General features: G+C 36.4%; 5 protein-coding genes and 1 long non-coding RNA gene across 6 annotated transcripts; 4 read left to right on the top strand and 2 right to left on the bottom strand.

Moving 5' to 3' along the window:
• The first annotated feature begins 1,227 nt into the window (after window positions 1–1,227).
• Window positions 1,228–23,985, top strand: wipf1a (WAS/WASL interacting protein family, member 1a). Its single transcript, XM_056464847.1, has 8 exons — window positions 1,228–1,378; window positions 8,680–8,767; window positions 9,033–9,162; window positions 10,901–11,041; window positions 13,160–14,029; window positions 19,598–19,795; window positions 21,240–21,344; window positions 23,829–23,985. The coding sequence occupies exons 2-8, from the start codon at window positions 8,717–8,719 to the stop codon at window positions 23,873–23,875; spliced, it is 1,542 nt and encodes a 513-aa protein (XP_056320822.1). The 5' UTR covers window positions 1,228–1,378; window positions 8,680–8,716; the 3' UTR covers window positions 23,876–23,985.
• A 3,997-nt stretch (window positions 23,986–27,982) lies between these two features.
• On the top strand, window positions 27,983–70,050 carry gpr155a (G protein-coupled receptor 155a). Its single transcript, XM_056464670.1, has 16 exons — window positions 27,983–28,151; window positions 31,373–31,852; window positions 36,042–36,441; window positions 38,794–38,962; window positions 43,255–43,410; window positions 50,537–50,620; window positions 52,697–52,817; window positions 54,769–54,850; window positions 55,728–55,818; window positions 57,467–57,668; window positions 58,601–58,687; window positions 60,503–60,642; window positions 61,085–61,180; window positions 61,284–61,348; window positions 63,797–63,931; window positions 65,501–70,050. The coding sequence occupies exons 2-16, from the start codon at window positions 31,429–31,431 to the stop codon at window positions 65,691–65,693; spliced, it is 2,445 nt and encodes an 814-aa protein (XP_056320645.1). The 5' UTR covers window positions 27,983–28,151; window positions 31,373–31,428; the 3' UTR covers window positions 65,694–70,050.
• A 3,845-nt stretch (window positions 70,051–73,895) lies between these two features.
• On the bottom strand, window positions 73,896–83,417 carry scrn3 (secernin 3). The gene is made up of 8 exons (XM_056465565.1): window positions 83,258–83,417; window positions 82,792–82,952; window positions 81,121–81,302; window positions 79,594–79,793; window positions 77,949–78,161; window positions 77,531–77,693; window positions 76,274–76,454; window positions 73,896–74,406 (listed from the first exon to the last, which is right to left on the bottom strand). Exons 2-8 carry the CDS (start codon window positions 82,942–82,944, stop codon window positions 74,245–74,247), a joined length of 1,254 nt encoding a protein of 417 aa, XP_056321540.1. The 5' UTR covers window positions 82,945–82,952; window positions 83,258–83,417; the 3' UTR covers window positions 73,896–74,244.
• A 2,274-nt stretch (window positions 83,418–85,691) lies between these two features.
• Window positions 85,692–101,076, top strand: cir1 (corepressor interacting with RBPJ, CIR1). The gene is made up of 10 exons (XM_056465399.1): window positions 85,692–85,852; window positions 86,546–86,640; window positions 87,921–87,994; window positions 88,499–88,512; window positions 89,346–89,398; window positions 89,502–89,550; window positions 90,103–90,220; window positions 94,826–94,932; window positions 95,699–95,784; window positions 97,280–101,076. The coding sequence occupies exons 1-10, from the start codon at window positions 85,781–85,783 to the stop codon at window positions 97,704–97,706; spliced, it is 1,095 nt and encodes a 364-aa protein (XP_056321374.1). The 5' UTR covers window positions 85,692–85,780; the 3' UTR covers window positions 97,707–101,076.
• Window positions 101,077–103,812: 2,736 nt separating this feature from the next.
• Window positions 103,813–106,306, bottom strand: sp9 (sp9 transcription factor). The gene is made up of 2 exons (XM_056464712.1): window positions 106,202–106,306; window positions 103,813–105,672 (listed from the first exon to the last, which is right to left on the bottom strand). Exons 1-2 carry the CDS (start codon window positions 106,220–106,222, stop codon window positions 104,374–104,376), a joined length of 1,320 nt encoding a protein of 439 aa, XP_056320687.1. The 5' UTR covers window positions 106,223–106,306; the 3' UTR covers window positions 103,813–104,373.
• A 137-nt stretch (window positions 106,307–106,443) lies between these two features.
• LOC130234434 (uncharacterized) lies at window positions 106,444–120,584 on the top strand. The gene is made up of 3 exons (XR_008838312.1): window positions 106,444–106,606; window positions 106,970–107,040; window positions 120,342–120,584. It is a non-coding gene; the product is annotated as an uncharacterized LOC130234434 (long non-coding RNA).
• Window positions 120,585–144,179: the final 23,595 nt, after the last annotated feature.

Genomic DNA, 144,179 nt, shown 5'->3' on the forward strand with positions numbered 1-144,179 from the left:
TACTGTAGCATTTTTACAGTTTTTACCACTGAAATTACAAGTTTATAAGTTTTTACAGTGTATGATACAAAAAAATACTGTAAAAAAAACAGCAGCTGTGGTTTCCAGAAGAGTCCCATTAAAAAACAATAGAAACCTTAAAATAAATGTCAAGATTTGTGCTGCTTGTTTAAACTACTTAATTAAAATGACTAATTAAAATTAACTAATTAAAATGAGCTAACCCAACACCATTCTGGGTTATTTTTGGGAAACTTAATTGTTTTACATTAAAACTTAACGGATATGTGTTGGGACAACATGAATGAATTGTGTGGGGAACTTCTGGGTTTCGATATGAGCGAGTAGCATGTACTTCAAGATGGCTCCTTAAAAAAAAATCCATCCCACTTTATATTAAGTGTCCTTAACTACCATGTACTTGCATCAAAAAATAAATACAACGTACTTACTGTGCTCATAATGTGTTTGAGAACACTTGTGGTGCTCTTGAGTTGGGATAGGGGTAGGGTTATGGACAGGTTTGGTGCTATGGGTAGGTTTAAGCGTGGGTTAAGTTGTAAGGGATGGTCAACAGTGTATTTACAAATGTAATTACAGAATTTAATAAGAGATGTGATTACATACAGGTATTTAATCAACCATAAGTACATAGTAAATACATGTATTTACACAATAAGTACATTGTAAATTATTAATTTCTGTGTAAGTACAGGGTAGTTAAAGACACTTAATATGTCATAAGTGGGATCAAATAATCTAATATACCTTTGTCAGAACATCTTTTCAAATGAATGAACTGTGAGGAATCCTGCATTTTGACAGTAGTTACTCAAACACAGTTGTTTGTTGCTGCTTGTTCAAAGTACTATGTAAAATGAGCTGAAACAACACAATTATTGGGATTTCGTTGAGACAACTTAATTTTTTATGTTTAATCCACTTAAAAATGTTAATCATTTTGTGTGGGGACAACATGAATGAATTGTGTGGAACTTTGCATTTTTACCTTGATGAGTAGCAAATGATTCATCTGAATGTAGTCATATTAAATAATGCCACTTTAGTCTAAATCGGGGGCCAAATTTGCAGTAAATTGTTCAAACTGAAGGCCGACGTGAAGTGTCAGATCTATTTTCTTCAAATTAGTCACACAGTTCCTGTTTCTGTGTTCTGAGTTCATAAGTGGAGCTCATCTCTGTGTTTTTTCACAGACGCTGTGTGAGGAAATGCATGTGGTCACATTCGTTTGCATGCGTCCGCTCGTAGAGTTGCATGAGAAGTGTTGGCAGCAGCAGCAAGGCACTCTCTGATTGGTCTGCGGAGGAAAACGTTCACCCAAACTGCGGATCTGTGGAGTCCAGATGCTCGAGCTCAGGTGAGTGTGTGTCTAAAGGGCAGGAATGATGGAGTGAAGCTTCGAGGTTTGGATGAAGTTGCGCTGTAAAGAGCGACAGAGATGCTGTTTGTGTTTAAACTCAGCTGCACCACAGAGGAAACTCGGCAGAGGAAATGTAACTCGTTCTCTGGGGTTTCACACATGCTTCTGAACATCCACGATGGGTCAAATATGAATAAACCCAACCGTTGGGTTAAAAAGTGTCATTAGGATTAAATTGATTAAAGGTTGGAGGTTGACTTTATTTGACTCAGTGTTGGGTTAGAACAATTTTAGAGTGAGCTAATGCTGCATTTTCATACATAATGAGTAAAAATGCTCACTTTTCTAACCCATTTATGTGGATTGTAGATGTAATGTTAGTTAAAACTGCCCTTGGTAAAAATTATAAGTTATTTAAACTCAATTTTGGGTCAAATATGGAGTTAATGCTTCCGTATGGAGTTGGGTTTGTCCAATGTTTCATTTTCATGCATAATGACTTAAAACTGCCCTTGAAAAAATAATAGGTTGTTTTAACTCAATTTTGGGTCAAATAAACCCAACCTAATTGTTGTGTTTGTCTATATTTGACCCAATGTTGGGTTTAAACAGCCCAGCAGTTTTTAAAGTGAGTTAATGCTCAATTTTGGGTCCCATATAGACAAATTTAACCATTGGGTTAAAAAAGTGCCATTTAAATTGAACTGATTAAAAGTTTGGCTTTGTTCATGTTTGACACAAAGCTGGTATATAACAACCCAGCATTTTTAGAGTGAAATATAAATTTTTAGAGTTATTGCTGCATTTCCATACATAATGATAAAAGAATTGATAAAATAATAGGTTGTTGACTGAAAACTCAATTTTGGGTCAAATAAACTCAACCCAATGTTGGGTTTAAACAACCCAGCTTTTTTTAAGAGTGAGTTAATGTTGCATTTTTATGCATTTTTCAGAAATAGAAACAAAACAAACTGAATTTTCATGCAAATCATGTGTGTGGAAGATCTACAGTAATTTGTGTCACACTGTAATTGCACTTTAAAAATGATGGGTCAAATATAACCAACCATTGTTTAAAAATGTCATTTGAAATGAATTGATTTAAAGTTGTGTTTTTTTTTTATTTGGCCCAAAATTGGGTTACAACATCCGAGTGTATTTAGAGTTAATGTTGGGTTGTATCAACTCAATTTTGGATCACAAAAATGTTGGGTTCATCATATTTCATCCATATCATCATATTTGACCCATTGTTGAGTTTAAATAACCCAGATTTTTTGAAGCGTGAGCTAATGCTGCATCTTCATGTGTTTTTTCAGAAATAAAAACAAAACAAAATAGATTTTCTTATTTGCAAATCATGTGCGTGCTGTACAGTAATGTGTGACAACTGCACGTAAACAATATGATTGGTTGTTTCAACTCAATTTTGGGTCAAATTTGGACAAATTTGGCCCAAAGTTGGTTTGCAACAGTCCAGCGTATTTAGAGTTAATGCTGTGTTTCCATGCATAATGATAAAAATGCAGATTTTTCTACATATTTTATGTGCATTGTAGATTTAATGCTTGTTAAAACTGCCCAATGGAAAAATTATTAGTTGTTTCAACTCAATTTTGGGTCAAATATAGAGTTAATGCTGCATTTCCATGCAAAATAATATTTAAAAAACTGCCCTACAACGATAAGTTGTATCAACTCAATTTTGGATCACAAAATTGTTGGGTTGGTCAATATTTGACCTATTGTTGAGTTTAAACAACCCAGCTTTTTTGAAGAGTGAGCTAATGCTGCATCTTCATGTGTTTTTTAGAAATAAAAACAAAACAAAACAGAATTTTATTTGCAAATCATGTGTGTGTTGTACAGTAATGTGTGTCATAACGGCACCTAAACAATATGATTGGTTGTTTCAACTCAATTGGGTTGTCCATACATGGATTTGTCCATATTTGACCCATTGTTGGGTTTAAACAGCCCAGCATTTTTTGAAGTGAGTTCATGCTCAATTTTTTTTCACATATGGACAAATTATAAGTGTCGTTTAAATTGAATTGATTAAAAGTTTGGTTTTGGTCATGTTTGACACAAAGTTGGTTTATAACAACCCAGCATTTTAGAGTAAATATAAACTGAGTTAATGCTGCATTTCCATACATAATAAAAACACTATTGATAAAACGGTTGTTGACTCAATTTTGGATCAAATTAACCCAACCAAATTGTTGAGTTTGTCCATGTTTGACCCAATGTTGGCTTTAAACAGCCCAGCAATTTTAGAAGAGTGAGCTAATGCTGCATTTTCATTTTAGGTCACATATAGACAAACCCAACTATTGGGTTAAAAAGTGTCAATTAAATCGAACTGTTTAAAAGAATATGGACAAACCCAACCACTGGGTAAAAATGGTCATTTAAAAAAATGTAACCCAACTATTTTTTCAATTACATTCAAATTACACTTTTTAATGCAATGACTGGGTTTGCCCATATTCGACCCAACGTTAGGTTAAAACAACCCAGCATTTTTGTAAATGTATCGTTTTCACTACCTTTTGAAGGTTTTAGATGAGTACAGTTGATTGATGGGGATCACGAGGATCATATTTGGGAGTCTGTGGTATCACAAAATTAATTTACATTATTTAAATCATCTTAGAGATGTAATTCTCCAAGCTAAGTCACAAACATTGACATTTTCAAATTGACATCAAATTTGCATTTGTGTCAAAAATGCAAATCGATTATTTGACATCCACACACTGATGCCCTTTTGACCACCAAAATAACAACAGAAAAGGTATTATAATATGAGAAAAGTGTTATTTATCTGAAAGATTAAATTACTAATTTACTCTGGATTTTGAGTCCCTACAATGTGTGTAAACTAACACTGGCATTGAAAACATATCAAAAATTAATTACAGAACAGTCCTATACTGTATAGTCATTTTTTATGGTCTTTTTTTTTACATATACATCTAATTATGGTCTCTTTTACATATACATCTCTTTATGGTCTCCTTTAGATATACATAACTTTATGGTCTCCTTTATATACATATCTTTATGGTCTCCTTTAGATATACATAACTTTATGGTCTCCTTAACATATAAATCTCTTTATGGTCTCCTTTACATCTACATCTTTTTACGGCCTAATTTATATATATGATATTTTTTACATATACATCGTTTTATGGTCTCTTTTGCTTACATCTTTTTATGATCTATTTTACATTTACATCATTTTATGGTCTCTTTTGCTTACATCTTTTTATGATCTATTTTACATCTACATCGTTTTATGGTCTCTTTTGCTTACATCTTTTTATGATCTATTTTACATCTACATCATTTAATGGTCTCTTTTACACATCTTTTTATGATCTATTTTACATCTAAATCATTTTATGGTCTCTTTTACATACACATCTTTTTATGATCTATTTTACATCTACATCATTTTATGGTCTTTTTTACACATCTTTTTATGATCTATTTTACATATACATCATTTTATGGTCTCTTTTACTTACATCTTTTTATGATCTATTTTACATATACCACGTTTTATGGTCTCTTTTACACACATTTTATGATCTATTTTACATCTACATCATTTTATGGTCTCTTTTACACACATTTTATGATCTATTTTACATCTACATCATTTTATGGTCTTTTTTACACATCTTTTTATGATCTATTTTACATATACATCATTTTATGGTCTCTTTTACTTACATCTTTTTATGATCTATTTTACATATACCACGTTTTATGGTCTCTTTTACACACATTTTATGATCTATTTTACATCTACATCATTTTATGGTCTCTTTTACACATCTTTTTATGATCTATTTTACATCTACATCGTTTTATGGTCTCTTTTACATACACATCATTTTATGATCTATTTTACATCTACATCATTTTGTGGTCTCTTTTACACACATCTTTTTGTTATCTATTTTACATATACATCGTTTTATGGTTTCTTTTAGACACATCTTTTTATGATCTATTTTTTTACATCTAGTTCGTTTTATGGTCTCTTTTACATACACATCTTTTTATGATCTAGTTTACATATACATCGTTTTATAGTCTCTTTTAAACATCTTTTCATTATCTATTTGACATCTACATCGTTTTATGGTCCCTTTTACACACATCTTTTTATTATCTATTTTACATATACATCGTTTTATGGTCTCTTTTACACACATCTTTTTATGATCTATTTTACATCTACATCGTTTTATGGTCTCTTTTACACATCTTTTTATGATCTATTTTACATCTACATCGTTTTATGGTCTCTTTTACACATCTTTTTATTATCTATTTTACATATACATCGTTTTATGGTCTCTTTTACACATCTTTTTATGATCTATTTTACATCTACATCGTTTTATGGTCTCTTTAACACACATCTTTTCATTATCTATTTTACATATACCACGTTTTATGGTCCCTTTTACACATATATTTTTATGATCTATTTTACATCTACATCGTTTTATGGTCCCTTTTACACACATCTTTTTATGATCTATTTTACATCTACATCATTTTATGGTCTCTTTTACATACACATCTTTTTATGATCTATTTTACATCTACATTGTTTTATGGTCTCTTTTACATACAAATCTCAAATGATTGTCATTTCGCCTAAATGGACCAGTGAAATGGATCACCTCATCAATTTTTCTGACCAATCACAATGCTCTCTAGTATCTGACATGTCCCACCCCTTTCAGGATGCTTTTCATTAGCTTTTTATTTGATGCGGTTGAGCTCAACCACTCAAAAACAAAACACTATTGGCTGTTTTTTTTTAAGGGAAGGAGCTTTACTATGTCTCGCCTTCTGTTCATGATTCAGTTAAGATTGTCAAACATTAAATAAAAAAACTGCACATTTTAAAGCACTTCACGAGACCTTTAAAAATCCTGGTTGGTAAAGTGTTGTTAAAGAGGCTGGTTGTTAAAGCAGGTAGTGGTGGTTTTGGTTTGATGTGTGGTTCTTGTGTTGGTTTCAGTAGCCGTTCTGCTGTTATGAGGAAATGGGTGGATCAGTCTAAAGCTACCAGCAGCACTGCATGGTTTTTCATGATGCATGAAAACTGTCATGGTTTTACTGCCTAAAATACCCAGTGTAATTATTTATAATTATAATTTATTATCCATTTATTTCAAGTGTAATAGTTTTTCTCCTGTTTAGTTAGTAAGGAAGTTAGGGTATTTTTTTTATTTTATTTGATAGATTATGTAGTTTTTCCCCTTTCTATCAAGTAGACATCTTTGGGTTGTTTTGGATTGAACTCCATTCAATTTATCCAATTCAAGTTATTCAACTTGCATTTGGGGGTTTCCTCTTTGGATAATTTTCTTTAATTTAATATTTCACGAGTTCACACTTGCAATAGTTTCAGAATAAAGCGTATTTGGCGTGCTGTCCGGGGAGAGGGCTCTGAGGGAAGACACCCAAACTCGAGTTATTCCTCTTATCAGGAAACAGAGGAATTGGAATTCGAGCGAAGTATCTAGCCCGGCCCCAGAACGCTCCCCCCGGGATTGTAATGCTTAAGAGGTGAGGTGACGGGGTGGTGGAGGGATGCTAAAGTCGTTAGATGCTGCAGGTAAGACAGCATTGGTATATATAGGGGTTTGGTCAAGAACTGATTGGATAATAGAATAATTGTTAATGACGTATTTGATACTGAAACTTCTGCGCGTGCTCCTCTCGAAATTTGTTTATAAAACATCACTTTGAGGTTTCTCATAGGACAAACACACAGACTCTAATATTCTGTTGCATACCTGTGCTGCCCTAGACTGGATAAGGGAACGTAACGAATGTCTGCGTGAGATCAAAATTGTGTGGAAAAAAAGCCTGTGTGAAAATGAATGAATGACTGACATAATTTCTTCAATGTTAGATGTCCATTCGATGTCATTTTGACGTCAAGATTAGCATTTTTGACATGTTTTTTGATGTTGTTTTGACATACTGTAAATGTGCCTGCTGGAAAGCTACTAAACAATAAATTTGATTGATTTAGATGAAGCTTTTAGAAGAATAAAACTAATATTATAATATTATTTGTCATTATTTTGATTATCAAAAGAGCATCAATGAATGTGTGGATGTCAAATGGACGTCAAGGTTTTACGATTAGCATTTTTGACCCTTTTTAATGCCCTTTTTCTAGCTTTACAGTGATCTACAGTATAAAAACATAATACATAATTAGTATTTTATTATACAATTACATGATCATGTAAAAGGTCAACTAGTGGAATTCAAAAGCCACATTTGATTCAGTTATCAGTCATATTTTAGCATGTTTTAATACCACCACTCATGTAAAAACTACGAACATGATGGTTTTGTGGCACATTTTATTTTGTAGCTTCGTGAAAGACTTTTGATTGAAGAAGCCCACAAAGAGTCCCCACTTTATATTAGTTTCAGCTTGGCTAAAGAAGGCAGCCAAAAATCTTTTAATATAAAAAATGGATTGAATTTTCATTGAAATGAAATTTGTAGATATGAAGTTAAATGAAGTTCAAGTTTTAACTGTATCAACAAGCTCAGTTTTACTTTGGGGTAAAGTTGGTTTTATATACACACATTCAGATTTACTCCTTAATAATATAATTTCAGAAAAGTGTTATTTGCCAATCACGATGTCACGAGTCCCGGCAGGGTCAGTTGGCATTTCTGTGTGGAGTTTGCATGTTCTCCCTGTGTTGGCGTGGGCTTTCTCCGGGTGCTCCGGTTTCCCCCACAGTCCAAACACGTGTGCTAGCTATAGGAGAATTGGATGGACTAAATTGCCTGTAGAGTATGAGTGTGTGTGTGAGAATGTGAGAGTGTATGGGTGTTTCCCAGTACTGGGTTGCAGCTGGAAGGGCATCCGCTGTGTAAAACAAATGCTGGAATAGTTGCCGGTTCATTCCGCTGTGGCGACCCCTGATGAATAAAGGAAGTAAGCCAAAGGAAAATGAATTATTTCCCAATTCTAAATAGGGAAATCATATTAGCAGCCAATAACTGTCTTTTGAAGTTATATTCGCATGTGATTTCAGATCGAATATTCAAACTAGCGTGGTTAACAATATTAGGATCATAAAAGAACTGTTCAAAAATTGAACGAATGTGCGAATATAAAACTCCTTTACCTTAATCCGTTTGACCGTGTCAACATGTATTGAATTGAATCCATGTTGTTGTTCAGTAGTTGTTCCTAATACTGTATGTTTTTGTGCTCTCAGTCCTTCAGGCTAAAAGTGAAACGACAGAAAAGAGAACATGCCTGGACCTCCACCGCCTCCGCCTGGACCTCCTCCTACCTTTTCTCAGGTATCACATCTTGGTTCAGATAAAATAACGAAGTAAAAAGTTAATGAACATTTCCCAGTAGCCCTTGATTCACTTTTTGGACAAAGTTACTGTTGAAGATTTTGACACATCAAAAAAATGCACCTTTTTGGGCCACCATAGGAGGATTTGGGAAAAAATACACTTTTCAAGATTCACAGATGTTTACTTCTGATCTTAAATACGGGAAGTGCTACAATGACAAACTTATGATAACATGGAAGATATAATAATATGATTCCTCTAGGCGAACACAGAGAAGCCGAATCTGAGCAGAAATGAGCAGCAAGGGAGGAACGCTTTGCTTTCAGACATCAATAAAGGGGCTCGACTGAAGAAAACCGTCACCAATGACCGCAGCGGCCCAGTGCTAGACAGTGAGTTCTGAAAATACTACTATACACAATATACGTGCACTCTATATACACTCATACTACTGTGTACAATACACACATTACACAAAAGGTGCTTTTTAAAGGAACACTCCATTTTTAATTTAAAATAGACTCATTTTACAGCTCATCTAGAGTTAAACAGTGGATTTTTATAATTTTTTAATACATTCGGACAATCTCTGGGTCTGACAGGAGCACTTTTAGCTTAGCTTAGCATAAATCTTTGAATTGAATTAAAGCTATTAGCATCCTGCTCCAAAATAAAAATGTAGTTTTATTTAGACCAATTTTAAAGCTTGACTCTTTTGTAGTTACGTATGGTAATAATGTAACTTATCTGCATAATATTATTGCGGACATCCCAAGTTGGGAAGAGTCATTTCCGGGCAAACCAAGATGAATTGCGGGAGGTTGCGGGATATTGAGACTGAAGAGGGGGGGGTGTTGCGAGATGTATCTGAAGAACGGGGAGGGATGCGGTGGAGAGGGGTGCGCAAAATATTTGACGACCTGGCGGGAGACACGTCATTAGCTGGAGATTATCATTGGTTTGCGGGCATCCGGGAGTCTATGCATTCCCGGACGTTCCCGGAACTTCCGGGAGACTTGGGCCCAATCCCAATTCTAGTTTTGTACCCCTACCCCTTCTGCTTCCCCTTGGCCCTTAAAACCAAGTGTAAAGGGGAAGGGCTTTAAATTTTACCCCTAAGAATTGGGAAAGCACTACAGCACCTGCACACGTCATCATACGTCATCGCGATCTCTTGCTTCATATGAGATCAGATGATCACGACTGCTGTAGTTATTCCAGTTGCTTTATTTTTTGGTATTTATCTTCAGGAAATCACTGAGGGCATTCATTCATTCATTTTCTTTTTGGCTTAGTCCCTTTATTAATCCAGGGTCGCCACAGCGGAATGAACTGCCAACTTATCCAGCACATGTTTTACGCAGCGGATGCTCTTCCAGCCGCAACACTGAAGGCATATATTATGTTATCATAACAATATAATGTGGCACTGTGGTAACTGTACTGTGCATTTACACAGTGGCCATATTCGTCTATGTAAACACACAAAAATAACATTAACATTATAGCAGACACTGTAAACACTGTTGGGGGTTCAATAGTCCTGGGTTTGCATGCGCAACAAATGGGCGGGGCTTGAGTTCCATATCCACGTCACGCCGACATGGCTTAAGACTCGTTTCAGCGACGATTCATTCAAACCACTGTGAGTCGATTCTTTTATAGATGAATCAATAGTTTTAAACACGGTGCACTTTCAGATTTAAGCCTCAGCTGGATATTTCACTTCACTTAATGTTACACACTGCATGGAAGCTCATTTTCAAAAAACATAATAGGGGCTCTTTATCTCTAGACGACTAGTAAAATTTGTGTATTTCCAAAATAATTGGGATGTTCCTTTAAGACAATGGTCTCAAACTCAATTCCTGGAGCTCTGCATAGTTTAGCTTCAACCACCTCCAACTCACACATGCTTAATAGTCTTTAGTTGTCTTGAACATCTTGATTAGTTGGATCAGCTGTGTTTGATTAGGGTTGGAGCTGCGGCCCTCCGGGTATCGAGTTTGAGACCTATGCTTTAAGAGGAAAAAAGTTCTTTCGATTATTTGAATGAAATAAATACAATTGTACAGAACAAGGTGTTCTGGGGAACCAATCATATCCTATAAAATGTATTTATTTATACAGAGCCCAAAGGAGGTGGAGGAGGAGGAGGAGGAGGTGGAGGTGGAGGAGGAGGTTTTGGGGGCGGAGCGTCAGGTGGAATGGGCGGCCTGTTTCAAGGTGGAATGCCAAGACTGAAATCAGCAGGAAACAGAGATGGCAATGGTAATCACCATCCTAACATGTATGCTCATTCAATAATACAAACAAGCTGTAAATAAACGTCTGTGCTGAAATATAATTGGGTAAACTGGCAGTGAGCTGGTTATAGAGACCAAAACAAAGACAGACATTCAGACACGAGAAGACTCATTTTAAAGACCTATCACTCTGACTTATATGAAAACTACACTCTGTACTACACTGGGGTGTATTTCTAACTCGTAAAAGAGATTTCCCATTAGAGCACTCCAATGAAGTAAGCAAATTTCCAACTGAAGAAAGAGCAACACAGTTGGTTTTCACACGTCTCTTTCGAGATACTGTTCTGATGGTGTATTTGTGTATGTAGTGGTTTCCTGTCTCCAGAAGATGGACACAATCGATGTGTCACATATTTAGGGGACAAGCATGTTGAAAGGACAAGGACATGACTGTGGCTGCTCTAATATCATAGATCAAAGTGTTAAAAGTGCTAGCCCCCTTGGTTGCTACCTGCTTAGCACTTAGTGCGCTCACTGTGGGAGGAAAAACTCCCTGTAAAAGTCCCTTTCAGGGATAGTCTGTTCACTCTGTGGCCATATTTGCAATGCCCCCAGGGAGTTCGTTAAAGACTAAAATCTTATCTAAATAAATGGGGGTATCCTGAAATCTCAAACACTGTTCGCTAAACTCACGAAATCAGCAACAAGGGTAGGTGTAGGGGTAAGGGTCCGAAATGACCTGTCCCATGTTGTTGTTGTTGCTTAAGCATTGATTAAATTTTATGTTTACATTATTTCATTTTATGTTTAGTTAAATAAACATATTATTTCTAGTTTCAATAGTGAGCAAATGATGCTTTCAGAAACACTGGTAGAACATAGGCAAAACCTGTATCAAAGTGTGGAAACTGACACTTGAAGGACACGTTATGTGCTGTGAGGTGATGCATTATCATTTCTGCTGTCACAATCAAAGAACACAACAGTTGCCAAATGACAAGGTACAAACAAGAAAATCTGTGCAGAACCCTGCCAATTCCACCCATGCAGTCCAGCTGATATTTGAGTGATTTGGAGAAGGCAATGTTGACATGTTTACTTCTCTGAAATTCCCTGACCGAGGCACATCTTCTCAGGGATGCACTGGCCCACAGTGGGTCTGCACAAATATGTTTCCAGCAATGAACCTTCACATACACCATGCAAGATCAAGGAGGGCGAGGAACAGATCTTGCTTGTTGCACCTCACTGGGCCACCCAGACCTAATTTTCTGGTTTCTCACTCACCTCGCGACAGCCCCTCCCTGACATGTTCCTCTGAGGAAGGACCTCCTTTCTCAAAGATGGGGCACAATTTGGCACTTGCGTTCAGATCTACAGAAACTCCATGTGTTGTCCATAGATGGGACAGGGAGGACTTAAATGACCTACTGCCTGCAGTATTTGACACCACCACTTAGAATAGAGCCCCTTCTACAAGGTGTGCCTACGCCATGAAGTGGTATCTGGTCATTTACTGCTGCACTTCTTGCCGAGAAGACCCCCGAACTTGCATGATCAGTGTCATGCTGTCCTTTCAGAAGAAGTTTGAACAGAGGGTGTTACCCTCCACACTGAAAGTTTATGTCAGTTCCTGAGATGTGTCAGGAGGTTAAACTCCACCCCCTGGTAGAGCCTTTTGAACCACTTGATTGCATTTGAGCTCAAATTTTTGTCACTAAAGACAGCTCTCCTTGTTGAGTTGCCTTCATTCAAAACCTGAACACAGTTCTGCCATCATGCTTACCTCTTCCGGGATATCTAATCTTGCAGGTGCATCATATAACTCATAAGAATGGGAGTACCTGCACATGCAGATTATACTTGCCAATTTCATTGTAATTTCATTGGCCTTTTTTCATAGTCAGTGTGAATGGTCATCTAACTGGATCCCCATCTATTGGTTATGAAATAATATCTCTGTTCCCTCCTTCAGGGAACTTAGACATTTTCTATTTATGATTGAATTTTTATTATTTATGTACAGTAATAATAATACTAATCAACTTTAAAATTCAATCCTATTACATTTTCCATAATGCTGTAATTAATTGTGTTTCTTTATAGTTTTGTGCTCTTAATTTTTGTTTCATGAAAACAGTAAGAGCACCAATGCCCCCATCAGGCGGAAGATTTCCAGCACCCAGCAGCCCAGCCGGAAGATTCCCAGCTCCCAGCAGCCCTGCAGGAAGCAGACCACCAGTCCCTGGTCCAGGACGTCCTTCTCCTGGGAGAGCCGGACCACCACCCATCCCATCGTCATCACGTTCACCCCAGCACAGCTCTCCTGGAGGACCACCACCTATTCCTGGAGGACGGCCACAGGGTTCCTCTCCAGGTCCACCACCCCCAAACTCATCAGGCAGACGAACAAGCTTTCCTCAACCTCCAAGGGAGTCTCAGTCCTCCTTTCCTCCACCTCCAAGAGAGTCCTCCTTCCCTCCACCCCCAAGAGAATCCTCCTTCCCTCCTCCCCCAAGAGAGTCCTCCTTCCCTCCTCCTCCTAGAGAGTCCTCCTTTCCTCCTCCCCCAAGAGAGTCACATTCCTCCTTCCCTCCTCCTCCAAGAGAGTCCCAGTCCTCTTTCCCACCACCCCCAATCCCTGCAAGTGGCCGGCCTCCATTACCCTCAATCCCCGGCAGGCCTCAAGCAGATGACTTCCCTCCACCTCCACCACCTGCTGGAGGAAGAAGAGAGTCATTCTGTAGAGATGGACCTCTACCACCACCTCCACCATCAACTGAATGCAAACCAATGGGTTCTCAGAGGCCTATGGGAAATGCACCTCCATCACTGCCTCCAGGGAGAGGGGGAGCACCACCCATCCCACCATCATCACGGGATGAGCCCAGCACTAGAGGAGCTTCACGAAACAGCCTTCCTCCTCCACCACCACCAGGACGCACTAGTCCTCTACCACCACCACCATCCAATGAGAGACCACCTCCATCAGGAAAATCTGCACGCTCAGGTGCGCATTTATAATTCATTTCTAGTGTCATGATATTACAGGATTGATTCAACCAAAAAGCAATTATATCATTAATTATCTTCATGTTGTACCCGAGGCTTTCATTCATATTTGGAACACAAATTAAGACATTTTAGTCCAGAAAAGGAACCAAAACATTGTCAAAACGTTCCATGTGACTTCAATTGTTCCTTTGTAATCATACGAAGCTCCAAGAGCACCTAAAAACCTGTAAAAACAACTTTGCTCGCCAATGTTTTCTCTTTAGCTGTGTAAGGTCCCAAGCGCATTTACCATGGTTGAACCATTGAAGTTGCATCGATTGTTTTGACAGAGTTTTTGGTTCTTTTTCTGGACTTCTCAACTTATGACTCCTGCTGTCTACGGAGGAATTAATTTGGAGCTCTCAAATTTCATCTAAAATATCTTAATTCTTGTTCTGAAGATAAATAAAGGTCTGAAGGAATTGAAATAAAATGAGGGCAAGTAGTTACAGAATTTTCATTTTTGGGTGATTAAATCCTTTAAGTTGTAATATCTCGTCAACCAAAGTAATGATGGTGGCCAATGTCATGCCAGAAGAGTCTTTGCATAAGCAGCAAAACAATATTAGAATAAATTTATTTGTATGTTTTACCACTTTAAATTTTTGACTCCAAATATGAGTACATTTCCAGACGGATCCAGACGTGAGTAAAAGCAAAGCAACAACACAGTTGGGTTTCATCGCCACTACTTGTTTTGCTTTGTCTTGGTGTGTCCTGGCCTTTAGATGTACACCCTTGAACTGAATACAATATTATCTCAAGAGGTCATGACCATTAAAATACATACTGCTGACTACTTCTATATAATAATTTTGGTTTAGTTACGATTCATAGATTTCAGTTAAGGCACCCTATGTAGGTTATTTGTACAATGCTTTGTTGTCCTAGATAGAAAAAAATACATAACTATTGGACTAATGCTGGCTCCAAATGAACTTTGTTCCATCACTAACCTGATGCACAGAATGTGGTAACAAAGAGGCAACAAAACTCTATTAACAAAACTGCTATTCTCGCAGCAAGAAGGTCACTGGTTCGAGTCCCAGCTGGGTCAGTTGGCATTTCTGTGTGGAGTTTGCATGTTCGCATGCATTTCCTTCAGGTGTTTTGGTTTACCCCACAGCCCAAACACATGGACTATAGGTGAACTAAATTGGTCATAGCGTATGTGTGTGAATGAGTGTGTATGGATGTTTCCCAGTACTGGGTTGCTGCCGGAAGGGCATCTGTGTAAAACATATGCTGGATAAGTTGTGTGATGAATAAAGGGACTAAGCCGAAGGAAAATGAATGAACGAATGAGGACCATGTTTTAAATTTACCTTTGACTGTCTTGTCATGTTAGATAGTTTCTTAAGTAAACTTAAGCACACTCTTTAAGGTATATTTCTGGGAGCAAGGCGAGAAATGTTAGACCTTTTGTTAAGTCGTACCTTTAGCGTCTTTGTAGCCTACTAAGAGACAACGTTATCTGGAAATGCAGCCCTAGCAAAATCAAATGGATTGAAGTTCTTTGAGAAAGTTATCTGATGTCTGTTCTTGTGGGAACTCAAATGTTTATTTCAGAAAATCCATTTCATCCATTTTTGATACAATCTCACAAGGTCAATTTTATTTCTACAGCTATTTTTGGTCACTCTTAACAATAAGGTTTCATTAGTTAATGCTAGTTAACATATTTACTAACATGAACTGATAATAAAGGGAATCACAGTGGCGCAGTGGGTAGCACAATCACCTCACAGCAAGAAGGTCGCTGGTTTGAGCCTTGGCTGGGTCAATTGGCATTTCTGTGTGGAGTTTGCATGTTCTCCCCGTGTTCTTGTGGGTTTCCAAAGTCCAAAACATGTGCTATCGGTGAACTGGGTAGGCTAAATTCACCTGAATGAGTGTGCATGGATGTTTCCCACTGATGGGTTGCGGCTGAAAGGCCATCCCGCTGCGTTCATTCCACTGTGGCAACCCCTGGTTATTAAAGAGACTAAGCTGAAATAAAAATGGATGAAATGAACTATTGTAGTACTTACTCCCAAGACTGCTTATATCGAAGTTGATATTTAGCCGCACCAAGTTAATGTTTCGTAACATCAAATATTTACGAGGTGGGTCGTTAGCCCAACACTCAACCCCTAACCTGGAGGACCAGGACATGCCCACATAAACTACGGACAATTTGTCTTTCTCAATTCACCCATAGTACATGTCTTTGGACTGTGGGGGGAAACCCACGTGATCACGGTGAGAACATGCAAACTCCACACAGAAATGCCATCTTGCTGTGAGGCAACAGCGCTACCAACTGTGCCACCACAATACTACTACAGTATTTATTAATCATAGTTTAGCTATTACTAATGCATTATTAATATGTAAATTCCTGTTTGTTAGCATTAGCTAATGCACCATGTGTTAATAAGAACTAACACGGAATAACTGTATTTTCATTAACTGACGTTAAGTAACATGACTAATAAAAGTATTGTTTATTGTTTTACTTCATTAATTAGCATTAATACAATCTTATTGTACAGTGTTACCCATTTTTCACTTTACAGTGCTTTACAGAAAATCATGATGTGAAAGCAGTGTTGTCAACCTAGCGACTTTGCTGCTAGATTTAGTGACTTTTCAGATCCCTTTACCGATTTCAAAATAGTACCTAGCAACAAATCTAAAGACTTGTGGACCAAATACATTAGTTCCTTTTGTTTTGAAGTTAAGCAATTTAAAGTGACCAGTTATTCCGTGTTTGTGCTTATTCACAATCAAAACAAGCTTTAGTTACATACCATTTTATTAACTTTTGTACGTACCATTTTATTGACAAATTAACTTGTCTGATTTAATTTATAATGTCTGAGAGATTATTTACTAGTCCACCTACACTACACTGTATCTACACTATTTTACTGTATTTAAATGATAAACTTAAATATATCTCAAACACACGATACAAAATATACAAACATATGCAAATAGGATGTCAGTAACATGCAAATTTATGCTTAAGGTCATACAGTGGCACAGACATACCATTCCATTGAAAATGGTTGGTAACACTGTGTGAAAGTACAGCAGTAAATCTATTTTTAAAGTTCCTCTGAAACATTTTTTTGAAAGGTTTAACATCTACAGGACGTTCTCAAAAGGATATCCACAAAAATGGCCAAAAACACTGTGTTACGTATGCCACCCTGCTGAAAAAATCCAGCTTAAACCAGCTTAGGCTGGTTGGCTGGTTTTAGCTGGTTGACAAGCCTGGTTTTAGAGGGGTTTTGGCCATCTCCAGGCTGGTTTCCAGATATTTCCAGCCTGGTCTTAGGCTGGAAAATGACCAGCTAAATCCAGCTAAAACCAGCTTGACCAGCCTGGTTTAAGCTGTACATAGCTGGTTTTGGCTGGGCTCCCAGCCTGTCTAGGCTGGTCAAGCTGGTTTTAGCTGGTCCTTTTCCAGCCTGACCAGCTAAGACCAGGCTGGAAATGGCTGGAAACCAGCCTGAACATGGCCAAAACCCCTCTAAAACCAGGCTGGTCGACCAGCTAAAACCAGACAACCAGCCTAGGCTGGTTTAAGTTGTTTTTTTCTGTAGGGCAGGTCAGTATTGGGAGCTGTCTCCTTGTTAGTAAGCACAACCTGCAGTAGGGAAGTGATGTGCCATCTACAGTATGTTTAATTTGCTGTGTGTGTTAGATGCATCTCCGCTGATGGTTGTAATGTGAAGTAAATCTATACTTTGCTGATTAAGTGTTTAGAAACACTTAAGCAACAACAATACTGCATCAAGGCGATTTAACGAAAACGAAAACTAAAATTGTCGTTAACTGAAATAATTTGTAAATGTATTTCATACATAATCTTACTGTATGCCTTTTAGGTGTAAATCTATTTACTTCGCGCTGCAGGTGTTTGACCAGTACATTACCTCAGAGACTGTAGTCCTGCTGCCATTGGCCAGATTCTCCTCAAGTCAGTCCTCTCTATGGCCCGCGACAAAAACGAGTGGACGTGACAGCATTACAGGGATTTAAAACTATTACTTTAACACATTTGTGCCCAATAATGGGTTTTATTTCTGTATCGCGATCGCAAACGAATCTTTTGAATTGGATCTTCTAAATGAACCGGTTGAACTAGTTAGCCAAAACGAACTGAATCATTTTAAACGATTCGCGTCCCCAGTAAGCACTTATACACAAACTACTTACTTTTTAACAAATCTAATACTCCCTCTGACTCGAAATAATCAAATAAATACTCTTATTCAGTTATTATAACAGTAATGTTACACTGAGATCAAATTTGACAAGCTGTGAATCGATAATACTGCGCATGCGTGATTCAGTAAACCAAACACAAACAGTACATGACAGCCTGCTGTGCCTGTGACTGAGCTAAACTTGAACAACTGCACCGCGGGTAAACCGAGGGCTTAAATCAGAGGATCTGGTGAAAAAACGTAAGTTTATTTCATAACAGAAAAAATAATGGAAGTTAAATAAGTGAATCATGCTTCAGTTGGGTTGCAAAACTTTACTGTTAGACATTTTTCAGATCATGGCGATGTTTTAGCAAAATTACTATTGCTGACTTCATAATTTTGGTATGTTCAGTCCAAACATCTGCGTTAAATATCTGAACTTCCCATCACTACTGTGTATCTAATCTCAGAAGCAGCCTGCACACATATTGTACTTAAGGCTTCTATCTTGTGGGATGTTGTATTGGAATTTGAGGATGGGTATGGTATTGGTAGATGATGATGTTCATGTATACAATAATTATTCAACTGATTTTGAATCTTGCACCTAACAAATATCCTTATTTAGAAAAAAAAAACAACTAAAACTAATACTGAAACTAATAAAGACTAAACTAAAACTAAATTATGTCAAAATATACTAATAAAAACTAGTAAATCTGCCTCTAAAAACTAATTAAAACTAACTGAATTTGAAAGCAAAAAGTCAAAACGAAATAGAAACTAAAACTAATAAAAAATCCAAAACTATTATAACCTTGTACCACATATCAATTAATCAACTTTATAAAGCACTTTATAAAACACCCAAAGTGAACTAAAGGGCTGTACAGATTACCAACTCAAACAGAACATAAAGTAATTTTTAAATACTTAGAAAATCATAAAACAAACCAATAAAACAAACTTGTGCTCCGCCATTGATGTGTACGTTTATTTGGGTTTGCCTTTAAACCACACTCCCTTAAACACGTACTATGCATGCATCGTTTTCAAAGACTGTCATTTTATGGTGTTTCACTTTGAAACATGTTATAAAATGTTTGCATTTCAGTCACCAAAACATTGTTGCTGTTTAAACGAACATAAATGGATCACTGATTTGTTTCACCTCATACTTCAGTTTCTTGTCAAATCTTCTGACCAATCAAAGGCCCTCTATTGTCTGACACTCCCTGCCCCCTTCTTCTCATTAGCTTTTCATTTGATGCATTGGAGCTCAAAGCACTTTTTTAAGTTGGGTGATTGTTATTTTGCTCCAGGTTCTCTTCCTCCTCCTCCACCTGCAGGAGGAAACAGAGGTGGAGCGCCTCCTCCTGTTCCTCCTCCTAATCGTCCTGGTGGATCCGGCAGACCCTCTTTAGCCCCAGACCCTCCAGCACCCAGAGTGCCCAGCTTCCCTCCTGCACCACAATCTGATTCCATCAACGGCTACCAGTGTCCTCCACCGCCAGCCTCAGGTATGACCCGATTCACCCCAAATTGAAACCTTTCTGGTCCTCTTAGCCCCAATCCCCTACACTTACCCTTGAAACAGAGTAACCCCTACACCCACCCTGGAAACAAAGTAACCCCTACCCCTACCCCTACCCTTGAAACAGAGTAATGCCTACCCCTACATCTACTCTTGAAACAGAGTAACCCCTACCCCTACACCTACTCTTGAAATAGAGTAACCCCTACCCTACATCTACTCATGAAATAGAGTAACCCCTACCCTACACCTACTCTTGAAATAGAGTAACCCCTACCCCTACACCTTCCCTTGAAACAGAGTAACCGCTACACCTACTTTTGAAACAAAGTAATTCTTACCCCTACCCTTGAAACAGAGTAACCCCTACACCTACTCGTGAAATAGAGTAACCCCTACCCCTACACCTACCCTTGAAACAGAGTAACCCCTACACCTACCCTTGGAACAGAGGTACCCCTACACCTACCCTTGAAACAGAGTAACCCCTACACCATACTCTTGAAACAGAGTAACCCCTACCCCTGCCCTTGAAATAGAGTAACCCCTACCCCTACACCATACCCTTGAAACAGAGTAACCCCTACACCATACCCTTGAAACAGAGTAACCACTACCCCTACACCTACCCTTGAATCAGAGTAACCTCTACACCTACCCTTGAAACAGAGTAATCCCTACCCCTACACCATACTCTTGAAACAGAGTAACCCCTACCCCTACACCTACCCTTGAAACAGAGTAACCCCTAACCCTACACCCACCCTTGAACAGGTGAGGGTGATTAAGTGGGTAGCACGATCGCCTCACAGCAAGAAGTTTACTGGTTCAAGTCCTGGCTGGGTCAGTTCGCATTTCTGTGTGGAGTTTGCATGTTGGCATGGGTTTCCTCCGGGTGTTCTGGTTTCCCCCACACTCCAAACACATGCGCCACACGTGAATTGAATAAGCTACATTGGCCGTAGTGTATGTGTGTGAATGAGTGTATTTGAATGTTTCCCAGTACTGGGTTGCAGCTGGAAGGGCATCTGCTGCCTAAAACAAATGCTGGATAAGTTGGCGGTTTATTCCGCTGTGGTGACCCTTGAGGAATGAAGGGACTAAGCCGAAGGAGAATTAATAAATGATTTAATGAATGGATTGTAAAACACACACACACACACACACACACACCCAGTGGAAATCAATCAAGTGGGAACCAAAACTGTTGGGTTAACAATCGTTTTCAAAATATCTTTTATATTCAGACAAAGAAAGTCATTCAGGTCATTCTATTGTCAATTTGGGGGAACTTTTGCAGCATTTCATTGATTTCCGTAGACAGTAATCTGAATATTCACTTGAAATTGAATCAAATAGAAAGTGTGCAATGGAAAAACTGAGTGCTAATATAGTTGTTATTGACTGATGTGTTGTATTTCTTCCATCAGATGAGTGGGGGATGAGGTTTTCTTTCCACTCTCTGTCTGAATTACCTCCACCAGAGCCATACATCTCCTTCTCCAAGTCTTACCCGAGCAAATCTGGAGGCAAAGGTTTGCATTTACTGTGTTTACTACAGAATAAATGTTCATTTAAAGCTGTCTGTTGTTATGAATCTCGTATTTTAGTCCGTTTACTGCTTTTACAGTGGATATGCACAACTCAGCATGCTGTAAACAGCAGTGTTTCCCAAACCTGTTCCATAAGGCACACCAACAGTACATATTTTGGCTGTCTCCCTTATCTGACCTATTAACTTCAGGTTTTAGAGTCTCTTCTAATGTTCTAATGAGTTGATTCAGGTGTGTTTGATAAGGGAGAGGTTAAAAAATGTGTACTGTTGGTGTGCCTTCAGGAACAGGGTTGGGAAACACTGGCATGATTTATTGTAGGGCTGCGCAATATATAAATTGAGCATCGATATCACATTGTGTGCATCCGCAATAGTTCACTGGCGTCGAGCAGAAGAGTGTGCAAAATCACTCCTTGAAGGTTAGATGGCGCTACACAACTTTAAGCTTCTGACACCCGCTTGTAACACATTAGAAGAAGACAGAAAGTTAACGCACTTGTTGTTAAAGTTACTGGCGACTCCAACAAGCATGTATGGTTCAAGTAGCAGCTCCAGCTCTAGCGATGAAGAAATGATTATTGATCACCAGTGCAGTAAGCAGCTCCGCGTTTATATCGCCTCTGGGCATTTTCTTCAATGTGCGCTCGCATTGACAGTTTTGCGCTTGAGCGCCCCCAAGTGCTGTTTACTGTAACTTCAGCAGCTCCAGGCATGTGAACAAAAATGCCAATCTGATTGGTGGAGAAGTTTTCAACGTGGAGCGTCAAAACAAAAAAACGAGCATGAGGCGTTTCTTTAACAATGATGCTTTACGCCTGGAGTTTTGTGCGTTGGTGTGCACGATCACATTGCCACCCTTTATTTAGTCACAAGGCGTTAACCGTTGATGGAAAATGCGAGCTAAAGTGTCCCGATGGGAACAGGCCTTAAAGTAATGACTTTCTAAAAAGAGCTATTTACTGTAAGCATGTGGTAAAAATTGTATTTATATCGCAAAATATATCGCAGGGAAAAAAATATCGCAATGTCAAAATTTTCCAAAATTGTGCAGCCCTAATTTATTGTTTTAATGTCAAAATTATCTATTTGTAGGCACTGTAAATAAAAGACTGCATTTTGGTCACGGATGCCCACTTTAAGTGTCTTCATGACTAAATAAATAATATACGCTCTTTTCCAACATGGAAAGCTGCTAAAATATACAATAAAACTGGCATTGGGTGAGTTTAAATAAAGACCGTAACACGTAACACACATTTTAAAAGCAGAATATCTGACTTCAGCATTGTTTTTTAGATAAACAAGAATGTTTCTGAAAATCTGCAAACATATTATGGTATTTTCATGCTTAAGAAGAGTCAAAAACTAACATATAGTAGAGCTGCACGAATCTGGCTAAAATAGGAATCGCGATTTTTTTTCCCGATTCTATAGATGTACAGTAAAGGATAATATGAGTAGGCTGTTGTTATTATTATTAATTCTCAAACATATGGTAAAGCAACAATAATATTACGCCTATGTGGTCTACTGTTGATTAAAATGCTAAATTTTGAATAGTAGACTTTAAACTTGTCCTGGTCATTATTGCACAGTTACACTTTGTGTTCGCTATGAAAGAAAAGCATATTAAATGTCGTAATCATTACTCTAAAATGCCATATGATTATTTAAATGATGTGCTCGCTTTCGGTTTCACTTTCACTGATAAGTGCTGTTCATACTTCCCGCGCGGCTCCCAAACGATCACTCTGTGCCACAAACCGAATGTTATTTACAACTCTTTTGGCTGTTATTTACAGCCTATGCAAGTTCTGTTTAGTAAAGTAGACTTCATTAACAGGCGCGCGCCCGCCCTCTCTGTGGTAACAGCTCACGGTCAGCAGCTGACATCACGTGTGATTTCACGGCCGCCGATTCATCATTACATGAAGACAGAAATGACATTTTTGGGTGAATAATACCTTATAAATACAGTATGTGATGCTTTTAACAACATTTGGAGGTGTCCACGTTGCTGAGCAATGCATGTAAAACAACGCAAAGACTTGTGCGGCCGCCTTTTCTTTTCTCCTGACCTTGAAAATATGATTGGCAGAATCGTAGAAATGCTGGATTACGATCGTCTAGGGCAGGCATGGGCAAACTCGATCCTCGAGGGCCGGTGTCCCTGCAGATTTTTGCTCCAACACTAATCAAACACACCTGAACACCCTAATTAGTGTCTTCAAGATCACTAGAAAGCTACAAGCAGGTGTGTTTGATTAGGGTTGGTGCAAAACTATGCAGGGACACCGGCCCTCCAGGATCGAGTTTGCCCATCCCTGGTCTAGGGGGTCGAATTGAAATCGCGACCTTTTTTCGATTAATCATGCAGCTCTAACATATAGTAACTTTAAATTGGTTCAACGTGTAAAAATGTAAGTGAGTAACATATTTTTTACTGTGTGCTTTCTTTTTTCAGGAATAAAAGATAGAGGAGCGCCACCTTTGCCCCCAATTCCCAGATGAAATGGCTTGATTTAACTGCTGAATAATGTTTGAGTTATGTCCATTGTTTTTTCATGCATTTTGAGTATACCAGTTTAAAAAAAACATCATTAAAGTGCATTCTGTCATCAACTGAGAGAAAGTTTGTTTAATTTGAAGTGTCCAATGTTGCAATTTTAAAGTTATTCAGTTTAAAAGCCTCCACTAGGATAAACATAAAAAATTGTGAGGCCATTGTGATCATTGTCTTTGTAGTTTATGCCGTTGTTTTGCCGCAACATCACAGAAATAAACAACTCAGGCTCATTCTGATAACGTACCCCTATATACATATTACATACGCACACACACACACACATATATATATATATATATATATATATTATTATTTTTTTTTTTATTTATATACATTTTGTATATATAAATATATATATATATATTTTTATATATATATATATATATATATATATATATATATATATATATATATATATATATATATATATATATATATATATATATATATATATATATATATATATATATAAACGAATCCACCAGAGACTGCTGTGTACGCTTTTTGAGATCTCAAATTTCGTGTAGTTACTACACGGGGTTAATATATAAATGTGAAAGTTGCAAAGTATTAAATGTACAAAATGTTCAAATAATGCTCTCCAAAAACTTTACTTTGAAGTTTTACATGGGATACTAAAATACTGAGTTAACCCAATGTTAACCCAATTAACCCAACGTTAATAAGTGTCATTCAAATTTAATTGAAAAATCGAATACAGCATTGAGTTTGTCCATATTTGAGCCAACATTTAGTTAAAACAACCCAGCATTATTTTTAGTTTCAAATAAACCACAAAAAAATATGACACTTACCTTTTACCAAGGCCTACTAATTATAAAAAGACAAACGTGATTCCTGATGAAAGCCAAAAGGTCATAAATGTGTTTCCTGAGTTATACAAGGCCTTATATTATAACATTTTCTATTTTATTTTAACATTAAGCTATTTTGACTGTCTTACAGGGGAATGTCTGAAGAACAATGTTAAAACTACACTGTGAATTTATCTTGTTTACCTTAAAACTGCATAAACATCCAAAAAACAAAACACCAAAATGACTATATACATTATATAAGTATACTATAAATTATATAAGTATTTAAAATAGCATAAGATACATAACTTCAACATTATTTAGACTTAAATAAGTTTACACTTTATTTCAAGGTTACAGTGTAAGTATTCTACTGATAAATATTGATTATTGACATGTACTATAGGCTCTATATGGTTATGGTTTTAATTAGTTTAATTAGTACAGTAAATGCATGTAACATATGTAAGATTACGCCTTATAATAAAGCAACGCAGGCTCATGTTGGTTACGTACCCCTATATACATTTCTGGAAAGCACCAAATACGTCCCAGGAGCTACGTTTTTTTTTTGTTGCTGTTTTTGTTTTCGTGAATCCACCAGAGGCCGCTGTGTACGCTTTTTCAGATCTCAAATTTCTCTTACGAGTGCCATTCACGCCTGCTGTTCTCGCGTAAATTCACCAGAGGCTGCTGTCGACTGACTGACTGATTGACCAATCGACTGACCCACCGTCCTCCTTCCCTAAATCCAGCCGACAGTGTTTTCGAAAGCAATCCAGAAAAGGAAATGTTCTCACGGCCGACTGAGTTTTACCACATTTTCAGATTTTACCACATTCTCACCCTGTTATTTACTTGTTTATTTAATTTTTTGCCTTACCTGCTTTCTGGAACCGTTCCTCACCAGAATTGCAGTATACAGTATACGTTTTTACTACAATAAACTGTGGTGTATTGTAGTGCATTATAAACCCTTGCAGAAAACTACAGTATTGGGTCATTTGTCTATATTACAATAGTTGTTGTATCAGCAATTACAGAATTAGCACAACAGATTAAAGTACATCATCGTTAAATAATACTGTAATATTTCTTACAGTATTTTTTCAGGTATAGTGCAACATAGATCACAGAAGTCAGTAGATTTGATCAACAATGCTACAGCCTTTATGAAAATGGTTTTCTTTTTTTATGTTAACACATGCAGTCTTCACACCTACTTGTATCGAATACAGGAAACACGTCATATAAGAAGAAGCGGTCGAGTGGAAATGCTACATGTGAGAAAAAAAATTAAGTAAATGCCCCATGTGTGGGAATTGGGACAGACCTGTGACATTAAAGCTGTGAGGAAGTGTACACCGCTAAATGATGCTAACTTCTGCCTGACAAATTACGGTATCGAATTGGCAAGGTCACATGATTTCAGTAAACTAGGCCTTGTTAAAGTACACATGAAATCAAATTTACCCATATTGATTTTGTTAGCTCGCACTGCTAGTTTTGTGCTGAACAATTCATCTGTGCATGTCATTGAGCCAAACGTGTATTGTGCCTTATTGCGGCAGGTGTATGATAGGGCCCTATAATCTGAAGATTATGTTTGTTTTCAGTTAAATTCTCAGATTATGTCTGTCTGGGGTATTGGGCGTGGCTAGCAATTTAACCACGCCCATCCAACTGTCAAGTTTTTTGACAACAAACAGAAATGGTGAGGAGGACTCGGTTATAATAACTCTCCTCAAACCCTTTTGAAAAATCCTACTGAAAAATCCAGCTTAAACCAGCCTAGGATGGTTGGCTGGTTTTAGCTGGTCGACCAGCCTGGTTTTAGAGGGGTTTTGGCCATTTCCAGGCTGGTTTCCAGCCATTTCCAGCCTGGTCTTAGCTGGTCAAGCTGGAAAATGACCAGCAAATTCCAGCTAAAACCAGCTTGACCAGCCTGGTTTAAGCTGGACATAGTTGGTTTTGGCTGGTCAAGCTGGTTTTAGCTGGTCATTTTCCAGGGCCAAAACCCCTCTAAAACCAGCCTGGTCAACCAGCTAAAACCAGCCAACCAGCCTAGGCTGGTTTAAGATGGATTTTTCAGCAGGGTTACTACATCCAGTCAGCTCACAGTAGGAAAAACAAGCCGTGTGTGCTTCACCTTTACCAAACACCGTTCCTTCCACAAGTGCTCAATTATATGGTGGTTTGGCGCCACCATGGGGATAACAAAATTACTGCAGTTCTTCAGTTCAGTGCAAATGTCTGTTTCTATCGTTTTAATTGAGTTTCTGCTGCATTGCATTAATTTTCATTCATTCATTAATTCATTTTTTTTCGGCTTAGTCCCTTTATTAATCAGGGATCCGCCACAGCGGAATGAACCGCCAACTTATCCAGCACATTTTTACGCAGCGGATACCCTTCCAGCCGCAACCCATCTCTGGGAAATATTCACACTCACTCATTCACACACATACACTACGGACAATTTAGCTTACCCAATTCACATGTACTGCATGTCTTTGGATTGTCGGGGAAACCGGAGGACACCCACGCGAACACAACCTAAACTCAACCAAATATCATTGTCATTATTGGACATCAAAATAACGTTGTTCTTAGACGCTGGCTAGACATTAAATTTTGGTCACCTGACGTCACAACCTAAATCTAACCTAATATTAACATCTTAGGAAGTCGCGTGCCTGCTGGGCACTACAGAATGATACGTTTACACACATCCACAAATTACATGTAAATGCATCAGCTTTACTAATACTCACTACTCTTGAGTACTTTTGAGAGGTCTTTTTACTCATACTTTGAGTAATATTTGCAACAGATACTTTTACTCTACTTGCACTACATTTTTATAAATATAAATATAATTTTATATATACAAATATAAAGATACAGTTATAGTGGCTAAAGAGTTAAGTTAATTGAAAAGCACACTTGATGTATTTTAGACATGCTTTGTGTAGCAGCTGTATGTGGATGCTCAATTATTTTGCGTATTATATTAGACAAATATACATTTTAAACTTTAATTTATTTTTGCTTATTTTAGAAAAAATTATTTGGATGTCTCGTTAAAATTGTATATATGTATATATTTGCTTTTGTTTAATTAAAAAAAAAAAAAATGAAACGCACCACGTGAAAAAAACACGCGCATGCGCACTGTCTTCGCGTTTCTATTGGCGCGCTGAAGTTCATTTTGTAATGGTTGCTTCGCAGCAGTGTGTGTGTGTGCGTTTTCAGATAAGAAGACACATGCTACAGCCCCACCACACACAGACAGAGGAAAGCCGATGCGGAAGAGCAGATGTGGATCTGAGAGAAGACAACATGACTGAAAGTGTGTTATTGTGTCTGCCCGATCGGATTTACACAAGAATCAGCTGATCCGGTGAGTCTGTCAACAACTCAACACGACACACTGATCTCAGGACAGCAGGTGTTCAGAGATTCAGCCTTTTCACATGCGACGTTTTACCTAGCTGATAATGTAAATACACACACTATGCTATTAGGAGACGCATTAACGTTACAGTAGTCAACCCTCGAAGTGACTGAGGTAAAGTTGGTTTTATATTCGCACATTCGTTCATTTTTGAACAGTTACCATTTGTGAATGTTCCTATATTGTACTTTGAATATTCGGTCTGAAATGGCGTGTAGGATGACTTCAAAACAACATTAACGCTAGCACTATTTAATTGACTGAACACTGTTGTACTTAGATAGTCATTGGCTGCTAATACGATTTATTGAGGTAAAGTTGGTAATATATTCGCACATTCGTTTAATGACAACCTGTGACACGCTCATATATTGTTTACCATGGTACTTATTCAGACTGAATATAATATTCAGACTGAAATTCCGTCTAAATATGACTTCAAAACAACATTAGCACTATTGAACAGTGTTGTACTTTGATAGCCATTGGCTGTTAGTATGATTTCACTCTTTAGGATTGGCAAATAATACTTTTCTGAAATGTTATTATTGAGATTAAAGTCTTAATGTGCGAAAATAAAAACAACTTTACCTCAATTTGAGTTCAAATCACTTCAAATATTGACTACTGTATACTTGTATTGTGTTGTTCACACATACAATCTGTTTTAGAAAGTATTATGAATATTTGGTATGCTACCATGTAACTGATCATCCAGTAACTACCTTCTGCTCCAATACGAAACATATTATAGTAATTTAAAGTAAATAGTATGTTTTTAAAGCCATACTACACTACCTGACTCAAGTCTTGTTGCCTATCCAAGTTTTAGGAACAAATAAATAATAACTTGACTTCTTGTTGATCATTTGCTATCAGAAGTGGCTTATATGAAAGGAAAAGACCTCTAGATTACGTTTATTTGACCAAAATTAAATATGATCATGATTTTTAATGATTTCATTAGGTTAGTAAGGTCTGACTTTGCTTACACAAAATACTTGTCACTGAACAGAAATAATGTCCAGTATACTGTGTAATATAAAGTCATGCTGCAGTGGAAACAGAATGAATATTGTGTCTGACTCCATCATGAGCTTGGAGGACTGCATCCATACATCTCTGCAATGACTCAAATCACTTATTAATAAAGTCATCTGGAATGGCAAAGAAAGCCTTCTTGCAGGTCAATGCCTCCTCCTTCATCTTACGATATATTTTCTCCTCATATTACACTAGTCAGTAATACTTACATTAAGTAGCATAGCTGACTTTGTACCTGATGCTGTTTTGATTGGAACTCTGCCATGCAAACTATTTTTGCCCAGTCTCTATCTTATGGTGGAGTCATGAACACTCGCTGTATTTGAGGCAAGATGGAAATATTTGAGAAATGAAATACTTTTTCACACCACTGTATTTCACCCAAACTGAGTGAAGTAAAAATATAGCAGGACATATTCAGGGTGTCCGTGGGGTCCTAAAAAGTCTAAAATGTAAAAGTCAAAAATTTTGGCCCTAAAAGTCTAAAATTTGCTGTTTTAGGTCTTAAATATTTTTGCACAGGTCTTATTTTTCTGATGTCCATGTAACGCTACATCTAATGCTCATTTAAATAATTCTTTGTTGTTGTTGCTTGGTTTTTGTGGTGTTGTAGTTCTTTATTTCATTAGTCCAAATGTCATTTGCGGTATTACAAATGAGACCAACATGCAATAGCCAATCAGCTTTCTGTTATTGATCTCAGTGTGTGCAGTAAATGTGACGTCATCGCTGTGTTTGCTAAGGTTCGGTTTGGGTACGCGCGACATGATTTCGGCTGGCGGAGCTCACGAAATCTTTTGAGACTCGAGTAAACAGTTCGCGCAGCGCCACATTTGATTTAAGTAGAATATGAAACACTATGAAGAGAGTTTGGAAAAACCTGAGGGATGAGTTTAAGACAAAAAAAGAGGCCATGCCAATAGTGGAGACCCAGGTACACAGTTACAGAATATGCTTTTCCACCAGTCACAGGTTTTACACTGATGTATAAATTACAATTTTGAATTTAAAACTATTTACAACTAAAATTAACTAAAAAATTATGTCTTTGATAACTGGAAAGGAATATTTGAACCTATCAGTTTACATTATAGGCTACTGGTGCCCAATTTCTATGCTTTATTGGTGATAATGGTCAGGAATGTTGGACCATTATTGCCTTTTTAGCTTATAAGTAGAGGACAGAAACTAACCAGACAGTAATGTGTGAATTGTTGAGTGGGCAAAAAAAAAAAAAAAAACCCAAAAAGGGTCAGTATTTTTAGTACGTACTTTTTTTTGTTTTTGCTTTTATTCTTTCAATAATAAAAAATATATTTGTAGAGCAACACATGTTCTGTTGCCATTAATATTTAACTTTAATAGGTAGAACTGTCCGAGATATGATCAAAAGCAAGTGATGCATCAAAGTTTGATTTAAAAAATCTTGAATGGTTATAAAAAACATTATAATCATTGTAATAAATAATAAAAATAATAAAAAACAATTAGTTTAAAGATTTTGAATTGAATTGAATATTGAATGATATTAATGATATGATGTAGTTCTGGAAACTTTCTGCTTCTCTGTTTATCAGTCTGATTTTACTGTCTGTTTCTTTTGACCGCCCCTGTCATTTATAGGAATATCTCAATGGCGAACATGCCAAGTATAAAAGCCGTTTCGTCCGTTTCGTGAGGTGCACGATCCGGCGCCAGGCGAAAGTATAAATCAGCATTAAGATGTTTGTTTGTTTGTTTTTTCTGTAGTTCAATTGTGCGTCTAACCTGTCTTTAGTACTGTTCAGTTTAAATACATTTATTTTACCATTAATTTTGTGATTTTTGCATTTTCTCTTTATGTGTATGCGTATTTTTGATGTTGTGATTATAGGTCTTAAATTTAATACTTAATAGTCTTAAAAAGGTCTTAAAGAGTCTTAAATTGGACATTATGATATCTACAGAAACCCTGATATTGTAAAATCATTTAGCATCTTTTAGGAAGTATTAAAAAAAAAAAAAGTAACTTGAGGGAAATAATTATAAACTACAGATTGACTCATATTAACCAAACGCATATAAATGTGTTCTAATATAAAGTCGAATTGTACTTTTTTTCTGCTTTTTCCCTTCATATTTAGTTACTTCCTGATTGTTTACATGGAAATACAGTGAGTGTCCTGCGGTAAAGCTCAGGATGGAGGATCTGTTGGGGAATGTCTCCATCTCCAGCAGGGATGAATCTGGCGCTCCGACCGTCCCGCCCAGCATGTCCATCGACAAACTCCTCCCGGCCCTGCTCGAATGTTTCGGGATAATCCTCTGCGGATACGTGGCAGGACGCGCCAACATCATCCCAGCGACTCAAGCTAAAGGACTGGGCAGTTTTGTGTCTAAGTTTGCTCTTCCGGCTCTGCTTTTCAAAAACATGGTGCTGCTGGACTTTGGGGACGTGATCTGGCCCTTTTTCTTTAGTATCCTGGTGGCCAAAGTGACTGTCTTCTTTTTCGTGTGTGTATTAACGCTTTTGGTGGGGAATCGAGAGAGCCGTTACTCCAAAGCTGGCCTATTCCCGATTTTTGCAACGCAGAGCAATGACTTTGCTCTCGGATTCCCTATTGGTGAGTAGAAAAGTAAACTTAAAGAAAGGATGCTTGCTGTTTGTTCAAATGACTTATTTAAAATGAGTTGAAATGACTCTATTTTTTGACTTGTGTTTGGGACAACATAATTAACTTAAGCTTGATTAACTTAATTCCTTCATGTTGTCCCAACACAAATCGATTGTGTGGAGCTCATCATTTTTTACAGTGTATATGTAAAGCAAGCATATTAGAGGCAAAATTAATTTCAAAATGTAATATGCAAAAATTAAAATGCATTTCTTTATTTCAATTAAATAATTTAATTATTAAATACATCATTAATTTATTACTATTATTATTATTATTATTATTATTATTATTATTATTATTTAAATAAATAGCTAAATAATAACATTATTTTTAAATATTTATTAATACTTTAATAATATTATTAATTTTAAATAATTTAAAATACATATAATTACAATAATATATATATAATAAAATAATAATGTAAATTAATAATTAATTCATTCATTTTCCTTCGGCTTAGTCCCTTTGTTTATCAAGGGTCACCATAGCGAAATGAATTCATTATTATTATAATTAATATTATTTAAATAAATAGTTAAATAATAACATTATTTTAAAATATTTATAAATACTTTAATAATATTAATAATTTTAAGTAATTTAAATACATGTAATTACAATAAATATAATTAAAAAATAATGTAAATTAATAATTAATTCATTCATTTTCCTTCGGCTTAGTCCCTTTGTTTATCAAGGGTCGCCACAGCGAAATGAATTCATTATTATGATTATTATTATTATTTAAATAAATAGTCAATAATAACATTATTTTTAAATATTTATTAATACCTTAATAATATTATTAATTTTAAATAATTTAAAATACATGTAATTACAATAATATATATAATAAAATAATAATGTAAATTAATAATTAATTCATTCATTTTCCTTCGGCTTAGTCCCTTTGTTTATCAAGAGTCGCCACAGCGAAATGAATTCATTATTATTATTATTATTATTATTATTATTATTATTTAAATAAATAGCTAAATAATAACATTATTTTAAAATATTTATTAATACTTTAATAATATTATTAATTTTAAATAATTTCAAATACATGTAATTACAATAATATATATATATATATATATATATATATATATATATATATATATATATATATATATATATATATATATATATATATATATATATATATATATATATATATATATATAATAAAATAATAATGTAAATTGATAATTAATTAATTCATTTTTCTTCGGCTTAGTCCCTTTATTTATTAAGGGTCGCCACAGCGAAATGAATTTATTATTATTATTATTAATGTTATTGTTATTTAAATAAATAGTTAAATAATAACATTATTTAAAAAATATTTATTAATACTTTAATAATATTAACTGTGGGGGAAACCAGAGCACCCAGAGGAAACCCACGCCAACACAGGGAGAACTTGCAAACTCCACACAGAAATGCCAACTAACTCAGCCGGGATTCAAACCAGTGGCCTTCTTTCTGTGAGGCGACATCGCTAACCACTGAGCCACTGTGCTGCCTATTTAAATACAATTACATTTTGGTATTACATTTTAAATGTAATTCGGCAACTTATAGATATTAAAGCTGAAATGTTCACATTAAAACTGGTAGAAATGGCTAATGTGAATTACATATCAGAATTAAAAATGATTTTTCTTATTAAAATAAAATTATTGAATTTTTAAATACACAAATATTTAATTAAATAACTTTGAGTTTCTTTCTTTTGTTGAAGTCAAAATGGGATGTTTTGAAAAGTGAACCTGTAACCATTGACTGGTTTAAACTTTATTGTCAATAGGGAAATTTGTCTTCCTACACCCACATTTGCATACACTGAACAAAAACAGACAACAATAATCAGCACAAACATTCAATCATCAAAACAAATATTATATATTTAAAAGTCTAATTGACGTAGGTAAAAAAATATCTTAAAACAATTGTGTCTGCACACAGGCAGCCTGTATTATTGGAAGTCAATCGGTGGCTTCATCGGAAGTCAGTGGTTACAGGTTTCCAACATTTTTCAAAATATCTCCTTTTGTATTCAAGAGAAGAAACTAAAACCACTCAAATTAAAACCACTTGAGTGAGTAAATGAGGAGAAAGTTTTCATTTTTGTGTCAACTATCCCTTTAAAATGTGTAACGGAACTAAAAATATAAGAAAGTTTACTAAAAGTCCCAAAGAGAGGGAGATTTCCTTTTACATTTCAGACATTTGCTGCATACCGTTTCAATCCTGAAAGTCCCAAAGAGAGGGAGTTTACCTTTTTGTTTCCATCATCAGCCAAGTATCGTCTAGACTCGTATTATCTTCCTCCTTTTGCTCCAGGAAATCTTTTAATGAATGTCAAGCTGTTTGTTTAATAAATCAAACGGAGCGTTGTTCATGTTTAAACATGACTATTAAAGTACACATGAAATCAAGACTTACCATATTGATTTTGTTAGCTCACTTTGCTATCTTTGTGGGGAACAATTCATCTGTGCGTGTCTTAATGAAAAAACAAAAGTTTGCCCTTGTAATCGAAGATTGAACCTGACAATGCACTTCCTGTTGGTGTTCACTTAAATTCTCAGATTACTGTAGGTCTGTCTGAGGTATTGGGCATGATTAACACACAGTACTTAACCATGCCCAAAAGAAATAAGTTGTGATTTTGCAAATACTTCAAAATGAATTTTGCTACTGATAAGTAATTCATGTTTACCATTTCCAAGTATAATATTAATATGACAATTACATACTAAAATGGAAGTCAATAGTTGAAGGTTTAGAAGCATACTTCAAAATATCTCCTTTTGCTGTTGAAGCATAAATTCGAAAGCAGTATCTTATTTTCATTAATTTTTGATTAATCATTACTTTATTCAGTTTCAAGCTATTGCGGTGACCACTATAGATGTTTATTCTACAGCGGAAGGATACCAACAAATTTATCATTAGTTTGGCTGGATTAAAAAAACATTTTTTAGATATATTTCAATATTATTAGCCCCATAAAAATTTTGGAAAGAAAGAATGGAAAGAAGGAAAAAGAAAGAGAAATAAAGAAGGAAAGATAAGAAAGAAAGAATGAAAGAATAGAAAGAAAGACAAAGAAAAGAAAGAAAAGTTAGAAAGAGAAATCAAATTAGGAAAAAGAAAGATAAAAAGAAAGAAAAAAGAAAAAGTAAAGAAAGAAAGGAAGGAAGAAAAAAAAAGAAAAAGTAAAGAGAGAAAGGAAGGAAGAAAAATAAAAAAAAGAAAGAAAGAAAAAAGAAGAAAGAAAAACTGATTAGAAAAAAGAATAGAAATAAAGAAAAAAGAGAAAGAAAAAAGAAAACAGTAAAAATAAAAAGGAAGAATAGAAGGAAAAAGAAAGAATGAATAGAATATAGAATGAAAAAAGAAAGAAAATTAAGAAAAAAAACAGAAAGAAAAAAGGTAAGAAAGAATAAAGAAAGAAAGATAGAGAGGAGAAAGAAAGAAAGAAAGGAAAAAGTAAGAATAAAATAGAAAAAAGAAAGAAAAAACAAAGAAAGTAAAGAAATAAAGAAAAGTAAAAAAAGAAAATTAAGAAGAAAAAAACACAGAAAGAAAGAAAAAACAACAAAAGAAAAGAAAGAAAGAAAAAAGAAAGTGAAGAATTAAAAAGGAAAGAAAGAAAAGAAAGAAAAAGTAAGAAAGAATAGAAAGAAAGAGTATAAGAAAGAAAAGAAAAAAAGAAAAGAACAGAAAGAAAAGAAATGATAGAAAGAAAAGAAAGAAAGAAAGAAAAGTTGGAAACAATAGAAAGAAAAAAAGAATGAATAGAAGGAAAAAATTAAGATGAAAAAAATAAAGAAAAGAAATAAAGAAAAAATTAAAAACAAAGGAAAAAGAAAGAAAATGAAGAATAAATAGAAGGAAAGAGTAGAAAGAAAAGAGAGAATAGAAAGAAAGAAAATAAAAAGAAAGAGAAATTAGAAAGAGAAGAAAGAAATAAAACACAGAAGAAAGAAAAAATAAAGAATAGAAAAAAGTAAAGAAAGTAAGTAAAATAAATATCACTGATGACAGAATTGTTAGTGTTTTTGTAGAATATTCTCTTGATAATTGTATTGAAAACTCTCTTCTTCTTCTTCCTCCACAGTTGAGGCGTTATATCGCAGCACACACCCTGAGTACCTGCAGTACATCTACCTGGTGGCTCCAGTCTCCCTCATGGTCCTAAACCCGCTGGGCTTCATGTTCTGTGAGGTGCAGAGGAGGAAAACCGGAGAACCCAACCAGCAGAGCAAACTGCATGTCCTGGGTCTGGTGGTCCTGCAAGTGTTCAAGAACCCCATCGTCTTCATGGTGGTGATCGGGCTCGTGTCTCATTTCCTGCTGTGCCAAAAAATTCCCGCCTTCATGGAGCAGTTTGTAGACGGTCTGGCGAACTCGTTTGGAGGAGCAGCGCTGTTTTATTTGGGTTTGTCCATGGTGGGCCAGCTGAAAAAACTGACCCGCTCGACAGTGGTGGCGCTCATTCTTCTTATTACAGCCAAACTGTGAGTCAGTCATTTATGTTGTTGTTAAAGGGCACCTATTATGTTTAAACACATTTATAATATAATTAACATTTATTTAAAATTAATATTAAAATTATAATAGCCCCAAATCTGAAAACGTTGGCACAGTATGGAAAACACGAATAATTCAAAAAAAAATCGCAATTTCTAAATATACTTTGAATTTACTTGTATTTCATTGCAGCCAATACAACAATCATTATTTAACGTGTATTTGCACCAGCTCCCCATCCACAAACTGAAGCATTGGGTTAAGTTAGACTTTCCAGTCTTCGCGTTCAGTCCATTACTTCCACTGTATCTGTTCACCTGAGGGAACAGAACCAACCCCAGGACATCAGACACGGCGATATTCTAAGATGGCGGCGCCCATCTTTGCTCCTAAAGGACTTGACCTTTCTTGGAGGCTGCTTTTGTACCAAATCATAACTGTTGACATCACCTGTTTCAATCATTATTTAACCTGATTACCAGCCTTAAACTGCTCCTCTCCCAACTTTTTTGGAATGTGTTGCAAGAAGCAAAATTGGATTAAATGTAATAATAATAAAATAAAAGTCATGAGGAACACATTAAATAATGTTTGTTGTATTGTCTGTAATGAAATACAAGTCAAAGTAAATTTATAAATCACTACTTTTTTATTTGTGTTTTCAATACACTCCCAACGTTTTCTGATTTGGGGTCGTATATAAAATATAATTTACTTTGCGCTTGTTTCTTTCAACATGGCAACAGAAGTCAGTCAATACATAGGAAATCAGAGTAACTGGAATGATATATTTTATTAAGCAACTTTCTTTGGAAATGAAGAAGTAATTAATTATTATTTCTCGAAAAAGTAATCTTGATTACATACCTTTAATACATTACCAAACACACTGTTGATGACCAAATGTTATGCGCTTAATAGATTTGAAAGTATTATTACTGATCTATAAATCACTAAATGTCCTAGGACCTCAATACATTACAGATATGCTCACTGAATACAAACCCAACAGATCACTCAGATCTTTAGGATCAAATAAACTAGAACTTCCAAGAGTTCAGTCAAAGCAGTGTGAATCGGCTTTCAGCTACTAACAGCGCCCCCTGCTGCTGGAATCAGCTTCCAGAAATGATCAGATGTGCTCCAACATTAGGCACATTCAAATCAAGACTGAAAACACATCTGTTCAGCTGTGCCTTTACTGAATGAGCACTGTGCTACGTCCGACAGTTCGCACTATTATGTTTTTCTCTTTTATAACACATTTGATCTGTTTTTATGCTTATTTTATTTTTTTAACCATTTTTATTATTTGTTTTTATTTTTCTTATACTTGTTTTCTTTTATTCCTGTTTGTGTAAAGCTCTTTGAATTGCCACTGTGTATGAAATGTGCTATATGAGGCATGTGCCGGTATCACATTTTCACGGTATACGGTATTATCACGATATTGTAATTTTACTAGAGAAACAGGTAAAAAAACACAAACTTCAGTTTCGTCAACTTAGTAACTTTAATTTTTAAGTTTTTTAATTAACTAAAAGTACTTCAAACATTTAAATACAAATAAATATAAATAAAACAATACACAATATAAAAGTAAACTTGAGCAATTATATCAAAGTGAATGTGCAAAGGGAAACTGTCTTCGATCAGAAATCCCTCTGCATTTTTTTGGAACCCAAAATATTTCCAAACCTCTGACTTTTTTTTTTTTGAAGGGGGATAACTTGTCAGCAGCGTTCCTCTTTCCGCCATGCTTCTTCTTCGTGTGAGGATTAGAGAGCGGTGGCAGCGGCGGCGCGCACTGTGTGCACACAATGCTTCTACATGTGGGGATTGTTTACATCAGAGTGCGCATCAGTTCAGCGCAGCATATACAGAGTGTTTCTTCAAGCGGTTAATGGAAAATAAGCTGAAGGGGGATAAATTGTCGGCAGCGTTCCTCCTTCCGCCATGCTTCTTCTTCGTGTGAGGATTATAGTGCGGTGGCAGCGGCGGCGCGCACTGCCTGCACACAATGCTTCTACATGTGGGGATTGTTTACATCAGAGTGCGCATCAGTTCTGCGCAGCATATACGCAGTGTTTCTTCAAGCGGTTGATGGAAAATAAGCTAAGGCGCGTTCTAAGAATATAAATTCGGATCTATTATTTTTCACGGTATTTTGAAGTGCCCGCGATAACAATATCGTGCATATTCATTACCGTGATTTATTGCATTACCGAATACCGGCACAAGCCTATGCTATATGAATAAACTTGCCTTGCCTTGCCTTGCCTTGCCTTGCCTTGCCTAATAGTCGTGTTTCTTGTGTTTTCTCTCTGTGGTCTCTTTAGGCTGATGATGCCTCTGATCTGCAGAGGGATGGTGGAGGTTTTGGACAGTGCAAACAGAAGCACGCTGAACCACACCAGTCTGTCAAACTACGCCTTTCTGTATGGAGTCTTTCCCACTGCTCCCAGTGTGGCCATTTATGCAGCTCATTACAACATGGAGCTGGAGGTGGTATGTATCTCGTGGAGATGTGTTTTTGCACAGTAATACTTGTATTGAATTTTTGAAAATGACCTTCTTTAGTGTGTAACACAGCTCTAAGTGAATAAAAGCATTGAGGTTTGTATCTGAAAGTGCACCGTGTTTAAAACTATTGATTCTCAGAGAAAGAGTCGACTCTGAGTTGAGTATATGAATCGTCTTGCGTTTCTTTAATTTTTTTGATGCTAAATACAATAACCTACCCTGCAATGAGGGATTCGCCAGACATTTGTAATGTAACGGAAAGATCAGCAAAGACTATTAATGGATCGAACTTTGACTTGTCAACACACAGTTTATATGGACCACGCGTGACACTTTGTTTACAAATTTAAATGCGCTTGTGAGCTCGCGATCCTCTGCTGTCTGCCTTTGCTATGTCCACCATTAGCTGTTCCTACACACGTGCAGTGCGGTCAATTTTCAAAACAGTTCAATTCGTCCGCTGTGAGGATTAATACTGAATGTGTTTCCTTGTTATTACTTGGAGTTATGGTTAGGAATAGAGCGATATGCTGGTGTTTAACTGCATTGCTCTAATGCACTCCTGCATTTGGGCTCACAAATGTACTCTGAGCCATTCATAACCGTGGTGAGCGTTTCTTTCAGTCTCACGCTGAACCCAGTCGATCAATCACAACAGACTGGGTGATCAGGCCAATCACCACATATTAGCATCACACAAAGGAGGCGTTTGGAACAAATGAATCGCTGAATAAATCATATGGGAGTCCTTTGGATAATTAGGTAAAAATAAAGGCATATTATAAGACAATGGCTGTTTCTCAATATGCATTCTTCAGCGGTCTTGTGTTCTCGTGTAACATCATCATCATCTGCCAAAGTTCAGTTCCAATGCTCAAGACCACAATAACAGAGGACCCGTGAAACTTCCCGGATGTGTTCTTGATATCCAGGATGCACCAATGCAGACTTGAGCATCGATTCTAGAAGTCTAGAAGTCCCAGAAGTCATTGCGACTGGAGGTGGGAAGCGCAGCTTTTTATTTAGATTTAATATTAAAGTTCAGAGATATCACTTATTTACCTCAGGAGTTTCCCTAAATGAAATGGTAAAAGTAAACATTACCATGGTCGTCTTAATAAAGGAATAAACACATTAAATGTGTTTGTTTGCTGAAATTCATATTAAAATCTGTTTTATTTATGTTGTGCAACGTATAGTTATAATGTTTTTATGCTTAGTATATATTTTGAAAGGGGAAAACAATAAATCGTTGTATGAATGCTGGAATGTTTTAAATAATTTTCCATTAAAAAACGCGTGAAGGTCACGTGACCATCAGGAAGAACGCAGCATCTCATTTCGCAAAACGACCCGTTATCTGTTCTCGTGGTCTCCGGAGTTCATTCCTCCGAGGACACTTGGCAAGACCGGTCTCCACATGAACGTAAGTCCGTTCTCTGCGTTCTTGGAATTGAGAAACAGCCAATGAAAGTGTTTTTTTGACCTGTTGTAGGAGACAGTCAAAATGTGAAAGAAAAGATATGTCAATCAAAATATGATCTTTTATAATGCATAGCAGGGGCTCTTTAAAAAATAAAAAAGGACACACTTATTTTAATGTACAATTAACAAACCATGAAGCTATTATCCAACCGAATAAGAAAAATGTTAACATTCATTCTGTTTAAAAGTTTTCACCCCCCAACTCGTAAGCCACACTTAAAATGTACTAAATATTTGAACCTTCTGTAATAGTCGTGTATCATTTTCTCAATCTTTAGTGTGAAAAGAGTCTCGAAAACATTTCTGGAAAGGGTTCAAATACACAAATATGCTGAAAAACCTGATGGATATTTCAGAAGAGCAGCAGATAGTTTAACTATTCAGGATAAACAAGCAACCGTCATTAAGCAAAGAAACACAGCCGTGTGTCATTCAGGAGCAACTTTTCAAGATCGACTTTTGAACTCGTTTAACGTCATTTTCATAAATGACATTTTCTCAGTGGACTACTGTATATGTAAATGTCTTCCATGTAAAATATCTCATTCAGCATTGTGGCTTAGTGGTTAGCACTGTCGCCTTATAGCAAGAAGGGTGCAGGTTCGCTGGCATTTCTGTGTGGAGTTTGCATGTTCTCCCCGTGTTGGTGTGGGTTTTCTCTGGGTGCTCTAGTTTTTCCCCACAGTCCAAACACATGCACTATATGTGAATTGAATGGACTTAATTGGCCAAAGTTTATAAGTGTGTGTGTGTGTGTGTGTGTGTAGTGTATGGGTGTTTCCCAGCACTGGATTGCAGCTGGAAGGGCATATGCTGGATAAATTGGTGGTTCATTCCGCCCTGATTAAAAAGGGACTAAGGGACGAAGGAAAATAAATAAATGAATGAATATCTCATTCAGCTCAGTAGGAAATAAATAATAACATGCATTTTATATTGTATGATCCCTCTAATTTTGCTAAAGTAATGAACATTTTGCAGATTCTGCAAGGGGTATGTATACTTTTATAAACTGTACTTTTATGGAATTCATTGGATAAATGTGTTTCAGTCATGGTTTATGTGCATAGACTCTTTTTGGATTGAGATATGATTGTGTGCATTTATATGATCTGAATTTCAAATCTTGATATTTACATATCCAGTGTTTATTATGCAGTTTCCCTGAAATACGCTTAAAAATAGATGCATATGTGAGCCTGGACCACAAAACTCAATTCAACTCAAATTTACTTGTATAGCGCTTTTCACAATAATTATTGTTTACCAGTCAAAAGGGTATATTCTTGGAAAATGGGATTTATAAATCATCTGAAAGTTGAAAAAATAAGCTTTCAATTTATTTATGTTGGGCAAATATTATCCTCTTTAAAAATGTGTAAACTCATAATAATAGAGTTCATAATAATCAAAATACCGAGAAAGAGTTAAAGTTGTCCAGATTGAGCCCTTATCAATGCATATTACTAATCAAAAAATAAGTTTTGATTATTATTATTTTTTTTTTTACAATAGGATGATATTATTTTAAAAGTCTAATGATTTTTGACATAAAAAACAATCGTTTTGACCAATACAACATATGCTGCTCCTACAAATATAAATGTGCAACTTATAGGGGACCTACTACTTTTTACAAGATAAGTCTCTAGAGTGTGGATGTGAAGTTTCAGCTCAAAATACCACACATATATTCAATTCAATTCACCTTTATTTGTATAGCGCTTATACAATGTAGATTGTGTCAAAGCAGCTTCACATAAAAGCTCACAGTAAATAGGAACAGTGTAGTTCAGTTTGTAGTGTTTAAGTTCAGTTCAGTTCAGCTCAGTTCAGTGTGGTTTAATAATCACTACTGAGACTCCAAACACTGAAGAGCAAATCCAACAATGTGCAGCTCTACAGATCCCGAACCATGCAAGCCAGTGGCGACAGCGGAGAGGGAAAAAAAACTTCACTAATTGGCGAAAGTGAAGAAAAAAAACCTTGAGAGAAACCAGACTCAGTTGGGCACGACCATTTTAATTTTTCCACTGGCCAAACGTCTTGTGTAGAGCTGCAGTCTCAGCGGCGGAGGCTGGAAGCTGGCCTCAGCGAAGACTCATCTGTCCCTGGAGCATCACAGGAATCAGTCTCATGTTCTCCACTCCTCCATGACCACCACAGTAGCTGCTCAGGATACGGCCTGGTCCAGGATATAGAAACCTTGGGATCATCTCGTCGTTGGTCTTGGATCAAATCAGTGACTCTGCATAGTCTGAGGGCCTCGGGGAGAGTATCCCCAGATGGAAATGGAGAATAAAGAAAATAATTAGCGTAGCTGCTGTTCATAGTGTATATAAACAAGATGCATAACCTGTGTGGAAGCCCCCTACGTGGTGCACTAAGTGTATGCTTTACTGAACAGATAGGTCTTTAATCTAGTTTTGAATTGGGAGAGTGTGTCTGAGCCTCGGACGTTATCAGGAAGGCTATTCCAGAGTTTAGGAGCTATAAATGAGAAGGCTCGACCTCCTTTACTCGACTTTGCTATTGTAGGTACTACCAGAAGCCCTGAGTTTTGAGATCTTAAAGAGCGAGTCGGATTGTAGCGAGACAGAAGATTGGTTAGATAAACAGGAGCTAGATTATTTGAAGCTTTATATGTAAGAAGCAATATTTTAAATTCAATACGAAACTTAACAGGCAGCCAGTGTAAGGAGGATGAAATTGGGGTGATGTGATCAAATTTTCTAGACCTGGTAAGAACTCTGGCAGCTGTGTTTATGTGTATATTTGTTTATGTGTGTCAGGTGACTTCAGGTATGGTGGTCAGCACGTTTCTGTCCGCCCCCATCATGTACGTGTCTGCGTGGCTGTTGACCATCCCGTGGATGGATTCGGCTCCACTGGCCTCGGCTCTGCAGAACGTCAGCTTCGACATCAGCATTATCAGCCTCTTCGCTCTGGTCAGTGTTTTCCTTCACTCACACATACGCAGATACAGTGCTCAGCATAAATTAATACACCCCTCACAGATCTCTCTTTATAAATTAATATTTTCTGTAGGATACTTTGCAATGTATTTAAGCATTTTTCCCCAATTTCTGTTTAACGGAGAGAAGATTTTTTCTAAACATAATAGTTTTAATAACTCATCTCTAATCACTGATTTATTTCATCTTTGCCATGATGACAGTAAATAATATTAGACTAGATATTCTTCAAGATACTAGTATTCAGCTTAAAGTGACATTTAAAGGCTTAACTAGGTTAATAAGGGTAAAGTTAGGGTAATTAGGCAAGTCATTGTATAACAGTGGTTTGTTCTGGAGACAATCCAAAACTAATATTGCTTATAAAAAATTATAAACTGCTTTTATTCTAGCCGAAATAAAACAAATAAGACTTTCTCTAGAACAGGGGTGTCAAAACTTGCAAATAAACAGCAAATGTTTGTTCCAATCCCAATTAAACACACCTGAACCAGCTAATCAAGCTATTTCTAGGTTTACTAGAAACTTCCAGGCAGGTGTGTTGAAGGAAGTTGGAGCTAAACTATGCAGTTTGGACACTCCTGATGAAGAAGAAAAAATATTATAGGAAATGAAAATTACCTTAATCTGTTAAACAATCAAAAATTGGAAAAAAGAAACCACAGTAGGGCGAGTAATTTTGACTTCAGCTGTATTGAGAGCATTTATTATGTATATGTGAAACACACACATACAAAGAAACAAGACTATACAAAAAAGTGTTACATGAATATTTATATATAATTTGTATCCTGTACATATCTATTTTGTATCTAAATTTATACAACAGTTCTGTCTGGTTCTCGAATCTGATTGGCTGATAGTCGTGCGATATTTTGCGATATTTTATTTAGTAACAACAGTTTCTGCTGTTCTGATGGCCGTTGCAGATGTGAATGAATAGTGTAAGAAAGTAGTTCCTTATACAACAGAATTTTGAGACTCTCTGTGTTTGACTTTCTTTTTTTATATACACGATTGTGCCGTCAAACTGTTGTATAAACGCAATATCACACGAGTGCGATACGGCTGTCCCACCGTCACTGGTGGGATACTAAGGCACTTGGCCTGCGGCCTCGAGCCTGCACACGCCTCCCACCAGTGATATACAGCCATATTGCACTGCTACTCATGTGATATTGCTCATATAAATTAACATTTTTCTCAAATATATGCCCATCTGAGATGCTTTAAAAGTCTACTTTTGACTTAACCATTATTTTGTTCTTACACTTTTGTGGTTTACATCTATTATTTATTTGTTTTAAGATTTTTTTTTTCCTGTTACAATTTCAAATGTCTAAATATTCCTAAAAATAAAATGTTCATTGAAACGGTGTACCTGAATTATTACACTATTATGTTGTAAAAATCTATAATTTTTTTTATTAGTGAGTTATAAAGTGACAATAATATCATTTATCGCAATTTAATTTGGGTGCAATATATATCGTCCAGCAAACAATAGATATTGTAACAGCCCTAGGTGTAGTCATTTATGCAGATTGCTGTATGTCTGATTTCAGTTCTCTTTCTTTCACTGTGTTTGTCTCCTTCCTCTTAGAAACACAAATGTTACAGTGTGTGCTGATAATCATCTTATCTGTTAATAGTTGTTTATGTTGCCTCTTGCTGTAATGCAGGTGATTATTAAAGGATAAAGGTAAATTGTAGGTGAAATGTGTTGGACATGCTGTGGAAATCAGCAATTATATGGATTCCAGCGTTGACGTTCTGTGGGAGTTCTGTAATGTGGGAGTTCTGTAATTATTCGCCCTCCTGTGAATTTATTTCTTCTTCAAATATTTCCCTAACAATGTTTAACTTTTTCACAGTGTTTCCTATAATATTTTTTCTTCTGGAGAAAGTCTTATTTGCTTTATTTCAGCTAGAATAAAAGCAGTTTTTATTTGTTTTAAACCATTTTAAGGTTAGTATTATTAGCCCCTTTAAGCAATATTTGTTTTAGATTGTCTCCAGAAACTACTGTCATACAATTACTTGCCTAATTACCCTAACTTTACCCTAATTAACCTAGTTAAGCCTTTAAATGTCACTTTAAGCAGAATACTAGTATCTTGAAGAATATCTAGTCAAATATTATTTACTGTCATCATGGCAAAGATAAAATAAATCAGTTATTAGAAATAAGTCATTAAAACTTATATTTAGAAATGTGTGGAAAACAATCTTCCCTCCGTTAAACAGATATTGGGGGAAGAATATACAGGGGGCTAATAATTCAGGACAGCTAATAATTTTGACTTCAACTGTATAATATATGTAAATATAGAATTGCAGGGTACATTTTGTTTTTTCAAAAACAAACGCGAGTTATTCACCCAAACCTTTCCACACTTTTGGATCCACAACAGAAACGGCCTGATCCCCTATCGTTATTAATTTGGTATTACATTTATGTTGAAACATCTGTTCTTTATTCAAAACTGTTATCCTGAATAGATTTGATAGCAGTTACATATATAAATGTTTTCAAATAAAATGAGTCCAGAATGTGTGTAACATATGGAGAAAGAGATAAATATATTTGTTAAATAAATAAGTTTTTGTCATGCTAATATAACAACATAAACTCGGGATAACAAACAACTTTGGTATTGTTGGTTTTTAAATTGGTTTTATTATGCAGCTGTCTGGAATACTTGATTCTAATTGGTCAGTCGGAACAGTCTGAAGTATATTTTTCCAGATAACAACCTCTAAATAACATGGGCTTATTCGGGAACTTTGATCACATGCTAATGAATACGTTCACATCTATATTAATATGTTTGCCTGTCCTGCAACAGTTTTTGATTGTTTGGCGCCATCTTGTGATTAAATAATATGCAGGTTAGTGTATACTCCATTCAGCCGTTTTCTCTCTGTCAGCTTTGCCTTTAATTAAAGGTTTTGTTTCTATCAGTTTTGCCTTTAATACAGGACTGAAGTGCTTTATTCTACAAAAACAGCCATCCTGGATGTACTTTATCCTGCTTAACACATGGATACTTGCCACAAAACATAAACATTAGATACAAAACATTGTTTTGAGCCATAATAGTTTATTAATTCTTAAATTTAATGCAAAACTGACAGGAATTAAAACAGCTAAATGGAGTTTAGACTGACCTGCTCATTATTCAGTTACAAGATGGCACCAAACAGTCAAAAACGCAAAGCTGACAGAAACTAAAACAGCTGATGGAGTATACACTATCCTGTGCATTATTCAGTCACAAGATGGTGCTAAACAGTCAAAAACACAAAGCTATCAGAAACGAAAACAGTTGATGGATTATACACTAACCTGTGCATTATTCAGTCACAAGATGGCACCAAAGAGTCAAAAACGCAGAGCTGACAAACTAAAACAGCTGATGGAGTATACACTAACCTGTGCATTATTCAGACACAAGATGGCGCCAAACAGTCAAAAATGCAAAACTGACAGAAACGAAACTGGCTGAATGGAGCATATTCTAACCTATGTATTATCCATTCACAAGATGGCGCCAAAAAGTCAAAATCCACAGCGTGACAGACAAGCAGATTCATACGAATGTGGATGTAATTATATGGACGTGAACGTATTCACTGATAGCAAAGATGATTCGAAATTCCCAGATGAGTCTGTGTTGATGAGCGATTGTTATCTGGGAAAACATATCTTGGAATGTCATGACTGACCAATCAGAATCGGGTATTCCAGACAGCCGTGAAATAATATGCAATAACATCCGCCTGGATGTACTTTATCCCCTACATGGCATGTTAAAAATATATATATTTTAAGAACTGTTTAAGGTAAGGTTTGTTGGAGAGCTCAAAAGTGCATCGTTGTGAAACCCTCCTTCTGTTATCTTGAATTCTAATAGTGCAGGGTGTTTGCATGATCAGACATGTAGTTACGTTATTGAGCCAAATCACTAGTAGAGGCATTTTCATCTTCAGCTGTCATTATCATTGACAAATACACCCTTCAGCACGTGTATTGTGCTTGTGTAGGGTTTTTTCCAGTCTCATGCTGTTCTCAGGCGCATCTGTTGACACTTCCTTCCTTCCTCTTGCAATTCTGCTGTGCGTTTCTCTTAAGAAATAGAAAGAACAAATAAAAGTGTGCTTTAACCTTCAACAGGAATTGAAAATGTAGTTTATTTACTCACCCTCAGGTCATTGAAGATGTAGACGACTCTGTAAAATTGAACATTATTTACAATATTCCAATATGATTACAATAGTACATCCACTATATATACTGTAATATACAATATTAATTATAATTTCTGGTAAATTGGCCACAAACTATTAATGCAAGACGTATTTTTGGTGTTTTGGCTTTTTCTTCTCTTATGGGGCGTTCACATCAGATGCGGCTTGCGCGAATAAATCACGCATAAATAGATGCGTGAACATTTTGAGTTTACTCTCTTCATTCCCATGTGATATCGACTTCGCAATATGCGTGTCATTGATTCGTGTCATGGGCAGAGCTTTTGTCTGACCAGTGACTCTAGTTTCATTGCTAAATGGCTAACATGGCTTTTATTGAGAGAGTAGCTGTGCTTTATGTGCTTTAGGAAGGCTAAAAAAAGCGTATATATTCCGTGTCGAGTCCACTAGATCCTTTCGGAGGTGCATCCAGCTATGTAAATTCATAAACTTTCCAGAAACTATACCTGGATGATGGAGGCTTTCAGCTGTGCATCCGACTGAACCGAGCCCAGTATGATGAGCTGTTGTCCCGTGTCGGCAGCAGGATTTCCCCTCAGGACACCAACAACAGGCGCTACGTCACTATCATGCCCATACTACAGCAAGTTCCTGATTGGTTAACGCGATGCGAATGTCTGCTAAAGTTCAGATTTTCCAACTCGAGTCATTCGCAAGTCACACACGCGAAACAAGCAAAAAAACTCAATTCACTCAAATCGCGCCGCCTCATTCATGCTAATAGCGCTGCATTATGTCTATTCATGTCTTTGCATTGACTTAACATGCAAGTCACTCACACTTAATGCTTCATCCACGTCTGGTGTGAACGCACCATAATAAACGAGTTTTGCCTCAAAAACCATTGGAGGCAGTGCTGTCGCCTTACAGCAAGAAGGTTGCTGGTTCGAGCCTCGGCTGGGTCAGTTGGCCTTTCTGTGTGGAGTTTGCAAGTTCTCCCTGCGTTCGCGTGGGTTTCCCCCACAGTCCAAAGACATGTGGTACAGGTGAATTTGGAAGGCTAACTTGTCCGTAGTGTATGAGTCCCAGAGATGGGTTGCGGCTGGAAGGGCATCCGCTGCGTAAAACATGTGCTGGATAAGTTGGCAGTTCATTCCGCTGTGGCGACCGCGGATTAATAAAGGGACAAAGCCGAAAAGAAAACGAATGAATGAATGAAAACATTGGAGGCTTTTGGAGGTGTGGGACGCTCTTTAAGAGCACAGACAGATGCTCAAGTCAGTTTTAGAGAGAATAATAATACAATAATAATAATATTTAAGCACTGTGATGACAGACTTTGGCTGAGGCCTTTTAGAAATGAGCAAAACAACATTTCAGATGTTTTATATGCTCGAAACGTTTATTAATGTGTCCCATTAAGGCCATTTTTATTATCACATGATCTGTTCAAACTAAATCACGACTTTTATGATGAGCATGCTGGAATTTATTCAGTAAAGGTGTTTCCATCACATTTGTTTCTTAGTTTATCTTACTCTTTTGTCTGCATTGTGCGCATTTTGGAAATTTTTGGTGTTTACGTTAAATTCCATTCTTCAATTCCATTCCAAAATTTGGTGTAAGCATAAATTCCAATAGCATTGCTTGGAGCATTTTCTTACTAGAGAAGTGTAACATGATATACCTTCGTAAATAAATATATTAATACACATATCATACTGTTAGGCCGCATTTACCTTGCACTGTTCAAGTGACTCAATTCCGATTTTCCTTTTTTTCCTCCCATGTGGCACAGAACGGATTTGGCCCATGTACGCGTAAGCAGAAACAAATCACATGGATTCCGATTTACTCAAATCAGATTCAGGACTTGTTCATATGTGGAAATTTATCCGATATGAATCGGATCTGTGCCCTCGTGTCTGCAGTGTAAGCAGGTAGATCGGATTTTCACCTGTCAACGCGAAAAAACCATAGTCATTAAAAACCATAGCGAATGATGTCAAGTCTGACGCTTTCATTTCAGAACAGACTTCAGCCGAGTCCCAAACCTTAAATCTCACACACGAGGACTTAAACAGCTTTTATAATGTCATATAGCACAGGTATTTAAACATGTTAACGAAAGAGAGAGAGCGCAATGTCCACCACGTAACCAATATAAACTAATATAAAACTGGTGCATACATCACGTGCATAAATCACGCCATGGACATGAAATTAAGATGTCTACTGGTTTAAAAAAGCCTATATATCAAAAGAAGATGGCCAAATGAGAACCTTTCTGTCATAAACTAGTAAAACAGCTTGTCAAAAGCTGCAAACAGATTGCATACAGGAATATAGAAAAGAGCACTCTTTAATTATCAGCTGTTAGTCAGCGCCACTACTATTTAAACACAGTTGTGTGGCAGCAGTCTGTGAATCTAATCAGCTTATGGTAGAAGTGTATTTATTTTCTATAATCGCACTTGATAAAAACAGTCAGCAGAAACGCTTTGATTGACATTCTCCCTTTGTACGTGTAATCAGAGGGGGGAAACCCTGCCTGCTTGTGACCATCTCTCCCTTTTTAGCATAGGACTAGAATCTGCCGCTATGCTGACACATAGGCATTTAGTAGCTCCACCCTCTTTTGAAAAAGAGCACAATCTCATTTGAATTTAAAGCGACAGTCACCAAAACAGCGCTGTTAGGATCAAAGTCTAAAAGGGTCAGTACTAGAGAGTTCTAAAACATTATTAGTGAGGTATTTTGAGCTGAAACGTCACACACATCACGTTGGAAACATGCTTTGCTAAAGTGATTTAAATCTCAGGCCGCAATATGAAGAATATCTGGCATCGTCTGTTATTCTCTGTTGATGTTGTTTCTGTGTCTGCAGGTGTGGAGTCTCACAGTCATGATACTGAGCCGAAAATATCACAGGATTCCTCATATTTTCACCATAAACCTCTTTGTGGCGCAGGTGAGCTCACTGGGGATTTGGAGAACCTGTCATTATTTTTCTGTTAATATCATAATTATGTGTTTAGTGAATAACATAACTAAACTCCTCATTAAAAACGCAGTCAACTACACTTTTTCTTTAATATACAGTTGAAGTCTACATCACTGTGAAATCTTTATTATTTTTAATAAATGTTTTAAACATTTCTCACCATAATAACTTAACTCCTTTCTAATAATTGATTTCTTCTATCTTTGCCATGATGACAGTAAATAATATTTTGCTAGATATTCTTCAAGACACTAGTATTCAGCTTAAAGTGACATTTAAAGGCTTAACTAGGTTAATTATACTTAATTAATTATGCAATTGAACAACAGTGGTTTACTGTAGAAATATTAATTAAATTAAATAATTAATTAAATAATTAAATAATTTATAATAATTTATATATTTATATTTATAAAATAAATGATCTGTTCATACATAAAAGATATTTATTTAATTTATAATAATGATAATAATAATAATTATTATTATTATTATTCCAGCCAAACTAAAAGAAATAATTCTTTCTCCAGAAGAAAAAAAATATAATGGGAAATAATAAATAAAAATTTTGTCTTTGACAGTAGTTTATTCATAGATAAACAGAACATTCAGAAACATACAAAATATACGTAATTTCATATATATATATATATATATATATATATATATATATATATATATATATATATATATATATATATATATATATATATATATATATATATATATATATATATATATATATACATGCACGCACGCACGCACGCACGCACGCACGCGCACACACACACACAACAGTTCTGTCTGGTCCTTGAATCTGATTGGATGATAGCCATGTGATAGTCTGCAAAAACAGCACTCGTACAGCCTCTTCACCCTTGTGTATTACTCTGGGAGAAATACTGGGAGATCTCTGCAGGCTGATGGCATTTCATGCTGTTCAGCCTTATAATTTTAAAATGTGAGCAAAATCACCTGTTTTATCATCATTTTAGACATTACGCTAGAGAATCATTCTAACATTAGCTCTAAAGTGATGTTTGTGAAGTAGCAATGGTTTCTGCTGTTGTGACGTCAGCTGCAGATGTAAATGAATGGCGGAAGAAAGTAGTTCCTCATACAAAAGGATTTATGAGACTCCCCGTGTCTGATTTTCTTCTTTATACAATATACACGATTATGCCGCAAAACTGTTGTATAAACGCAGTATCACACTCGTAGAGGTGCATTATGACTTTATTTTGCTATTGTGGGACACTAAGGCACTCGGCCTGTGGCCTTAAGGCAATGCACGCCTCCCACCAGTGCCGATATACTGCTGCTCATGTATATTTTTGCTATAAATTAAAATACACCTTTCAGAACTTCTCATGCTGCGTTCAAAGCGGACGTGGAAGAAGCGTCAAGCGCGAGTGAGTTACATGTTAAGTCAATGCAAAGGCGCGAATAGACATCCTGTGCTTATGACATAGCGCCTGTTGTTGGTGTCCCGGGGGAAATCCTCTAGCTGACACCGGACAACAGTTGATCAAACTGGGCTCCGCTCAGTCAGAAGCACCGCTGAAAGCCTCCATCATCCAGGTTAAGTTTCTGGAGGAGTTGTTGAACTCACAGAGCTGAGTGCACCTCTAAAAGGATCTAGTGGACTCCAAATGAATCTACGCTGTTATTCAGCCTTCATAAAGCACATAAACACAGCTGTTCTCTTAATAAAATCCATATTAGCCATTTAACAACGAAGCTACAGTCACTGGGCAGGAAAAAGCCCCGCCTATGACGCCAATTCGCGTCTATTTTATCAGTGAATTTGACACACGAATTAAGCAGATTTGACGCGCGAATAAATCGAGTAAACTCAAGATGTTCATGTGTCTATTTACACGCCAATATCGTGATTTATTCACGCTTGCTGCGTCTGGTGTGAACACAGCATTAGAAAGACCTATACGAACAGGAAGGAAATACCAAGGTTATATGCGTTTATATCTGTATCCCACTACACCTTCTGCATAAACCGGTATGTATGTGTGTGTGTGTTTGCAGTTATTAGTGTGTGTTGGGATGATCGTGTGGAACTTCGTGGTGAGGCAGGACAGTTTTGTGGCTCAAGTGTTGAGCTTTACTCTGCTGTACGGCTCTCTCTACAGCACCTACATCTGGCCTGGTGAGTCTACAGTAAACATCACTGAACATCACATATGTCTGATCACACTGCAGCATTAAAAACAATTGAACACTCATTTTTGTATTTATTAAACAATCCCAAATCAGAAAAAGTTGGGACAGTATGGAAAACGCAAATAAAAAAAAAGAAAGTAGTGATTTCCAAGTAGTGACTTGTATTTCATTGCAGACATATTTCATATAATCCCGAGTTCCAGACATAGACAGAGATGCGAATTTCAGCAGTGACATGTCTCCCTTCTGACCTCCATGCGTTCCAGTTAGTCACAGACGCGTTTTCACCACGCGAGGTGTTGTTTTATTTATGAACGCTTGTTTAAAAGTGGCTCCGGTTTTCCCCACAGTCCAAAGACATGCGCTACAGGTGAATTGAATAAGCTAAATTGGCAATAATGTATGTGTGTGTGAATGCAAGAGTGTATGGGTGTTTCCCAGTGTTGGGTTGCAGCTGGAAGGGCATACGCTGTGTAAAACACATGCTGGGTTCATTCCGCTGTGGTGACCCCTGCTTAATTAAGTGACTAAGCCGAAAAGAAAATGAACGAATAAATTAATTTTTGAAAGCGTATGCACTTTAAAACATGAGGGTCATCTGATTGTAACTTGAGATGCGATGGTTTCTATTTGCTTATCGTGCTCCCTCTTGTGGCCACAGTGGACAATACACTACTTTTTTCCCTATGGCATTAAGTTTTTCCTTTAGAATTCAATTTTTTGTTTATATTGAAGAAAGAAACTCAAAGCTCCAGTCTGACACACTGATCACACTTATGATCATCAGTTCTGGTGTTTAATTAGCATTAGAATTTAGTTATTTTAGTCATTACTGTATTTTTTGTTTGTTTGTTTGTTTAATTTTAAGACCTGCCAAAGATTTGGTGTCTTTTGGAATAAAACCCCTGTAAAATTACGAGTACGTTCTGTTTTCCTTTACGATTTTATAATTACGGATGCGTGAATTTTATTTACGCACGAAATATTTATGACACTGATTTTATTCCATATTTATTAATGCCTGTGAGAGTGGTGATGGAATTTTGACAGTGGAGTGTCGCTGTTTGATTCGCACTCGTAATCAGGACTTCGTGTCCGTGGTGAAACTGTATTTCGTGTTTGTAAAGTAAACCTATTGTAAATTTATCAGTCGTATACAAACAGACAAAGAAAATGTCGTATCTGTGTCTGTTCTAATCGCAGATTTGGGAATTGTACCCCTGTAAAATTACGAGTACGTTCCGTTTTCCTTTACGATTTTATAATTACAGATGCGTGAATTTTATTTACGCACGAAATATTTATGACAGTGATTTTATTCCATAGTGTCTCATTTATAAATGTGGCGTACGCACAAAATGGTGGCAGAAACGTATGTACACCACTTCCCACTCAAGAGTTGATGGGAGAGCAGTCGCAGCTGTATGTAAACTCAAAGTAAACACATTTAACTGAAATATTGACTGAATTGAATTCCTTTAAATCATCATATGAGCTATAATCATTAACAGATAGATTGATATTCATTCTGGTGTACATTCACTTTCAGGACGGTATCTATGCAAATTTGAGTCTAAATTAATTATTCATCCATTCATTTTCCTTCAGTTTATTCCCTTTATAGGGATGCAACCCAGTACTGGGAAACATCCAGTCACACTCATTTACTCTCATACACTACTGCCATTTTAGCTCATCCAATTCACCTATAGAGCATGTGTTTGGACTGTGGGGGAAATGCCAACTGACACAGCAGGGGCTCAAACCAGTGACCTTCTTGCTTTGAGATGACAGCACTACCCACTGAGCCACCGTGAAGACGCCTTAAATTAATCAGACTTTTTTTTGTCCTCGTATAGAAAGATTTGAATTTTATAGCCTATTTATAAAATCTCTTGTGTTTAAAGTGTTTGAATGCTCTGTGGATTGTGTTGAAGGTCTCATCGTCCTGTCTCTGCTCCTCATGAGAAGTGAAGAGGTGAACTTCAGGCCGGGACTCACTGTGATCACCGGCTGGGGGTCAGTAAATTAATTTAATAATAAACAAATTAATAAATTAGTTATACCTATATTCCCATTGTTCCTCATTCCCATTGTTTCATATATATATATATATATATATATATATATGAATATTTTATAAATATATATATATATATAAATATCATATATATCATATATATAAATATATATATATATATATATATATATATATATATTTTTTTTTTTAATTCTATATGTGAAATCTATCTATCTATCTATCTATCTATCTATCTATCTATCTATCTATCTATCTATCTATCTATCTATCTATATGTGTGTATGTATATATATTTATATATATATATATATATATATATATATATATATATATATAAAATTCTATTTTTTGTTTATATTGAAGAAAGAAACTCAAAGCTCCAATCTGACACACTGATCACACTTATAATCATCTGTTCTGCTGTTTAATTAGCATTAGAATTTGCTTATTTTAGTCATTACTGAATGTTTTTTTTTTCTTTTTTGTAATTTTAATACCAATGATTTGATGTCTCATTTATAAATGTGGCGTACGCACAAAATGGTGGCAGAAACATGTGTTGCACCACTTCCCACTCAAAAGTTGATAGGAGAGCAGTCGCACCTGTATGTAAACTCGAAGTAAACACATTTTATTAATGTTTATTTATATAGTGTATTTCATACACAATGGTAATTCTTAGTGCTTTACATAATCAAAAAGATTACAATAATCATAAAATAATCACAAGAATCAATAATAAATAAATAAATCAATGGAACCAGCAAAATATGTTAATTCAAGTCTTTATTGTACGGTAGAATAGTAGCTTAAAGGACTAATGTTTGTGTTTTTATTTCCCTCTGTCTTTTGCAGTTTACCTTTTCTGGCTGTGAGTGTTCTTCTCCTGTCAGGACACAGAATGCCAGACACCATCGACTCTGCTTTCTTTTATGGAACCACACAGGTACAAAACCAAGCGGCAACCTCCCGCTCTCCCTCGGGAAGCCAATACGGAAGTAACTGAAACTGCAATTCATCAAAATTCCGCTAGTCCTGACTCCATAATAGAGCAAATTTCAATTGAGCCCACTGTTAGAATGGCCAACTTTACAGCAGAAAAAAAGGTGTTTACAGCCTGGTACAAAGAACGATTTTGGTTCATATAGCTATTATTACCCTCCATGACAACTGTGAGGGGGGTGAATTTTTTTTTATAACTCATCCATTTCCTTTATATTAGGTTATATTAAGTTTGCATAATTAAGGGCGTGGCCACTTGAGTGACAGCTAGGTCTAGCTGGTCGCCGTCACTTCACCTCAGCTGAATCCGGCAGATTAGCCACTGATCTCGGCATATTCATCGTATTTTGTTTTGTTTTATGTGGCTTTACACAGTCAGCTGCCTTTTGGACTTATTTCTTACAATTATCAGATGATATGGGATGCTGTGTGCACTTAATTGTGCTCACAAACCATTCATGTGGCCTCGTTTCCCATGTGAGTAAAGTTATATACTTGTATACCATCTCTATAAATGTATTTGTTTTATTTAAGATCATTTATCATTAATATTTCTCTTTAGACCCGTAAAGCACTCCAGAATCTGACAGATTGATTAGCTGTAGACTCTAGAACAGTCATCTGAAGCGTTATCATACAGTGTTATGCTGGAGTTCATCAATAGTCTTGCATTTACTAACACACACTATATCTGAAGTGTTTGGAAGTAATTCGCATTTTCCTACTGTAAGAACAATACTTAGTGGCTTATTGATATAGTGTACAGCCAAGCACATGTGGTCAGAATACAAACGAGTCGCAGGTAATAAAGTATTAAGCTTTTTCCCAAAGAAACGTCTGTCTAAGCCAGGTCCAAGCAAAGTGCCAGCAGGTGTCTGTAGCTCCGCTCACTCTCCGCCTCTTTGCCCTTGTTTGTTATCCCGCCGTGGGTGCGATGACGCACGAACAAAATGGCGACGGTTGGCCACGCCTACTTGTAGCTTCTTTTGCACTGTTCAGAAACCTATGGGTGACGTCACGGATACTACGTCCATATATTTTACAGTCTATGTACAAAACTGATACAGTAAAATGTTTGTTCACTCTGCACACAATCCAGTATGCATTTTAAAATGACTGACCGTAGCCACTGAGGCTATTTCTGTCCACTCTGTTTGTTTAGGAAATGTACTCTGCATGGTTAATGAATAATAATGTAATTAAATTGAATTCATACCCAAATATTAAATTCTAATTGAAGCTGAATATATGATTCAGGTATAGCATAAGTCTTTAAGTTAATATTGTCAAAACAAAATCTCTATATATACACCTACCAACCTTATTTTTAGAGAGAGCCTGATAGAATTAGTGTTGTTATTCAAACCTCTTACATTTGAAGATCTTTGTTTGTGAACAATAATAGCTTTCTTGTTGGAGATGCAAAACGTAACCGCAATCTAGAATCAACCAATCAGCAAAAGCTCAAGCAAAAGCTGATTTCTCAATTCATGGTCCCTTTAAAGCTGACAGAACTGTAGTCATAAAGACTTCTATAAATGAATAAACCACATTGTATTTACTGCAAGCTTCTGTGAATGTGTGTGTTGTAGGTGATGTGCACATCGGTGGTGTTGTGTGTGAGTATCGCGGTGTGTGGCGTCTCTCTCGCACTGCTCAGCAGACGAACACAAGACTATCAAAACCTTGTATCTGGATCACTGTCCGGAAGTGAAGAAGATTTGAGGATTGCCTACAACACACCAGCTCAGGGCTCTATTGAGGATCCCTGCGCTTTAGGCAGCGGCAACTCGGGTATGACACTCACAACACTTCCTTCGTACTGAATGTAAACTCACTAATGTGTAATGTGAAATTTGTTTTTGACACACACTGTAGTCTAAGCAGTCAGCCAATAACAACAGCATATCTACTGACCAATCAGAGCAAAGATTATGACTTATGAGAAGTGTTTTTGACACTGCATGCAGGGGTTTTAGGGGTAAACAGCTTTAAATAGCTTAATTAACACAATTTTATCTGATTTTGTATGAGTTTGTTGAGGTAAGAAGGCTAAAATCATGATTGTGTTGCTGGAAATGTAAGTTGTGTGTTGAAAGAACACTAAGGTCTGGTTGTAAATTGCGCATTTTAGAAATGTAGATCATCTGGTTCAGTGTTTCCCAACCCTGTTCCTGAAGGCACACCAACAGTACACATTTTCAACCTCTCCCTAATGAAACACACCTGAATTAACTCAGCAGAACATTAGAAAAGACCCCAAAACCTGACACGAATGGGTCAGATAAGGGAGACATACAAAATATGTATGTTGGTGTGCCTCCAGGAACAGGGTTGGGAAACACTGATCTGGTTATCCATAAATACAGAAAAATGTTAGCAGTGAACACCATTTGATAATTCTACTCCTACTATTTTACTAGAGCGGTGTTTCCCAACCCTGTTCCTTAAGGCACACCAACAGTACACATTTTTAACCTTTCCCTATTCAAACACACCTGAATCAACTCATCAGAACATTAGAAGAGACTCCAGAACCTGAAGTTAACGGGTCAGATTAGGGAGACATCCAAAATATGAGCTGTTGGTGTGCCTCCAGGAACAGGGTTGGGAAACACTGTACTGGAGAATGAAAATAGCAGTTAAAGCACTAGATATTATGCTGTTCTGAATCTACAAAATGACTGAATGACAGTCTAATCTGTGTGTGTATGTGTGTTTGTCAGCATGCCAGATGTGCGAGTGTGCGTGCGCTCGTCCTCAGACCAGACCTGACGTTACAAACACCAAAGAGGAAGTGTCCATACAAACAGGTTTTCCTCTTTCTTTCGTTTCCTCTTCACTCAAACAGATTCTTCATAGATAAGAAATTGCTTTATTGGTGAAAGGTCAACTTTTTCGAAAGTAGGCTCATTTTACAACTCCACAAGAGTTACAAAGTTGAGTTGTTCTGTTTTTGAATCTATTCAGCCGATCTTGGGGTCTGGCGGGAGCACTTTAATACCTTATAAATAGCTGAAGTCGGTATCTAGGTCTCCATCATCCTGTGTTAATGCGCATTTTGAAGTACAGCACGAGAAACAAATTATGGAAACACCCTTATTTGATGAAAACACTCCACTTTTTTGAAAATAGGCTCATTTTACAACCCCACAAGAGTTAAAGAGTTAAGTGGTATCATTTTTTAATCCATTCAGCTGATCTCAGGGTCTATCGGGAGCACTTTTAGCTTAGCTTAGCATAAATAATTGAATCGGATTAGACCGTTAGCCTCTTGCTCAAAAAAATTGTTTTATTGGTGAAAGGTCATCATTGGAGGCATTACTGACACCACAGCTCAACAGAATCAAACCTATGAATTATGATGTTTATGTTTTTTAATACCTTATAAATAGCTGAAGACAGTAGCTGGGTTTACATCATCCTGTATTAATGCGCATTTTGAAGTACAGCATGAGAAACAAGTGATGGAAACACCCTGCTTTTTACAACTTCATTTTACAACTCCACAAGAGTTACAAAGTTGAGTTTTAGTGTTTTTGAATCTTTTCAGCTGATCTTGGGGACTGGCGGGAGCACTTTTAGCTTAGCTTAGCATAAGTAATTGAAACAGATTAGACCGTTAGCCTCTTACTCAAAAAAAAAAGTTTTATTATTGAAAGGTCCTCTTTGGAGGCATTACTGACACCACAGATCAACAGAATCAAACCTATGAATTATGATGTTTATGTTTTTTAATACCTTATAAATAGATGAAGTCAGTAGCTGGGTTTCCATAATCCTGTATAAATGCGCATTTTGAAGTACCGCGTGAGAAACAAATCATGGAAACACCCTTATTTGATAAAAACACCCCACTTTTTTGAAAATAGGCTCATTTTACAACCCCACAAGAGTTAAAGAGTTCAGTGGTATCATTTTTGAATCCTTTCAGTCGATCTCAGGGTCTGTCGGGAGCACTTTTAGCTTAGCTTAGCATAAATGATTGAATCGGATTAGACCGTTAGCCTCTCGCTCAAAAAAATTGTTTTATTGGTGAAAGGTCATCGTTGGAGGCATTACTGACACCACAGCTCAATAGAGTCAAACCTATAAATTATGATGTTTATGTTTTTAATACCTTATAAATAGCTGAAGTCAGTATCTGGATTTCATCATCCTGTGTTAATGCGCATTTTGAAGTACAGCATGAGAAACAAGTGATGAAAACCCCCTTAAGTGATAGAAACACTCCACTTTTTTGGAAATAGGCTCATTTTACAACTCCGCAAGAGTTAAACAGTTGAGTTTTATCTTTCTTGAATACATTCAGCCGATCTCAGGTCTGACGAGAGCACTTTTAGCTTAGCTTAGCATAAGTCACTAAATCAGATGAGACGGTTAGCATCTCACTCAAAAATAAGCAGTGTTTGGATAATTTCCCAATTGAGCAGTGTTTGGACTATTTAAAGCTTGACTCTTCTGTAGTTACACTATGTAGTATGACCGACGGAAAGCAAAAAGTTGCTGTTTTCTGCATTAGGATGTCTAGGATGTAAAATGATCAGAAATCGAGCATTCTCAAACATATCGATTACCTTATAAAAGAGCAAAAAAGCTGAATGTGTTGAAGCTTCTGCTGTTTTCAGGTCAGTGTGGTCAGGAATGTACATCCACGCACTGTTTGCTGGTTGAAGAGGAGGAGAAGGAGACGGAGAGACAGAACACAGACATTCAGTCAACAAGACACGTGCTAATTTGTCTGATACTGACTGTCACTTCACTCGCTGTGAGTACTCCATGGCCATGTTTACACCTACACTTCTTTTTAATTCAGTTTTAAAGCGCAGTAAATAGTTTTCTCCACTAGAGGGTGTGTATTCACAACAAACAAAGGCGTATTTTGATGACCTAGTGCACGATGCTTGTGTTGATCAACGTCCTGTAGGGTGTGCTAAAGTATTCAACTCGTTATTATTGTGGAAACATGACAGAAGTGGAGGCAAAACGAAAGCATAATATTGTCATCCCTATGAGGAGAATGGCTCATATATCACACTGAATTATTTTGAATACTCTTATATAGTGAGTATAATTTCAGATTGTTTCCTGTCAGGGTTGGGTTTGGGGAAGAGGACACAATATAAAGTCTGTACAGTTAGAAACATCATTATATCTGTATGAAGACCCCTTTAAAACATGAAAACCTAACAGGTGTGTGTGTTTTTCAGAATCTGTGCAGTTGTCTATGGTGGCTCTTTAATAAAGATCCAGGTCGTCTGTATCTGGAGCTGCAGTTCTTCTGTGTTGTGGCCAATTACGGACAGGTGAGTGTGTTTGTGTGTGTGTGTGTGTGTGTGTGTGTGTGTGTGTGTTGTGCTCATCTGTTATATTATTACTGAATTATACATCTCTTTTTTTCTACTCTAGGGTCTTATTTCATTTGCCTTTTTTGGCCTCGACAAGCATTTAATCATTTCTCCGTTCAAAAAGAGGTAACTACATTTCTGCAACACTGGTCATGTGATGTTGAACTTATCCTTTGACATATTTTGAAATCATACTGTTATTTTCCAGGAATTCAAATCTCCTCCCCATGTGTAAAGAGCATTTATTCACACTAAGTGAAAAAACAACAACTTTCTGTTGTTGTTGCTGCGTCAGGCGTATGAGTTTATTTAAGGTGGACCTGTTATGCCCATTTTTACAAGATGTAAAACAAGTGAAGTTTATTTATGAACTGATTTCGAGAGAATCGCGTGCTTATGATTGCTAGCAGCTGGATCCACATTATTCAATTCTCAATGTACCAATCAGACGACTCCTAAGCCACTACATATACTCTGGGTTACTTACCACCGCTATCTTCGTTTTGAAGAATCCCCCCTTCCACTCCTCCTTCTTCCTAGATGGGTGACACGGTGGCCCAGTGCTTAGCACTGTTGCCTCACAGCAAGAACGTCTCTGGTTCCAGGCTTTACCAAACCAGCAGACGTTTCTGTGTGGAGTTTATACATTCTCCCCGTGCTCACGTGGGTTTCCCCCGGGTTCCCCGGTTTCCTCCCACCATCCAAAAACATGCAACTTAAGTGAATTGACTAATCCAAATCGCCACCATAGACATGCTCCTAGTAAGTAGTTATCTCTTAAGAGCAATCACTATCTGTTCATTAGCTACTACAGCAGGGGGAGTTCTCGAGATCTACCTGAGCTCAAACTCTCCTCTCGCCTTGCAATGGGAGGGAGCCCCGGGCTCGAGGATCTTATGAGCTCAGGGCTCTCTGCCGGGACAGCATGCCAAACAAGCTTATAATTAATCATCAGCTAAGTGTGAACTCTTAAAGTCTCTGATATTCTTAGAGTGTGTTAGGTAGAGGTCTGCGTGGGACTAATCCCGTACGGTTTTATTCCACACCCTACCTCTCCCGCTGTATATTCAGTCTTTGTTCATCCGCTGCCCGCTTAGAATAATTTTCTACCCAACCGTTGTCGCTAAATTTAAATCTAGTTTCCAAAATCTCTTGTTCGAATTGGATACTACTAAAAAAAGAGAGAGAGCTAACAGATAAAAGTGTAGGTTGTGCAAGGATTGAAGGCTAAATGTCAGTTTTGTTTGCCCCATTTTGATGAGACATGAGTGCCGCCTTAAACCTGAGGTTATAGTCTTGTGACTGCTAAAGGGTAAACCTTTGCGGTATTATCACATTGAGCAAAGGGTATTTTATTTCCATTTGCTTTATGACGCATGAAAAAGACTCCCATACATCAGACTTGCCTGATGTGGGTTTCCTAAAAGTAAACTGACCGTTTTCTAATGCAAGCTGAAGGACAGCGCATCTTCACTTTGCTCTGCCATGGTGGTAAAGCCCGCTCTGAGGATCGTTATGCAGATGATGCATGCACAGACTGCGTGAATGAAAAGCACTGGTCATGCGGTCAGCATGTGCAACAGTCGTAAGCACAATAAGAATTGGTGCTCAATAAGAATCAATCGCAATAAGAATGAATCGCAGATATGCTGTTCTGAAATAACATCGGGACTCTGGAACGCTATATTGTTAGGCTGCCTTCTCCCGTTCAAATTACACAAGAGTTACCAACCGATTCCGCGTTTTATTTGGAAATGTATTCCCACGCTGCAAGAATTCTGTTCAAGTTCCATGGCAGACCTGTAGTGTGAAGTTTCAGTGCAAATTATGTTTTATTCCTCTTTGAAACTGACCCTTTTGGGCTTTGATCCTAATTGTGCCATTATGGTGACTGTCACTTTAAATTCAAATGAGATTGTGCTCTTTTCAAAAGAGGGCGGGGTTACTGATGCCTATGTGACCTATTACACAATAATTCTAATGATACAAATGTATTAATTGTATATTTTACAATCACACTTGATTAAAACACTTTGATTGACATTCTCAAAGGGGGAAAGCCCCGCCCACTAGTGACCATCTCTCCCTCATTAGCATTTGAAGTTAGTCTTGTTTTTGAATCTGCCACTATGCTGACACACAGGCACTTGTAGCTCCGCCCTCTTTTGAAAAGAACACAATCTCATTTGAATTTAAAGCGACAGTCACCAAAACGCCACAATTAAGATCAAAGCCTAAAAGGGTCCGTTTCAGAGAGTTATAAAACATCATCTGTGTGGTATTTTGAGCTGAAACTTCACACATGCACACACACACTCTAGAGACATCAGAGACTTATTTTAAATCTTGTAAAAAGGGGCATAATAGGACCCCTTTAAATATTAAAATGCATTGCTGTATGATGTATTGCATTATCGTTTTGCATATTACATCTGGTGGTTAATTTTGCTACTCGTGTGCTTCAGTATTTAAAACGTTTTCTTCAGTAAATGCTCTGAGTGGGGGAAGGAGCTTTAATGAATGTGATGTAAATGCAGCAGTGTGGATGACTTGCTGTTGTTTCTGCTGGTGAAGGCTGGTGAGTGTGTGGCAGTGGTGGGCTCAGGTGGTCTCAGGCTCAGAAGCGTCTGAGGAGATCAGACTGACCTGCAACCAGTTCCTCAAATATCATAAGAAGCAGTGCATTAAAGACATCGTTCACAAGAAAAGGTGAGACACCCTCCAGCACTGGTTCTCTGTTTCACACTTAATTATGCATTTATTTGTATGGTTCATTTGCTTTTGGTGTATAAAAGAAAATAACATTTGATGCTATTTTTTAAAACATGACTCTGAGATTCCCAATTACACGGTTGTTTTATAGTGCAAAAACCAATTATTTCATTGGGTTATGGCCTAACACTAGCCCTAACCTCAACCCTCATAGGAAAACTGGCAAATTTGAATGTTAAAAGACCATGTTGAGTATGATTTTGAAGCATTTAAAATTATGAAGACATAGGGCATGTCCTCATAAACCACCGTTATAGAGTATAACTAGATCATACCATGTCATTATACAAAAACTGTCCTTGTAAACCACCAAAACCAGCTCACACACACAATCACAGCATTCAGCCACTAACAAACACACACTCAAACACGTCAGTGTTGGTGGTTTACGAGGCCTATCCATAGGCATAATGTATTTTATACTGTGAAAATCACTTAATGATGTTACGGCCTAACCCTAGCCCTAACCTCAACCCTCATAGGAAAACTGGCAAATTTGAATGTTAAAAGACCATCTTGAGGATGATTTTGAAGCATTTTGAATTGCGAAGACAAAAGGCATGTCCTCATAAACCAACATAAAGGGTATAACTAGATCATACCCATGTCATTATACAAAAACTGTCCTTGTAAACCACCAAAACCAGCTCACACACACAATCACAGCATTCAGCCACTAACAAACACACACTCAAACACGTCAGTGTTGGTGGTTTACGAGGCCTATCCATAGGCATAATGTATTTTATACTGTGAAAATCACTTAATGATGTTACGGCCTAACCCTAGCCCTAACCTCAACCCTCATAGGAAAACTGGCAAATTTGAATGTTAAAAGACCATCTTGAGGATGATTTTGAAGCATTTTGAATTGCGAAGACAAAAGGCATGTCCTCATAAACCAACATAAAGGGTATAACTAGATCATACCCATGTCATTATACAAAAACTGTCCTTGTAAACCACCAAAACCAGCTCACACACACAATCACAGCATTCAGCTACTCACAAACACACACTCAAACACGTCGGTGTTGGTGGTTTATAAGGCCTATCCATCGGCATAATGTATTTTATACTGTAAAAATCACTTACTTAATGGTGTTATGGCCTAACACTAGCCCTAACCTCAACCCTCATAGGAAAACTGGCAAATTTGAATGTTAAAAGACCATGTTGAGTATGATTTTGAAGCATTTTGAATTGCGAAGACAAAAGGCATGTCCTCATAAACCACCGTAAAGGGTATAACTAGATCATACCCATGTCATTATACAAAAACTGTCCTTGTAAACCACCAAAACCAGCTCACATATATGTTATATTATATTTGGATATACAAACCATACGCTATTGGTTTTTTTTTTAAGAAGGGGTGGAGCTAATCTATGTCCCGCCCACTCCATGTTTCAGTTGAAATTGTCAAACATCGAATAAAAAAAAAAAAGTTTGTTTGCTGTGTGTGTTGTTAGATGTTGAAGTATATTACTGTGCTGTTGTCCGCAGATGTGGAGAAAAGAGCAGCATCCAGGCGTTTCTTGGCACTGATATGGTCATGTGGCTGCAGAGTGTGGGATTAGCCAGCGATCAGGGGGAGGCGGTGCTGTACGGCTCGCGGCTGCTGGATGGAGGAGTTATTCAGCACATCACACAACAGCACGCCTTCGAGGACCAGACCCTGCACTACCGCTTCACATAAATGCAAACATTTACACTCACAAATACACACACATACAAACACCCACTTAGACTCACAAAGACGCACACTTGCACTCACAGACATACAAACACACTTCAACACATTGGTATAGGTGTAATGTATTTTATACTGCAATAACCACTTGTTTTATGGTGTTATGGCCTAACACTAGCCCTAACCTCAACCCAACTATGAATTTGAAAGGTAAAAGCCTGTTGAGTATGATTTTGAAGCGTTTTGCATTACTAAGACACAAGGCATGTCCTCATAAACCACTGTAATAAGAGTACAACTAGGGCATACCCATGCCATTATACTAAAAACTGTCCTTGTAAACCACCAAAACACATTGGTTTTGTTGGTTTACGAGACCTATTCATTAGCATAATGTATCTTATACTGTAAAAATCACTTATTTTAAGGTGTTATGGCCTAACAATAGCCCTAACCTCAACTCTCTAGAAGAACTGGCAAATTTGAATGTCTAAAGACCCCGTTAAGTATTTTAAGCATTTTGAATTACGAAGACACAATGCATGTCCTCATAAACCACCATAATGGAGTAAAACTAGGTCATACCCATGTCATGTCTTTGTAAACCACCAAAATGCATTCAGCCGCTCACAAACACACTCACAAACGTACGCACACTCAAACATGTTATTATTGGTGGTTTACAGGGACTCTCCATAGGTATAATGAAGTTTATTCTGCAAAAAACACTTCTTTTATGGTGTTATGGCCTAACACTAGCCCTAACCTCAACTCTCATATGATACCTGTGGCAAAATTTGTCAAAAAACCTTGTTAAGTATGATTTTGTAGTGTTTTGAATCAGGCATGTCCTCATAATCCATCACAATAGTGTACAACTAGGTCATACTCATGTCATTATACAAAAAACGGTCTTTGTAAGCCACCAAAACCAACACACGCACACAATTACAGCATTCAGCCAACAACACCTTGCACGTTATTTATTCTGCCCATACTAATAACAGTAAACTACCTGTTCCTACACCTGAGGGAAAAACGTAAAGGGAAATTATTATTCGTTTTTTTTGTATTGTGCTTTTCTGAGGGGAAAAACAAGAGTAAAAACAGAAAGAAATAAACTTTAAATTTAAAGAGATTAAACTGAAAGAAATTAAATTAATAGCACGGCAGCCTGTAAACTTGAAATGTAAGAAATAACTTTGGGAATACAATATGTAGCGCAAGATGTTGTAAGCTCAGAAATGGAGTTTATATCTCAGAATCGGGACTTAATTTCTAACAGTTGTGAAGTTAATCTCATTATTCTGACTCAGGATAGATAGTTTATGAAAGTATAAATTTGCAATAATGAGAAATAAAAATTATATAATAATAATTCAGTGTAATAAATGTTGCAATTTTGAGAAACTCAAAATTCGTGAACAATTGCAATTAGGGTTGGGTTGATAGACATCAAGATTCTGAACCGGCATCGCAACCCTCCGCCCCGTCGCAGCAACAACCCGCTCGCAAAAAACACACACTTAAGCCCCTTTTACGCTAATACATCTTGGTTTTAAAATGGCATTTTAGAACGAAAACGATCCACGTCCACACTTCCGTTTCATCTAGCATTTCTGAAAAGCCCTCCATCCTATACCGCTGAAAACGCACATCACGTGACCACACACATAAGCGCACGTCTGAGCTCCAGGCAGTCAGCAGGTGCTTTGAGGACAAAACCCCAGAGAGCAGTGCACGTCGGACAGTTTATCAAGGATGTACCGCTGGATCACACGTCTCAATCCTATATATTGTGTTAAACGTGATATTTAATTAATCTTGTCTCCATCTAAAAACTCTTCGGTCTTTTGAATCTATCAGGTAACGTGTCACAGCGCCAGTACACTACTTCAGTCTTTCGCTTTCACGCATTTACTTAGTATTTACTAGCTCAGATGCTATTGGTTGGTTCCTGTTGGTTGTGCACCTTTTTACCAACCAAGTTTGTTGACGCCATTATAATAAGACAGATCACTCTGCCACTCGGATGACTCTGTCCTGCGGAAAAAGTAATTGACAGGTGGTAATTTGTGTGTAACTTATCTATATTTATTTATATAGATAACTTTGGTAAAACAAAGACCATGCGGGTCAGGTAGTTGAAACGGTAGGCTACTAATAATTAATTTAAGAATTCTTTTTTTCTTAAATAATTAATTTACCGCCACCTACAACGACGACGCCATCGCGATGTTACACATAAGACATCGTACGATGCCAAATTCGTCAACATCGCCCAACCGAAATTGCAATACCAAAACAAATCGAATAATTAAAAAGTCAAAGTGGTATATTGATATGGTTTCAGCATCGTGAGAGAACGTTACGTTTTTTTTTTTTTAAACATTTCTGACAATTGGAGGTTTATATTATTAAACGCATAATTTCTCCACTCTACACTAAAGGCTGGTTTATACTTCTGCATGACCCACGCCACCTGCCTTGCACATAGTCGTGCATTTATACTTCTGCATGTTGATTATGTTGCTCTACGGCAGGGGTGTCCAAACTCGGTCCTGGAGGGCCGGTGTCCTGCAGATTTTAGCTCCAACTTGCCTCAACACACCTGCACGGATGTTTCTAGAAAGCCTAGTAAGTGCTTGATTAGCTAGCCCAGGTGTGTCTGATTGGGGTTGGAACTAAACTTTGCAGGACATCGGCCCTCCAGAACCGAGCTTTTACATGCCTGCTCTACGGTAACACTTCAGAAACACTAGCTGGCAGTAGGTTTTTATGTTCCTGTGTCGAGTTTCTTCATGGGTGTTTTGTTTTTTCTGAACGCTACCTTAATATACAAGTAGCTAAAACTCGATCATTCAGAGGCGGGAACCAGCGGAAGTGAAACAACTTTAATCATAAGGTAAACGCAAAACAAAAGCTTCCACCTGGAGCTCCTTCATGGGACTCCACGTGTGTAAACACTTGCTCCATCGGGCTCACGACTCTCAGCACCGTCCACACTCGTCAGTGCTACAAAGTCGATCAGTCATGCAGCTTGTGCTAGGCATTGTTGGAATGAGTTGTTACATTTTTTTGAGAGGTGCGCGTCAGTCTGCGTCAGCTACGGCAAGGGGTCTGTGACTGCGTGAAGGCTGCGTTGAAGCATACACGTGCGCTTGACGCAGAAGTATAAATCAGCCTTCATTTATATTAGAACTTATATTAGAAACTGGTAACGATTGACTTCCATTGTAATTTTTTTTACTATGAAGGTCGATGGGAACCAGTTTCCATCATTTAATAAACCAAATTTTGGGGTAAATTGTCAGAATGACCTTTTTTTTTTATAATTCTGTAAGGGAAAGAGTCTTCCATAATAAGCAGATGCTGCTTAAAATGAGATTTTTGAGCACTGAATCTACCTCTCACACACACTGGATGGTAAAAGGTGAATATATTGAACATTTCAGAGCTGCTGTATATGCACAGGGGGTTTTCACTCACTAAGTCTCCTTTTATATCTCCTAGTTGTTCATTCAGATTTTTTATGCATTGTTTTGACAGCTATGTTAGACTGACTGATACAGTTTTGTTCTGAATTACATTCATTAATTACATGCAATAATCGAATCAGGTTTAAAAGCAGTATTGCAGTTATATTTTTAACACACTAAGTTAAGAATGTACCATTTTTATTTACTGTTTGTACTTATTTACTTTTTAAATGAAGTGTCCCATAAAATTAAAATAATATTTTTCACATGTTAGTATCAGCATGTTAGTTTAATGATATCTTTAATCTATTGTGCTCCAAAACAGTGACAAAATGTGCGTTTCCCGCCAAAATGGAGCAACGATCTTTTTGTCACCTCATGCTTCAGTTTTTTAAATACTGACCAATCAAATGCTCTCTTTATCTGACATGCCCCGCCCCCCTTCTCGTTTGCTTTTCATTTGATGCGCTTTGGAGCTCAACCACTCACTGGCAGAGCTGTGAGAAAACCAAACGCTATTGGCTTATGTTTGGGGGGAAAGGGGAGGAGCTACTTAATATCCCGCCCTCTCTTCATTTTTCAGTTGAGATGACATCAAACAATACAAAAAAATGCGTATTTCAAAACTCTTCATGGGACTTTAAACTCTTCATGGGACTTTAGCGGCAGAATGACTGGAAGTTGAAGTCAGGTATGCATGTTTTCATATTATCATTATATTTTGTACTGTATTGAATGTGAAGTCTGAGCTTATCTGGCGATTCTGCTTCAGGGACTGATGTTACAGTTGGACTTTTATTTTGTAATGAGATTATTTTGAGTTCGTTTATGTTTACGTTCGTGTCCTGCCAGCTCGCTGTTTCCAGAATAAAAGTCTTTCCTCAGATGAATCCTTCATTTCACAAAACACTTCAATGTTGACTAACGAACAGGAGACAGGATATGTTCAGATGCATTACTGTGGTTAGTTTATTAACGAAATGGTAATTTGTAACATGCATATTTTTTATTTACATTTACTACTGTTGTTGTTTCATAGGCTTCTCATTAATATTTTAAACAGCTGTAATACAAGTACTTCATTTTTATACAGTTAATAGCCCTTTTTTATGCTGTTTTATTATTACACTATTAGATTATTTGCATACTTTTTCAAAACCACTTTTATAGCTACTGCTTTCATAATTAATTTTGAAAAGTAAATTAATTAACAATTAAATTGCTATTATTAATATTGAAATGAAACTTTATGCTTAATTTTACAAACTGTTATATAAACGCAATATCACGCAAGTAGCAGTGAGATATGGCTGTATATCGACACTGGTGGGAGGCGTGCGCTGCCTTAGTGCCGATATACAGCCATATCTCACTGCTACAAGTGTGATATTGCGTTTATACAACAGTTCAACAGCATAATCAGGTATATAAAAAGAGAGTCGCAAAAACCCTTTTGTTGGAGGAACTACTTTCTTCCGCCGTTCATTCAGATCTGCAGCTGACAGCAGAAACTGTTGCTACATCACCAACGTCACTTTAGAGCTAGTGTTTGAATGATTCTCTAGCGTAATGTCTAAAGAGATGACAAAACAGCTGATTTTGCTGACATTTTAAGATTATAAGGCTGAACAGCATGAAATGCCATCAGTCTACAGAGATCTCCCAGTATTTACTGCAATCTGGAGATCACAATAATTAACCCCAAAAAAGCCAAAGCAAATGAAACACTAGCACTACAACACAAGAGAGAGATCGAATGAGAAAGTCACTCACCTGTTTTATAATGATTTGATCAGCTGCAGTTTGAAATGACACAGTTTTTCTCCTCTAAGGACTTATTATGTGGTCTCTGTCGCCATCTTGTGGCGGAGCGTCAACCATCTTTGATCTGCTCAGTATGACAGGCGAATCAATGCCGATGCGCAGAAACTCCAAGATTTAAAATAGGCACTATCCTTATAAATAAACTGCATAGTTGCAATCTAAACAACTACATTCTCGCCTAAAAGAGCCTTAAAAAAGTACATTATGTTGTCCAACCGCTGCAATATTTGTCAAACGGTAGTGAGTTTACTGATCTGCTGTCACTCTATGTGGGCGGAGTAATACAGAAGGGTGAAGAGGCTGTACGAGTGCTGATATTGCAGAATATCGCACGACTATCAGCCAATCAGATTCGAGAACCAGACAAATCTGTTGTATATGTGTGTGTGTGTGTGTGTATGTATATATATATATATATATATATATATATATATATATATATATATATATATATATATATATATATATAGTTGAAGTCAGAATTATTCGCCCCCCTTTAAACATTTTTTTAAAAATATTTCCCAAATGATGTTTAACAGAGCAAGGAAATGTTCACAGTATGTCTGATAATATTTTTTCTTCTGGAGAAAGTCTTATTTGTTTTATTTCGGCTAGAATAAAATCAGTTTAAAATTTTTTAAAAGTCATTTTAAGGTCAAAATTATTAGCCCCTTTACGCTATATTTTTTTCGATAGTCTACAAAACAAACCATCATTATACAGTTACTTGCCCAATTACCCTAACCTGCCTAGTTAACCTAATTAACCTGGTTAAGCCTTTAAATGTCACTTTAAGCTGTGTAGAAGTGTCTTGAAGAATATCTAGTCTTATATTATTTACTGTCATCATGACAAAGATAAAATAAATCTACCCAATAATCAAGAAACTGGATATAATTAGACTTTAATCTCCCACATATAGTGTGAATATTCAGTGGTTGTGATTCCTCTTAAAGACACACGAGGGCGACAAACTCACATTTACACAGAAAACTCCAGCAGGAGAATCTTGATTTTCAAGTCCTATAACACTGTACAGTAAGCTCCCATTTGGTAGCATTAGTTAGCATGCTAAAGAGTGAACACATTTTTAAGGGAGGGAAGGGATTACTGTTGATTTTCGGATCATTTATAAAGTCAAAAGGTCTGAAAAAATCGATTCAGAGTAGCTTGAGTAATTCTTTTATACAAGCAATTTTTTTTTTTAATTCTACAAAATAAAGTTTAATCTATTCACATGCAAAGAGCAATGAATTGAGTTAGAAATGAGTTCAGGACTACATAGGGTATGTATGAAATATAATAGCTTTTAAATATTTCATGTTCTGATACATATTATATTTAACATATCTTTTTTTGCAGATTTAACTTCAAAATGCTAGGTTTATTACTTAAATGCTTAAGTATTACTTTTAAAAAAATCTATTTCAAATGCTATGTTTGACTCCAATTTAAAGAATTAAATTGATATTATTCATTAATATTTATGGATACAGCAAATGATTAGCCTTCCTGTCAAAATGTTCAATGATTTTTCAAATATTTGAGGATATCCATAATCTATTGTGCACCAAAACAGTGACAAAATTTGTGTTTTCCGCCTAATTTGATGTCACCTCATACTTTAGCTTCTTTTTAAATCTTGACCAATCAAATGCTTTCTAGTATCTGACCCGCCCCCTTCATTTGCTTTGCATTTGATGGGCTTGAGCCAGCCTGATCTCACGGGAATATGTAAGTATTTTACGTTTTGTCAGTTTCGTGGCTAATTCGTACGAGTTTAGTCGTACAATTTTTTAAAAGGAGGCGTGGCACCTAACCCCACCCCTAAACCCAACAGTCATTGGAGGATGAGCTAATCGTACTAAATTGTACGAATGAAGCTGCGGTCACACTGGGCTTTGTGTGTGCGAAATTCTGTCGTACGGCGTTGTGAAAAGGGGCGGGATTAAACAAGATGATTAGACATTTGAAAAAGCCAGCAATTGCTCCATATTTTAAATTTCTGTCCAGAGAGGTCCTGTTTTAATCCTCGATTGGTCTCACGCAGTCAAGTGATGGGATTTCGCAGGTCAGAGTTCACCAAGCTTGAACTTGCACCGCAGCGAACTGCGAAACTTAACGCATGACCTTGCGTTTCCGGTCTGACGCATTCGCGTGCGTATGAATGGAAGTCTATGGAAGGAAAAGCCCAGTGTGACCGCAGCTTTAGATCGTACGAATTCATACGAATTAGCCACAAAACCAAAAAGTTACGAATTGCCGGGAGATTGTGATGCTTGAGCTCAACCACTCACCGAAATGCTACGCTATTGGCTGATTTTTTTTAAAAGAGGGAGGAGCTACTGTATGTCCCACCCTTTCTTCATTTATTATAAAGTTATTTGTTTTCAACTGTGCCATTATAGAGTAACTACAATATGAATTTAAATCAAATGTTAATAAAGTAATTATTCATTAAAGCCACTTTAAGGTACAATTAAAAGTAATTTTATAAAGGTAACAAACCATTAACTAATGGTTTTAGCTCAATAACTTTAGCTCAATAAGCTACTAATTAGCACTCATAATAGTAAGCTAGTAGGATTAGGGATGTAGAATAAGATCCTACTTTATAAGTGCAAATAAACCAGCCTGATCTCACGAGAAAACGTAAGTATTTTACGTTTTGTCAGTTTAGTGGCTAATTCGTACGAGTTCAGTCGTACGAAATTGTACGATTTTAAAAAGGAGGCGTGGCACCTAACCCCACTCCTAAACCCAACCGCCATTGGCGGATGAGCAAAACGCACTAAATTGTACGAATTAGATCGTACGAATTGCTACGAATTAGCCACTAAACTGACAAAACGTAAAATACTTACGTTTTCTCGTGAGATCAGGCTGGTTTATTTGCACTTATAAAGTAGGATCTTATTCTACACCCCTAATCCTACCCAATACCTACTAGCTTATTATTATGAGTGCTAATTAGTAGCTTACGAATTGCCGTGAGATTGAGTTGAAATAAACAGCCAACAGGTAATAAACCAGTGGTTAACAGTGAGAATTGAAACTTAAACTAAAGTTTTACCTTAACAATGAAGTACTTTTTAAAAGTAACTTACCCAACACTGTTTGATCAGTGAGGAAAAATAGTACACCATAAAAGATTCTGTTCGTAACACTTGTGAGTCGGCTTTTAATGCCATAACCCCAAACAGTACACGAGTGTTTTTATGGTCTGTGAGGTGGCCATATCTGTGAATCTGGAGTCAGTCGCTGCTGTAAACGCTGAACTCTTCCTCTACGGTGTCTGTGAAGAGATGAACCAGCAGTGAAGAGTCCTCGATGCCCTCAGTCAGATATTTCTCCATCTCTACTAGCTTCTGCTTCTCCAGATCTCTCATCTTCTCCACTATCCCCAGCCCTCTCTCCTGAACACACACACACATCCGTTCGTTATATCACATCTGCATAGTAAAGCTCCTGCGTCACATGTGAAAGTCAGTTTCAATGGTGCCAGCAGTGAAAAATCTTAGACTGTGGTCAATGTGAAACATGTATTGCTCTCTGATGAGTCCACCTTCACGGTCTTTTCCACATCCAGGAGAGTTACGGTGTGGAGAAGCCTCAAAGAAGCGTGCCACAAAAACTATTGCATATCCAGAGTGAAGCATGGGGGTGGATCAGTGTTGGGCTGCAATGTCATGGCATTTCCCTAGGTCCGATACTTGTGGAATACCAAACTATTCTGGAGGAGCATTGGGTCATGTATCAGTATGATAATGCACCAATGCATACAGCAAGACTGGTGATGGTGTGGTTTGATGAACATGAAAGTAAAGTTGAACATCTCCCGTGGCCTGCACAGTCCCCAGATCTAAATATTATTAAGCGACATTGGGGTGTTTTGGAGGAGCGAGTCAGGAAAGGTTTTCCTGACTGTGCAGGACTTGTATCTGTCATTCCCAAGACCAATTGATGCTGTATTGGCTGCAAAAGGTGGTCCTGCACCATACTAATGAATTATTGTTGTCTAAAGTCAGGCATTTCAGTTTATATTGAACACCTGGCAACCCTGCCTAAATGTGATGCTGATGGTGTAATTTGAAGTAATTGGTGGTACATTCCGCAGTGGCAACCTATAATAAATCTGGGACTAAGACGAAGGAAAATTAATGAGTGAATATTGGATACAGTTTGGAATTGGGCTAGTTGGAATGGCCATTGGACCCCTTTTGAGTGGCCACTGGGCTACTTTTGCTGTGAAAACCTGGCAACCCTACCTAAATGTGATGCTGATGGTGTAATTGGTGGTTCATTCTGCTGTGGCGACACCTAAGAAATCAGGGACTAAGCCAAAACAAAATGATCGAATGAATATTGCATACAGTTTAGGACTGGGCTAGTTGGAATGGTCATTGGGCTACTTTTGAGCGGCCACTGGGCTACTTCTGTTATGAAAATCTGGCAACCCTGCCTAAATATGATGCCTATGGTGTAATTGGTGGTTCATTCTGCTGTGGTGACCTTTAATTAATAAGGGACTAAGCCGAAGGAAAATCAATGCATGAATATGGCAAACAGTTTGAGATTGGGCTAGTTGGAATGGTCACTGGGCTAGTTTTTAGTGGCCACTGGGCTACTTCTCTTGTGAAAACCTGGCAACCTTGCCTACATGTGATGCTGATGGTGTAATTGGTAGTAATTGCTGATTCATTCCGTTGTGGTGACCCCAAATACATCAGAGACTAAGCCAAAATAAAGTTGATGAAATGAATGAATATAGCGTACAGTTTGGGATTGGGCTAATTTAAATGGTCATTGGGCTAGTTTTGAGTGGCCACTGGGTTACTTCTGCTGTGAAATCCTGGCAAATCTGCCTAAATGTGATGCTGATGGTCTTATTGGTGGTTCATTCCACTGTGGAGACTCCTAATAAATCAGAGACTAAGCTGAAGGACAATGAATGAATATTGAGGACAGTTTGGGATTGGGCTAGTTGGAATGGCTACTGGGCTACTTTTGTTGTGAAAACCTGGCAACCCTGCCTAAATGCATTGCTGATGATACATGCGTCACTTATTGAGCAATGATTTTCAGTTTAAGTTTGATGGCTACTTTTCTATCGATCGTGCAACAATATTGCATCTCTAACACATTGCCCTAATTAGTTGCCCTGTGTCTGACCGGGTTGCCCATTTATGACCCAGTTACCCAGCAACATTGCTCAAAAAGTTGCCCAATTAATCATCAGAAATCTCAGACACAGTGTGTGATGTAGAGGTGTTTTCAGCTGACCCCGGAGCTGTCGATGATGGCCGCCGCCTCCTCTTGCTTCAGGAACAGAGGGTGTTTGCGGTTGGGTTTGCTCTGGAAACGAGGTTTCTTCTTCACTGGATCCTCCTCCCCGAAACATGGAGAACTGGTGTGTTTCAGCGGCGGCACGTCCGACACGAACACAAACGGCTTAAACACAGACCTGAGGATCAGAGAGAATAAACGAAACACACGCAGCGTTACAGTCAACAGTCAGCACAGATTAAAACATTATTTGGTCACACTTTATTTTAAGGTTCAATTCTCACTGTTATATAATTACACTATTACACCATTTTGACCCATTAAACGTACATTTCTTTCTTCTGTTAAACACTAAAGAAGATATTTTGAAGAAAGCTGTAACCACTGACTTCTATAGTAGGAGAAACACATGCTATGGAAGTCAATGGTTACAGGTTTCCAACATTTTTCGAAATATCTTCTTTTGTGTTCAACAGGAAAAAAAAAATTGGGGATTGGGCTAGTTTAAACGGTCATTGGGCTAGTTTTGAGTGGCCACTGGGTTACTTCTGTTGTGAAAACCTGGCAAATCTGCCTAAATGTGATGCTGATGGTCTAATTGGTGGTTCATTCCACTGTGGAGACTCCTGATAAATCAGGGACTAAGCTGAAGGACAATGAATGAATATTGCGGACACTCTGGGATTGGGCTAGTTGGAATGGCTACTGGGCTACTTTTGTTGTGAAAACCTGGCAACCCTGCCTAAATGTGTTGCTGATGATACACGCAACAGCTTATTGAGCAATGATTTTCAGTTCAGTATTGCAGAGCGATGGCTACTTTTCTATTAAGAACGTGCAACAATATTTATCTCTAACACATTGACTTCTATAGTAGGAGAAACACCTGCTATGGAAGTCAGTGGTTACAGGTTTCCAACATTTTTCTAAATATCTTCTTTTGTGTTCAACAGAAAAAAAAAAGAGTTTGGAATTGGGCTAGTTTAAATGGTCATTGGGCTAGTTTTGAGTGGCCACTGGGTTACTTCTGTTGTGAAAACCTGGCAAATCTGCCTAAATGTGATGCTGAGGGTCTAATTGGTGATTCATTCCACTGTGGAGACTCTTAATCTCAGCATCTCAGGTTTCCAACATTTTTCGAAATATCTTCTTTTGTGTTCAACAGAAAAAAAAAGAAATCAATAAAATCAATAATAAAAAAAAAAGTTAATTAGTGGGTGAACTATCCCTTTAATATCATGTCTCCTGGCGTACCGTTCAGGGTCTGGAGTCGCGGTGAAGAAGTGGACTCCGGGTAAATGAGCGTCTTTAGGGACGACAGACACCATACTGCCTGTGCTCATGAACATCCCCTCCATGTTGATCCCACTCTCCTTATCCCGCAAAATATCCATCATCGTCTGTGCTGTGATGTGGCCTGGAAAAAAAACCACACAAACACACACACACACACACACACACGCGCACACACACACACAACATAATGTGAGGTAATTAAAACACTTCACCACAAGGGATCCATTGCTTAAGTTAGCAAGTACATGCAGGAGGTTGTTATCGCAGAATAAAGCCTGACAGGTTATATACTGGATAAGTCGGCGGTTCATTCCACTGTGGCAACCCCTGATTAATAAAGAGACTAAGCTGAAAAGAATATTTCCTCAAATATTACCGTTGCTCTTTTGCAGCAGTTTCTGTCCCTCACAGTATCTTCCGCCTGCCGCCTGGATGCGGGCGGTGCTGGAGTATGAGTAAACATCAGTAAAGCTGAAGTCGCTCTCTCCGTCCCACCAGCCCTGCTCTTTCGCGTACGTCCTCATCCCCGGGTGCTCCTTGTCAATCTTAGTAGTAATGGAGTACTGATTGGAGATGTTCCTGTAACCGGCTTTAAGACAGAGAAACATATTGATTATTTTTTTAACCTATATTGTTAATGCAATTTTATATGCAATATTAATATTAATCATATTAGTATTATTGTTAATATTAATAATTACTATTAATATTATATTATAATTAATAATAATAACTAATTAAATAATTTAATGTTATACATTATATTACATTTTATATTTATAAAATTAATAATACATTTTATAATAATAAAATAATAATAATAAATAATAAAATAAAAATAAATAATAAAAATGATATAACAATAATATTTATATGCAATAAAAAACATTAGGGCAGATTTTATATCATATTCTTATCGCTTATTTTTGTGATTGTCTTTATGTCCTTTCATATGCAATATTATTATTATTAATAATAATAATATACATATTACATTATATATTTAGAAAATATTCTTATTGTGTTTTTTTATTTATAGATTTATTTACTTTTACAATATTGCAAATGTGATTTTATATGCAATAATAATCATAAAAATGTATTATATTAATAATATAATATAAAATTTTTTAATAATATGTTATACATTAATATTATATATTTATAATGTTAAAAATAAATTATATTATAAAAAAATAGGGATAAAAAAATATCTTTTTCTTCTGTATTATTCATCAAAGACAAGCAATAATTCATTATATACAACGAACAATACAATATTAGAGTGTATTGTCTCAAAAATAAATATTTTGCACACATTTACATAAATTATACACAAGTATGCAGTGCTTAATTTGTGAATTGCGAGGTCCCCTAACAGATCGGGGTAATGGATCCGGCATGTTTCTCGAGGATGGAGAGGTGTCGCGTACGAAAGTGGAGAGCGAACTTTAAGAGGGTTGGGGAGTTGCGGGTGAAAGTGAAAGCGAATAGCGGACGGGAGGAGGGGGAAATCGGTAAAATGAGGTCCCGGATCAGATTTCAGAGGTGCCGGATCCGGATCCGGCGTGTTCAGGCACAAATTAAGCCCTGCAGGTATGGAAAAAATTAGGAAACCACTTTTCACTGGAATTATTGGTTTCTGAGTTTGTGTAACATGTTAATATTTAATATTTATTCTATAAATTGCAGAATGTTTCTTTAAAAAACATTATATACAGCCATTTAGAGCTTTTTTCCAGAGAATTAAAATGGGTTGGAATAGCAAATGTTTTCATTTATTGTGAAATAAAGACACTTCTGAAGTAAAACATGTGTAAAGTATTGTCTAAAAATGAATATAAACACCATTTTTGTTGCAAAAAAATGCTATAAATGACAATAGTGTTATTTTAAATTGGGAAGAAATGTGATCAGCATATATAGAATAAAACAAGCATGACATCCCACAGGTCTCCACAAGATATCTCAATATTAACTTGATATTAAATCAATAATTCATCCATGCACTCAGTATTTACCCTCCACTCTCTCCGCAGCCCAGTGTTTCCCAGCAGTCTCCAGCACCCAGGCTTCTTTACGGTCTGATATGAGGAAGCTGTTGTGGTACGTAAATCCACACTCGTCTTCCATGCAGTTTCCTCCCTGGCCGTATTTCTCCAGCAGATCCGTTATGACGTCCACAGCTTTCTCCGCCGTGTCGGCCCGCTCCAGACCCAGACTGAACAAGCACAAGCAGAGTATGAAGATCTACACCACATTCACTGATAACTGAAAGTGTTTACTTGGTTTGAGAGTGCAAAGTATCTAAGAGTGACGATCACACACTTCCATTTTAATATCTGTCTATTGGAGTCAATTGGAGCTTAAAATTGTCAATTAAAAAAGTCAATTGGAGCTTAAAAGATGACAAAACACACACAAACACACACACACACACACACACACACACACACACACACACACACACACACACACACACACACACACACACATACACATAGATCCCAAAAAAGTAAGATATTTTGGAAAAAACATAACGGTAAAAACAAAATTAGGACAGGTTTCTCTTTTTTGGGGGTTGAACTATCCCTTTAAGAACTTATCAAAGTACTGCACACAAATATAATGGATCCCATATGCCAATGCAGAACAGATTCATAAATCCTCAAAATAAATCCTGAATTGAACTTAAATAAACAGGCTTTTTAAACTGTAAAAAAAGATATAACACTGATAACTAAACTTAAAAATGGAAATAAACAAGGAACAGGTAAGCATAATCAGTAAACCAATGAGTAACTATGGAAACTAGGACCCAGGAATTAAACATAAGGGCAAAATGGAAACAGAAAATGCACATCAGAGTAGGGCTGGGCAAAAATAAGTACAGACTCTTAATTAAAGTCTTTGTATATGCTTGATTCTTACCAAAAAGCCTCATAAATACACATTATTATTGTTATTTGGGGTCAAGCACTGCAGGTGCGGAGGCACTTGGTGTTTGGATTTGAATGGCAGCCCATATAACCGTATGCGGGAAAGTTGTATAATTTGGCACAATGATAGAGGGCAGTGTCAACATGAACCAGAGCAAACCTGAAGTCTCTAACTCAAACTCTCTAGCGCCACCACTTGTCCAAAGTTGCACTTGTGTTTATCGTTATAACTTCTGAACCGAATGTGATACAATCAAAATTCTTTTTTCCTCTGAATCCTTCGCTCAAGCTGATTCAAACTGATTCAAGCTGATTTTGGCATCTGGGCTGCTTTGCTTATTCTGCCTCTGGACTGCTTTGCTCGTTCTGACTCTGAAATGCTTGGCCCCTTAATTGCTGCCTGAGGCTATATTTATTATTATTATTTTATTTTATTTATTATTATTATTATTATTATTATTATTATTATTATATAAATCTTTTAATTAAGCTGCAAAATATTGAAAAGCTAAAATACTAAATATGAATTAGGACTGCATGATATTGGAAAAATCTGACATATCGATATTTTTTGTTCTGGGATATACATTGCGATATTTTCTGACTCACCGAACAAGATCCATGCCCAGAAGAGCCTCGTCACCATCGGCACTCTCTCTGCCCCACACCGCCTCGTTCCCTATGCACACCTGATGCTCATTTGCTCCCATCTCTGCTCCCCACAGCCAGGCGGGGCGACTCAGCACCACTGCATACGTCTTTTCCACCTGCTCGATTTCTATATACGTGCACTGAGCAGATTCAGAAATAACAACAACACAATTCCAGACACTGTTAACAGACTTCAAAAACACACCGTGTAAAGCACAGCTGGGTTTTCCAACATCATTACTGTAGTCTTTATTATTTAAATATATATATATATATTGTTTTATAATGTTACATATGTATATATGTGTGTGTGTATATATATATATATATATATATATATATATATATATATATATATATGTATATATATGTGTGTGTGTGTGTGTGTGTGTGTGTGTGTACACACACACATATATACATATATATATATATATATATATATATACACTACGTATACTACTAGTACTTACTACTAGTATACTACTACTCACTTGACTTCTAGTTGATCATTTGGTATCAGAAGTGGCTTATATAAAATATGATCATGCCTTAATTTTAAAGGATTTTATCAGGACAGTAAGGTCTGACTTTGCTTAGACAAAAGTCTTGTCACTGAACCAAAATAATGTCCAGTATATAATATAAAGTCATGGTGCAGTGGGAAAAGAATGAATATTGTGTTTGACTCCATCATGAGCTTGGAGGACTGCATCCATACATCTCTGCAATGACTCAAATCGCTTATTAATAAAGTCATCTGGAATGGCAAAGAAAGCGTTCTTGCAGGACTCCAAGAGTTCATCAGGATTCTTTGGATTCATCTTCAATGCCTCCTTCATCTTACTCCAGACATGCTCAATAATGTTCATATCTGGTGACTGGGCTGGCCAATCCTGGAGCACCTTGACCTTCTTTGCTGTCAGGAACTTTGATGTGGAAACTGAAGCATGAGAAGGAGCACTATCCATCAATAATTTTTGCAGGCTGAAAACTCAGTGCATCCCTAATTTAAAGTCTGGGACTACTTTAAATAGGAAACTAAACAAGGAGCAGGTAGACATAATCAGTAAACCAATAAGTAACTATGAAAATAAGGTAACAGTATGAATGGAGAATAGGTAACTAAAAACTAAGGGCGTGGTGTTAAAAGATAAACAATCTGGGTCCAAAACCAAAACTGAAAACGTTTTGTAATCAGTATTTATTATTATTCTGCTAAGTAAGATCAAGTAAAATAACTTTTTAAGTTTAACTCAATTACTTAAGTTATCTTTTTTAGTTGAAAACTAAAAATGCCATTTTCAGTCAATAATTTTCAGAGTTCGAACATTCAGTGCATCACTTATTTAAAGTCAGTAACCACTTTAAACAGGAAACTAAACAAGGAACTGGTAGACATAATCAGTAAACCAATAAGTAACTATGGAAACTTAGAAAAACAAGGAACCTTGAACTAAGCAGAGAAAACAAACATTTCGATATTTAAAATACAGTGTTAATTCAAATTTGTATTCATTACAGATTTCTGAAAAAGCAATGTCTGCACAAAAAAAAATAAACTGAGCGCTAATAATAACTGATAATAATGATGTTTAATTATGTTTGACACGTATATTTGATAATCAATACCTCAACTTTTCCTGGTATATGTTCTTTTGCAGGGAAGTAGACCACCTCCTGAACCTCATCGCAGGGTCTGTCTGAGTTCTTCCCAAAGATTATCCGCTGACCCTCAGTGGACGGAGGCAAGGCTACAAATGTGTCACAAGACCTTGGGTACATCCTGAAGTCTAAATAAATACATAAATAAAGTTGAATTAGTCCATTTATTTTGCTCAATGCCATTCAGTGTTCATGTGCAGAAACAAATGTCAGTCATAACCCCAAGATATCAATATTCATTCAATGGTTACACGATAATCATTAATCATAAACAAAATAACACATTAACAGCATATATGAACTCTTAGTATGACTCAGGCCTTTGCATGCAACATTATTTACCCCTAATATGGCAGCTTTTATGAGGTTATCCAAAAATAATTAGCATTTAACTCGCATACATTAGGTAAGATGAATAAACAATATGATTTACCTCAGCGTACATGTATCAGAAACGAAGACAACCTGTGTTCAGCTCGATGAGAACAACAAACATCTGTTTACTTTCCTTTTCCTTTCCCCATAAACAAAACTGCCGCAGACTTTGACATGAATCCGCATGCACATTCACCTGATTCATAATCAGATAAACAATCTGCACCAGATATGAAACACATCAGTCCGGTCGATCCATATAAAGGCTTAGTCAGCGGTAAAATGGGCGGGGCGATGGCGCTTTCTGTGTACGTTGAGTCACGTGGTTGTGCAATAGCAGTGTGGATTGGCTATTTGATTTTGCTGTCGTAGAAAATAAATAAATATCATATTTCAGAAATCTGTATAATATAAATAACACACCTGACAACCATAAAGATATAGTTATAAAATAATCTTAAATAAAATAAGAACAGATACAATTAAGACTAAATAAATGCACACAAAATATTAAACAACCGTTGATGGATAAGTTTTATTAATGTTATATTCAATATAGTATTTATATATTTAAAATTATATATTTATATTATTAATAATCAATTATTTAGATGCAATTAGGCTGTATTTCGATGGTTAGGAATTTAAGTTAGGAATTTAAGTCTTTATTGAGAAAAATTGCAAAATGGTGATGGATATATTGTGATAACCCTGCTGAAAAATCCAGCTTAAACCAGCCTAGGCTGGTTGGCTGGTTTTAGCTGGTTGACCAGCCTGGTTTTAGAGGGGTTTTGGCCATTTCCAGGCTGGTTACCAGCCTTTTCCAGCCTGGTCTTAGCTGGTCAGGCTGGAAAATGACCAGCTAAATCCAGCTAAAACCAGCTTGACCAGCCTGGTTTAAGATGGACATAGCTGGTTTTGGCTGGGCTGCCAGCCTGGCTAGGTGGTCAAGCTGGTTTTAGCTGGTCATTTTCCAGCTTGACCAGCTAAGACCAGGCTGGAAATGGCTGGAAACCAGCCTGGAAATGGCCAAAACCCCTCTAAAACCAGGCTGGTCAACCAGCTAAAACCAGCCAACCAGCCTAGGCTGGTTTAAGCTGGATTTTTCAGTAGGGAAATAATAACTAAATACGAAATAAATCTGGAAAGTAAATTTACAAAATCATGATTACACAATTACATAAATAAATACTTACATTGACATTTTTCATATTTTTCAAAACACTCATTACAACCTACATTTAGCTAAAAAGGCAGTGCACATTTACTATTTTACAACGGGCTATATTTTATTTTCATGCTATATATGTTATTTTCAGGCTATATGCATTTTATATATTTTTTAATTTTCAGCCAGGCAAAATTGTCACGTTTAAGATCTGATTTCTTTAAAAATCTGCGATCTTCACTGCCTGTTAGATATACGATATGAAGTGGGTCTCATATAGTACAAGAAGCCCTGGATTACATTCCATTTCCCTCCACCATGTCTTTAAAATATGACAGTTAGTTTACCCCAGTATTTTCAATGAAACTGTTTTGTTGACATTAATTACATTGCAACATGGAGGACAAAACCTGCAAAAACAATAAATAAATAAATAAATAAATAAATAAATAAATAAATAAATAAATAAATAAATTCCTGCATAAATAAAACAATAAATAAATACGCAAATAAATAAATGAATGTATAAATAAATACACAAATTCCTGCATAAATAAAACAATAAATAAATACGCAAATAAATAAATGAATGTATAAATAAATACACAAATTCCTGCATAAATAAAACAATAAATAAATACGCAAATAAATAAATGAATGTATAAATAAATACACAAATTCCTGCATAAATAAAACAATAAATAAATAAATACGCAAATAAATAAATGAATGTATAAATAAATACACAAATTCCTGCATAAATAAAACAATAAATAAATAAATACGCAAATAAATAAATAAATAAATATACACACATTTTCCTGCATAAATAAAACAATAAATGAATAAATACGCAAATAAATCAATAAATGTATATATAAATGCACACATTCCTGCATAAATAAAACAATAAATGAAAAAATATGCAAATAATTAAATAAACGTATATATAAATGCACACATTTCTGCATAAATAAAACAATAAATGAATAAATATGCAAATAAGTAAATTATATATATGCAGGAATTTGTGTTTTTATATGTATTTATTTATTTATTTGCATAATTATTTATTGTTTTATTTATGCAGGCATTTGAGGGTTTATCAATTAATATATTTATTTATTTGCACATTTATTCAGTTGTTTATTATTTTTGCAGGTTTTGTCCTCCATAGAAAAAGGTCATAATAAGCTTTAAGAAAGTTATTATTCATTTTATTATTAATAAGTTTAAGAGATTCACTCTTTTACAAAAAAAAAAACAAACCAAAAAATAACATAAATGATCTTTTGAGCCACCGTCAGCATTGCGTCATAAAGAAACGCCGCTGTTGGTGTTATGATGTTATGTAGCCGAAAGCGCTAAGTTTAATTCTTAATAACACTTCGGTCGTATCGCTGGTGATCAAACATGGGGAAATCCTTTGCTAATTTCATGTGCAAGAAGGATTTCCATCCTGCATCAAAATCCAACATAAAGAAGGTGAGTGTCGGGAGTTTAAGCTAGCATGCTAATACTGCTCGAGTGTAAACATTAGGCTAACCTAGTTCAGATCGTATCATATTGTAGTAGTAATGATATCATAATTAAAATTTTTGCTAAATTAATTATATAAAGCAGTTATGGTCGTATATTTATTTGATTTTGTATGTTTGTTTGTGAGGGAATTGCCCAAAAAACTGCGATTCCAGCGTTACGGATGTGATATTTACAGGAAAGACTTAAAACATAAATTCATAGGGAATATGTGTGTTAACTGTATATTAAAACATAAGTTTATATTTTACCAAAAAACAAACCACATGTTTACAATCTGTAAACGTGTTTTATATTTTGATTGGCATTATTTCATTATTTTTACTTCATTGTTTTTGTTGTTATTGTTAAATTCTTTTAAAGCTATTGGCTACTAATATGATTTCCCTATTTAGAATTGACAATTATTACATTTCCAAAGTCCGAATGTGTGAATATAAAACCAACTTTACCCCAATTGAAATTCGCACTTCTTGTGTGACTTTGGAAAATCAAATAAAATTGTTGGAAAACGTTGACATTGAGTATCGTTAAGTAAACTACAAAGTAAAAGTCTTTACGTTGTAAAGGTAAGGTTGGCAGTTTGCTTGGAACTATTTATTATTATTGCTTTTCATTACTTTTTGTTGTTGTTATCAGGTATGGATCGCAGAACAGAAGTTGACCTTCGAGAAGAAGCAGCAGGAGGAGCTGATGCAGGCGTATGTGAAGGAGCAGGAGACCTACAACAACAGGTAGAAAAACAAATGTGCTGGAAAAGCATTTAAATCAAGGTCTTTCCGATGTCACAGACCCCCAAATATGACCTATCTTATTCATTAAGCACACACACAGGGTTTCCACGGGTCTATTTCAGCTGAAATTGTCCAGTTTTCCAGACATCGAAAGTAGAGTAATTGTAAATCTATATTTTTTTGTCAGAGTCATGGACAATTAGGGATTTTTGTGTTGCCATTCGTTTTCCTTCAAGAAAATTGAGAATATTTTCCATTGGCTTAGTTCCTTATATATCAGGGGTCGCCACAGTGGAATGAACCGCCAACTTATCCAGGAAATGTTTTAGGCAGAGGATGCCCTTCCAGCCCAACCCAGTACTGGGAAACACCCATGCACTCTTGCATTCACACACACTCACTACGGCCAATTTTGCTTATAGTGCATATGTTTGGACTATGGGGGAAATTGGAGCATCCAGAGGAAACCCACACCAACACGGGGAGAACATGCAAACTCCACACAGAAATGACAACTGACCCAGCTGGGACTCAAACTGCATCACAGACATCAATATTTTTGCGATTTATAAAAAATGAATCACTTTCTGGCCATCTAATATTAGGCATGGATATATATTGCGATTGTGATTGTCGAAATTAGTTGACTGCTAAGCCTCCAGTAGAGTTTGATAGAGCACTCGGGCCCAGAAGCTGCTTCACGTGATGTTACACATAACAAGTGATACTGTCTCTGGCTGTTTTGTTTATTTCAACCAGTCCCTGAATATTGCAGTAAAAGTGTCTGATTATTGCAGCCTTAAATATGAGATTTTGCTTCAATGTTTCTGGCATTTGTTGTGTCGTTTGGCTGTGGAAAGATACGCAAATGTACACTTAGTTCTTCTTTATCTTTTTGATGCCAAGAACCGCTGGTCTCTGTCCTTTATATAAAGGGAACACTGAGAGAAATAGAGAGAGAGAGTTTGTCTTGTAACCATATAAAGCAAACAAATATGTTAGAAAGATCATATTAAAATGTCAATTTTTAGTGTTACACATTGAATTTTGTATATATTGTTAATATAATGAATATTTATTCTTTATAGGTCATGGAAATTCACGAATATGGATTATGAATAGATCATTACGCTTTTGAAATCATTTTAATGTCTGCCTTGGTGTGTTACTCCATAAATGTTTATATATATATATATATATATATGTATATATATATATATATATCTCAGGGATCTGCCTGTAGTAGATTGATAAAATGATTTGTGTGTTTTATTTTCCAGACTGCTGATGGGAGATGATCGTGTGAAAAATGGCCTTAATTTTATGTATGAAGCACCTCCAGGAGCATCTAAAGGTTAGAGACTTGCGTTTCAACACTTTTTTTTTTTGTGGTGGTGGCTCATCCAAAATAATAGCTGGTTTTGGCATAATGTATGTATCTGTACTGTTTATATTTGTTATGCATATATGAATACACACACTCCCAAACACACACAATATGAATATTAATTAATTATTAATATTAGATAGATAGATAGATAGATAGATAGATAGATAGATAGATAGATAGATAGATAGATAGATAGATAGATAGATAGATAGATAGATAGATAGATAGATAGATAGATAGATAGATAGATAGATTAATAATACACACACATATGTTATGTCAAAACAAACTTTTATTTTGGATGCGATTAATCTTTGCTCAGCACTACGTTTTTATTTTTTTATTTCTGTAACAAAAAAGTTATTAAATGTACTATAACTGATAACTGATTTGATGTATACCTTAAACGTTTTTCTTTTTTGTGTTTTTTTCTTTTTGTTTGTTTTTGTCATCACTAACATCCTGCAGAGGAGACTAAAGAGGTAATGTCCATTTATTTACATGACAACATGACAAATGAAGGAAAATAATAAATATTATAATAAAAATAATAACTTTTATTTGTAAAGCGCTTTTTCAAAACCTAGAATGTTATAACAAATAACAACAGCAAAACAAAACACACACACGCATACACGCACGCACGCACACACACACACACACACACACACACACACACACACACACACACACACACTAAAATACAAGGATTCAATACAGAGAAATAATATACCATAATAATAATAATATAAGACTAATATAAGATTAACATAATAATAATAATAATATATCACATTCGAACAATCAAAAATTCAAGGATTCAATATTAAAAAGATGAAAAAAAGAGAACATTTTTAAGGCGGCTAATAAGATTGACCTGAACAATGTTTCAAAATAATAATAATAAAAATAATTTTATTCCAGCCAAACTAAAAGAAATAATACTTTCTCCAGAAGAAGAAAAAATATTAGGAAAATGTATCAAATATAACTCTAATGCAAACTTTTTTTTTTATTGATTTTGTTACCAATAAACTGTTCCATTAAAAAAAAATAAAATAAATAATATATATATAATATATAATATATATATATATATATATATATATATATATATATATATATATATATATATATATATATATATATATATAATATTATAATATATAATAATAATATATATATATAAATAAAATGCTTTTTCGGACTTTTACTTTACTGATCATGTTTTATAGTGATAAAAAAGGCATTTTTATTGTTACATTCTGTGACGTAACATGACTTTTCATGCTTCTTTTTTGCTGTTCATCTTTAGGGAGGAGAATCAGATTACAAGTTTGAGTGGCAGAAAGGGGCTCCTCGTGAAAAGTACGTTCATAAATAAATAAATGAATGCACAATGCTTTACCTCAAACTCCACATTCACTCTACACTATGTATTTCTTACTGGTATTATATTCCCTTTCCTTAGGTATGCGAAGGATGACATGAATATTCGAGATCAGCCTTTTGGCATTCAGGTGACTTTGCAATCAGAAATGTATATGAGCAATTATTGCAGTAACACTTTGATTTAAGTACCAATTATTAATTATCACATGTAATTTAAGGTTTTATAACAAGAAACGCATTAGATTGTGTAGGAGTTGTACGCTCAATTCATTTGACCCAAAGGTTAACACATATATATTTTTGATTATTCATGCTGAATGTAATTTTCTCCATAATTAGCATACTTTTAACTGTTAAACTTTTTAAAAGAAACGTTATGCTTGGAGGGTATACAACTAGAATTTGCTTGTTTATTTAAAATATGTGACTAAGAAATAACTAAATAAAATTTTGTTTGGATGAAGCAAGTAAAAACTCTTTTCCTTAGCATTTAAAAGTCATATATCTTACTCACAATGGTCTTAAAAATCTTAAATTGACTTGGCGAAACCTGTAAAACCCTTAGTTAATGGAAAAATCTTTGTTTATAGTGAGAATTGTGCCTTATAATGAAGTGTAAATGTTATTTGGTCGTCCACAAATGTGTAATGTGTTATTTTGTGGCTCTTCAATGGCTGTAGGTGCGAAACGTGCGCTGTATTAAGTGTCATAACTGGGGTCATGTGAACACTGACCGCGAGTGTCCGCTGTTCGGCCTGTCGGGGATCAATGCCAGCTCCATGGCAGGAGATGAAGCAGGTACAGTGATTTTTCTTTATACACTTGAAGTCACAATTAGTAGCTCTCCTGTGAAATGTATCAAATATTTCCCAAATTATGTTTAACAGAGCAAGGAATTTTTCACAATATTTCCTATAATATTTTTTCTTCTGGAGAAAGTCTTATTTGTTTTATTTTGGCGAGAATAAAAGCAGTTTTTAAATTTTTTGAGGCATTTTAAGGTTAATATTTTTAACCCCCTGAAGCAATATTTGTTTTGGATTTTCTCCAGAACAAGCCACTGTTATACAATGACTTGCCTAATTACCCTAACTTTAACCTAGTTAAGCCTTTAAATGTCACTTTAAGCTGAATACTAGTATCCTGAAAAATATCTAGTCTAATATTATTTACTGTCATCATGACAAAGATAAAAAGAAATCTGTTATTAGAAATGAGTTATTAAAACTATTATGATTAGAAATATGTTGAAGAAATCTTCTGTTCATTAAACAGAAATATTCAGGGGGGCTAATAATTTTGACTTCAGCTGAACATTACATGATTTAAAATGTCCCACTGCATGTTCATTGAGAGTTAGCTCTGCAGTAGAGCTGATATGCACTATTAGACCTGAAGGTGGCGCCGCTGTCTAATAATACAACAATAAATTCTGTAATACCTGCAGGAATTGTTCATCTGGGTTATTTGAGACAGTCATCTGTGACTGAACATGAAATAAGTATTGAACATTGAATGTTTTTCTCAGAAAACATACACAAGAAAATCAAGCTGTAGAATGGCCCAGCCAATCACCTGACTTAAATCCAATAGAAAATACAAACTAAAAATCAGATTTGATTGATCACACAGAAACAGATTTTTATTTTGGTGCTTGCCCTAAAAGTAGCCCTATACACTGGCTCAACTTCACATTTACTGAAGAGTATGCGGGTTCAAGTTTCAAGGTTTGTCTTTGCCTGAACAGTTGACTGAAACTGCTATTACACCTCTCACAGAGTGAAATAAAAACACTGTAAAATGTTTAATGTAAAAAATCAACAGAGACAAACTGCCTGAAATGTTCTATTTTATCAAAATGTCATGAAGTTTTTCTGTAGCTAAAATTAAAATAGTTTTGACCAAAACAAAAAAAAAAGTTACCAAAAGGCCTGATGTATCAGTATGATACATAGTAAATTTATGAAAACATGTAAATGATATAAAAAAAGATCTTGATAAAAGGATTAATAAACATTTCAGTTCCAAAAAAGGTGAATATTCTGTTTGCTCATGTGCCAGTTTTAACAGGTTTGAGAATCGTTATAATCAAGTATATAAAATACTTTACAGTATATAGCCTCACACCCAGCACACTACCTGTTCGAACTGTTACCGTCTGGTCGGCGCTTCAGAGCACCGAGCACAAAAACAGCCAGACGCAGGAAAAGTTTCTTTCCTCAGGCTGTCTACCTTATGAACAGTTAAATATTCCCCTACTGTGCAATAAATATGTGCAATACTTTCTCATACGCACTTGTACACAGCACCTTATATCAATATACAATGCAATACCTTCTACATTCGCACTTGTACACTTATAACCTGTATATTTATAACAATCTGTACACACAACTCAACATCCAGATTTCTTGACTAACCACATCTGTTTAATGTTTATCTTTTTTTATTTCAGATTTATTTTGTGTTGTCACTTTATGTACACTGGAAGCTTCTATAGCCAAAACAAATTCCTTGTGTGTGTGAAGTACACTTGGCAATAAAACTGAATCTGATAAAATTCATATAGGGAAATTTTTTAATCCAAATATTATTTTCTATTTTATCTGAATTATATTCAGGTCTGCACTTACATAAACATACATTTTGTGTGCTCCCTCTTATTGTGGCAAAATAATTAATTAATTAATAATGAATCATAATAAATAAAGAACATTTTTCAGATTATTCTTATAGCTTTTCACTGTATGTATGATTTCACAGTTTATTTTGATAAAATATTAATAAATCTAAATAGTTACATGTACATGAACTTAATTTCACGCTTGGCTGTGTAACTGCATGTTACTGTTTTAAATTATTTTGAGTTCAAACGTGTGCGCCAACAAATGCAACGCTAAACCCTCTCGTTTTTACACATTGCTGGTAAGCAGTATCCCCATAATGTTATTTAATTCAAATAAAGGATCAACCAATTAATCTGCCATGACGGTCTCTACAATGATCCTGGATGATCCTTTTCTTTTTTGGTGCGGGGCACGCTGCGTCTATTTCTCCCAAAAAACACTTGAAATACTGATTCATCTGAGCACAGTACACGTATCCACTGTGTGATGGTCCATCCCAGATGTCTACGAGAGAAGTTGACGACACTTCTGGACACTGTTAACATAGGGCTTCCTTTTGGCACAGTACAGTTTTCACTGGCATTTGTGGATGTAGCTAAATATTGTGGTACTTGACAAAGGTTTGCCGAAGTAGTCCTGAGCTCATGTGGTGATATGGCTTATAGATGAATGAGGATTCTTGATGCAGATCCACCATTGGAGATCACGGTTGTTCAGCTTAGGCTTGCGCCCTTGTCCTTTACGCACTGAAATTCCTCCTTTTAATGATGCTCTGCACTGCTAAAGGTGAAATATCCAAATGACTTCCTATCTTTCTTTGAGGAACATTGTTTTTAAACATTTAAGTCATTTTATTATGTATTTGTTGGCAAATTGGCAATCATCGGCCCATCTATGCTCCTGAAGGACTAGACCTTTTATTTATATAATCACTGTTATTTGTACTTTTTTTACTTATTGTTTTTATTAATTTATTATCATTATTTAAATATTTATTTATTTAAAAATATATATATATTTATTTTGAGCAAAACCACGACCGCTGTCAGTTGAAATTATTTATTGTTATTGTTATTTTATAGCCATTATCTACACACAATATGAATTCCCAATTATAAAAAATACTACAAGCTGTAAAATACTATTCATGAAAATACTTAAATCACAGACAGATCCAAATGCTCAAGGCAAGCGGGCTGCATTCCACACCAGATCAGCTGGATGACGTGTAATGTCTTCGACAGCACCTGTAGTCCCATTTAGCAACTTGATAGCTAACGTCTTTTTAAAGAAGCGCAACCGATTTAAAACATCAAGAGTGTGATGTAACTGATGTGTTTTATGTCGTAGAATGAAACGTGAACGTATCTTGAGTTTGGGTTAGCCACAAACCTTATTTAAGCGATTTAACTGAAATCCCATTGAAAAAAACCCATTAACTTTGGGACGAGGGAACTGGAACTGCTAAAAATGCTAACTCGCTTCCGGGTTTTTGCATACAAATTGACGTCATAGTTCCTCCACTCTATTCACCTTATTCTCCGCGTACGAGTGGGCGCAGCCATTTGAATCATTCTGGCTCGAAACTTCCGGTCTCATTCACTTCCATTCATTTTTAAACGTTAAAAACAGCTCGTTTTGCTGCTTGGTGTTGCAAACTGATATTTTCTTATTATATTATTCTACTTTGTCTGTATTGTCATGCAAACACTTGTTTGTAGCGTAAGTAGTTTGACCGTTTTTTGCCGTTTATAATTTCTAGTCATTTCTCCTATAGGCAACTGAATCGGAAGTTCTAAAACAATCGCAAAAACACACGCACTTCCGCATTGAAGAATAAGGTCAATATCCAGCTGTAACGGATCAATACAATGGTCAACGGAGGAGGAGGGGTGGTATATTTTTTTTATTTAATAAAATACAATATTATACTCGTATAAAAGGCAAAATAAAAATTTTTAACAAAAAATATTTATTTATTTTTAATATTAGAAACTTTTAATAAGGATAATTTCAACAATTGTTTTGGCACAATGGCGCCCCCCATGTGTGGCCCCCCTATATGGCGCACCCCCTTTTTGCGCCCCTGGCCCTTTACGAACCAAACATCAATGCTCAGCCTGATCTCACGAGAAAACGTAAGTATTTTACGTTTTGACAGTTTACTGGCTAATTCGTACAGTCGTACGAAATTGTACGATTTTAAAAAGGAGGCGTGGCACCTAACCCCACCCCTAAACCCAACCGTCATTGGCAAATGAGCAAATCGTACTAAATTGTACGAATTAGATGGTACGAATTCGTACGAATTAGCCACTAAATCAAAAAGTTACGAATTGCCGTGAGATTGTGTTGCAATGCTACATTTCTGAACCTTCATAACACAAAAGAAAATGTTTTGAAGACATTTGGCAACCAAACCACATTGAAACATAGCGATGCTTGTACAGTAGTAGTGTAAACTTTCAAATAGTTTTCTCCCCAGTCAGTCTGTGTAGTTTTGTCCTCTATATCCTGACCTGTAAGTAGATCAATGTGGAGTCCCTACAGAAATATGTATGTTTCTGACAGACATCACTGTTGTGTTGGTGGAAAATGCTGTTATTTGTGTTTTGATTGGTTGAAAGCTGTAATACTGTCCAGCTGAGAGACGAGAGAGTTGATTTGTCTTTGTGTGTGTTTGTGTTAACCCAGCGCTAGTGTACATGTCTTGGAGGGGGGTGCGCGGAGGGGGCGCATATTATTTGTTCTGAAAGAGTGATTTTTGTCCTAACAGGTCCGTCGATGCACCCCTCCGAGTTAATGGCGGAGATGCGAAACAGTGGCTTTACGCTGAAGAAATGTGTCCTTGGGAGGAGCAGCACCATGAGTGATCCGGCACAGGTAATCTGCACAAATATCAGCCATCATATCCATGTCTGGAGCTCAGCATGTGTTGCTGGAACACCTCGGATTATTGAGCGGGTGATTTCTTCGAGAGGTCGACTGAAGCTCATGAGAACAATGACTACAATTACAACACATTTTACAGTGCTAGTGGTAGGAATCTTTAGGAAGTTCATGATCTGATTCTGGGAGTCACAATTCGATTGCAAAACGATTCTTGGACTATATGATTTGGCTGTACAAATGCATCTTTCCAACTTTACATTTGAACCAGGATTTGAGTTTCTACACTTTTGTATGACAGGAATATATATATATATATATATATATATATATATATATATATATATATATATATATATATATATATATATATATATATTATTTTTTTTTATTTTATTTATTTATTTTATTTATTTATTTATTTTTTCTGATATGGGTTAATATATATAAATATTTATTTTATATATATATATATATATATATATATATATATATATATATATATATATATATATATATATATATATATATATATATATATGTATGTATGTATGTATGTATGTATGTGTATATATATATATGTATGTGTATATATATATATATGTATGTATATATATATATATGTATGTATATGTATAAGTTGACGATGTTTCTGGACACTGTTAACATAGGGCTTCCTTTTGGCACAGTACAGTTTTCACTGGCATTTGTGGATGTGTGCGTGTGTGTGTTTACTGATGTGTGTGTTTTTCTGCATCAGGACTTTGTGGCCAGCGAGGAGGAAGAAGATCCTGAGGTGGAGTTCCTGAAGTCTCTGTCCACCAAACAGAAGCAGAAACTGCTCAGGTATTGTTCGGGATTTCTTACTATGTGGTCATTATCTAACTGCTGCTTTTGTAAATGGCTGTAAAGAAATAATGATGTGTTTAATTCTAATATTAATATTAGCTTGGGTGGGGGGGTCTGTATTAATATTTTTATGCGTAAAAAACAATAGGGAATTTTTAGGAATCTTAATAATGAAAGTTTAATCTTGTATTATTATTATTATTTACTTTGTTATTTTACTTTATTTAACTTTTAATATTTTATTTTATTGTATTTTATTTAATGTATTTTTTACATTATTTTACTTCATTGTAAATTACTTTTATTATATTGTTGTATTTTATTTTACTTAATTTAATTTTTTTATTTATTATTATTATTATTTATTCATTCATAAATTTTGTTTTCGCTTTAGTCCCTTTATTAATTGGGGGTTGCACAGCAGAATGAACCGCCAACTTATCCAGCATGTTTTACACAGCGGATGCCCTTCTAGCCACAATTTGTTATTTTTATTATTATTATTTTACGTATTTCAATGAATAAGAGTAAAAAGACCAATTTTTTAAAAATAATCTAATTAATTACTGTAATAAAATTTATATTTGTATGGTTAAATAACAATTTTTTTTTTCATTTCGTTATATTGTTTTTACTTTATTTTACTTTGCTTTTACTTTATTTTTATTTTTGCTATTTTTTTATTGTACTTTATTCAATTAATTAATTTTTTTTACTTCATTTTACTTTTTATTTTATTATTTTATTTTACTTTTTTATTTTTATTATTGCTGTATTTTTTTTTATTTATATATGTGTTTATTTGAGCATTTATGTATTATTTTACATATTTTAATGCCCTGTATTTGAATAAACTAAATTGTCCGTAGTGTATGAGTGTAAACGAGTGTGTATGGATGTTTCCCAGTACTGGGTTGCAGCTGGAAGGGAATCCACTGTGTAAAACATGCTGGATAAGTTGGCGGTTCATTCCGCTGTGGCGACCCCTGATAAATAAAGTGACTAAGCAGAAGGAATATGAATGAATGAACATGAGCACGTTTATTTTAATTTATTCTTTTTTTTTTAGTTTATCGTTCCTTTTGTTTTGTTGCATTGTTTATTTTTTACTTTGCTTTTATTACTTTTTGCACTTTAATTTTATTTATTTAATTTTTACTTCATTTTATTTCATTTTTGTTTTATCATTTTATTGTACATTTTTATTTTTACTTCATTTGATTTTTAATATTTTTATATATTTATTTGAGTATTTACGTCACTTTACATATTTTAATGCGAAAACTCAATTTAAATGGGTTGACAAAATAAAACCTAAATTAAAACAAACTAACAAAAACTAAAACAAACAAAATCAAAACAGCAAATTTATAAATACCATCGTATTTCACATCAGAATCTTGGTTTAAATGGTTATCTTATGCCATCTTTTCACAATGCTAGATTTGGATCTAGTACTTAGAATCATCCTAATAATCTTAATCTGCTTTAGAAAACTGGACCGTCTGGAAAAGAAAAAAGACAAGAAGAAGAAGAGTAAAAAGAAGAGCAAAAAGAAGCAGAAAAAGAAATCGTCCAAGAGTTCGTCCAGCAGCTCATCGGACAGCAGCGACTCGGAGGACGAGAAACACTCCGGAAAAAAGGCCAAGAAGAAGAAGAGCAAGAAGAAAAGAGACTCGTCCAGTGACTCGGAGAGAGATTCCAAACACACACATCCGAAACACAGCAGTAGAGGAGAGAGAGAGAGTGGAGAGAGAGAGAGTAGAGAGAGGAGGAGAGAGAAAAGCAGGAGTCCGCATCGATGGAGGGATGAGAGGGAGAGAGGTAAGGAGAGATGCAGGAGCTCCAGCAGAGAGAGGGAGAGAGGAACGAGAGATCGGAGGGAGAGAGAGAGAGATGACAGGAGGAGGAGGGAGTAAAGGAGAGAGGGGTAGAAGTGATAGTAGAGATGCGGAGAGCACTGTAAAAACTTTTTAGTTAAATTTACTTTAAAGAGTGAGTAAACATGTTGCTTTTAAATTCAACCAGTTTACTCACTTATTTTAAGTAAAGTCAACTAATCGCTTTAAAGTAATATAAGTGAGTAAACCTGTTGCTTTTTTTCCAAGCGATTAGTTGGCAATACTTAAAATAGGTAACTTAAAGCTGTTGCTTTTAAAGCGATTAGTTGACAATACCTAAATTAAGTAACTTAAACCTATTGCTTTTAAATCGATTAGTTGATTTTACCTTAAATAAGTGACTTAAACCTATTGCTTTCTAAGCGATTAGTTGACATTACTCAAAATAAGTGACTTAAACCTATTGCTTTTATAACGATTGGTTGATTTTACTTACAAAAGTGAGTAAACCTGTTGCTTTTAAAGCGATTAGTTTACTTGGAATAAGTGAGTAAATCTGTTGCTTTTAAAGTAATTAGTTGAGTTTACTTAAAATAAGTGAGTAAACTAATGTAATTTAAAAGCAACAGGTTTCCTCACTTTTTTAAGTAAAGTCAACTAATTGTTTTAAAGCATCAAATAAGTGAGTAAATCTGTTGCTTTTAATGAGATTAGTTGAGTTTACTTAAAATAAGTGAGTAAACGCATTGTAACCTGGAACTTAACTTGAGAATTTAAGTAATTGAACCATGTGCATAATTCAAAAATTAAGACAACAACTTTACTAACTTTAAGTAAAGTCAACTAATCACTTTGAAAGCAGTAGGTTTACTCATTTAAGTCAACTAATTGTTTAAGAATAACAGGTTTACTCACTTATTTTAAGTAAACTAATCTCTTAAAATAAATGAGTAAACCTGCTGCTTTTATTACTTCACTTTAAAAGCAAAAGGTTTACAAATGTTTTTAAGTAAAATCAACTAATAGCTTTAAAACCAACAGGTTTACTAAATTGTTTAAGCAATTAGTTACCTTACTTTAAAAAAGGCAAGTAAACCTGTTGCTTTTAAAGCGATAAGTTTACTTAGAATAAGTGAGTAAGTCTGTTGCTTTGAAAAGTGATTAGTTGAGTTTACTTAAAATAAGTGAGTAAACTGGTGTAATTTAAAAGCAACAGGTTTGCTCACTTTTTAAGTAAAGTCAACTAATTGTTTTAAAGCATAAAATAAGTGAGTAAATCTGTTGCTTTTAATGAGATTAGTTGAGTTTACTGAAAATAAGTGAGTAATTGCATTATAACCTGGAACTTAACTTGAGAATTTAAGTAATTGAACCATGTGCATAATTTAAAAATTAAGACAACAACTTTACTAACTTTAAGTAAAGTCAACTAATCACTTCAAAAGCAGTAGGTTTACTCATTTTAAGTCAACTAATTGCTTTTACTCACTTATTTTAAGTAAACTAATCGCTTAAAATAAATGAGTAAACCTGATGCTTTTATTACTTAACTGTAAAAGCAAAAGGTTTACAAATGTATTTATGTAAAATCAACTAATAGCTTTAAAAGCCACAGGTTTACTAAATTGTTTAAGCAATTAGTTACCTTAAAATAAGCAAGTAAACCTGTTGTCTTGTTTAATTATGCAAATAGTTCATTTAGTTCAAATAGATAATTTCCAAGTTGCAATGGGTTTACTTAATTTTTAAGTCAGCTATAAATGTCGTTTTAAAAGCAAAAGGTTTACTCACTTATTTTAAGCGATTAGTTGGCTTTACTTAAAATAAATTAGTTAACCTGTTGCATTAAAACTATTAAGTAAATTAACTTTGTGCATAATTCTAAACAATTAAGTTAAACCAACTTGAATCAACTTAGTTACAACGGGTTTAAAAAATAAAGTCAACCTGTCGCTTTTAAATAATCACTTTTTGCAGTGGAGAGGGATTGAAAGTATCTGGATGTGAATGAACTGAAGCTCTCGGATTAAAGGAGGAATTAAAATGAAAGTTATGTCATCATTTGCTCACCTTAAAGGCACAGGTCAGCCAAAAATGAACATTTACTCAGCATTTACTTCACCCCATATGCTATAAAAAATATCTGTAAATCAGCAGGGTTTTTTATGATTTCTGATTTTTCCTCCCATTTATATGTGCTTTTGAATTGAATTCTGGGACTTTTATTTTTCCACCAACCACTTTTGATATTAAAAAGTTTGAAAACCTGACTTTTAATTGACATTTTAATAGTTTGAACGGATATACTGTCTGTGTTGGTGTTGCAAGTGATGGTACAAAACCTGGTAATGAACTGCTTGTACGCTTTCTGTTATTTTACAGATATTCTCTATTATTTCTTATACAATATATAATGTTCTAAACTATTAAAATGTCAATAGAAATCATGTTGTTAAATTGCGCAGTTGATTTCTTGACATTAAAAGTCAACAGAGCAAAGATCAACGTCACTTAATGCAATTTACAACATAAATAAACCAAAAAAAAAGTGAATCACGATGTACAGAAACTGCTATTTTTTACAGGTTGCTTTTGTGAGTTCCCTTATTTCTGTAGGATGCAAAAGAAGAAGTTTTGAAAAATGTTCAAAATCTACAAAACACTGTAACCCTTCCATATTGGGAAAACAAATATATTGAAGTCAGCGGTTACAGGTTTATCTTTGTGTTCAACCAGAATAAAGAAGTGGATTAAATGATGGCAGAAATTTTTGGCTTTGGGTTACCTATACCTTTAATGTCATTCTAAACACTATTTATATATATATATATGTATAATAAAACGTGTTATATAATATAAATGGTGTCTATCAAGCTCCAAAATGCCCTTAGTTCGACTCTTGCGCTATATTCCGTGTTGTTATTATTAGCATTATTATATTATAGTTGGCACTGAGAAAAGAAAATGGACGATTTTCAGTGCATAATGACTTTAGAAGTGTTCAGTTTGGCGCAGATTTAGCAGAGGACTTGGAACACAGACTAGATTTTTTTTTCTTCATCTGAGCTTGATAGATGACGCTAAACTGCGTTTTTACAGAAATTAAACCTTCTCTGTTTGACAGACTAAAGAAAGCCATGAGGGTTTGGAGTGACACGAGGGTTAGTAAATGATGACAGATGCACTGTTCGGGGTAAATCATTTTCTTTGGGACTCCTTCAATTGTGCTCCATTTAAAGGCCATTTCTCCAGAAGAGGGCGCCATGAGAGTGGAGGAACTGAACCTGTTATGAAATGATGTTTGATTCATTCTTTCAGTGTTTCAGCAAGCGGTGGTCCTCCTTGTTCTACACATCTTCTGTTTCTCTGAGAGTTTAGCTCCTTGTAAATGTAATTTTTGTTTGATTCTGACTCTACTGAAGGTTATAAATTCCACACATCATCTGAATGAATTATTTTGCAGTTTGTTCGTTTAATTTCATTAAACTATTATTTCTAAAGCTTCACCTTGAACGCGTTTCTGCTCTCTATGAATTAAAAAATGCCTTAATTGCGGCTGATATAATTGTGGACCATAACTTGATTCATTTGCAGCAAACATGGAATTTTATATTCAGTACACTGGGTTGTTATAACTTAACATTGGGTCAAATATTGACAAACCCATCCATTGGATTAAAATTTTAATTTTGGTTGGGATAGATTGGTAATATAATAATAATAGTCGTAATCCAACTTTGGGTTTGTCCACATTCGAGTCAACGCTTTTAGAAACCCATCCGTTTCTAAAATAATGTGAATTTGCCTATTTTTTAAGTTTTATTTTTAAAGCTGCAACCGAATAGTCATTGTTTTTATTTGATATCCACCTATTTAGCTGATAAACTAGTTAGTCGAATGTTGAAGTCTCGAGTAGTCAACGGAATAATTTATTTGTAGTTCTAGGTCAAAAATTGTAGGTTTGTTGTAAGTAAGCGTTGACTCGAATGTGAACAAACCCAAAGTTGGGTTACGACTATTATTATTATTATATTACCAATCTATCCCAACCAAAATTACAATTTTAACCCAACGGTTGGGTTTGTCAATATTTGACCCAATGTTAAGTTATAACAACCCAGTGTACTGAATATAAAATCCCCCCCCATGTTTGAACTGGTGATTTTCACGAGAGTTGACAACAACAACGCACTAATGCGTGAATGCCCAAGAGTTATACACTACAAATATATATATATATATATATATATATATATATATATATATATATATATATATATATATATATATATATATATATATATATATATAAAATTTTATAAATGTTAGATCCAACCTATCGCAAAATAACAGATTCTTAATTCATTATTATTTAACAGTATTCAAATACACCTCAACCTAGCATGGCGCTGATTTGTTTGCTGTCATTTTATTAGCCTATAGGTAAATAAACAATTACCTCACGTCACTGGAAAGTATAATAACCCGTTAAGTTTGATGTAAAGCATTATTTCATTAGCTGAGCTAATTCGTTGATGATTTATTATTAAAAATATTGAATTAATTTGCAGACAATCTGCGTTTGGAGGACATTTTCTGACTGAAGGAGAGATGAAAGAGGAGAGCCGCTCCGGCTGCGCGGGAAACTCGCACAAGAGTCACGGCGCATGAGTTTCCCGCGCTGCGGCCGGAGCGGCGCTCCTCTTTGATCTCTCTTTTATTACCGCGCGCAAACAAAGCTGACTTCTGCCTCGCGCTCAGTCAGAGGGCATTCCAGAAAAACCCCGAACAAAAGGCCCTGAGTGACAGCGCTACTGTCCGCAACCCCAGGCGCATCAGGCCCTTCCAAAAGGCTGAAAAGCACTTAGATCTTGTCCACGAATAAGCTCCCGTTTGTAAATCTTAATAGAACCATATAATTGTAAAGCGTGCTCGTGAATGCCTTCACGCCCAAATAGCGCTCATTTCCGTAACACAAATTCTGAATTGTGTGCAATAAAATCGCTGCATCCTACATTAACTTTTAAAAGGCTGCGAGTTGTGTTCTGAACACCTGCTATTTGGGGAAAACACAGCCTAAATTATTGTCAGTCAAAAATAGATTTTTAAAACCCGCGATATTCAATTTTATGATTTATAAGCTTCAAATATTTTATTTTATTTTTATTTTTTGCAAAATATCAGTTTTTTTTCCTCAACGAGGTCATTAAATGATAATGGGGCCATTTTCTATTTGTGCATTTTCTCCCCCTCTTCTCCAATGCTGCCTTTTCGGCACCGGCCACCACCGCACAAAAGGAAATGAAAATAATTTTAGTCTATTGCCTTCTGGTCAATTTACCTTGTAGCACAGAAAGCGTTTGGAGCCCTAACGAGTTCCCAGGCAGGGCTCGAGCTGTAATTATTCCGCCGGGTTTTCAGTGGGATCGGACGCTGCACTGGATAAACACAAAGAAGTCAGAGAGCATCCTTGAACCTTTTCAGTACAGGGCCACTGATATTCAAATAACAGCCAGAGACCATTTGACTGCGAGAGCATTTTAAATCCAACATTTGCATAAGGCCTCTCTCCCCGTTTCCCCATTCCATCCAGAAAAGGCAAGAATGAAAGAAAGAAGGGGGGGAAAACTGTTCCCATAACACCAAATCAAGTGTAGCGTTTTATAAAAGCTAAACGACGCTTTACGCCTTCAGCCCTCTCTCGGATGGACATTTTCCGTTTGACATGCAAATTTAAGCAGTTAATTTGAGCAATTCAAATAAATATTCAGAGACCCTTTGTCACCGAATCCCCTTGGAAAATGCGCGATAAAGAGCTGCTGAACAAATGATGTCTCGGAGAGTAATTAGATATTTGATAAGACACGAATCCCTAATCGCCAATACAAGACACATGGGGCTGCGATGTGCTCCAAGTCATAATTAATACTATTTAACAAGATTTTCATTTGGACAAAAATGCCTTTCCGGGGCATTAACTATATTGATTTACGCCACTGGGGAAAACGAGTCTTTATTATTATTATTTTATATGGTCATGTTTAATTCGTACTCTTTAATTTCCCTAAAATGTAAATAAATATTCGCTTTGATTACGCGCGGTGTCTGCGTTTGGCTTTTAAACAAATGCAATTTTAGACTCGGGTGAATTTTTAAGAAAACATTCGCATCAGACAACCCAAGCTTTCGATTTTAAATCCCTTTAATTACAAAATGAAAGCCTTATAAGCGTGACTTTATACAATTAAACATTTATATATTTTTTTTAAGCCTGGTAAAGGAAAGGTTAAATGAATTTTAAATAGCTGTGTAACATACATACTGACATCCACAAAGTGCGTCGAAAGGAAAGAAAATTCCCTGAATTTCAGGATCCACCACAAAACAGTCATAAGTAACATTTACAGGAGGAGAAAAAAAATAACATGATATTTTTGTGGATATATGTACACAGTTAGCTCAGCCGAAGCTAGGCTATTTAGTTCCTCTTTTGCGCACTGATTCCACACCGAGTGTCCACTGTTATTGTGCCTTTCCGAGACTTTGAATCGTCCTGGAAGGTGAGGTGTTTGTCTGTGCGGAGCAGAAATATAGCCAGTGTTGCACTGAATTCACTCTTTCCAATGCAAAAGTCTAAAGAAATGTCACATACTCCAGACCCGTTTCCTTTTCTTGATTCACCTTGGAGAGAGAGAGAGGGGGAGAGAGAAACAACCGCTTTGAGGTCATTGTCGTAAAATCGTGCTCAGGACTCGTGGTGCGGAGACTGATCTTTGACCGTGACCCGCGGGTTTACACCCTCCAAAATCAGTTCGGGCGACTCGGACCTGGGGGTCTCCAGGTTGCTGGTGTCGGTGTCGCTGTCGCTTCCCTTTTTGCCTCCGCCTCCAGCGGTGTGTGTTTTGATGTGTTTGCTCAAGTGGTCGCTCCTCATGAAGCGCTTGTTGCACACCGGGCACGCAAACCTCTTCTCCCCGGTGTGGGTGCGCAGGTGCCTCTGGAGCTCGTCGGATCTGGTGAATCTTTTACCGCAAAAAAGCCAGTTGCACACAAAGGGCCTCTCACCGGTGTGCCACCTCAGATGCGCTTTGAGGTGAGATGTTTTCCCGTAGACTTTCCCGCACCCCGGGATGTGACAGCTATGAAGTCCTTTTCTCCGCAGGCTGGCGCCTGCAGGCCCGAGCCGCTCCGCCTCTTGGCAGTTCGGGCAGTCGCATGTGGCCCGCCCGGAGTATCTCCTGGAGGATCTGGATGAAGTTCCGATGCCAGAGCTGGCGCCTGATATCATGGCATTCGTGGCTGACGCGTCCGTGTATGTGGGAATCACAGTTTTGAACCCCTCCTGCGTCAACAGGTGTTGACTAGTGGAAAGGAGGTGAGACGCGGTGGGGCTGATGCCGGTGGAGCTAAACGCGGAGTGCGTGAGGCTGGAGAAGTCCGGGTTGTAGCCGCTTAGCTGGGAGTGGATTGCTTGGGGGGTCCCGGAGTGCAGCGAACTTTGCAAAGTGCCTGCTGGATTTTGCACTTCGAGCCACGAGCCTGGGTTTGTGTGCACGTCCCACCACGTGGACGCCCCGTTGGCCACATCGCCCGAAATGGTGGAGTGAAAGCCGGACTTGTACCAGGATTCGTACGGGTGCGCCATGCCGACGCGCGGGTATAAAGTGTCTGCAGAAGAGTGAACTTTGGAAATGAACGCAGACTGTCCTGAGTCCTGCGAAGAAACGCTGGTTGTGTTGGAGAACAAGCTGCTGTATTCGGCGGAGAAAGCCGACGAGGTCGGAGAGGTCGAGGCCAGGCAGAACGCGCTGTTGCCCGTGCCGGTGGTGGTCGTTAGTCCGGAGGTGCTTCGGCTTGTGGCGACTGTGAATCCGGGCAGGCTGGAGCCTAAATTGCAGCTCGACGAGGATCTCTTCCAAGGGTGAAATCCGCCTTTGGAGAACGCACTGGAGTCGGGGAGAGTCGTGAGGGGACTGGTGTTGCCAATTTTGTTGCAGGTCGCAGCCAGCATCGCTAAAGGGGTAGTTCCAAACCGAGGCTCTTCCTGTTTGGATGAAAAGTTTATGCTCTTTACTAGACTGTAAAACATAGCTGGGCTGTGTGAGAATCAAACAGTTTTACAAGTGCCAGTGACTCCCCCGAATAAAACCCAAACATCGAATAAAGCGCTCAATGCGCAGATTCGTCGTCTTAAAAAACGAGTTTTTTTATTTAATAATTGTAAATCTTCAGTATTTATGAATTACTAACACATACTTAATTTTGGTGCTTTAATATTTTTACATTTTTAACCAAGAAGCGATCTTTCTGCAGTAAAATTAATGTTATTTCACAGATTAATCATAATATAGCGATTATTATGATATAATAATTCTAAAAACTCTCTTTTCTTTATTAAAAAAAAAAAACAAGAGCGTTTTTGTGAATGGTAAACAGTTGTTTTTAGGAATGCATCTAAAAGTTGTTTGGAAGTTTAAATGCGAGCAAGCAACAGTGATATGCTAACAACCACGACAAAAGAATAACAATAAAAAAAACGTCGAATTAAAATATATCAGAATTTGCCTACTTACCCCAAGTATAGACGTAGCCATATCCAGGGCCTTTCCTAGACAGCTAGCTGAAGAACAATGACTCAGTGTTCCAGTGTGACTGCGGGACAGTGCGCTGAAGCTTTACTCTCTCTACTCGTGTTGTATAGTGAGCGCGTGCTTTGAAGTACAGCTGGCTGCAGCGCTCAGCCAATCCGCGCGCGAGACGAGGCGCCTCCGACCAATAAGCGACGCGACCATGACAGAAATACTAAAGCTGCATGTCAATCAATGACTAGGGAACTGATCCCACTGTCAAGCAATAAGCCATCAGCTATTTTTCATCGTTTTATATATATATACACACACACATGGCCATCAAGGCGCAGTTTCTGCACAGACTATAGTGCTCAGCTCTTATTGGTATTTAATAGACATCCTCCGATGGTAAGCGTCTCATCTTGATTTTATGCATGATATCCTCAAATATCTGTATCGTGTGTGTTGACGGATGTGCTTAAACTGAAGGATTCTCACGCGTGTGCACAGCGCGCGCAGCTTCAATGTGATCGCATTATTGTTATGTATATTATCATGATTTATTAATAGGATTATTTGATGTACGCATTAAAACCATACATTTAGATTAGAGTCGTTTGCGTTATGTGTGTGTGATGCGTTCACATGTGAATGCAAAGTCATGAGTGTTACAGTGTCAGTGCGCTTTTATTTTTATTCTTAAAGTATATTTGAGTCCTAGTATACCTTAAGTTTGTTTAATATTTATAATATGTCCAACTTTTAAATTAGAACACGTCGCTGAAATGCAAGAAAGCGTCTTGGATGAAGAGGACGGAGTGACAACACTGATCTCACAACAGGTGTGTTAGACTTTTGTTGAAAGTGTTGTGTGTGTGTGTGTGTGTGTGTGTGTGTGAGAGAGAGCGAGAGAGAGGGAAAAGAGGGAGGGATGTGGGGGCGCAGGTTAGAGTTTGGGGGTGTTAATGCGCGCGCGCGCTGCTTTAAATACCTTCAGAACCACACGCGAGCACATGACTCCAAATAAAATCTTAAATTAAACAACAATATTTTATTATGTTGCATAAATAACCAATGCAAAGAAGTTAGAGCGTTAAATTAGACAGTAAATAAATAATAATATCAACTAATCAGAATAAATATATACAATAACATTCTGTTAGATTACAGATCAAATCATTAATAATTAGGGTACGTTTTCCCCCTCAGCACTGCTCTTTTGTATATAAAGATCAATGCATTATAGCAGTGTTTTGCGCTGCTTGTTAAAACATTTAAGGGTAATGACATAATGTAACAATGGTCTGCTTTGGAGTGAATCGCCTCCTTTTAAAAGTTAAAGCAATTTTCTTGAGAATGGCCCCGACGAAACGCTGTGCATTACAGTATTCAAAATGACCAAATAATGCTCCATTATAGCGCTTGAACGCTGCCAGTCAGACTGGATGCAATTTACTCCGGAGCGCTTTGCTTTAAATTCCCTCCTATGGAGAGAGCTGGGGAATATAAAACAATTTATTCAAATCCGAGCGGCGGAGTCTCGAAAATCGCTTGATTTGCGCAATCACCGCAAATTGACGGAGGAACAATTAACACTATTAAACGTCTGTTCAGCATAAACAAATTGGCCTGAGGCTCGGGAGAGGTTTAGGTTACATGTTTAGATGGCTATGTATATGCGCGCGCGTATGCATGTCTATTCACACTTGGGATAAAACCAAATGACTAATGTGCATTTCTGAACATTTCGACAAGATGTGAAAAACACTCGCGATTAATATATGACTTATTACATCCTCATTGACTGGCTTCTGTCAATGGAAGATAGATAGTCGGCATTTATATGTTAAATAGGCTAAATTTAGTTATTTTATTACGAAGAACATTGGACAACATATTTAATATGAAGCTAAATTTATTAATTTAGCAGATTTGTTTTTGTTTGTTTCGATAAACCCAAATATATTGAATTAGCTAAAACAAATTATTCTCCAAACACTGCGAGATATCACGAATATCATCATTTTAATATCATCAGAATATCATCTGGATATTTAAAATTAGATTTGTGTTATAAACACACACACACACACACACACAGTCCGGCTTGTGGCTTACGAGCACTTTTTCCGTGCGTAATTAGGAGCCTATTACAAGTCATTAGATTGATCAATGTACCTTAAACAATACGAGTGATTTATTTGGTAAGAACAAAACGCCGTGCATCCATTGTCTTGAGCCTGAGTGACGATATGCATCCATCACGGCCTTAAACAACACAAGATGAATGATTAATCCGGACCTATTCATTAAAAGGGTCTGGCCCGCTCCTCCAAAAACCCCTGCATCCGCGAAGAGAGGGCTTTTCAGAGGAGAATTTTTTTGTCGGTTGCCGCTGGGATTAATTTGTCCCCACCCTTAAGAGGAAAAGCGCATTTGTGGATAATTAACTAATCTGGCTCATTTTAAATCCCTCTCTACTACAGGTCCTTCACTTGATCACCCCAAACAGCCTGGTTTCCTCCCTCTAACAATTCAAAGAGAGTCAAAACAAATATTAACTCACATCTCAGTTGCTTTTTTTTTTTTGGCATATAGTGTCACATCTCTAGGCACCTAGCCCCGCTTGGGTTTGTGATTAAATGTCTCTAAGATCAGCTCCGTGTTTGCGCACTTGGTGATTTTGACAATAAAACAAACGCTTGTTATGTCCGTTGACAGGTTCGAGCATGTCCAATGAGCTCTCTAAGCAAATACTGGCTTGGCATGAGGAATAAATCTACGTGCAAGCTGTGTTATTTCTAATAAACCCGTTTGAAAGGAAACGGGGTTGTGTGGTGGCGCAAAACAAAAGCGCGCAAAGATAAGCTCCTTTTGTGTTTCCACACTCAAGCAAGAAACATTTGCTTTACCTCAATTACTTCAGGTAGATATAAACGATCCGAATTTAATATTTAAATGCATTCATATTTACTAGCCTCAGAACTCAAATGCTATTCGATATGTTGTTGTCATTGTTTTTAGTTCACGCGCAGGGATCGCCAGTAACAAGTGCGCGCGCTGTGAGCGACAATCGGCTATACAAGCAACTCACCTGAAGATCACATTTTATTACGTGACAGCCATGAATACAGTTGTTGACTGCGCAATTAAACCAATCAAAACTACTTGTCAATCTATAAGGTGTAAACAGAGTCCAGCGTCAGGTGCATTTTAGGGGCCCGCTCTCAGACTCTCTCTCTCTCTTTCTCTCTAATCTCTCTCTCTCTCCCTGCATTCTCATCACCCACGAGTATTTCATCTTAAAAACAGAAATGACTATAGGGTTACAGCCTTTTGTGCCATTTCGGTATCCAAACATGGTGATCTTATTATGATTTGATTATTTGGTCTTTTTTTTTTGCTAGCAGTGAGACACAAGAGCCCGGATCTTTCTGACAGGCAGCACGCAGGTCATGGCGAATGCTGTCGTGTTTGTTCTTAAGTGGCCGGTGAATGTTATCTGCTATTCTCCGCGTGTCTGAGGCTCGTGTCACAATAGAGCAACGGTGACACCGCGCACATTAACGCATGACTACTTCTCGAAATTTGCATGTGAATGTCATGATTCTTCCACCCTCTGTGTTAATGTCTAGCAGTGAGGATAGCATCATATGGTGTTTTTTAGTATTATTATTTTTATAGATTTTAATATTATTATTATTGTTGTTGTCGTTGTTAATATTACGTTTGAAGTTAATTAATACGCTGGGCTCCTTAATGTCAAAAAGACATTAAAAAGACACGTCAAAATTGCAAATCGATTTGATGTCAAAATCTTGACGTCTATTCGACATCCGCACATTGATGCCCTTTTGACCACCAAAATAACATAAAAAGTATTATAATGTAAGAAAAGTTTCATTCATCTGAATGTTTCAATTCCAAATGATGCATTTACTGTAGATTTTTATGCCTAAGATGCATTAAAACTACCTCGATGTCAAAATGACATCAAATTGACATCTAATATGGTTATCGATTTTTTAAAATCACAATATTAGATGTCAATTGGAAGTCATTTGACATCAAGCAAGTTTATATGCATTATAGGCATGCAAAGTCCAGTGTAAATTTGTCATTTGTGATTAAATTATTCTAATATATCTATTCAGATACATAGGTCCATTTTGGTCGTCAAAATAGCATCAAAATGTCGATGTCAAATAGACCGTAAGGTTTTGTCATCATATCAATGTGCCTTTTTTGATGTCGTTTTGACGTCAATGTGCCCCCCGGAATATGTTTAGCTTTATTAGCTTTTCATGCTGTTTATTAAGCCTCCGAGAAGTGCATTTGTCCCGGTTGCTCGGTGTCTCGGGACTCGGTCGTGTCTGCGGCGCGCGGAGGATCCAGCTCAGATAAACACACTCGCCAACAGGTGCTTAGTGAAAAATCCCTCGGTTGACGGAGCTGCCGCGGCTCCAACACTACACGAGCGGGCTGCCGTCTGTAATTTCCGCCGCAGAGGGACGGTGGTGTGTGGAAGCAGGACTGCGGTCCACCACTGCTCATCTCTGCTTGACCGTGTGACTGACGGCTCTGTCCAATTGGGTTTGGACTCGTCTGAGATCTCCAGAGGCGCGAAGGATTTATTACTTATCGCTATTAAGAAGACAGAAGCTGATTGAATTATTTAGATTAAAGCCCTTATGAAATATTAACATTACTAACAAATTTACATCACACTATGCAACCATATCATGCTACTCAATATCATTCTATGGCATTCTAAAAATGACGCTTGCTTTTTTTGTTCAAGCTACTTATTTAAAATGAGCTGCAACAACTATTCTTGAGTTTTTTGGCAGGACAACTTAATTGTTTTATGTTCAATTCACTTTAATTTGTAAAAGCTAATAAGTTAACTTGATTCCTTCATGTTGTCCCAACACAAATCGATTGTATGGAATCCAGCATACAGTGGATTATTTGTAAGTACACTGTAAAAAAAGAAAGCACACTATCTATGTTGTCCCAACACAAATCGATTAAGTTAACCTAATTGTTTTTACAAATTTAAGTGGATTGAACATTAAACAGTTAAGGTGTCCCCCCAAAAATACAATAGTTGTGATTTTCAGTTCATTTTAAGCAGCAATTTAAGTATATACGAATACATATAAAATGTAAACCTGGACTTCAAAACCAGTCATAAATGTTCATTTTTGGTACTTGACGTACATCATCTAAATGCTAGCTGTATGGTACAGTATGTTATTATATGAAAATCGGGAATATAAAGGTTAAAAATTTATACATTAAATCAAAATACTGAGAGAATTGCCATTAAAGTTCACCAGATTAAATATAGCCTGGCATATTACTAATCAAAAATTAAGTTGTGATATATTTACAGTTGGAAATGTAGTAAATATCTTACTGATGATATTCTGCAAAGCAAGTCGAAAAGCAATATTTTTGACCCATACTATGTATTTTTGTGCTATTTTTCTGGTTCAGGGTCATGAATGTTAAAACATCAGCACAACTCATATAATTAAAGGGATAGTTCACCCAAAAATGAAAATTCTGTCATTTATATTTTCCCTTCACTCGTCACAAACCTGTTTGGGTTTATTTTTTCTGTTATATGAAAATACTTTGTATACACTGTAAAAAGAATACACACCATCTCTTCATGTTGTTCAAACACAAATCGATTAAGTTAACTTAACTGCTTTTACAAATTTAAGTGGATTGAACATTAAACAATCAAGTAGTCCTCCCCCCAAAAAAATAAATAATTGTGATTTTTCAGTTAATTTTAAATAAGTACTTGAATAAGCAGCAATTTAAGTATGATGACACAAGATAAATGTAAACCTGGACCACAAAACCAATCACAAATCTACATTTTTGGTACTTGACGTTTATACATCATCTGAAAGCTGTATGGTACAGTATGTTATGATATATTAAATCAAAATCAGGAAGATTAAAAAGATATATTAAATCAAAATACTGAGGAAAAGGTTCACCAGATTAAATATAGCAAGGCGTATTAGTTCTGATATGTTTACAGTTGGAAATGTACTAAATATTGTCATAAAAACACGATCTTTACATTGTTTTCTAATAATATTCTGCAATAACTTTGACCCATACAATGTATTTTTGTACTACTTTTCTGGCCCAGATTCGCAAATGTTAAAACATCAGCACAACTCACATAAATTAAAGGGATAGATCATCCAAAAATGAAAATTCTGTCATTTATACTCTTCCTTCACTTGCCACAAACTTGTTCGGCTTTCTTTTTTTCTACTTTACACAAAAGAAGATAATTTGAAAAATGTTTAAAACTGATTTCGATTTACTTCGAATTAAATAAACTAAATTGTCCGTAATGTGTGTATGGGTGTTTCCCAGTACTGGGTTGTAGCTGGAAGTGCATCTGCTTCGTAAAACATATGCTGGAATAGCTGGCGGTTCATTCCGCTGTGGCGTACTCTGAAATAAAGACTGAAGAAAAAAGAATGAATGATTGAGCCCTTTACTTCTATACTATACTACACTACACTACACTATATTACACTACACTATACTACACTATACTATACTATACTATACTATACTATACTATACTATACTATACTATACTATACTATACTATACTATAGTTTTCCTATGGATGTCAGTTGCTCTTTTCTCCTCCAAATATTCTTCCAAATATCTTTGTTCTTTTAAACATAAAAAAGAATGTAGTGTGCGTAAATCTAGAAGAAATTGTCATTTTGGGGTGGCCTTTCCCTTTAAGTATGGGCTATAAATGAAACACTTATTCTTGACCTGTAGTTTTTAAACTATACAAAAGCATGTCATCACACTGAATTTTGTATTCTGAATTTAAAAAAGGAGGGGTGGCATGGTGGCTCAGTGGTTAGCACCGTTGCCTCACAGCAAAAATGTCACTGGTTCGAGTCCTGATTGGGTCAGTTGGCAATTCTGTGTGAAGTTTGCATGTTCTCCCCGTGTTGGCGTGGGTTTACTCCAGATGTGCTATGGGTGAATTGATGAACTAAACTGTCCGTAGTGTATGAGTGTGAATGAGTGTGTATATGTTTCCCAGTACTGGGTTATAGCTGGAAGGGTATCAGCTGTGTGAAACATATGCTGGATAAGTTGGCGGTTCATTCCGCTGTGGCGACCCCTGATTAATAAAGAGACTAAGCTGAAGGAAAATGAATGAATGAATTAAAAAGAGCTAATAAATCCTAAAAAGACTTCTTGTTGACGAAGCCTATAGTGGTTTGAAAGATCATGGCAAAGTATAAGGATTTAAAATGAGAGTTATTGAGTATTATGTGGCCACACTGTGATCCTTTTAAAGTCGCCATCAGACTATATTTGTAGCACATAAAACCTGCCAAGATTTCATTTCTTTTTTGTTTTGTTTTATGATCCGTTGTTAAACAGAATGACATTTTAGTGTCTTTTGCAAACCATGTTATTAAGTAAAGCAAAACACTAAATAAATAAATAAATAAATAAATAAATAAATAAACTATTGCTATAAATAATAATAGAACAATAAAATCGGGATTATTACACAGTATTGGATTTTTTAACTCTTCTGAAAACACATGCCATATTTCTTACTGTTTTCTTTTTATATTATGTATTTAATTATAGGGCGACACGGTGGTTCAGTAGTTAGCACTGTCGCCTCACGGCAAGAAGGTCGCTGGTTTGTGTCCTGGCTGGGTCAGTTGGCATTTCTGTGTAGATGTTCTCCCCGTGCTGGCGTGGGTTTACTGCGGGTGCTCCAGTTTCCCCCCACAGTCCAAACACATGCGCTATAAGGGAATTGGATGAACTCAATTGGCTGTAGTCTATGAGTGTGCGTGGATGAGTGTGTATGGATGTTTCCCAGTACTGGGTTGCAACTGGAAGGGCATCCGCTTTGTAAATCATATGCTGGAATAGTTGGAATAGTTGCCCCTAAAGAGACCAAGCCGAAGGAAAATGAAAGAATTCTGGAAAAAAAAAAAGGAAAAAAGCTAAAAATTCACAGTAAATACTTTTTGGTCCCAAAAAAACATCATGAATTGTGTTGATTCAGCTCATTTTAAATAAGCAGCGAAAATAATTATGTGAGTGTTGTAAATACTGTAATATATGCATACTTTAGTATGGTTAAAAAACACTAGTGTTTACTATCAATTACTATCCTCTACATGTTGTTGCTATTTAAAAGGGTGGCAATAGTTTACAGTCTTACTTACAGCCAGAATTTACAGTATATTTATTTACTGTAATTAAGTAATTTACTGCAACCGGTAATTTACTGTAAATGTACAGTAAGTGTTTTACAGTGTAGGCAAGTTATTGGACACAAGTGGTTTGTTCTGTAGCTAATCGAATTGTTTAGACTTACTGGCAACCTAAATTTACTATAAATTAATTTACTGTATTTAAGTAGTTTACTGCAACCAGTAATTTACTGTAAATGTAGATGTACTGTAAATGTTTTAGAGTGTAAGCAAGTTATTGGACAAAAGTCATTTGTTTTGTAGCCAATCGAATTGTTTACAAAAACAATTAGCGAGGCACTTCAATTTAACTGTTGTGCAAATTCTATAGTTGCTATGGCAACACAAGAACTATAGTAATATATACAAATCACCGAATAATGTAATTTTCTAAAACTCTATAGTATATTGTACCACATTACGCAACACAATCTCATGACATTTTGTAACATTTTGATTTAGCGGCTAATTCGTACGATCTAATTCGTACAATTTCGTACGATTTGCTCATCTCTCAATGACGGTTGGGTTTAGGGGTGGGGCTGGGTGCCACGCCTCCTTTTTAAAATCGTACAATTTAGTACGACTGAACTCGTATGAATTCGCCACTAAACTGACAAAACGTAAAATACGTTTTCCTGTAAGATCAGGCTGGAATACACCACGAAAAACTAAAGTAAACCACAGTATTTATTACAGGTTACTATAGTTAATACTACATTACGCTGTAGCATTAATTAACAGTATGTTTACCGTAAAAAATGCTGGGTTCCACACACATCCCAACACAAATCGATTAACTTAATAGTTTTACAAACTTAAGAGCAAATTTAAGTTGTCCCAAAAAACATCAGGAATTGTGTTGACTCAGCTCATTTTAAACAAGCAGCGAAAATAATTATGTGAGTGTTGTAAATACTATAATATATGTATACTTTAGTATGGTTAAAAAACACTAGTGTTTACTATCAATTACTATCCTCTACATGTTGTTGCTATTTAAAAGGGTGGCAATAGTTTACAGTCTTACTTACAGCCAGAATTTACAGTATATTTATTTACTGTAATTAAGTAATTTACTGCAACCGGTAATTTACTGTAAATGTACAGTAAGTGTTTTACAGTGTAGGCAAGTTATTGGACACAAGTGGTTTGTTCTGTAGCTAATCGAATTGTTTAGACTTACTGGCAACCTAAATTTACTATAAATTAATTTACTGTATTTAAGTAGTTTACTGCAACCAGTAATTTACTGTAAATGTAGATGTACAGTAAACGTTTTACAGTGTAAGCAAGTTATTGGACAAAAGTCATTTGTTTTGTAGGCAATCGAATTGTTTACAAATTTATTAATATGGATTTGAACCACAGTGTAGCGAGGCACTTGAATTTAACTGTTGTGCAAATTCTATAGTTGCTATGGCAACACAAGAGCTATAGTAATATATACAAATCACCGAATAATGTAATTTTCTAAAACTCTATAGTAAATTGTACCACAATATGCAACACAATCTCATGACATTTCGTAACTTTTTGATTTAGTGGCTAATTCGTACGATCTAATTCGTACAATTTCGTACGATTTGCTCATCTCTCAATGACGGTTGGGTTTAGGGGTGGGGCTGGGTGCCACGCCTCCTTTTTAAAATCGTACAATTTAGTACGACTGAACTCGTACGAATTCGCCACTAAACTGATAAAACGTAAAATACGTTTTCCTGTGAGATCAGGCTGGAATACACCACTAAAAACTAAAGTAAACCACAGTATTTATTACAGGTTACTATAGTTAATACTACATTACGCTGTAGCATTAATTAACAGTATGTTTACCGTAAAAAATGCTGGGTTCCACACACATCCCAACACAAATCGATTAGCTTAACTTAATAGTTTTACAAACTTAAGAGCAAATTTAAGTTGTTCCAAAAAACAAGAATTGTGTTGATTCAGCTCATTTTAAACAAGCAGCGAAAATAATTATGTGAGTGTTGTAAATACTGTAATATATGCATATAGTATGCTTAAAAAAACACTAGTGTTTACTATAAATTACTATCCTCTACACGTTGTTGCTATTTAAAAGGGTGGCGTTGTGGCTCAGTGGTTAGCACTGTGCCCTCACAGCAAAAAGCTCACTGGCTCGAGTCCCAGCTGGGTCAGTTGGTGTTTCTGTGTGGAGTTTGCATGTTCTCCCCGTGTTAGGTTTCCACCGGGTGCTTTGGTTTCCCCCACAGTCCAAACACATGCACTATAGGGGAATTAATTAACCTAATTGTCTGTATAGTGTATGAGTATGGGTGTTTCCCAGTACTGGGTTGCGCCTTTCTTGTTTTAATAGATTGTAAAGTGTAATTTATCCCTCAACACTCAAAAAAGTTTTTGAGAAAAAAACAACACAATTCTTGAATTTTTTGGGGGGACAACTTAATTGTTTTATGTTCAATCCGCTTAAATGTTAGTTAATTTAAGCGATTTATGTTGGGACAACATGAATGAATTATGTGAAACCCTGCATTTTTGTACAGTAAAAGCTACATTTTCAGCATCATCACTCCAGTCATGTGATTGTAGTCACTCCCGTCACTAGTATTCAGCTTAAAGTATCATTTAAAGGCTTAACTAAAGTCAGGGTAATTAGGCAAGTCACTGTATAACAGTGGTTTGTTCTGTAGACGATTGAAAAACAATATTGCTTACGGGGGCTAATAATATTGACCTTAAAATGGTTTTAAAATATTAAGAACGGCTTTTATTGTAGCTGAAAAAAAAACAAGACTTTCTCCAGAAGAAAAAATATTATAGGAAATACTGTGAAAAATTCCTGGATCTGTTAAACGTCATTTGGGAAATATTTGAAAAAAAAAAATCACAGGAGGGTGAATAGTTTTGGTTCAACTGTGTATAATTCATCTCCGTCAAGTCTAAACAGATCTTGACCATGTTTTTATGTATCTGCGTACAGATGGGTTCCTTCACTCCTCCAGAGGTCACTCTTAAAGTGCCCTTGAATGATTTGCTGCTGTCAGATTGGCTGCGTTATTGTGGCCCCAGCCAACGAACCTGGAGCCCCGTGTCATCAATCTAAAGCAATTTCAGCCCTATTGCTGTTTGCGTTTCTGGATTCTCATTGGCAGCAGCAGGTGAAGAGCAGACGGTCACTCTTCTGACCGCTCCACATGAGGCCGCGGCACAAACCATTCACCCACCGATCCCAAAATCAGCTCCTCTATTACGGGATTAAAGGCCTTTTGTGTCCTGAAGCCTCATTCGGATGAACACAAAATGATTTGGCCTCCTGTAAATAGTTAATTCTTTTAAAAATGTTATTTCGTGAGATGTTTTTCAACGCATATATAAACTTAATCACTTTATTAACTAATAATTACTAATGACTAGGGCCAGACAAACATTTTTCTTGCTGTTTCTGCTCAGAATTTTGTAAAAAAAAAAAAAATCTGCGGATTTATTCGGAATAATTTTGGGAGTATCATAACTAACCAAAAACCTAATATATCAAATAAAAAATAATGCATTTTTAACTTTATTTAATGTTTGCAATGCAAATCCAATTAGATCCACTTATTTTTTGTAAACAAAGCAAGTCTCTCATAGTTGGCGCAATAGTTAGCGGTTCATTCAGCTTTAGAAATGAATGAAAAGAATGATTTTATTTAATTTATTACTGTAATTATGTAATTTACTGCAACTGGTAATTTACTGTAAATGTACAGTAAATGTTTTACAGTGTAGGCAAGTTATTGGACAAAAGTGGTATGTTCTGTAGCCAATCAAATTGTTAACAGTCTTACTGGCAACCAAAATTTACTGTAATTTACTGTAAATTAATTTACTGTAATTAAGTAATTTACTGTAATTAAGCAATTTACTGCAACTGGTACTTTACTGTACATGTACAGTAATGTTTTACAGTGTAGGCAAGTTTTTGGACATAAGGGATTTGTTCTGTAGCCACTTAAATGGTTTACAGTCTTACTGACAGCCAAAATTTACTGTATATTTATTTACTGTAATTAAGTAATTTACTGCAACTGGTAATTTACTGTAAATGTACAGTAAATGTTTTACAGTGTAGGCAATTATTGGACAAAAGTGGTTTGTTCTGTAGCTAATCGAATTGTTTAGACTTGCAACCTAAATTTACTGTAAATTAATTTCCTGTATTTAAGTAATTTACTGCAACCCGTATTTTACTGTAAATGTAGATGTACTGTAAATGTTTTACAGTGTAAGCAAGTTATTGGACAAAAATGGTCTGTTCTGTAGCTAGTCTAATTGTTTACAGACTTACTGGCAACCATAATTTACTGTAAATTAATTTACTTGTCGTTAAGAATTTTAATGCAACCAGTAATTTACTGTAAATGTAGGTGTACTGTAAAGAGGTTTGTTCTGTAGCCAATCAAATTGTTTACAGTCTTACCGGCAACCACAATTTACTGTAATTTACTGTAAATTAATTTACTTTAAATGAATAATTGACTGTAAATGTACAATAAATGTTTTACAGGGTAGGCAAGTCATTGGACAAAAGTGATTTCTTTGGTAGCCAATTAAATTGTTTACAGTCTTACTGGCATCCAAACTTTACTGTACTTTACTGTAAATTTATTTATTGTAATTAGGTAATTCACTGCAACCAGTAATTTACTGTAAATGTAGATGTACAGTAAATATTTTACAGTGTAGGAAAGTTTTTGGACAAAAGTGGTTTGTTCTGTAGCCAATCAAATTGTTTACAGTTCTACTGGCAACCAAAATGTACTGTACTTTACTGTAAATTAATTTATTGTACTTAATTTACTGCAACCAGTAATTTACTGTAAATGTACATGAACATAAGTTATTGGACAAAAGTGATTTGTACTGTAGCCAATCGAATTGTTTACAGTCTTACTGGCCACTCAAATTTCTGTAAAATAATTTACTGTAGTTAAGAAATTTACTGCAACCGATGATTTACTGTAAATGTACAGTAAAGCTTTTACAGTGTAGGCAAATTATTGGACAAAAGTAGCAAATCAAATTGTTTATTCTTATTTGTAACCAAAATTTACAGCAGTTTATTGTAAATTAACTTACTTAAAGAAATTTACTGTAAATGTACAGTAAATGTTTTACAGTGTAGGCAGGTTATTAGACATAAGTGGTTATTTCTGTAGCCAACTGAATTGTTTACAGTCTTATTGGCAACACAAATTTACTGTAATTTACAGTAAATTTACAGTAAATGTCTTGCAATGTAGGCAAGTTATTGGACAAAAGTGGTTTGTTCTGTTGCCAATTGAGTTGTTTACAAATTTTCTGGCAACCAAATTTGACTGTAAATTAAGTATTTTACTGCAACCGGTAATTTACTGTAAATGTACATATATAGTAAATGTTTTACAGAAAAGGCAAGTTATTGGACAAAAGCGATTTGTTCTGTAGCCAATCAAACTGTTTACAGTCCAAAATTTACTGTGATTTACTGTAATTTAACCAAAATTGTCAGTAAGTATTGTAAAATTGACAGTAAAAGTTTTACAGTGAAGGCGAGTTATTAGATAACCAATCGAATAAAATCTTAAGATCGCTAATAATATCAACCTACAATTTAAAAAAAAAGGTATTATTCAATTATACGCTAAAATAAATAAGACTTTCTAAAGAAGAAAAAATATTATAGGAAATACTGTGAAGATTTCTTTACTTAAATATTTGAAAAAAGCATAAACATTTGACAGGAGGGCTAATAGTTTTGTCCTCAGCTGTATATGAAGCAAGTGTGTGTGTGAGAGAGTGCGTACAGTGGTGATCTAGTCAGTGTGTGTCTCTATTTTCAGGACGTCAGATCCACACAACAGCGCTGCGCATCTCAAGGCTTCCTCTTCCGCATCACTGAGTCGGATAAAAACACTGCATTCAGACCCCGCCAACGCTGCCATTTGCCCTCGCTGCGCGCACACACACACACACACCTGCCAGGTATGGGGTTTGTCTGTCTCACACTGTGCGTCTGTCTGTGTTCGTCTGTATTTGTTGAAAGCTTTCCTCCGCACCAGACACAGTCAGTTAGGGTGCAGGGAAAAAGATTGAAGAAATAAATGCATCATGATTTCTGGAGTCCTATCAAGGAGGGTGTAGGAGTTGATTTGTTGTTGTTATTATTAATATTATTATTATTATTATTATTATTATTATTATTATTGTTGTTGTTGTTGTTATTATTGTTATTATTGTTATTATTATTATTGTTATTATTATTATTACTATTGTTGTTGTTATTCTTATTATTATTATTATTATTATTATTATTATTGTTGTTATTATTATTATTATTATTGTTATTATTATTTTTATTATTATTGTTGTTGTTGTTATTATTATTATTTTTTTATTATTATTATTTGTTTACTTTTATTCATTCATTTATTTTATTTCTTCTTATTTTTTTCGTTTTTCTTTCTTACTTTCTTTATTTGTTCATTTATTTATTATTTTATTTACTTATTTGTTATAATTATTATTATGTTAATTATTTTATTTATTAATTTGTTGTTATTATTGTTTTTTAATATTATTAATGTTATTTATTTATTTTCATTATTTTATTTTCCATTCAGTCATTTTCTTTTCGGCTCAGTTTCTTTATTAATCTAGGGTCGCCACAGCAGAATGAACCGCCAACTTATCCAGCACATGTTTTACGCAGCGGATGCCCTTCCAGCTGCAACCCATCACTGGGAAACATCCATGCACACCCATTCACACTCATATACTACGGACAATTTAGCTTACACAATTCACCTAGACCACATGTTTTTTTGGACATGGGGGGGAAACGGAACACCCGGTTCGACTTTTGCTCTCTTCGTTAGTTTAAAAAAACACAGATTTCTTTACAACACATAAAGATACATTTTTTAAAAACTTGGGAACGATATATCAGATAATTTTAGCGGTTTTAAAACCTTGACTTTTTAAAATCACGTTATACCTTGAAACCGGTTACCGCCACATGTCTAGAAGCATTTAAGTTGTCCCAAAAATAAAAATAAATCAAGAATTGTGTTGAATCAGCTCATTTTATATAAGTACTTTCAACAAACAGCAATCATAATTTTTGTGTATGTTAGTTGTATTTTTGTGTATTTTAAGTGTATGTAATAATATATTTTTAAAATGTAACTTATTTGTTTGCTATTAAGGTGTGATATGACTAGTTTGAGACAGGTTAAGTTATTTTTATAAGTTTGAGGTTTGGTAAACAGGTAAAGTCAACAGCGTAATTACAGTGTAATTACACTTTAAATGCGATGTAAATTATGCAGGTACACAAAGTTTCCGTTTAAATATTTACTAAACTTAATTTTTTTTTTTGCTGGTTATTCAAATGACTTATTTAAAAAGAGCTGAATCAACACAATTCTTGAGTTTTTTTTAAATTGGTCAACTTAATTGTTTTATATTCAATCCACCTAAATTTGCGAAAACAATTAAGTTAATTGATTAATGCTGGAGCAACATGGAGTTATGTGGAACCAAAAATCGACGTAGTATCCATGACGTCACCCATATAGGTTTCTGAAGAGCGCAAATGTAGCTACAAGTAGGCGTGGCCGACCGTCGCCATTTTGTTTGCACGTCCGACCGGGGGGTACCACAAAAGGGCAAAGAGGCGGAGCGTGAGCGGATATACTGATGCCTGCTAGCATTTTGCTGTGACAGGCTATTCTTTGGGAGAAACCTTTAATACTTCATTACCTGCAAACTCGTTTGTGTTCTGACCACATGTGCTTGGCTGTACACTATATCAATGAAGTGTTTTTAAAAACACTGTTGTAACACATTGAGCCACTAAACATTCTCCTTATGATGCTTTTCTACTGGAGGAAAATGCGAATTACATCCAAACACTTCAGATATAGTCTGTGTTAGTAAATGCAAGGCCATTCATGAAATCCAGGCATAACACTGTATGACAGTTTCAGATGAGAGCCTACAGCTAATCAATCTGTCAGATTCCAGAGTGCATTACAGTTTTAAATTATATTACACTTATAAATGATCTTAAATAAAACAAAAACATTTGTAGATCTGATTAATAAATATATAAGAATTGCACTCACCTGGGAAATGGAGGCAACTTGAATGGTTTGTGAGCAAAATTAAGTACGCACAGCGTGCTATATTATCTGATAATTGTAAATAATTCCAAAAGGCAACTGACTGTGTAAAGCCACATAAAACAACACAAAAATACAACGTATATGCCGAGTTAATCAGCCGGAATCAGCTAAGGTGAAGTGACGGCAATCAGCGAGACCTAGCTGTCACTCAAGTGGCCACGCCCTTAATTATGCAGACTTAATATAACTTAAAAAAATGAAATTGATAAATTCACCCCCTCACAGTTCTCATGAAGTGCAATATTAACTATATGAACCAAAATCTTGCTTTGCACCAGGCTGTAAACATGTTTTTATCAGCTGTAAAATTTAGCAATTTTGCAGTGCAGTCAGTGAACATCAGGAGCTTCTGGAGCCAGCCCCTAAAGGGGAGTCGATGAATTGCAGTTTTAGTTACTGCCGTATTAACGAGGGAGAGCGGGAGGTTGCCGCTTGTGTGAAACCCAGAATTTTTTATACAGTGTAACATGAATTAAAAATGAACAATACTTGCACAGCATTTTATTAATTACAGTTAAGTTTAATCAAATTTAATAAGGCTGTATTTAAAAAAAATGACTGTGCTCAGCATAATTGAGTACACCCCATATTTTTATCCATTCCTCAGTGAATATAGGCAATGTATTTTGGTGCGTTTAAAGAAAACAGATTTATTAAACAGATATATTTATTCAAATAATATTTTAGTCACCAAAAATTTAAAAATCGAAAGATAATAAAATTAAATTCGAGCAAAATATTGCAAGAAAAATAATTACAACCTACAAAATTTCACCAGTTAGTCCATTTTTTTTGCTTTTCTTGATTTTTCCTATATTTAATATTTTTCTATAACATAAATTTGAGATTACTAGTTTTTTACCGTTATTGTAAGTTATTTTGTTAAATAAATAAAAAAATTCCATTAAAAAACAGTAAATGCACTGGCAGAAAACGTTTGCTTCATTTAAAATAATGGAAAATACAGTAAATTTACAGTACAGTGCATATCCTCAGTACAATTAACTTTTTCTGGTAATGATTACATCAGTAAACATCACACAGAAGCATACATTTGTAAAATCCTTTTACTTATTATATTTGGCTAAAGTACGTTACAGTATCAATACAAGGCCAGAGTAGCTTTCCAAACATGATATGAAGCACAATGTAGGCTACACAAAACAAATGATACATTTTTTTTAACATTGCATTAAGTATTTTAGTACAAATGAAGAATACTTTAACAACCAAAACTGAAACAAATAACATAAATAAATGCCACAGAAGGAAAAGATAGTATTACACCTGTTTAATAATCTCCCTGTATTATTTACTTCATACATTACTCTACCTATAAACAGGGACACGCAGATTTCTCTGATGTCTTTGCTGTTGGCGTGTGTGTGTGTGTCTGATGTATGTTTTTTTTCTGTCAGGAGGTGTGTGTGGTATGTAAAGGCTTCCTGTCACGCAATAGTTTAGTGTTTGTTGAGTCATGAGTCTGGCCAGGTCTAGATGGAGCCGCACCTGCTCCTTCTCACACACCGTCAGCAAGGCAGACCGTTCAGTCTCCAGAGTTTTACAGCTATTCACGGCTTACTCACACTGCACTGCGCTGCGCTTCAGAAATACAGCCGTAAAAATCAGCCACAGGCTTTCTCGCGTGTTGCTTAACTTCAGATCACAAGGGCGGCGTGATTCACGAAAGATGTTTGAGCTGTAAAACATTTCCAGTCAGCGCAACAGCATCAATAAAAAATCCCTTTAGCTTTTACTTTTTACTCAACTCCTGTGAAAAAAGCAGTTGTTCAGAGTTAGAAGACGTTATCGCATCGTATAACGCATCTTAAAGCTAACCTACTGGTTGAACTAGGTATTGCTGTCCCAGTTTTCTGTCAAGGCAACCCGGGGTACTGAAATATAATTGGCTAAACTGTTAGTGGGCTGGTTATAGAGGCCAAAACAGACATTCCGAACACTGAACGTACATTTTTTAAGGAGAATAGCTGACTTTAGCATTGTTTTTCAGATAAACAAGAATGTTCACTTAGCATGTTTCTTAAATATCTACAAACATATAATGGTATGCTTACGAAGTGTCAAAAAACATGACTACTGCACCTTTAAATATCAAAAGTTGAGTGATCGAAAGTTATATGCCAAACTACAATCTGCAATAACAGCATCCAACGCTAGAACTTATAACAGTGAGTCAAATAAGGTGCAGTAGATACGATTTCCTAGTGGTTGAACTAAGTATTGCATTCCCAATTCAAAATATTGGAGAGATTTCTTTTACTTTGCTTCTTCGATGAGTGATGCAGGTTGCCAGATTGATGAAACAAACAGAGGTGAGCATGCCTGAAGATCGAGCCTTACAATATGAACTGATGAGCCAATGTTGTACAATCGTAATATTTGTATTATTCGCTAATTAAAAAACTTCTGCATCTCACTTAGGGGACTGTCGCATTTTCAGTTGTATTCTCATACTTTGAGGCAGCATACAAGATTGAAATTAAATACGCAGTTTTCAGGCAAGGCAACCCGGGGTACTGAAATATAATTGGCTAAACTGTTAGTGGGCTGGTTATAGAGGCCAAAACATAGACATTCCGAACACTGAACGTACATTTTTAAAGGAGAATAACTGACTTTAGCATTGTTTTTCAGATAAACAAGAATGTTCACGTAGCATGTTTCTTAAATATCTACAAACATATCTACAAACAATAGTATGCTTACGAAGTGTCAAAAAACATGACTACTGCACCTTTAAATATCAAAAGTTGAGTGATCGAAAGTTATATGCCAAACTACAATCTGCAATAACAGCATCCAACGCTAGAACTTATAACAGTGAGTCAAATAAGGTGCAGTAGATACGATTTCCTAGTGGTTGAACTAAGTATTGCATTCCCAATTCAAAATATTGGAGAGATTTTTTTTTTACTTTGCTTCTCTGATGAGTGATGCAGGTTGCCAGATTGATGAAACAAACAGAAGTGAGCATGCCTGACGATCGAGCCTTACAATATGAACTGATGAGCCAATGTTGTACAATCGTAATATTTGTATTATTTGCTAATTAAAAAAACTTCTGCATCTCACTTAGGGGACTGTCACATTTTCAGTTGTATTCTCATACTTTGAGGCAGCATACAAGATTGAAATTAAATATGCAGTTTTCAGGCAAGGCAACCCGGGGTACTGAATTATAATTGGCTAAACTGGCAGTGGGCTGGTTATAGAGGCCAAAACAGACATTCCGAACACTGAACGCACATTTTTTAAGGAGAATAGCTGACTTTAGCATTGTTTTTCAGATAAACAAGAATGTTCACTTAGCATGTTTCTTAAATATCTACAAACATATAATGGTATGCTTACGAAGTGTCAAAAAACATGACTACTGCATCTTTAAATATCAAAAGTTGAGTGATCAAAAGTTATATGCCAAACTACAATCTGCAATAACAGCATCCAACGCTAGAACTTATAACAGTGAGTCAAATAAGGTGCAGTAGATACGATTTCCTAGTGGTTGAACTAAGTATTGCATTCCCAATTCAAAATATTGGAGAGAGTTTTTTTACTTTGCTTCTCTGATGAGTGATGCAGGTTGCCAGATTGATGAAACAAAGAGAAGTGAGCATGCCTGACGATGGTGCAATTGAAAAATGTTTTTGAGGCAACCATACTATTTTAGCATGTTTTGGTTTGTTCGTTTGTTAGTTGTGCTAGTTATGTGATGGTGTACCGGGTAAGCTACTGAGCAAGTTTATTACATTAGAAAAGTCATAATAGAGATCAAAACAATAATAATGTTAAAATGTCTTTGGTTATAGAATATGGTGAAAAAAACAAAATGGTGATGATGATAGTACTGAGCAAGAAAACATGAGATAAGATAATAAAGTGAATTTTTATTAAAGAGATCCTAAAGTCGTTCGAAAAATATTTAAAATTTCTTTCCTTTGTTAAACACAAAATTAAATATTCTGAAGAATGTTGGAAACCAGCAGCCATTGACATCCATAGTACAAGAAAAAACAAATACTATGGTAGTCAATGGTGGGAGTGGAGGCGAGTATTTTTTGGTGAACTATCCCTTTAAGGACAATAAGACCCAGAAGAGATACTCAGAAATGCAAGTTGACCTCTCAGAATTTGATATTTTAGTATGTTTTTTTTTCTCCCTGAAAGCGAGGAGAGTAACGTCAGCTAGACTTAAGGTTTGCGCACATGCATGTAAATATCTTGAGAGCAAACAGAAATGTACTAAAAGCCACCCAACTCCAGTTTGAGTTTAATAGGATCTCGAATGCCAGTCACTAACAACAGCATAATAAATACAGCATTCCCAGCAGAAACAGTGGATTAAAACCACCTCTCTGGGAAGATCAATATCTTTGAAAGGCAACCCTCGATGTTTAAATGCTGAAAATAAAAACGGTGTTGTTTAACTGCCAATAATGAAATCCACAAGTCGAATTCGGAGCAGGCTGACTTTGATACGCTCCTAACTGCATTTCTTTATCTTCATTAAGAGGCTGACATTCACAACAGCTTAAAGACAAACTGTTTGTCTCAGCCTTATTATGGCGACTAACTACAAACTGTCATTTGGCATCGCGGCGGCGCGTCCACACTCAATGCTTATCACATGTCATCTCTGCGTGGCAGCACAGAAATTACGCTCCTCTCATGTTTCTTTTGTGCTCTCGACATCCTCTTTGTCTTACACAATTAAGGTGTTACACGGTAGAATAATTTAAATTGCCGGCACTAAAATGGAGACGGAGGCTCTTTTTAAAAATAGCAGAATTTGTTTACTGATTGTATGCAGCTATTGACTTTCCCATTACGCGAGAAGAGCTCTGATTAGTGGATGTGCCGTTTGCTGCGAGGGAAAGAGGAGACGGGGACAGGGTTACAATACTGAGCGTTTCTTCTCATTGTTTAGTGTTTCTCTCTGCTGGACACGGGAATAAAGGTGTCATTGCATCTCGGGGGCCATTTTCTGATATGCTCAACAGCCCTTGTGAAATGAGACAGGCCCTGTCAGTCTTTACCTTTCCAAACTCTCTTTGATATCTTCGTATCAGCTATCAGGCCCATAGCCAGCCTAGTGAAGGGAATGGGGGTGTTTATGAGAAAATAACACACTACCGCTGCAAACATAACAAAAATATAACCCCCCAACAAAGCAGGAGAATGTGAAGACAAAACAACACAACTTCATTTAGTGTATAAACAAAGAGTTGTATACATATATCAGCACCTGCCAAAACAAGTAAATATATTTCTCAAGATCTATTTTGCACATTTGAGCCATGGGACTGCATGTTTTACTATCTATGTGTGCCTGGGCTACCTTGCCAAATAACTTAACACTAGTGTGCTAGACTATGTGTGCCTGGGCTACCTTGCCCATAAGCTTAACACTAGCGAATTTAATTATGTGTGCCTGGGCTACCTTGTTGGCCGGTTTAACACTAGTGTACTAGACTATGTGTTTCTGGGCTACCTTGCCGTGCAGTTTAACACAGGTTTACTAGACTATGTGTGCCTGGGCTACCTTTCCCATAAGCTTAACACTAGTGTATTTAATTATATGTGCCTGGGCTACCTTGTTGGCCGGTTTAACACTATGGTACTAGACTATGTGTGCCTGGGCTACCTTGTTGGCCGGTTTAACACTATGGTACTAGACTATGTGTGCCTGGGCTACCTTGCCCACCAATTTAACACTAGTGTACTAGACTGTATGTGCTTGGACTACCTTGCCGAAAAGTTTAACACTAATTTATGTGACTATTTGTGCCTGGGCTACCTTGCCGTTTAATTTAACACTAACGTACTAAAGTATGTGTGTCTGGGCTACCTTGTTGACCAACTTAACACTAGTGTACTAGACTATGTGTGCCTGGGTTACCTTGCCGACCAATTTAACATGAATGTACTAAAGTATGTGTGCCTGGGCTACCTTGCCATCAAATTTAACACTAGTGTACTAGACTGTATGTGCTTGGACTACCTTGCCGAAAAGTTTAACACTAATTTAGGTGACTATTTGTGCCTGGGCTACCTTGCCGTTTAATTTAACACTAACGTACTAAAGTATGTGTGTCTGGGCTACCTTGTTGACCAACTTAACACTAGTGTACTAGACTATGTGTGCCTGGGCTACCTTGCCGACCAATTTAACATTAATGTACTAGACTATGTGTTCCTGGGCTACCTTGCCGTGCAGTTTAACACAGGTTTACTAGACTATGTGTTCCTGGGCTACCTTGCCGTGCAGTTTAACACAGGTTTACTAGACTATGTGTGCCTGGGCTACCTTGCCCATAAGCTTAACTCTAGCATATTTAATTATGTGTGCCTGGACTACCTTGTTGGCTGGTTTCACACTAATGTACTAGACTGTGTGTGCTTGGGCTATCTTGCCCACCATTTTAACACTAGTGTACTAGACTGTGTGTGCTTGGGCTACCTTGCCGAAAAGTTTAACACTAGTTTATGTGACTATTTGTGCCTGCGCTACCTTGCCGTCAAATTTAACACTAGTGTACTAGACTATGTGTGCCTGGGCTACCTTGTTGACCGACTTAACACTAGTGTACTAGACTATGTGTGCCTGGGCTACCTTGCCGTCAAATTTAACACTAATGTACTAAAGTATGTGTGCCTGGGCTACCTTGTTGACCGACTTAACACTAGTGTACTAGACTATGTGTGCCTGGGTTACCTTGCGGACCAATTTAACATTAATGTACTAGACTATATGTTCCTAAGCTACCTTGCAGAGCAGTTTAACACAGGTTTACTAGACTGTGTGTACCTGGACTACCTTGCCGACCAGTTTAACACAAGTGTACTAGATTGTGTGGGCCTGGGCTACCTTGCCACCCTGCTTAACACAAGTGTACTAGACTATGTGTGCCTGGGCTACCTTTCCAACAACCTTAACACTAGTGTACTTGACTATGTGTGCCTGGGCTACCTTGCCCCCAGTTTAACACTAGTGTGCTAGACTATGTGTGCTTGGGCTGCCTTGCTGAAAAATTTAACACTAGTTTACTAGACTATGTATGCCTGGGCTAGGTTGCCGACCAGTTTAACACTAATGTAGTAGACTATGTGTGCCTGGGCTACCATCTCGATCAATTTAACACTAAGGGCCTACTCACACTATGCTATCCGAACAGTGCCCAGGCCCGTTTCCCAGATCGTTTGAGAAGTGTGAGTGCTCTGAATCGGGCTCAGGAGCGGTTCACTTGGCCGGCCCTGGCCCGGTGGGAAGAGGTGTACCAGAACGTGGTTCACTTGGGCTCAGTAGTGTGAGTGCAAAGGGCGCCTAAGAACGAAACTGAAGACGAGACGTGACTTTTACGGAACTGTTTTATATGGATTTCTTAATTATTCTTACTGTTCAATGAACGCAAACTGTCATAGGTTATTAAAGACGCAAACCTTTCACTGCACGACAGCTGCGCCTTCAGCAAACCTCCTAATTCCCGCAGCATGAGGACTTTATGGTTGTTTATGAGCTTCAAAAGTGGCTGATCGGGGGAGACGGGAGGGGGGACAAGCGTGCTTCGGCCTGGTTCAAGGCAACTGTACATAGTGTGAGTACGCCTAATGTACTAGACTTTGTGTGCCTGGGCTACCTTAACCAAAGGTTTAGCACAAGCTTACTAAACTATGTGTGCCTGGGCTACCTTGCTGACCAGCTTAACACTAGTGTACTAGACTATGTGTGCCTGGGCTACCTTGCTGAAAATTTTAACACTAGTGTACTAGACTACGTGTGCCTGGGCTACCTTGCAGACAAATTTAACATTAATGTACTAGACTATGTGTGCCTGGGCTACCTTGTTGACCGGCTTAACACTATTCTATGTGTGCTTGGGCTTCCTTGCTGGCTGGTTTAACACTTGTATAACCAGACTATGTGTGCCTGGGATATTTTGCCAATAGGCGTACGACTAGTCTACTAGACTGTGCAATTCCTAGGTACCATGTGTCCTTTTTAAAAATACCTAGTTGGAGGCTGATGGAAAAATGTAATAAAAATAAGAGGACAAGGAGCCTATATGCACATTAGTGGCTTGATCGTCATGTTTAAAGAATCCAAGATGGCTGAAACATTAAAAAAAAGCCATGGAAGGTAATTTATTGAATAAAATGTTTGTTTTGTTATTCTTCAATCAAAATTTGACCACTTGTTTACATTTGGGAAGTGTTAAGGCCGCACAGTCACATACCCTTCGCCCTACCCTGACAACTTGGTCGAAGTTATGTCTAGAAAGACTGTTGCTCATGTTTAAATACATACACTATACAATACACAGCACACTGAAGGGGTATACATTGAGTTTGAATTGAAAGATTTGAACACTTACAAACCGTAGGCATACCAATGGCACATAGATAAAGTCAAATATTATCTTCACTTAGATTAATATTTCAGATTATTACCCAAAAACGTGTTGCAGATTGCTAGCGCAAACATTACTGAGGTATTTAAATGTTGAGGAGCCAAGCTATTATTGTTATGGTTGTATATTTATGCTTCATATGCATATACAGACTGTGCTTGCTCATATACAGTATGTGTATACAGTTTCATAACACTATATATATTCAGGCAAATATGCTGAATGAAAAAATCAGTGTATTTGTTGAGCAGTGGATAAAGACTTTAATCTGGACATGCGCTGGCGAACTGAATGCAGCTGAATGTGTGGGTATGAATGGTGAGCAGTGGTTTTGTGTAATAAAGGACACACATGGCTGATATACTGTGACCAACCGGAGGGAAACCGTACATTAATATTGGTCTTATTTGTTGGCCATCATGTGCAATTCAGTGAAGCAGGATTTGTATGTGATTTATAACTGCATCACTTGGATGATCCATAAAAAATGTGTACTGACCTGTGCAGATGCAAACATCCCATTATTTCTTATACTGAGGTATACAGGGTTTTTTGAATTGTGCTATTGTTTGTTGAGCCAAAGATGAGGAACACCATTTTTTGGGTACAAATTAAATTGATAAAAATAATTGAATATACAAACATAGCATACTGGAAGAAAGTGTCTATTTTAATCTTTCAAATACTGCATCAAATGTAAAACACAGGTGAAATAATGCATCATTGTCATTCAGCGTAACAGCTATATTTATTTAAAAATGGACCAGTCCGGTGTATATGTATTATTACAATGCTGTCTGGAATACTTGATTCTGATTGGTCGGTCACGACATTCCAAGGTGTGTTATTTTCAGATAACAACTGCTGAATAACACAGGCTCATTTGGGTACTGCACATGATCTTTACCATCAGTGAATATGTTCACAACCAGTCTATCATGACTTTTGGCACCATATTGCGGCTCAGTATTGTGCAGGTTAGTGTATACTCCATTCAGCTGTTTTAGTTTCTGTCAGTTTTGCCTTTAATTTTAACTATTACAGATCAGAACAATGTTTTGTGTGTAATCTTTAAATTTTTTGTGGCAAGTAGCTGTGTAAAAAGCAGGACTATGTACAGCTTTTTCACATAATAACGTCCGTCAGTCTTGCTGGGTTCACACTAAATGTGGAATTGAGTGTTTGCGCAATTAATTGACATACAAATTGATGAAAACGCACAAATAGAGGCAAATTATGGCTGCCCTGAGGCAAAAAATATCTGTGTGAGGTGAAAAACATCCTAGAGCGAGTGATGTGTTGCTTCACATTTGGTGGAACCCAGCATTATACAACGTAAAGTATCTTGTACATCTGCTGGATGCACTTTCACCCTTAAAGTATAAGTAATCATACTACGTTTCATTGTTCAATGAATGATTAAAATCCTCAAAATGCTGAAAAAAATAGTTTGGTTTATATTGAAGGTTTGAAGTAGATTTTAAGGAAGTAATTTAATGATGCATTGGGTTTTTTAAAGTTATCTTCTAAATATGCTTGGTGTGACGTTTTATTTATTTTATTGTTTTATTTAGTATATAAACATTACACTGAACAACATTTTAATCGGTGCCTTTTATAAATGTTTGTACAACTATATGAAAAAATGAACAGAACAAACCAACCCATGCTCATTCTGAAAACGTAGTCCCGTGGACGTTTTTGGAGATCGCGAATTATGTAGCCGGAGGTACGTATGGCTGCATTTCGTTTTTTAAGCGAACGATGCGGGGCGGTATGATGCCGTTCCTTTTAGCGCTCGCCGGCTGACCGCTTACCTTCGTGTGGAGGGCTTTCCCGCTGCAACCAGTTTGTCCGGTTAGCTTGTTCTGTGCGTCGGTGGACTCGAGACACAGAGAGGAGCTGACGACGACTGGGTTCGAATCCGGGGAAGAGCGGTTCCAGAAATCAGGTAAGACTAAAACAGAATCCAAGAAATAAAGCGAAGAGGTTCATAACAGGGTGAGAATGTGGTAAAAATCCGAAAACGTGGTAAAAAAAAAAAAAAAATCGGACGAGGGCTTTTCTTTTTCTGGACGGCTTTTGTAAATCGTTGGTTGGGCTTAGGGCGGGTGGGTCAATCGGTAAAATCGGTTGGGTTCAGGGAAGGAGGAGGGTGGGTGGGTCATCCGATTGGCCGGTCGCCCAGTCAATCATTCAGCCAGTCGGTGGGTTCACGCGAGAACAGTGCGGGCGCGAACGGCACTCGCGGGAGACGTCCGAGAAGCAAAAAAGGCGCACACAGCGGCCTCTCGCGGATTCGCAAAAATCAAAAACTGCAAAAATACGTACCTCCCGGGACGTATTTCGCGGTCTCCAGAAACGTCCTCGGGACTACGTTTTCAGAATGAGCCTGAGTTGGAACATTCTATTGTGCAAAACAAAATAAAAGCTGTATTATCCTTTTATTGCTTTGATGGTAGAATACCAATTTTAATCTTCAATTTATGTGCGCAATGTGCTTCTTTTTTTTTAAAGTGATAGCAATTAAAAAGTACACTACACTGTTAACAATTTCTTGTTAACTCACTGACAGCAGTTTGCAAGTAACTGACCGTAAATCAATTACAGCAAAAAAACTATATTTACATCTACACCATTAATCTTTCTCTATATGTATTTATACAACAGTTCTGTCTGATTCTCGAACCTGATTGGCTGATAGCCGTGCGATATTATGCAATATCAGCACTCCTACAAGCTCTTCACCATTGTGTATTACTCCGCCCACATAGAGTGACAACAGATCAATAAACTCACTACAGTTTGACAAATATTGCAGCTGTTGCACAACATAATGTACTTTTGAGGCGTTTTTAGGCAACAATGTAGTTGTTTAGATTGCAACTATTCCAGTTTATTTAATGGCCATTAAAAATATTTATATATTCGAAGATAAAGCACGTCAGCATCCATCAGCCTGTCATACCAAGCAAAGACAGTTGATGTTTTGCCACAAGATGGCGACAGAGACTGCATAATAGATACTTAGTGGAGGAAAACTCAGCGTTTTCTTTTCGTATTTCAAAATACAGCTGATCAACTCATTATCAAAGAGGTAAGCGACATTCTAAGTCGATCTCTCTCTTTTGTATGTTGTAGTGCTGTATTTATACCATAGTAATCTGGTAGTGTTTGCTTTTCTTTGGATTTTTCAGTGTTAATTATTGTGATTTCCCTATTGCAACAGAGAAATACTGGGAAATCTTTGTAGACTGATGACATTTCATGCTGTTCAACCTTATAATCTTAAAATGTGAGCAAAATAACTTGTTTTGTCATCACTTTAGACATTATGCTAGAGAATCATTCTAACACTAGCTCTAAAGTGACTTTGGTGAATGAGCCACGGTTTCTGCTGTTCTGACGTCAGCCGCGAATGTGAATGAAAATGTGAATGGCGGAAAAAAGTAGTTCCTCAAACAGAAGGATTTTTCAGACACTCCGTGATTGATTTTCTTTTTTATATACACGATTATGCCATCGAACAGTTGTATGAGCACAATATCACACTCGTAGCAGTGTGATTTGGCTGTATATCGGCACTAGTGGGACACTAAGGCACTCAGCCTGTGGCCTCGAGCCAACGCATGCCTCCCACCCGTGCCGATATACAGCCATATCGATATATTGCTCATTTACAGTATTGTATATCTTCACTTAAACTGTACAGCAATTTTTGCAATACAACTTTAAAATACAGTAACTTACTGCACAACTTTCCTACAGTAAAGCACAGTTCATATTACAGCTTAATACTGTGTAATTAACAAAAATCTTTAACAGTATAGCAGACTAAACGGCATCACCACTAAAAAGAGACCCATCACCAAAGAACTTGACTTTGACCACCTAGCAACCAGCCAGAACACCCTAGCAACCGTATATCATTGTCCTTGCATGGTGACAAGCACCACTCACAACCCGTGTCTGTACTCTATATGTTTTGTCTTTACTTGTGGCGCATACTAAAGAGATTTCCTGCTCTCAGAGTTCATCATGCTTTATTTTACGGCTCCCAGTATGCTTAACCATACCCGGCTCCTTTCTAAAAATCTGTCATAAACAAAGCTTGTGAATAGAACTGGAAAACCAACCCATGAAACAGACACTTTTCTTTTATGAATTTACGGCTCACTGTTTTCCCTCGCCATTGTTTTCCTTGAACAGATTCCACTGCGTATAAATGGTTCCTCCACCACTTAACCATTAACAATTTCTGTCTTTGTTTTGTAATTATAGAAATGTTTTATCCAGTGTCAGCAGGGACATGTTTCAACATCCAGGGCTCTTCTTTTTATCTCCTGATTATATGGTAGTGGGAACACGCTTTTTCTTGCATCGAGATGAACGCTTGCCAAATGCGTTGAGTGTTCAACGTGAAAAAAAAAACTGCGCGGTGGCACAAAAAAATCTGCCAGAATAGTGTGAACAGGCCACTTATATGGAAGATTGTGCAGACATTCACACCTTCAGCTGGAAAATTGTCCATAAAACTGCTGGTTATATTAGCATCAGAGTAGGATGACCGTATGTTCTCTTTTTCCCCGGACATGTCCTCCTTTTAGGATGAAAAATGCATTTAAAAATCTCACAGTTGTCATTAATTGTATTCATTTGTGCATTACTTTTACCGTTTTGTTTGTTTGTTGTTGTATGCAATGGTCATGTATAGTATGAATGCAAACATTGGCCAGTGTGTGAAAGGTATGGAGCCAAATCAGTCTCAAAAAGAATACATTTACAAAATATAATTCATACATCCACAACACAATTCACATTTACAAAAACTAATATGTAAATTCAAAACACAGTTCATAAATACAGCACACTGTAGTAGAAGTAGTAGCAGTTGTTTTGGGTGTAGTAGTATCAGAAGTAGTAGATGTTGTCGATGTAGATGTTGTAGTAGCAGTCATTGCTGTAGTAGTATCAGTAGTAGTAGATGTTGTAGTAGTATCAATAATAGTAGACGGTGTAGTAGTATCAGAAGTAGTAGATGTTGTCGATGTAGATGTTGTAGTAGCAGTCATTGCTGTAGTAGTATCAGTAATAGTAGACGGTGTAGTAGTATCAGAAGTAGTAGATGTTGTCGATGTAGATGTTGTAGTAGCAGTCATTGCTGTAGTAGTATCAGTAGTAGTAGTAGATGTTGTAGTAGTATCAGTAATAGTAGACGGTGTAGTATTATCAGAAGTAGTGAATGTTGTCGATGTAGATGTTGTAGTAGCAGTCATTGCTGTAGTAGTATCAGTAGTATTAGTAGTAGATGTTGTAGTAGTATCAGTAATAGTAGACGGTGTAGTAGTATCAGAAGTAGTAGATGTTGCGGATGTAGATGTTGTAGTTTCAGTCATTGCTGTAGTAGTATCAGTAGTAGTAGATGTTGTAGTAGTATCAGTAATAGTAGACGGTGTAGTAGTATCAGAAGTAGTAGATGTTGCGGATGTAGATGTTGTAGTTTCAGTCATTGCTGTAGTAGTATCAGTAGTAGTAGATGTTGTAGTAGTATCAGTAATAGTAGACGGTGTAGTAGTATCAGAAGTAGTAGATGTTGTCGATGTAGATGTTGTAGTTGCAGTCACTGCTGTAGTAGTATCAGTAGTAGTAGATGTTGTAGTAGTATCAGTAATAGTAGACGGTGTAGTAGTATCAGAAGTAGTAGATGTTGTCGATGTAGATGTTGTAGTAGCAGTCATTGCTGTAGTAGTATCAGTAGTAGTAGTAGTAGATGTTGTAGTAGTATCAGTAATAGTAGACGGTGTAGTAGTATCAGTAGTAGTAGTGAATGTAATAGTATCAGTAGTAGTAGACATCGTAGTAGTCGTGGTTGTGTTTGTAGTAGTAGTTGTAACATTAGAAACTCTCTGTAGTAGTAGTAGTTGGTGTAGTACTTATGATTAATCATTATTATTAATATTACTATTGTTAATGATTATAACTGTTGTCCTTTCTTTCTTTTTACTGTCATTATTACTATCTTTATATCACTAGCATTGTTGTCACACCTTATCACTGACTGGTTTCTTTCTATCTGTTTTTTATATCTATGTTACTTGCTTCATTCATAGACTGTTATTGTCCCTTTTGTATGTACTCTGACCTGTTTACCAAGTTACCTCTACATACACACACACATGCACACAAACACAATTACCTGCCAGTATCTGACTGTATTGTTGTTGTTTTTGTTATTTTTGTTGTTGTTTAATTTCTTTATATTTGTATGATCTCAATTTGTGTACCTTTCGTATATTCTAATAAAAATAATAATATTATACAACATAATATAAAATATATATTATATAAAATAATATAAATACAACACAATCCTAAATATTTTTCACCAAATAAATTGGATTAGTCTATTTTTGAATCGGGTTTTAAATTGACAAATTGTATTTGTGTAGTTATGAATTGGGTTTTGAACATACGAATAGGATTCTGTAAATGTGAATTATGTTGTGGATGTATGAATTATATTTTATAAATGTATTATTTTCGAGACTGATCTGGCTCCATACCTGATTCGCAGAATTCCTTCATTGAAGGAGGCACTAAAACAATGCAAACAGCACACTCTAATTAACAGCGACTCTACCACCAATCTTGGTAGCATACATGTCATTTTAACAGAATGGGGTTTATTAGTCACAACCGTGTTAAGCTCAGCTCACACTGTGTGATTTCAGTCGCAATATGTTCTTCTGACACAACAGCTGATTAACGGCCATAGCGATCGAACATTTCTTCTGAAGAAATTCTGTCAGTTTCAGAAGATTTCAGACTCTTTCTTACAGTGCTCAGACTCTCTTTTTACTGGCACGTTGCAAGCGCAGCGTTTTCAGTTCATTCATATGGAAGTCGAACGTAAAGATGATGGGATTAAAAGCGGCACAGAGAAAGCAGAAAAACAGCAACAGTAGATGTAAAAACATTTTACATGAGTTTGCATGGCTCCCTGTGTCCATGTGGGTTTTCCCCGGGTTCCCCAGTTTCATCCCACCGTCCAAATATGCTCTATATTACAGACAAAACAAGCCTATTTTTTTTCTAAAAGTCTTACTCTCAGGAAGTTCACCTTAGCTCCAGCAGTAGGGGAGTTTTGAGATCGACCTGAGCCCAATCTCCCCTTGCCCTGCGAAAGGGAGGGAGCCCTGGGCCCGAGGATACCTTGAGTTCAGGGCTCTCTTCCGGGACAGCATGACGAACAAGCTATGTATAAATCATGAGCTAAGTGTGAACTCTTGAAAGCCAGTTTAGTTCATCCAATTCAGCTTTGGACTGTGGGGTAAACCAGAGGTAACCCACAGGAAACTCCACACAGAAATGCCAACTGGCTCAGCTGGTACTCGAAACAGTGACCGTCATGCTGTGAGGCAAGAATACTAACTACTCAGCCACCGTGTCGCCCACAGCCAATTTAGTTTATTAAATTTACCCATATCGTATGTCTTTAGACTGTGGGGGAAACTAGAGCACCTGGAGGAAACCCACGTCAACAAGGGGAGAACATACTTAACACTGAAATGCAAACTGGCCCAGAACTCGAACCAGCAACCTTCCTGCTGTGAGGTGAGAATGCTAACCACTGAGCCACCGTGTCACTTACAGCCAATTTAATTTATTTAATTTACCTTTAGAGCATGTCCTTGGACTCTAGGACAACCAGAGCACCCAGCGGAAACCCACTCCAACACAGGAAGAACATGCAAACTCCACACAGAAATACCAAGACTCAAATCAGTGACCCTTTTGCAGCGACCTTATTTATTCCACAAAATTACTGTAGTTCTCCCTTACTTACAACTTTAATAGACAAATATTACAATAAGTGAGTCCCACAAGTGTTTGTGTTAGGTCCGTCTTGATTGTCAATGTGCCAACCGATATCTTACAGGGTGACATAGGGATCATGTTCTCGCAGTCTGACAAGCTGCAATCGTAAAGGATTATTAAATGTGCAAGCCAAGTCTAACTGTGTATCATAAGCATCTATCCTTTTAGGACATTTTTTAGACATAAGTGGGTGTCAGCCTCGCTATGATAGTGGTAGTTGTTTCATGGGTTTAACTGCTGCTGGCTGTACCCAAACAGAGAGTGTTTTATCAGCGAGTGATTGGAGCCAGGCGGCGGTCAGACTGGAATTGCCAGCTCTTGCTGAGACTTTTTGAAGTACGGGGAAATGTTGCTCAACCTTATACCCTGCAGTATGCGCAGAGACTTTTTCTGCTACTCTAATGATTTCACAAAGAAAGAAAAAGGCTGTGTAACCAGTGGATTTATTTTCACTGCGAGCTTCCAAAACACTATTAGAGAGAAAAGCGAACAAGCCTTCTGTTGGGAAAAGTGCTTGACGGTATACCCGACTGAAGCTAGACTTGAGAATTGTGGTTTGTCAATGAGTGTAGAAACCTTCCCATCTCATTTGCCGTAGTCTGGTACACATTATGAGTCTCTTTCCCGTGCCGCTCTGTTATTCTTGCTCAAGTCCTGCTATCGTGGCCCAGAGTCGTGCATTTTCGCATGGGCTTGTTGTTTTTGGCTCCCCTACTGACACCTGCATACAACTACATATCAAAACCGGCTCTCTGCAAATTACCCAGACTACTAAAGATGGCCGCTACTTACACTCAAACTGTAGATATCCCAGACATGTTGTTTACATAGAGCTGGTCCTGATCCCGACAATGAAAGAGAAAAGCTTGGTTCAAATAACTCGACGTGCTTCACATTCACAGTCCCACCCTGACCTAGGTTTTGTGGCGCGTTACCTCAGAATCTTACATTTCAGCATCTGGCTTCTCTGGAGCTGCTGGAAGCTGACCGTACTTCGCATTTCATTAAAATATCTCGGGGAGATGCTCTGTGATGTGGTACGAGCGATAGACATATGTCTTTAGTGAGATAGCAATGCACATGCAACGATATTTGTTATGGGAAGGATTTTCTGCCATTGGTGTGATTTATTTTTATCTCTCGAGGGTGGCTTGAAAAGAAGGTTATGTGATGTTAGGTGTGTTGTCACGCTGTAATCTAGGCTTTCACTTTTATGTCACTGAGTGCCCATCTTCCTGACTGCCCTAATGAACCGTTGGGGTAATACGCTGCTCAGCAATTCAATACAATTGAACACTGACATAGCTTCGAGGTGCAAACAAGGGTAATAAAAACCTAACCTTCATTACTAAACAAAACAACTACATTCACATCATCGTGATTAACTTAAAGGTGATGTATGTATGTTTGGACTCTTCTAAAGCATCAAAATACCATAATATGTTTGCTGATTTTTAAGAAATATGCTAAGTGAACATACTTGTTTTTCTGAAAAACAATGCTGAAGTCAGTTGTTGTGCTTTAAAAATGTGCGGAAAGTCTGTCTGTGTTTTGACCTCTATAACCAGCCCACTGCCAGTTTACCCAATTGTATTTCAGCACCCCGGGTTGCCTTGGTGGAAAATGGTCAAAAATGCAAACTCCAGAGGACGGTAGCAGCCTCCGAAGTCAGATGCAGATTTAGAGTTATGAAAAATCAACACAAGGTGGTTATTAATTAGTAAATAATAGAACTATTATAAAGTAAACATTAGCTGAGAAGCATACAGTGTAAGGCTCGATCGTCAGAAACCCTCACTCCTGTTTGTGTTGTCAATCCCATCAGAGGAAAATAAAACCCTCTTCAGTATTTTGAATTTGGACCGCAATGCCTAGTTCTACCACTAGGGTTCAATCCTACATACTGCACCTTTAATTACAAATCTCTGATGAGTTAAAAATTGTTTATGTTCTTGTACAACTTGTTATTACAATTACAAATTTTTAAGTTGTGACTTGAATCATGTGACTACCGCGCTACAGATCAGAGCACGTGGATTCGTAGTTTTAAGTCACGTGACTGGAGCAGCAAACCTGTCCATTTTTCGGCATTATATTTGTCCACAAAATGAACACTTAATGTTATTGACACACTGCTTGCGAAACTTTCATCCGTGATTAAAAAAATTTTGTTCGATCTTTACTGTTTTAAGAGGTGTTTTGACAATCCAAACTGAAATTTTTTTGCATGTGTTTGTTCATGGCTCTTCTGGATCAGCTGGTTATGGAAATTGGTAGTGTTTGTTTTGGTCTCTATAACCAGCCCACTGCCAGTTTACCCAATTATATTTCAGCACACTGGGTTGCCCTGGAGGAAAATAGTCAAAAATGTGAACTCCAGAGGACAATAGCAGCCTTCGAAATGAGATGCAGATTTAGAGTTATAAAACGTCAACACCAGGTGTTTTTTAATTAGTAAATAATATAAATATTACAAACGTAAACATTAGCTGATAATCTTACAGTTTAAAGCCCTGGTCGGATCACATGATTTTTATTGTCCAATACTTTCACTATTCACTATTTTAGATGCAATTTTGTCTTGATAATTTCGTTTTTTTCAATCTCGTTGAACACTGATGCTTGCTGACAATTAGGCTACATTATTTAAGTGCATTCTTTATGACATTGATAGGATCAAATGTATATTTTCTTTTTAATGTTAAGATATATTCTTTTAGATCTAAATGTATATTTTCCAGCCACGGGCAGCTTATTAAACACTCCCTCACCTGAACTTGCCACGAGTGAGATAGAGAAAATGAAAGAACATCAGCACCAAGGAAAAATCAGATGCTCAAGACAAAATAATCACATAAATAAAAAAAAAGCAAATATATGACAGAGGTTCGTGATATAACAATCACAGTGAAGCATTAATTAAATCCTTATTGTCCACGAAGTGAAACAAATCATCCAGCTGAGAAGTGAATGGTCACAAACAAAAAATTATTTTAATAACAAGAATAATGAATAACATCTGAGGTGAAGTGCTTCAAAACCAGTCTGCAATATGCTTCAGCGCCAAAGCACAAACTATTTAGTTGAACTATCGAGTGATTTGAAAAAGCAAGACAGGCTTTTGCAAAGTATTCACAGCACTGAACGTGTTCCCAGATTACCTCTGAAGAACTAACTTGGTCGGAAGATGAGAGAACTCAGAAACTCATTGTGAGAATGGAGATGTCTGTGTATTTGTGCCAGATTGTCAAATAAAATTGCTCAAAACCCCTTAATATTTTAGAGAAATTAGTAAAAGTTTGCTTGTAATCAATGATTGATTTTATCCACTCGAGACCCACTCATAAGTAAATATGCAGCCTATTTGTTGATTACCTGACCCACGGATTAATGGAAGTGCTCGCAGATATAACTGAGAAATGATGTGCTCCTATTGCCCAGTGTCACCCACGTGATGGAACTAGAAGAACGAGGAAAAAATGAAACATGCTAAACTTTCTGCGATGGTGTCGTGAGGTATCGCAAACATGGTATCAGTTGTCGTGAGCTATGCCACATTACACGAGAAGAAACGATTGAATTTTGTGTCATGACGCCCATTTGTCGTTTGTGATTCCCCATGACACCCTACGTCAAGGAAATCGTGCTGAAATCATGACAAAATCATGAGATCTGACCGGGGTTTAAGGCTCGATTGTCAGACACACTCACTCCTATTTGTGTCGTAAGTCTGAGTTCGTCCCATCGCAGGAGAAGAGGTAAAAAAACCCTCTCTTATATTTTGAATTTAGACTGCAAATGTCACGTATCATGTATGTGGCCAGCCTGATCTCACGAGAAAATTTAAGTATTTTATGTTTTGACAGTTTAGTGGCTAATTCGTACGAATTCGTACGAGTTCAGTCCTACGAAATTGTACAATTTAATAAGGAGGCGTGGCACCTAACCCCAACCCTAAACCCAACCGTCATTGGCGGATGAGCAAATCGTACTAAATTGTACGAATTAGATCGTACGAATTCATAGGAATTAGCCACTAAATCAAAAAGTTACGAATTGCCGTGAGATTGTGTTGATGTGGCCACTAAGCCCTAGGAGGATATAAATAAACTGCATAGTTGCAATCTAAACAACTACAGTACATTCTCACCTAAAAAAGCTTCAAAAGTACATTATGTTGTCCAACAGCTGCAATATTTGTCAAACTGTAGTGAGTTTATTGATCTGCTGTTACTCTATGTGGGCGGAGTAATACAGAAGGGTGAGGAGCCAATCGGATTCGAGAACAGAGAGAGAGAGACATCCACATATACACATATATTATTTGAATTGATATCCTCAATCATTTAGAGCACATGTGTCAAAGTCAGTTCCTGGAGGGCCGCAGCTCTGCACAGTTTAGTTCCAACCCTAATTAAACACACCTGATCAAACTAATCGAGTGCTTTAGGCTCGTTTGATACCTACAGATAGGTGTGTTGAAGCAGGGCTGGAACTAAACTCTGCAGGGCTCCGGCCCTCCAGGAATTGACTTTGACACCCCTGATTTAGAGTATTAGTAACGTAAACATTTTAAGTTCAGTTATCAAATCAATATGAGTTCAGTTAATAGAACAAATTAAGTCCAAATAACTATATAACTACTCACATGGTTTGGTAGTGCTTCCAGCATTAGAGTTAACACAAAAAATAGAATTAATTAATCCATAACTCGTTAGGTTTGAGTTCTGCTTAATCTAATAATTTTTTGAGTTACCATAACTCTTTTTCATTGAGCCAAAGTTCATTCATGCGTTCATTTTCCTTCAGCTTAGTCTCTTTATTTATCTAGGGTTTACTCAGTTGAATGAACCGCCAACTTATCCAGCATATGTTTTACACAGCGGGCGCCCACACAGCATTGGGAAAACCCATTCACTCTTGCATTCACGCACATACACTACGGCCAATTTAGCTTATTCAGTTCATCTATAGCGCATGTGTTTGGACTATGGGGGAAACCCAGAGGAAACATACACCAACACACGGAGAACATACAAACTCCACATGGAAACACCAACTGGCCTAGCCGGGACTTGAACCAGCGACGTTTTTGCTGTGAGGCGACAGTGCTAACAGTGCTAACACAGCAAAACTGTCAATATAATTTTTTTTTGACGAAATTAACACGTATCCTACTTTTTAT

Source organism: Danio aesculapii, chromosome 9 (assembly GCF_903798145.1).
Source record: "Danio aesculapii chromosome 9, fDanAes4.1, whole genome shotgun sequence".
Classification (NCBI taxonomy): domain Eukaryota; kingdom Metazoa; phylum Chordata; class Actinopteri; order Cypriniformes; family Danionidae; genus Danio; species Danio aesculapii.

Bases quoted from the DNA above. Each gene is read 5' to 3' on its own strand.
- cir1 (XM_056465399.1), top strand. From the start codon at position 85,781: ATGGGGAAATCCTTTGCTAATTTCATGTGCAAGAAGGATTTCCATCCT. The intron at 89,399-89,501 runs GTACGTTCATAA...CCCTTTCCTTAG, and splicing joins AAAGGGGCTCCTCGTGAAAA to GTATGCGAAGGATGACATGA. The intron at 90,221-94,825 runs GTACAGTGATTT...TTGTCCTAACAG, and splicing joins CATGGCAGGAGATGAAGCAG to GTCCGTCGATGCACCCCTCC.
- sp9 (XM_056464712.1), bottom strand. From the start codon at position 106,222: ATGGCTACGTCTATACTTGGG. The intron at 105,673-106,201 runs GTAAGTAGGCAA...TCATCCAAACAG, and splicing joins TGGCTACGTCTATACTTGGG to GAAGAGCCTCGGTTTGGAAC.
- gpr155a (XM_056464670.1), top strand. From the start codon at position 31,429: ATGGAGGATCTGTTGGGGAATGTCTCCATCTCCAGCAGGGATGAATCT. The intron at 52,818-54,768 runs GTGAGTCTACAG...ATTGTGTTGAAG, and splicing joins CAGCACCTACATCTGGCCTG to GTCTCATCGTCCTGTCTCTG. The intron at 61,181-61,283 runs GTGAGTGTGTTT...TTTCTACTCTAG, and splicing joins TTGTGGCCAATTACGGACAG to GGTCTTATTTCATTTGCCTT.
- wipf1a (XM_056464847.1), top strand. From the start codon at position 8,717: ATGCCTGGACCTCCACCGCCTCCGCCTGGACCTCCTCCTACCTTTTCT. The intron at 11,042-13,159 runs GTAATCACCATC...TCATGAAAACAG, and splicing joins AGGAAACAGAGATGGCAATG to TAAGAGCACCAATGCCCCCA. The intron at 21,345-23,828 runs GTTTGCATTTAC...TTCTTTTTTCAG, and splicing joins GAGCAAATCTGGAGGCAAAG to GAATAAAAGATAGAGGAGCG.
- scrn3 (XM_056465565.1), bottom strand. From the start codon at position 82,944: ATGTACCCAAGGTCTTGTGACACATTTGTAGCCTTGCCTCCGTCCACT. The intron at 76,455-77,530 runs GTACGCCAGGAG...TCTGATCCTCAG, and splicing joins GCGACTCCAGACCCTGAACG to GTCTGTGTTTAAGCCGTTTG. The intron at 74,407-76,273 runs GTCAGCTGAAAA...GTGTGTGTTCAG, and splicing joins CCATCATCGACAGCTCCGGG to GAGAGAGGGCTGGGGATAGT.